General features: G+C 37.4%; 1 protein-coding gene across 1 annotated transcript; it reads left to right on the plus strand.

The window, feature by feature from the left end:
* The first annotated feature begins 50481 nt into the window (after positions 1-50481).
* GABRA1 (gamma-aminobutyric acid type A receptor subunit alpha1) lies at positions 50482-111042 on the plus strand. The gene is made up of 10 exons (XM_065875395.1): positions 50482-50785; positions 53108-53196; positions 56533-56645; positions 69695-69762; positions 77076-77296; positions 80283-80365; positions 87810-87953; positions 97877-98029; positions 102983-103185; positions 108173-111042. Exons 2-10 carry the CDS (start codon positions 53123-53125, stop codon positions 108482-108484), a joined length of 1371 nt encoding a protein of 456 aa, XP_065731467.1. The 5' UTR covers positions 50482-50785; positions 53108-53122; the 3' UTR covers positions 108485-111042.
* The last annotated feature ends 33137 nt before the right edge of the window (positions 111043-144179 follow it).

Raw genomic sequence — 144179 nt, forward strand, 5'->3', positions numbered from 1 at the left:
CACTACCATTTTCTTAATTGATTTTGGGTTCTTATTGTTGGTCTTTTCCTTCTCTTGTGTTTCCTGCCTAGAGAAGTTCCTTTAGCATTTGTTGTAAAGCTGGTTTTGTGGTGCTTAATTCTGTTAGCTTTTGCTTTTCTATAAAGGTTTTAATTTCTCCATCGAATCTGAATGAGATCCTTGCTCGGTAGGGTAATCTTAGTTGTAGTTTTCTCCCTTTCATCACTTTAAGTACGTCGTTCCACTCCCTTTTGGCTTGCAGAGTTTCTGCTGAAAGTTCAGCTGTTAACCTTATGGGGATTTCCTTGTATGTTATTTGTTGTTTTTCCCTTGCTGCTTTTAATATTTTTTCTTTGTACTTAATTTTTGATAGTTTGATTTATATGTGTCTTGCTGTGTTTCTCCTTGGATTTATCCTGCATGGGACTCTCTGCGCTTCCTGGACTTGATTATTTCCTTTCCCATAAAAGGGAAGTTTTCAACTATAATCTCTTCAAATATTTTTTTCAGTCCCTTTTTTTTTCTCTTCTTCTGGGACCCCTATAATTCAAATGCTGGTGTGTTTAATGTTGTTCCAGAGGTCTCTGAGACTGTCCTCAATTCTTTTCATTCTTTTTTCTTTATTGTGCTCTGCAGTAGTTATTTCCACTATTTTATCCTCCAGGTCATTTATCCATTCTTCTGCCCTAGTTATTCTGTTATTGATTCCTTCTAGAGAATTTTCAATTTCATTTATTGTGTTGTTCATCACTGTTTGTTTGCTCTTTCTCTCTTCTAGGTCCTTGTTAAACATTTCTTGTATTTTCTCCATTCTATTTCCAAGATTTTGGATCATCTTTACTATCATTACTCTGAATTCTTTTTCAGGTAGACTGCCTATTTCCTCTTCATTTGATTGGTCTGGTGGGGTTTGCCTTGCTCCTTCATCTGCTGTGTATTTCTCTGTCTTCTCATTTTGCTTACCTTACTGTGTTTGGGGTCTCCTTTTTGCAGGCTGCAGGTTTGTAGTTCCTGTTGTTTTTGGTGTCTGCTCCCAATGGCTAAGTTTGGTTCACTGTGTTGTGTAGGTTTCCTGGTGGAGGGGACTGATGCCAGTGTTCAGGTGGATGAGGCTGATCTTTTCTTTTGGGTGGGCAGGACCATGTCTGGTAGTGTGTTTTGGGGTGTCTGAGACCTTATTATGATTTTAGGCAGCCTCTCTGCTCATCAGTGGGGTTGTGTTCCTGACTTGCTAGTTGTTTGGCATAGGGTGTCCAGCACTGTAGCTTGCTGGTCATTGAGTGGAGCTGGGTCTTAGCATTGAGATGGAGATCTCTGGGAAAGCTTTCACTGTTCGATATTACATGGAGCCAGGAGGTTTCTGGTGGACCACTGTCCTGAACTCGGCCCTCCCACCTCAGAGGCACAGGCCTGACACCTGACCAGAGTACCAAAACCCTGTCAGCCACATGGCTCAGAAGAAAAGGGAGGAAAAAAAAAAGAAATAAATAAAATAAAATAAGTAAAATCAAAAATTATTAGAAATAAAAAAACAATTTTAAGTAATTAAAGAAAGAAAGAAGAGAGCAACCAAACCAAAAAACAAATCCACCAATGATAACATGCACTAAAAACTATACTAAAACAACACGAAACAAAAATATCAGACAGACAGAACCCTAGGACAAATGGTAAAAGCAAAGCTATACAGACAAATTCACACAAAGAAGCATACACATACACAATCACAAAAAGAGAAAAAGAAGGAAAAAAATATATATATATTAAAAAAAATGAAGAGAGCAACCAAATCAGTAGACAAATCTACCTATCATAATAAACTCTAAATACTAAAGTAAGATAAACATTAAACCAGAAACAAGTTAGATGCAGAAAGCAAACCCCAAGTCTGTATTTGCTCCTAAAATCCACTGCCTCAATTTTGGGGTGATTTATAGTCTATTCAGGTATTCCAGATGCAAGGTACATAAAGTTGATTGTGGAGATTTAAGCCACTGCTCCTGAGGCTGCTGGGAGAGATTTCCCTTTCTCTTCTTTGTTCGCACAGGTCCCTGGGTTCAGGTTTGGATTTGGCCCTGCCTCTGTGTGTAGGTCACCTGAGGGCGTCTCTTCCCCACCCAGAGAGGATGGGGTTAAAGGAGCAGCTGATTCAGGGGCTCTGGCTCACTCAGGCCAGAGGGACAGAGTGGTAGGGAATGCAGGGTGAGCCTGTAGCGGCAGAGGCCCACATGACGTTGCAACAGCCTGAGGCATACCCTGTGTTCTTCCAGGGAAGTTGTCCCTGGATCATGGGACCCTGGCAGTGCTGGGCTACACAGGCTCCCAGGAGGGGAGGTGTGGATAGTGACCTGTGCTTGCACACAGGCTTCTTGGTGGTTGCAGCAGCATCCTTAGCATTTCATGCCCGTCTGTGGTGTCCATGCTGATAGCCATGGCTCGCGCCCATCTCTGCAGCTCGTTTAGATGGTACTCTGAATCCCCTCTCCTCATGCACCCCAAAACCATGGTCTCTTACCTCTTAGGCAGTTCCAGACTTTTTCCCGGACTCCCTCCTGGCTAGCTGTGGTGCACTACCCCATTCAGGCTGTGTTCACGCAGCCAACCTCAGTCGGAGCCTCAGCTCCCAGCCACAACCCACCCTGGAGGGTGAGCAGACAAGTCCCTCAGACTGGTGAGTGCTGGTCGGCACTGATCCTCTGTGCAGGAATCTCTCCACTGTGCCCTCCGCACCCTTGCTGCTGTGCTCTCCTCTGTGGTTCCAAAGCTTCCCCCCCCCACCACCCCGCCCCCCATCTCCGCCAGTGAAGGGACTTCCTAGTGTGTGGAAACTTTTCCTCTTTCACAGCTCCTTCCCTGAGGTGCAGGTCCTCTCCCTATTCTTTTGTCTCTATTTTTCCTTTTTTCTTTTGCCCTACCCAGGTACATGGGGAGTTTCTTGCCTTTTGGGAAGTCTGAAATCTTCTGCCAGAGTTCAGTAGGTGTTTTGTAGGAGTTGTTCCACATGTAGATGTATTTCTGATATATTCGTGGGGAGGAAGATGATCTCCACATCTTACTCCTCCACCATCTTGAAGGTCTCCCCTCTTTCTATTATATTATCTAAAGAACCACCAGTGTCATCTTTCCAAATTGTAATTGATGTCCTGCTCTAAAAATATAATGGGTCCACATTGCTCTCAGGAGCAAGTCCAAAGTCCTATAATTTTTTTAAGTCCATGCTTAATCTGCCTTTACCTAACTCCCCATTATTATCTCATGTCCCTTTCTCTCTCCCTAACCATGTTGTTCTACTGTTGTTACCTCTTCTCAACTAGAGTCTATGTACTAGCAGTGCCAGAAATGCTTTTTCTAATCCACTTCCCCTCTTGCAACTAGCTGGTGCTGGCTACACAAATCACAGTTGTCTTCCTAGTTCTACATGTTCATGACAGGCCGTGTTCTTTGTAACGAATATCATATAGTTGTTAATAAACTTTTTTTTCCTTGTGGCATATTCTTCTTCCTCTACAGGATATACATTCCACAAGGTGATGGATTTATCCATTTGCTTATCTCTATGTTCCCATTGTCCCTGAACATAATAAACACAACAAATATTTATTGGAAAAATAAATGAAATGATGGTTTTTGAGGAAAAAATATGCTATGAGCCACTCATAATTAGTACAATTTTAAGTGACTTTCAAGGATGAGTATCTGGGGTCATAGTGCAGAGAAAAAGAATCCAATTCTTTTTCAGTCTCCCACACATGCAAGTCTGATGGTCAAAATTGTGGTAAGAAAGTTAGGAAAATGAAATTTTGATTAAATGAAGTTCTCAATGTTCTCAAGTTAATGATCTTTTAAGGTTCAATGTTAAGTAAAGAACCAATTTTAACTTAACAATATTGGCATCCATCTCCACTAAATGTAACACAATCACAGGTTTTGTCCATTATATTATATAGGATTATATAACCTCATATAAATTTCCAGAATTAAATATTTGCAACTTCAGAATTTTAATACTGAATAATAATAATTTTTTTTCTTGGTTGACCTTTTATTTTTAATTAAAGTATAGTTTATTTACAATGTTGTGTTAGTTTCAGGTATACAGCAAAGTAATTCAGATATACATATATTCTTCAGATTCTTTTCCCTTATAGGTAATTACAAAATATTGAGTATAGTTCTCTGTGCTATATAGTAGGTCCTGGGTGTTTATCTATAATTATTCCATTTTTGATGACTAAAAGTTTTAATCAGACTCTGGACCCTCAATCTGGATGTCAGAAATTGCAAACCATGTTATACTAAACAATCACGAAAATAAAATAATTGAATGTTACTTTCAACAATGAGATTGGGACCACCCAAAGGATTTTTTTTAGTAAATTTCAATGAACCAGAAATTGACTATTTCTGAAGATCCCATTCCCCCAATACTTTCTGTTGTGGTTATGGCAAAATATATAAAATAAAATTTACCATTTTATTTTAAGGTTAAAGATGTAATGTACGTGGTAGAGACTACTTCGCTGTTCTCCAAATCTGTTTCTTCTATTTCTTGTACTTACTTAGTGCTATCATTTATTTCCCAGCTGGGCTATTAGTTCAGTGTGGCCATATGGCTGGATGGTAGCCCATGGAATACGGGGTGTGAGTGGAAGCTAACATGCTTCTCTTCCACACTTTCTCTATAAAATACTTCCGTCCAGAGTTCCTCCATGCTTTTTCCTCATCTAGTGGTTGAATGAAAGAACTAAAAGGCCACAGAGGATTGTAAACTCACAAGAGGAAAGGATGTTGGTTTCCTGAATGATCTTGGAAAGTGAACTGACAAAATGGAGCATTTAATGCCATCACTTAATGTGGAGTGGAATTTGGAAGTTTGATGGTCACAGATATAGAACCTGGTATTACCCTAACAAATACTATGTGCTCTCCATAGCAGATGCAAATATTGACTGATAGGTTTTCCAAGTACTAAACTAGCAAAACATACAATGGGTGCTTTTTCTTTTGTTTGTTTGTTTTCCTCTTAATTGACTGGCTTCCGGAAGTTGATGGTAGCAGTTGAAGAGACAAATAAAATGACCCTATATAAGTAATAGCAGGAAGAAAGGCTACAATGAGCAGTACATCCTTTTGGGGGTGGCACAATTCTCTATGGAATGCTTGAGGCAGACCTGAGTTCACATCAGAATGTAATGTTGCCCCGGCAACAGGGTGGTAGCATTTATTTCTGTTGAAAATATCTGAAGCACGTGCAGCACCTTTTCCAAATTGAATGCTCTACTTTGAAGTTATTTGCCCAGATTCCGTACCCTAAACTGCTACAATTCCCTGCTGAGCTCCACTCCTTACTATAAAGGGCAAAAAGCCTCAGCACACATTTGCCATGTCACTGTTCACTCCCTTTTCAGCTCATTAGGAAGAATAGATGGGAATACAGAAGGATTCCTGTGACTGGGGTGAACGTGAACCATAAAGGTGATAAGGTATAAACTGCTCCCTGTGAGAGGAAGGGAGGAAGTTACTGACTTCCTTCTGAATCACTATATTTGGATGTACCTGGTAGTGAGCTCTGCTAGGGTAACTTCATAGAAAATATAGCTCACTTTCTCTTCTTAAAGAGTTAAAACAATACTCTTAGGAAGATCTGGGGGATGGGGAGATCTCCAGGTTAATGAAGCTCACCTAGAATGATTCTTTTGTAAAGCAGCCAATATTACCAGAGAAATCACTCCCTTGCTTAAAATACTTCAGTGGCTCCCCATTAAGATAAATGTTTAAATTCTAAAGAGGCTACAAATGCCTTACTCACTGCTACATACTCATCTCAGGATAACCTCCTCATCTCTGCCTTTACTTCAGCTTTATTTCTTCCATTTTTCCAAAAGGTCATGCTTACTTGCACCTCATAACATTTCCATTTGCTGTTTGTACTGCATGGAATGTTCTCTGTGGACCACAGTTTGCAGTTAATTACATCTCATCCGTTAGAACAGCACTGAGACAGTGCTACCCTCAGGCTTTCCTTGCCTCCTCAACTAGGCTGAGGATCTCTTTCACATGTCTATTGTGGGTTGCATTATTTGTTTAAAATATCCTGGGTGGGACCCTTCTCTGGTGTTGCTTTTTATAGGAGGAGTGTATTTCCTTCCCCACTGATGCATGATTTTACGATGAGGCTTGCTTTATACAATGAAATGACAGTGAAAGTGCTGATGGCATGTTCATGAAGCGGCTTCAAGGCTGATACAGCTAAGATAAGAGATGATCTTTTCTCTTGGATTCCAGAAGAATAGGACATGGAGCAGACTTGCAGCTGACCCACAAGGGACATTAATATGAGTAATATATAAGCAATTAAACCTTTATTGTTGTAGGTCACAGAGACTTGGAATAAGTTTGTTATTTGAATATAATGTAATGAAAGCTGAGTAGTTCACTGTCATAGTTTACTTTTTTTTTTTTATAAATAAGAGGATGTATAGCATGGTAGTATTAGACAGGCTCTAAATTCAAACTCCTATATTCGATGTCCATTCTGCCACTTGGTATTTTGTGTTCTAAGATATCACATTATTTAATGTCTTTGGCTTCTGTTACTTCACTTGTGAAATGGAGATAATACTAGGATATACCTCATAAGGTGGTGGTCAGGATTAAATGAGTTAATATTAACATTAAATGTAATTAAATATTACACCAATGTCTGGCACAGAACAAGCCTTCAGTAAGTGTTAATTATTAGTATTCATAGGACTTAGCAAATTTTTCAGTCACAAGTTTTCTATGATTATTTGATTAAGGTTTCCCTTATTAGACTGTTAGAATCCTGGGAGCAGAAACCTCACCAACTTGATTCACCTTTATATCACCAGTGACTAGCATAAACCTGACACATAATGAGCAACTGACAAATATTTGTTCCTACAATGAATTTTTAAAAATGAATGAATAAAATAATAGCCGAAAGCTAACATCAGTCATTGTATTGAAATGAATAAAGAATAAATACTATTAATATTTAAAATTACTTGTAAGAGGAGTAATATTTCAAGCAATGCTAGTTTTGTCCACTGAAATTATATAAAATCTAGACTGATGGAAAAACCAGACTTTTTGGTTGAAATTTGCAGGGTAAAATTTCCTGTGGTAGATGGCACTGCTGGTCTGGTGACAGCACCATTGCTATTCCAAAGGGCACAATTGTGTGAAATATGGGATGGTGATCATTTGTTTAGATGTTTCTCAAAAAAATAGTTCAATAATGACATATCTAATTATTGAATTTTATGATGAATAAAACCAGTCCTAATATCTATATAATGCTTGTTCTCAAATTCTCCCATTGCCATGTTCTGTCTATCTTAAAGGACATTTCCTGGTACCCCATGTTGGCCATCATTTTTCATATCGTCTGATGTGACTGCAACTTCATGCCCATCCCTCTCTGATAGCACCACCATCTCCCCATTTCCACTAACCCTCAGCCCCTGGCAACTATTCTACTCTCTGTTTCTGTGAGTTTGGCTTTTTTAGATTCCACATGTGAGATCATACAGTATTTGTCTTTCACTGACTTATTTCACTTAGTATAATGCCCTCAAGCTCTATCCATGTTGTCACAAATGGCAGGATTTCCTTCTCTTTAATGGCTGAATATAATGGAGTATATATATATCACATCTTCTTTATCCATTCATACGTAGACAGTCACTTAGGTTGTTTCCATATCTGGTCTGTTGTTAATAATTCTGCAATGAACATGAGAGGGCAGATATCTCTTTGAAATCCTGATTTCATTCCCTTTGAATATATATACAGAAGCAGGATTGCTGGCTCACATGGCAGTTCTATTTTTAATTTTTTGAGGAACCTTCATACTGTTTTCCACAGTGGCTGCACCAATTTACTTTCCTACCAACTGGGCCCTTTTTCTCCATATCCTTACCAACACTTATTTTTTAACTTTCTGATAACAAACAGGTGTGAGGTGATATCTCATTGTGGCTTTGATTTCTATTTCCCTGATGATTAGTGATATTGAGCATCTTTTCATATACCTATTGGCCATTTGTATGTCTTCTTTGGAAAAATGTCTATTCAGGTCCTCTGCCCATTTTTAGTTCAATTGTTTGATTTGTTGCTATTGAGTTGTATGTGTTCCTTATATATCTGGGGTATTGACCTGTTATTAGATAGGCAGTTTGCAAATATTTTCTCCCATTCTGTATGTTGCCTTTATATTGTATTGATTGTTCCTTTTACTTTTTAGTTTGCAGAACTAAAAACTGCAGAAGCTTCTTAGTTTGATGTAGTCCCACTTATCGAGTTTTGCTTTTATTGCTTGTACTTTTTGTGTCATATCCAGAAATTGCTGCCAAGACCAATGTCAAGGAGTATTATTCCCCCGTTTTCTTCTAGGAGTTTTACAGTTTCAAATCCTATGTTTGTCTTTAATTCATTTTGAGATAATTTTTGTGAGTGGTGCAAGACAGGAGTCCAATTTATTTTTTGCAGGTGGTAGTCCAGTTTTTCCAACAACATTTATTGAACAGACTATCATTTCTCCATTAAGTATTCTTGACTTCTTTGTCAAATATCAGTTGAAGTGTTCATTTCTAGGCTCTCTATTCTGTTCAATTGCTTTACTGTGTATTTTTTTTTGCCAGTACCATACTGTTTTAATTACTATAGCTTTGTAATAAGTTTGAAATCAGGAAGTATGATGCCTCCAGCTTTGTTCTTCTTTCTTAGGATTGCTTTGGCTAGTAGAGACCTTCTGTGCTTCCATACAAATTTTAGAATATTTTTCTATTTCTGTGAAAAATGCCCAGACTTGTGGTTGCCAAGGAGGGGAGGGAGAGGGATGGTTCAGAAATTTGGGGTTGGTAGATGCAAACTATTACATTTAGAAGGGATAAACAACAAAGTTCTACTGTATAGCACAGGGAATTATATTCAATCTCTTGGGATAAATCGTAATGGAAAAGAATATTAAAAAAAGAATGTCTATATGTCTATGACTGAGTCATTTTGCTATACAGCAGAGATTGGCACAACATTATAAATCAACTATATTTCAATTAAAAAAAATATCCAAGAGAAATCTAAATGACTGAATAAAATTTATTCAAATTATTAAAGACTATATTCATTAGATAATAGATGAGATTCATGTGATGGTAAATGTTTTTCCTTGAGTAAAGAGCAGAGACAGTTTATAACAATGAATAGAAATACTTAAATTAAACAAAGTTTAGAGGTATAATAAGTTTCGGAGACTAAATTTCTTGCCCTGTTATCTCTATAAATATAGATCTGACTTCCTTAGAAAAACTGAGTGCTTGTTTTCCTGTATCCTATTTTCCTGTATCATATTTTTATCTCCCCAAAGAAAACTTTGATATCTCTGACATATAATGCAAGCTCCCAGTGCTCCTCTTTCTGTGAGATGCTGTCTCTTACGGACTTCATTCCATTAGTCCTGTGTGGATTTTGGGCACATTTAATCTGGGCAGGACACCAAAGGGACAAAAGCACATTCCTGAGCTTTTACATAAAGCCCTTCATTTGTCTAGCCCTGGCACCAAAGGGTGAAATATCAATTATTATAAACGTATTTGGGGCACTTAGAGGCATTACTCATTCTTCGATGTGGAATGGGAATTTGTGTTTCCAGGAGAAGAGAGGGAGTTGGCAGGTGCGATGAGAAGCACTGCAGTAAAAATTTCCCTACAAAGAGAGATGCTGTGTGTAGAGAGTGTGCGTGCAAGATCTCCTGCATTGCTTAATCCATTTCTCTTGGGTAGAGAAGCCAGTTTACATTTTCCAGTGAACCATATTCACTGATGATTGCTTTGATTTCACTGAACAGGAGGCTTAACAAACAGCCAACAGATTTACATTTTAGAGGAAAGCATGGCATAACCTTCAGCAGAAAACCTCCTTCAGAAAGAATCAATGTGCTTAGACTGCCAAATGCATTTAAGTGTTGCAACAGATTAAGAAAACAGGACATATGTGTGCCATGTTCACCAGGCTGAGTGTCCTCTGAATAACCCCCTTGGAAACAAGTCCACACACAATAGCACTCACATGTTTCCTGATCTTAGCAACATCTGCATCTCTCTAGTTGGTGCTATAGACATTGGAAAGAAACTATTTGATGGTAAGATTGTTTAACTCCATTTTAGGGATTTGTACCTTTAAGAGCTGTTCCTTTTTTTTTTTTTTTAAATAAATTTATTTATTTATTTATGGCTGCATTGAGTCTTTGTTGCTGTGCGTGGGCTTTCTCTAGTTGCAGCAAGCAGGGGCTACTCTTTATTGCGGTGCTCGGGCTTCTCATTGCAGTGCCTTCTCTTGTTGCAGAGCACGGGCTCTAAGCATGCAGGCTTCAGTAGCTGTGGCTCATGGGTTCTAGAGCACAGGCTCAGTAGTTGTGGTGCAAAGGCTTAGTTGCTCCATGGCATATGGGACCTTCCCCGACCAGGGATTGAACCCATGTTCCCTGCACTGGCAGGTGGATTCTTAACCACTGCGCCACAAGTGAAGTCCCAAGAGCTGCTCCTTTTTAATTCATACATTTTGCTCTTTGTTGAGGTCAAAAGCAAGATATGCTGCTTTAAATGATATGTGTGGAAAGTACGACAGATCATTTAAAATACCATTTTCCCTTGTAAAATTTGAATTGCAAACAATTACGATCTTAACTGCTTTACTGAGGTATGAGTAACAAATAAAAAGCTGTAAATATTTAATTTATACAACTTGATGTTTGGAGATAGGTATACACTCTTGAAACCAATGTATCCATCACTTACAAAAGTTTCCTCTTGCCCCCCCTTGTGTTTTTTGCTTGTTTGTTTATATGTTTTCCCTTTTTGTGATCACAGCACTTACTATAAGATCTAGCCTCGGGGGCTTCCCTGGTGGCGCAGTGGTTGAGAGTCTGCCTGCTAATGTAGGGGACACGGGTTCGAGCCCTGGTCTGGGAGGATCCCACATGCCACGGAGCGACTAGGCCCGTGAGCCACAACTACTGAGCCTGTGCGTCTGGAGCCTGTGCTCTGCAAAAAGAGAGGCCGCGATAGTGAGAGGCCCGCACACCGCGATGAAGAGTGGCCTCCGCTTGCCACAACTAGAGAAAGCCCTCGCACAGAAACAAAGACCCAACACAACAAAAATAAATTAATAAATTAATAAACTCCTACTCCCAACATCTTCTGTTAAAAAAAAAGATCTAGCCTCTTCTTGAGTCTGTTGGGCCCTGATTGTCTTCAGCTAGAAATAACTCACTTACCAAAGTGGCACATTCTGGGGCAGCCTCCCCTGAACCCCATCATATCATAATGGTAGGCTTTATTTTTCAAGCAGGGATACTGCCTTTGGGGAAGTTTCAGGAAAAAATATGGGATCAAATATGATTTCTGTGGCTGGTTTCTATGTGGGTTAATATAAAGACATTATTTTATGCAGTATAGACGGAGGGAAGGAAGATTGAAGCAAAAAACTTGGTCCTTGATTTACAAGCTTTCTCTCAAACAGGTTCTGTGAGCTTTATCCTAGCTCTATTTCATTAGTGGTTATAATTAGAAAGTAACTGTTCTCTGTTCCTGTGGTATTCTGATATAAAATTTGGGGAGAGACATGTGCTTTATTGATTTTGTATTAGTGCAATGTATGAGACTTTTAAGAGAAAGGTTTTTTCCTTATTTGTAAATAATCTTTAAAATTATTTTTAAAGTCACTTATTGCTCACAAGCCAGCCTAGCATCTTCAACCTGTGTGGCGCCGTGCTTTATAACTTGGCCCCTGCGTTCGTTTGTCCAGAACACGTCTTCAAACCAGCTCAGGTCTTTCTCCCTTTCTTCACAATGTTGTTCAGATATCATCTGCTCAGTGAGGTCTTCCATGGTCACACTATTCAAAGTGTCACCTCCATATCGATATTTCCTGTTCCCCTTCCTTGCTTTACTTTTCTCTCCAGAACTTAACACTTTATAGGAAAGTATATAATTTTTACATTGTTTACGTGATCTCCATCCACAAGGATGAAAGCTCCATGTGGGCAGAGGTTTTCAGCTGCTTTTTTACTAATACTAATCAGAACTTACAACACTGTCTTACATCTAATATACACATATTTGTATATATACAAATATAGCATTAAGTAAAAGTTATTAATACAAGAAACTTTAAACAATATATAAATATAACTACATATATCTTAGATTCATTTTAGTAAACTACACATAATCAGGTACTCTAATAGAAGCAATAATCAAGGATACTTGTCTAAATACTTATAATACTATGATTCCATATTTAGGGAATTATTTTAAAATTAAGAAGGCTGCATTAATTTTAAAAGGAATAATTTATCATGGATTTAGGCATCAGTTCCTGAAATCTTTCAAAATTTGTTTTGCAAGGTATATTTTAGCCTAAAGGATATTATTGCTTTCAAAATAATTTCCCAGTAACAAGAGGAACTTTTTTCCTTACATTTTAAAAGGGTCCATAAGAAATTATAATAGAGTTTTACCTAATTTCAATCATTAACTGAAAACTACTAAAACAAGAAAGACCAAAAGCAAAACAAAACAAAAGTTACATCCTGAGAAAGTAACAACATTGCAATCTCACATACTATGGACTTTTTTTTCTCTTAGCACAGTCTCTCCCACCTGTGTTCATCTGCCTGCATTTACTGGCGGTGGGTCCAGCTTCATAAGATCTGTTTTCAAAGAGACATTAGCAATCAAACCTGATGTGTGAGTTTGTTTTCCATGTTAAACCTGACTAGGAATTAATTGCCAAATAAAGGATTACATATTAGTTCATCCTGTATTTATTCATTCAGTATGCATGTATGTGTGTGTGTATTTAGCAAAAGCCCACTATGTACAAAACATTAGGCTTTGTGCTACCTGCAAGAAGAACAAAACACAATCTTGGTCTTCAAGCAATTTACATGCTATGGGAGATAACAACTTGAAAATCCAAGCTGTGTGTGGCGATACCCTGACGACCCCCCTGGGAGCCTTCGTAGTATTGCTCCCTCCGTGGGGATCCCTAGAACTGTGACGTGCACAAGTGGTCATAAGGTCTGAAAGTGTAGGATGTGATGGAAACAATTTTATCGAATAAGGCAGGAGAGCATAAGTGCTCTTCAGGAGGTGTAATCACTGTGTCATGGGAGTAGTTAATTCTGCCTCAAAGACTGGAGGGTGGGAAGGGGGTGGCAGGAGCTGCAAATGGTGTAATGTGATTTCTTCCAAAGTCAGGAAGATTACTTGACTTAAGTAGACTGTTACGAGTAACTGGACATAAGAAATAGAAAACATTTTACAGATCACTTCTAGTTCAATATCTTTGTTTTATTGGTCAGGAAACTGAAGCTCAGAGAGAGGAAGTGACAGGCCCAAAGTTACAGAGCTAGTTAAATGCAGTATGGAATTCTAATCGCATTTATTAGCTGTTACTTACTATTAGATATTATTTTCAATTTAGAATTTTCCTTTACTTTTTTCAATGAAACTCATCTTTCTCTCAATCTCTTGATTATTGAAGTGGTCTTGGATCAAATATTAAGGAAATGTAAGGTGATATAGTATGGAAGACTTTTTGGATAAGATCATGTGTTAAAAATCTACTTCAGGGAAGAAAACTATTAAAAAACAACTTTGTACAGTTTTCCTTAACTAAATGCACTTAAACTTAAGATTCTATATTTTTTAGTTCCTTCTCATGCTTTAAAAAAACTGTGACCATAGCAGAAATACTATGTCACAGCAATACTGAAGCGGATTTATATGTTATTTAGAGATTGTGAAAAACTCTTTCTAACAAAAGTAGGAATTTCTTTAAATCCTTTAAGTCTACTGCGACTAAAAGAATTAGAGCTGGAAAAGTTTCCTCAGCAGAACATAAATTAGAAAGTATATGGCCTCAGTGTGGGTTCCATTTCTGATTTCACTCCCACCTTCTTCCCGGCATGGTGGCTCTATTGGTAAAAACAATTTCATTTAAATACTCTTTACTTAAAATTGAAAAAATGCTTGTAAAATTAAACACAATTTAAATTATCTTTTAAATTTTTAAAAAAAGATCTGTTCTAAAGCCTTTAGATAAATAGCCACTTAATCTTGAATTTACATTTACCTATATTTGTAAAAGTTGAGAGTGCTCATATTCTGTAAGCATAGGAATTTAAGGGTAATGGTACAGTACCCTTACATACCCTTTATATATATATATATATATATATATATATATATATATATATAAAATGTATATATACATATAAAATACATATACATATATATATTATATACACATATATATATGGCTAATATATAAATAATATATTTTAGCCACAATGTGATAAGCATACAAAAAAATGATGTTCTACAAAAAATTTCACAATTTGTATGGAAACACAAAAGACCCCGAATAGCCAAAGCAATCTTGAGTACGAAAAATGGAGCTGGAGGAATCAGGCTCCTTGACTTCAGACTATACTACAAAGGTACAGTAATCAAGACAGTGTGGTACTGGCACAAAAACAGAAAGACAGATCAATGGAACAGGATAGAAAGCCCAGAGGTAGATCCACGCACATATGGTCACCTTATCTTTGATAAAGGAGGCAGGAATGTACAGTGGAGAAAGGACAGCCTCTTCAATCAGTGGTGCTGGGAAAACTGGACAGGTACATGTAAAAGTATGAGATTAGATCACTCCCTACCACCATACACAAAAATAAGCTCCAAATGGATTAAAGACCTAAATGTAAGGCCAGAAACTATCAAACTTTTAGAGGAAAACATAGGCAGAACACTCTATGACATAAATCACAGCAAGATCCTTTTTGACCCACCTCCTAGAGAAATGGAAATAAAAACAAAAATAAACAAATGGGACCTAATGAAACTTCAAAGCTTTTGCACAGCAAAGGAAACCATAAACAAGATCAAAAGACAACCTTCAGAATGGGAGAAAATATTTGCAAATGAAGCAACTGACAAAGGATTAATCTCCAAAATTTACAAGCAGCTCATGCAGCTCAATAACAAAAAAACAAACAACCCCATCCAAAAATGGGCAGAAGACCTAAATAGACATTTCTCCAAAGAAGATATACAGACTGCCAACAAACACACGAAAGAATGCTCAACACCATTAATTATTAGAGAAATGCAAATCAAAACTACAATGAGATATCATCTCACACCAGTCAGAATGGCCATCATCAAAAAATACTTAATGATTTGTATTTCCCTTGGCAATTAGTTAGAAATTAGTGATTAAACTGAATTGAAAACGCCATTTGAAAAGTATTAAATGGGACAGTTAACTAATCAAATAAATTTACATACTTGAAAAAATGTTATGAATTTGGAATATGAATGATAGTAACTAAATTTTTGAAAGACTCTAGTTCTGGTAAAATGTGCCTAAAATCCAGAGGCATTAAGAAAATATTAATTAAATAAAATCTTTAAATTGCTGCCATCCTAAACATAAATCCATCCCATTTACGGAATATTGGATTAACTTTAGTTCCAGGTTAATACTGTTCACTAACTTGAATCTGGCTTTCCAAAAGTGTTCATTATTTTACAGCATTTAGGAAGAGGAAAAGAGACTAATGTTTATGTGTGGGTATTTATTTTTCCATGGACAACAAAAGTTAAAGAGAATGAGAAGTAAAATATTAATGGTAGACGTACTTGAACAATGAGATTATCGTCACATTTTTCTATGTTTTAAATTTCTAAATTTTTCACTATTTTTGGTTTAGTATGTATTGTACCTATCGTTTGGAAAAACAACCACGACTTAAAAACAGACAAAACAACAACAAAACTAAAGCAAGTGATTTCTCATAAGATTCCTTGGTGGGGAAAGTGGTAGGGGGTGGTGGTAGGATGAATTGGGAGACTGGGATTGACATATATACACTAATATGTATAAAATAGATAACTAATAAGAACCTGCTGTATATAAAATACAGTATAAAAAAAAAGATTCTTTGGTAGATTTTTTTTACCTATAGGTAATATAGAACCAGATAGAAAAGGTCTGAGGATAACTTGTAAGAGAAAAACACCACAAAATAATTAAAAATCCATAAGTACTGAAACATTTGGTGAAGATGACTAATTCAGTGGGTTAATTGTACACTGAAAAAACGGCAGTGATCCGCCATGCCTTTGACTTTTATGGAATATGGATGTACCACATGATCTTACTCTAGAGTTCGCTGTCTCCACATTTTAATCTGGGCCAGCTAGAAAACATAGGCAAAAACTCAGCAGATGGCACTCCTATCCTTAGGTCTAGACTAAAACCAAATCTAAAGATGTTTGTTTCACACTTCAGGATAGAAATGGCACTTAAAAACATGTAAAGACTATTTATCATAATACTAACATGGATCAATGCAATCTGCATCAAAGGCTCAGCAAGTCATTTTGTGGATATCAAGAAACTGATTCTAAACTTTATATGGAGTGGCAAAAGACCCAGAACAGTCAACACAATACTGAAGAACAAAGTTGGAGGACTGATACTACGCGACCTCAAGTTTTACTATACACCTGTAGTAGGCAGTTCAGATCAGGATGGTGGAGCTAAAGGAGCATGGCGCTCACTTTCCCCCATGGACACAACAAAAATGCATCTACAGGTGGAACAATCCTCACTGAAATCTAACTGTAATCTGTCAGAAGGGCTTCTGTACAACCAAGGCTGTAAGAAAGATACACACCTAATTGAGTAGGAAGGGAAGAAAGGCAATCAGGTCAGGACCTGTGCCCTTGGGAAGGGACACAGGAAAAAGGAGATAACACGGGCAGACTCCCACCCTGGGTAGTGTACAGTTTGAGCCACAGACTGGGCACCCATGAGAGGGAGACTATCCCCATTGGCTGGTTGGAGGACCACTGGACCTACCAGAAGGGCTGTGGGAAGCCTGGACACCACTCATGAGGTGCCTACATGCTAGCTTGCCCCCGAGGCAGGGTGGAGAGAGGTCTGTTCTGAAGGCTACTGTATTTCCAGCAACTACTTCTCTGTGTATCCCAGTCTGAGCTGAGCGAACACTTTGGCCCCACTTACTCCACATCACAGAGCAGCACTATATCTGGGGTGGCTATGACAGGGGAAAAGACTGGACCATGGAACGCAGAGGTGACCCGGTCCTGAGACAGAGCCTGAGTGGGACAGTGGCCATGGTCGGTGCTTATTCAAGCAGTGTCTCAGAAGCAGCCCAGGTCTCTGACGGCAGCCGCACAACCACAGCTCCCCTCCTGAGACATACTGAGAGTCCACGTGGGCCCTGTCCACACTGCAAAGCAGCTCTACAATGGGGCAGGGGCAGCAGAGGCTGGAGTCAGCGATCAGCTGTGTTGGACAAAGGGGACTTGCATCCAAGGATACATTAGAGAGAAGGCACCGGTGCCTGCACACTGAACCTCTGTCTGTGGCTGACACAAGCCGAGAACCTGCAGGGGCCCCAGTTACTTCAGCACTACCCTCTCTGGGGCAAAGGTCCAGGTGCTGGGAGAGGGAAAAACACACAGTTCAAGGGAACAGAGCCTGCTTGGGCTTCAGACCGCACCCTGATAGGGTGGTGATTGTCACTGAGCAGAGAGGAAGTCCCACCTCACACCTGGCTCCAGCTCTAACCCCTCCACCTCCACCTACCAAGGTGATAGCTCTAGCACGCCCTGAGGCAAGATGTGACTTGCATCCACATCAAATCCAGCTCTCCCACCAAAGGCACTGGGCACACACGGTCTGTACAGGGATACTCCCACATAGGACACACATTCAAGACCAGAGTAAGTAGCTGTTTCACTCAAACTGATAGATGCAGAGAAAGTTAAGCAAAATGAAAAGGCAGAGGAACTACTCTCAATTGAATCAGCATGAGAAAACTCCTGGAAAAAATAAATAATGAAACAGAAATTAACAATTTACCAGATAAATAATTCAAAGCATTGGGAATTAAAATGTTAACTGAATTAGGGGAAATAAGTGATGTAATCAGTGAATACTTTAACAAGAAACTAGAAAATAAAAAAGACCCAATCAGAAATCAATAGCTGAAATAAAAAACACACTAGAAGGAATGAATAGCAGACCAAATGATACACTCTGCTTGATTTCCAAAACAGCAATGTTGTAAAATGGTCTCAGTAACTACACATTTTAATCCGGAAGCACTCCAGTATTGTTTCTGGATTGGTGCTTGCTGACATTCTGTCTGTCCCTAATTTTACTTTACACCTAGTGTAAAGAGAAACATGGCATTGCCTCTTTGCTAAAATGCCATTTCTTAAGAGAGACAGAACTTTCTTGATCAAACTGTGGAAAAGAGGCTCCACCCAAGTTATATCACTCCCGGAAATTGTAATATATATTTATAAACTGTAACTCCCATTGTTAATAATGTGGAGGTATTGTCTGTCTCAGGCACTGCTTAAACCCCAGTGTTTAGAACAGTGCCTGAATGAATGAATGAACCTGTGCAAAACAGAATAAAGGAGGCTAAGAGAAACATATTTTTAAGGAATTTATCCAAAGACTCACAACTTATAAGTTGTACAACCAGAATTTTAACTACAGATTTCAGCCCAAACCCTGTGCGCATTCCACTGCGCCAACTGTTTCCATCTTGCTTCCAACGGTTAATGTCACCATGTCCGTGGAGAGCAGCATAATGTAGTAGTAGTTTGAGCCATATGGAATTTCCTTTCTGAGTTGAGTGCCATTTAATCTATAACATGAAGTATATAAAGGAGTCACTCTGCTAATAGGTAGGCTATGTTATGCAGAAGAATCAGTAAGTTCAAGGGCCCATATGTCAGGGAAGAGTACAGATTATTCTAGAAACTGACAAAAGGCCAACATACTTGGAATTTGAGTGACTGACAAGGAAAGTGTTTGAAATGAGACTAAAGGGTAGGCAAAGTCTAGATCCTACATGGTCCTGTAGGTTATATAAAGGAATTCAGATTTTATTCTAAGCACAGCAGGATGCCACTGGTTTTAAGTTAAAGAGTGACATGATCTAATGTGAGTTTTTGAACAGTCACTCTGGCTATTGCATGGAGAAAGAACTAAGAATGGGCAAAATCTACATACATACACTACACCTTCACACCCCACATGCCACCTGTGGAAGGGTGTAAAGGATGGGGAAAGAGAGTGTTTTGCACAGCATTAGGTACATGGTGACAGCAGAGCTTATGATAGCATTCCACGTCTCTGAACACCAGATATAGACGTGTCTCCCTCTCTCTCTGTCCAAGCTGCCTGCCCTCTGCAGCAGTACGAGAAACCTCACGGGGAACGGGACCCTACCCTACAGATGGCAACTCTGATATGAATGGAACACTAAACTAGACATAATTTCATATGCAAAACATTCAGCATGTAACAACTTACATGCTTTCTATTGTTCAGGTGCATTTTATTCCTGAATTCTATCCAATTGTTAGCAACGGTTTTCTTTAATTTTTTTCTATGGCCAGGTAATTCTTACCTCTATTTTTTTTTTTTTTTTACCAGCTCTCTGTTTTCTTTTATTTTCTAGGATAAAATTCAGGCATTTAAAGTTGCTCATGGAAAAGGCAACCTCCCTACACCATTGCTGGGAATGTAAATTGGTGCAGCCATTATGGAGAACAGTATGGAGGTTCCTTAAGAAACTAAAAATAGAGGTACCATATGACCCAGCAATCTCACCCCTGAGCATATATCCAGAGAAAACTATAATTCAAAAAGATACATGCATCCCAATGTTCATAGCAGCACTATTCACAACAGCCAAGACATGGAAGCAACCTAAATGTCCATCAACAGATGAATGGATAAAGAAGATGTGGTACATATATACAATGGAATAATATTCAACCATAAAAAGGAATGAAATATGCCATTTGTGGCTACATGGATGGACCTAGAGATTATCATACTAAGTGAAGTAATTCAGAAAAAGACAAATAGCATATGATATCACTTATATGTAGAATCTAGAATATGACACTAATGAACTTATGTACAAAACAGAAACAGACTCATAGATGAAGAGAATAGATTTGTGTTTGCCAAGGGGTGGAGTGGGTAGGGAAGGGACAGACTGGGAATTTGGGATTAGCAGATGCAAACTATTATATTTAGAATTGAGAAACGACAAGGTCCTACTTGTAGCACAGGAAACTATATTCAATATCCTGTCATAAACCATAATGGAAAACAATATGAAAAATAATATATATATATAATTAAATCACTTTGCTGTACAGCAGAAATTAACACATTATAAATCAACTATACTTCAGTAAAATAAATTTTTAAAAAAAGTTCCTCATGATCTGGTCCCTGTATCTTTCTCTATTCTCACCTTTATAAGCAATGCCCATTCATCCATCACACACATACAAACATGCATACACACACACTTTGTGCTGAAGCAGTACTGAATATAGTCCTTGCATTCTATGATTTTTCCCATGCTTTTATATCTTTTGGGATGTTTGCTTTTTGATTCGACAAACCTGTATTCAATCTTAAAAGCTCAGTTGCTGTCATATTCCCAGAAAGCCATCCCTGGTACTCCTTTAACTGGAGGCAGTTATACTTTTCTCTAAATTTTTTCTATACCTTATTTATGGATATATTAATGAATTCATTTATCAAATTGTTATTTATTTATCACCAGAATGAATTTCCTGTTAAGGGATTACTTTTCATTTGTTTTATGCTTCTTGTGTCTAGTGGCATTGGGCTTGAGGCAGTTTGGCCATTCAAGGAATATGTTCTAGATTGAATTCTACTTTTCATCTATACAGATATTCTGAATAACTACTATGCATGTGCAAATAAAGTAAATTCAGATTATGAAGTAAAAGTGGAAACCAGGATAATTATTATTAGTCATTTGTCCAGTCCCCCTTGCAAAAAAGTATTGCAACTTGACAAAAGGAAACACAACATAAATTCTTAGTGAGATTGCAAACATTCTTAGGCATTTTTTTTCTTTGTGGTGTTGGAAGTCTATATTTATGAAAGAGATAATGAAGAATAAAGGATAAATTAAAAGTCCAAAACAAGCTTTAAACAAACTTTAAAAATAATGTTTCCACTGAAGGCCTCTACCACAATTTATAAAGGTTTCTGGTCTTTACTCTTTTGTTCAGAATGCTGCTGACCTTTGAAATTCAAGGAACTGGGAGGGAATCATTATTTATTATTTGAGGTGGCAGTGCACAACCAGGCTGATTTTCGCTCTGACAAAAGAGATCAGAGCTTGTGAAAGTACAGGAAAAGTTAAAAAAACAACCAAACCAAACAAACAAAAAACCTCATCCATTTATAATCCTGGTAATAATAGAATATAACATACTTTCTAGACTCAAGATCCCAGAAATTAAAAAAGAGAAAACATTTGCCATAAAGAAGAGGTTTAGGTGGATATAGTTTTCTGTTGAATGTTATTTCTTCCTCAGATTTCCTCGCCTCCTTTCACAAGGCCACTGGAATGTCTAAAAATAATATAAATAAAAATAATGTTCTAATGAATTAATTACTTCAGAAAAAGAATCACAGACCTCACATGGTTATGTGAATTCCACTAGATTCTAGATATTTGTGGGTGGGATCTTTGTTTATATCTTGTTCCCCCTACAGATCCTGTACCTAAAATAGTGGAACAAACACAGTGGAATCTCAGTATTTGTTGGACTAATGAATGATATATTGAATACCCAACTTAAATATAAATGGAGATAACTCTATTCTTTCCAATGGTCACGCAAATATATACATATATATGTATACATATATATTTTTTAAAGATTTTTGTTTTGTTTTTTAAATTTATTTTATTGAAGTATAGCTAATTTACAATGTTGTCTTAATTTATACTGTACAGCAAAGTGATTCAGTTATATATATATATATATTTATACATTATTTTTCATATTCTTTTCCATTAAGGTTTATCACAGGATATTGAAAAGAACTCCCTGTGCTATACAGTACGACCTTGTTGTTTATCCATGCTATATATTTATAATAGTTTGCATCTGCTAATTCCAAACTCCCAGTCCATCCCCCCCATCAGTTGAATGGTTCTTATCTCATCCCTGACATCTACTTTGTCACAAAATCTTGACTGTGTCTTCCCATTTCCATTGCTACCTTCTTCTTAACTCACCATCTCTCCACTGTAGGTCCTCCAACTGAACATTTTCTTCCTACTGCTGAGAGTGTTTTTATTGAAAATAGCTCTGATATTTCTCTTACCCAATCCTCTGATTGTTAAGTTTTGCCACATTTGTTCTATCACCCAATCTATATATAAATATATAGCCATTATCTTTCATCTTTTCCTAAACTTTTCAAGAGTAAGATATATGCAGAATGTCCCCACTCCAAACAATACAGTATTTATGTTCCCCAAACAAGGATACTTTCTCGAATAAAAATCATATAACCCTCCCTCAATTTAAGTTCCTCAATCAGGAACCTAAAATTGGTACAAAATTCAAGCCCACATTCCCATTCAAATTTTGTCAGCCGCCACAATTATGACTCCTTTCCCATTCTGGTTCTCATTCTTATCCAAGACACCATAGTGCACTAAATTGTCAGGTCTCTTCTGATTCCTCCATCCTGAATCAGTTCCTCAGTATTTTCATGTCTTTTTGTCTTTCATGGGTTTAAAGGGGGCAGGTCTTAAACTCTATAGCATGACGCTCAACCTGGGTCCATCTGATGATTCTTCTTGTCCTGATGGAGGTCATGCATTTTTGGTAGGAATTCCACAGAAATGATGTTACACACTTCTTGGAGCATCACTTGAGGGGACACTTGATGTGAACAATCCTTCCTTTGGTCACTTTAACTTTAACTACCTAGTAATACTGGCCTCTGCCAAGTTCTTCCCCTTTACAGTCATCATTTCCCCAGCTTAATTGATTAGTATTATATTGTAGGAAAGTAAAAATAATTCCATAAACCCATTCCTTATCAAACCACCACCAAATAATTTTGGTATCCATTAACAGCATCTTCTTAATTAACCATGATTTCTGATGTTTGCCAAATGACAAGTCTCTATTTCCATTATCTCTACAAAATTTGTTGGCAATCTATTGTAAGGAAGAATTTTATTTCTACATAGGTTTATTTATATAGCTATAACATAATATTTAGGCTATCTATAATAGCACCCACAATTCTATTCATTCATTCATTTGTTCATATATTCTACCAGTATAATATCATGAGTTAACATCTTATTTATTGGGGTTGCAATCTATCATTGTTATTTATTTTGATGCCAAAATCATCCCAAACTGTCTCCTATGTGCTTTAGGAGTCCCAAAATTCACTGAGCATTACATTAATTTCAGGTACAATATGATGTTCAAGGCTTATCTCATCCTTTCCCTGCCTAGTCTAGGAATAGTTAGTTCTCCAGGAAGCCCTGGTTCCTTTCAGTGAAGACATCATTTAGATGTCTTGGCACTCACTGTACTCATTGTTATAAGATTGCTGTTGCCCTATTAATTAATGGGCAGAGCTTGGAAATATATGTATATGACTCCACATACAACTACAATTACTTATATGTATAGTTTTATGTATATGTTACAAAATCATGAGTCCATATTGAAATCTCCAGTTTTAGTCTAACACTTCATGCTTCTTTTCATCCTTTACTTTTGTTTGTTAATATCTTCTTTTGCTTCCAGAGGCTTCATATTATTCTCAGTGCATGTATTTATTTGCTCAATGTAACCACACTCTAGCCATGCAGGTCATCTCTTCTGTCAACTCCAACCTTCTCACATCACTCCCATTCTTGGTCCTCAAGTCTTCCAGTCTGCTGAGCAATGTGTATCTCTAGCCCTTTTCCAGTGCCCTGCCTTCCTGGTCACCATCAATCCTACAATCCCACAGCTCCATGCAGTTCTGCAACTCCCTGTCCCCTCACCACCTCACATGCTAGGTGACATATGTTCTCCTTTACACAGGGAAGAGAAGGAAAAGAAAAACTACACATGAATTTTTAATAGCATTTTTGTCCACTGATGAGTACTTCACAAAAGATTCATCATAGTTCACACTGTACATTCCTAGAATACCAACAGAAAGAGAAAGGAAAGAAGAGGGGAAAAAAAAACATAGTTCTTTCTGTTTGCTTTTGGGGTTATATATGTAAACTTGAGTCAACTAAAGAAATAATTCTACAATAGTACCTAAGACTTTGTCCCTTTGCAGTTCTATCCCCAGGGGAAAAAATTAAATTAAATTAAAAGGTGTTTATTTTATAATTCAAGAACTCTATCACTTGTAAACCCTGAAATTAGAATAAAAAAGGTTGTGGTGCAACACTAATTATATAAACAATTCTAAGTTTCTCTGTAGAGAATACTCACGTAAAATCTTACGATTTTAATTCAATAAAGGCAACTATATATATTATATGCAAAGTACAGCCCTTATATAAGACCATACGTAGGTAGGTCATATTTACTGTCACTATTCAACAATAGTTTTATAAGTTCTCAGAAGTGTCAAATTCTTCCACTTTCACTATACCACGCAACTGACTTTAAGACAACATAAAATTACACTTAGAGTATCCTGCTCCTCTCTTCCAAAAATGCACAGTATTTTGATAATATCTTGATGGATGACTTGAGCCATAAACAATAAAATATCCCATGTCTAGAAAACATCCTGACTACAGACCTACAAAACTAGTAAGAATCATGAAATCTCACAGATACTGAGATGAATCAGTTTATGGAATGATGATTCTTAGAGAGCATTTAATCCAATGCCTGAACTTCACAATAAGGGGTAATCATTGGGGGATTATACTACTTCACACAACAGGAAGCTTACTGTCAATAACTGTAAAGGGTCTGAGATTTTACTCTACCTGTAAAAAAACTGGCCTGTAACAGTTTCATGAATGCAAGTGAACACAAGACTCTGGGTCAGAAATAGAATGCTTTATTAATCACAGCAATAACACGGGCCACAGTATCAGCTTTTGCACTGCTCTCATGAGTCCCATTTCCACAGGGAAAATCATAAAGTTGGTTGCATTACAGGAGAGAAATTCTAAGCTTAGGAAACCAGAATCTTTTTTAACAGGCTGTAATCTTGCCTAAGCTTTATCTTACAGGTAAATATTATCTTCATCATACTGAAAAGTAAACAAACCAGTTCTTTGTTGCAGAAGGAGATGCAATTTCTATATTCCAAGCCTGTTCATTATACAAACATCCTTGAAAAATTAATAAGAAACAAAGGCTGTCAGTACCACTGCTTGCAAGATAGGCAGAAATGCAGAAGACTCATGGGAAATTGTCTCTCAAGGCTTAGCTTCAGGTTGATTCCAGGATGGCTTTAGCAAGTCAGCAATAGCATCATGGACCCAGTGGTCCAGAGAACTTTGGTTCTCTGTTATCCTTAGCAAGCTGATGTTTTTACTCATGGTTGTAAGATGTTTACAGCAGTTTCTTGGTATCATATTGATGTCTGGCCTGATCTAGTGAAAAAGAGGTTTCTACTCTTGTTTCTCTTTTAATGGTGAGGCCACACTGACAGATTTACATGCCTGTTCTTTTGGTCAAGATTGGGTGGCTCATTCATGCCTAATTAATGACTGTCAAGGGGTAGAAGACCTATCAGAATTCTTCCCCTCTATTTTCTTTTCTGAGTCATATGAAGGGGAACATCCAATCAAATGGAGATTCTGCAGCAAAGAAATAGGCAGATGGGGCAACCAACTGAGACTGCCAGGCTCCTGGATTCCAGGAACATTTCTACTTCTCTGCTTTATAAATTTTAAACTTTTTTTTTTTTTTCATTGCAAAGGAGGAAAATGGTCTTTCTCTTCCATATAGAATAATAGGATATAAGCAATTGCAAAGTTTTTATATTTTGGGAAAATCATAATGGTGGAGCTAAGTAGAACACACACTTTCATCCTATTATCTGAGAGTCTGTGATTCTTACTCAATTTATGAGATTGAAATTTAGAGATTTCCTTTTGTTTACCCTGAGGATTAGAGACAATGAATATCAATGTTACTACACCTTTAAGGAACCCTTCTCAAGCTTCTATTCTGAAGTGTTTCTTCTTATTTACAACTTGAAAAAAATATGAGTAGGATTGCTCTTAAAAATTGAATTTTCTTAAATTCCTGTGAGAGCTTATCATTATTATCTTCATCAAGAAGTCATCTCCTGAATTACCAGAGAGCCAATTAGCATGATTATGAGAGCAATTTATATTTGAATGGTACCTAAATAGGTATTTTATGGAAGGAAAGTGAAAAATATCTATTTGATTAATTTAATTACTAAAGGTGAAATTCAAGAAAAGAGAGTACTTTCCTTCCACTAGATTGGCTTTTCTTTTCCCCTAGGCTAAACTTTTACATCCAAGAGCTCTCAAACATGCACCCTGCTGTGATGTAATGGAATCTTATGAAACTGGATTACCAAGTACTTCTAGAAACCTAGGGAAGACTCTTTAATCTTTTAACTGGTGGAAGCGTAACTGAATATAATAAAGGCCTTTTTTCTGAAGGAATGTGTTCTCATGTCTCCCTTCTTTAAGGGAAGTAATTACATACAGTGTTCTACCTGGTTTTTAAAATCTGATTTGAAATATGTCACATTTAGTTTCTAAACAGAGGACACTTCAGTCTTTGATCTCTGACATTGGTTCAAATGTTGTTTCTTTAGTTGGTTTTTGTTAGTTTTTTTTTTCTTTTTTTAAACCAGGATTGTACCTTCTATCAAAATTTCAGGAAAATAAATGTATCCTAGTTCATACATACACCTGTCTACATGGTAGAAGGGGCAAAACTAGAGTCCTGGACCAGGGCTTTCCCCCTAGAATAAGTTGCCGGGAGCACTTCACATAGTAAGAAATTTGAAGTAAGGTTCAGGAAGCCCGAGTTAGCCTCTGTTACTGTGTGACATTGGAAAATTTGCTTAACTGCCCTGGGATCTTTGTTTCCTTATTGTGAAGTTCAGGCACTGGATTAAATGCTCTCTAAGAATCATCATTGCATAAGCTGATTCATCTCAAGATCTGTGGGATTTCATGATTTTTACTAATTTTATAAGACTGTAGTCAGGATGTTTTCTAGACACAGGGAAATGCTTTTAAGCCTTGAAAATTCTTGTTTTAGAAATGTTTTAAAGGTTCAGTTCCATGATTTTTATCTCACTGTTTTATTTTCCATTTGTGAAAAACAAACACTAAGCTTCCTGGCTCTTTATCTTCCTAATTTCCAAATTATTGAAATATTATTGCCTTTTTTTTTCATTGACTATATTTCTCCTATGGAAATAAACAGATGAATTTAATTGATATAAAAGAGAAGGTTCTACCGTGTGCAATAATGTCCTCTTCCTGAATTTGTGCTCTAGGACATCAGTAAAACTTTTAATAGAATAATGATAATAAAACAGGTAGTGAACGCCACAAGCCATACCATATTCTCTTTGAGAACTAGGTGGAGTCCATATAAGAATAAACAAAACATAAGTAGACTATGTTCTTACATTATGTTCAGTAAGTAGGCTACTTTCTTGAAATATATGTCTAATCTACCTAATCATTATTTTCTAGTTAAACTATTTATTTATTAAGTCCACTGGGTATGCAACAGCATGACGCAATTTTCCACTCACTCAGCCTCTGCCATAACCTGATGGAGGTAGTGTTGCTTTCTGCCAAAAGCTTTGTGAGTAGTGGTTCTTGGATACATTCTCTTGCATAAGGGTATGTATTTCATGAACTCAAAAGGAAAAAGTTTCCTAAGGGAATAATGTCAGAGGTAAAACTCTTTTTAAAGGAAGACAGATGGTAGGCGAAATCAGCATTGATGAACTTGAGTTCTACTTCTTCATATGCTGATTGATTTCTCCCAGAAATCTAGCTGGCAAGGTGGATGGAGGTGATGAGAGTTGTGGATGGGATATAAATAATTGCAACATCGTTGTTTTAATTTTAGAAAGGCTAAGGGATCCTAAAAATGTTATTGTCTCCCAAGGAAATAATCATTTTCTCTGAAATTGGGACTGTGCAGATTTTTGTTGATGCTGTGGTCACTGGTTCATTAGCTTAAATGGTACTACTTCAGTGAAAAGAACCCTGGCTTCAGTCACAATGCTCAAATGCCACAGTGGCCTGTTTCTCAGCATCTTCTCAATACCAGGAATGGTGAGCCCTGGAAAAATGGAAGTCTCCTTGACTACAGATATGAAGAGATGCGTAGATTCTGTGCTCCTATCCTGGGATCATGGGAGGTCTGCAAAGTGGCAGAGAAATCAAACCCATCTTCAGCATGGAGCAAGCTGAGTGTTAGTGGGAGAACCAGTTTAGATCAAATAAGCATCAGCATTTTGTGCTCTTAAAAAAGTGGTTCTTTAAAAATTGGAGAATGGAATTTTTTTTTTTTTTTTTTTGCGGTACGCCGGCCTCTCACTGTTCTGGCCTCTCCCGTTGCGGAGCACAGGCTCTGGAAGCGCAGGCTCAGCGGCCATGGCTCACAGGCCTAGCCGCTCCGCGGCATATGGGATCTTCCCGGACCGGGGCACGAACCCACGTCCCCTGCATCGGCAGGTGGACTCTCAACCACTGTGCCACCAGGGAAGCCCTGGAATTTTTTTTTAAAAACTTTTATTTCATAGAATCAGTTTCCTCAAACATGCTATTTCTATTGGTAAAATGAGTCAGCATGCCTTTTTCTCCTATGACTATTGGTTAGGTTCATGGAATTGGCATTGCTCCATGAATAAATACTAGTGGCCTGTTACTAGCCCGTCAAAGAAGTTACTACTGCAGCAGTTTGTCCCCTCTTAATATCTGCTCTGGACCATTCCAGTAGATTCCAACTTGGCTTTCTAATATCTAGTTTCGTGCCCCACCTCACTTACCTCCTCAAATCAGTCTCTCTTATGCATTCTTCACAGTGACATCAGAGAGGTCTTTAAAGAACACAAATTTGATCATGTTTCTTTTTGCCTAAAATTGCTTAAGAGTGTCACATTGCCTAGAATATAAAGCCTAAGTTCCTTAGATTTGCATTAAAAGTCTTTCACAGTTTTGCCTCTGTCTACCTCTCTAAATGTGTAATTCCGTCCCAGGACCATGTATCTACTTAAAAGCCAACTCACTTTTACTCTCTAGCTATAGCAAAGATGCTGAAGTTCTTGGGAAACACCATACTGCTGTCTCTTTTCATTTACTACATTTTCTACCCATCTTGTATTTCCATTTCTTCTCCACTTGCAAAATTCCTATTCAACCCTCAAAACTTAAGTGAGCTTCTTTTGGAAAAACTTCCACGACATACTCAAACATCCTCTCTTTTCCCACATCCTCAACATTCGCACAGTAGCCAGTACATGGTAATTTCTTAATGGTTGTTTTATTTATGTATGTAATGTTTATGACAGTAATTTTCAGGATCTTTAATGAAAAAATGTGCCTGCAATCCTATAAGAGGAGTGTGGAATGTACAGGGTGTATCAGGAATTGCATCCAATTGCTGGTAACAGACCTGGTTGGAATGGCTTAAACACATTAGGGTTTTATATTCTCACTGAAATCAAGATAAGAGGTAGGGCTGATGTGGTAGTGCCACAGAGTAAACTGAAGTTTCATTTATAATGTTTTGTAGAAAAGAAAAAACTCTGACAGTTTTTCTTTTTGTAACACAAGTGCGTGATTTAAAATCTGCCTAGGCATCCACTTCAATGATGGCTATCTGGAATAAACACAGTGCCAACCACAGGGCCAGATAAAGAGCCAGGCCATGCCCCCCTACCCGCTTTGTTTTAGAGATCCTGGTTAATTTCAATAACTGACTATTTGGAACATTGTTTCTCTCTTCCTGTGCCTTAAATTTCCACACTTAGGTTTTAAATTCACCAATACAGAATGAGCCTTTGAAACCATAGCCCTCACCCTAGACCCCAATCAGGCTGAACTCCAAGTGCGCTGGCACTCTCTCTCTCTCTCTCTCTCTCTCTCTCTCTCTCTCAAGTTTCCTGATGGTTATTGCTGGGGGTGTCTTGTGTAGGGAAGCAAAATTTGCACCCCAATGTGTGTCTCTTTGACATGAGGATTATTTTAGGTTGACTATTTTTAAGAGAAAGAAGACTCAGGAAGTCTTTCTTTTTACTTCCCCCTAAGCTGCCTAAAGAATTAGATAAAAGGGGCTGCAACAGGAATGGAACTATCACCAAAGGTATCTACCAAGAACTGGGCTACTTGGGGAGAAGAAACTTGGCAGGGCCTGGAGAGTCCTTGGTAAAGTCCTGTCTGTGTCCCATTGTCTCTGCGTGGCCCAGCAAACATCTGTTTGTCAAACATTTGTTTTTCCATCTCCATGTGAATCGCCTTCCTTCCCTTTGAAGTCCCAATCCAATACCCCCAAAGTTCCCTTTTGTCTTTAGCTGTAAATAGATAGTGCTTAAGGTGAGGGTTTTGGCCATTTTAGTGAGTTACTTGTTTTTCCTGGGTCTCTTGCAATGTGAGAGACCCAGGAAATTAAATTAAAATTATTAAATTTTTTGCTCATTTTTCTCCTGTTAATCTGTCTCATGTCAATTTAATTCTTAGAAGGGGCTTCCCTGGTGGCGCAGTGGTTGACAGTCCGCCTGCCGATGCAGGGGACACGGGTTCATGCCCCGGTCCGGGAAGATCCCACATGCCGCAGAGCGGCTGGGCCCGTGAGCCGTGGCCGCTGAGCCTGCGCGTCCGGAGCCTGTGCTCCGCAACGGGAGAGGCCATGACAGTGAGAGGTCCGCGTACCCACCCCCCCACAAAAAATAAATAAATTCTTAGACCAGCCAGAAGAACCTGGAAGGGCAGAGGAAAGTTTTTTCCTCCTGCACACTTGCAGTCATAATAAGAACCACAAGGGCTGGTCCAGCCACAACCCTGGTTATCAGTAGGCTGAGACTGGCACAAAACAGTGGTATCATGCTAACTTCTTGGATTTCATCCTAATAACAGCCCAATGTCACAAGAATGTGAACTACTGGAACTCCAGCCTTCACATATAACTACCAACCAGAAAAGTAAAACAAGAAAATGGCAAAATGGATCCCTTCCAATCTTACTTACAGCCCTCTCTAAAGAACTCTTCTCATAACACAATCCGAAATTAGATTTACATTTCATTGGCCTCCTCAATGAAATAGAGGCTGGGAAATATAGTCACCTGGTTATTTTATATATATATATATTACCCTAGTTCTACTCCTTCTCCAAATAAAACATAAAAACGGTGTTCCGTTACTAAGAAGGAAGAGATGTGGATAAATAAATTCTGCTAGAGGCGTTTCAAACTATGAAACCTAATTTCACAAAACATTAGCATTTCTAGAAACGTGCATTCTTTGCAACACAGTTTTGGAAACAATGGTCTAGATAATCTCTTTTAAACATTTTTCCCAGTGTAAAAACATGTCATTAATTACTAGTTACCCAAGGAGTGAATTTCAGATCCCCTCAGATTTGATATTCTACTCTTCTATTAGATCAAAACCTGCCTTTTTAGTTAAGATAAATTTTTGTGTTCCCTTTGGCTCTGTGCATTTGTGAAGCATTTCTCTAGGATGATAATGATCTTTTCTCTTTAGAGATATTTTCCAGAAACGCATCATTTTTCTTCCAAAGGACCATAGTCTAGAAGCACCTGGAATAAAGCATGGGTCAGCTATTTTCTCATGCTAGATGATCAGTTTTGGCACTTCTGCCCATCTTATTATGTAGACAATCTGTTGTCTGCTATGGCATCCACTAGAAGAAAAACTGTTATGTGCTGTATTTCAGCTGCTGTATAGAGCCAGGCTTTTCAAACAATGCAGATAAAAACCACCAATCATCTTGTCCCGTGACTGAACCTAACAATCGTTGGGATACTACAATTCTCTATCAACTGATGACAAAGCTGCCTGCTTTATAAGGGAAGAAACATCTGCAGCATAAAAGATGCTGCATGAAAATACAGGCTGCTTATTCTGCAAAGATCCTGGCTCTGGAGCCAAATTGTTCAAAGGTTCAAATCCTGGCTCAGGCATTGGGTACATGGAAAAATCTCAGTCAAAGAGCTTTACCTCTATGAGCTTGAATTTCCATCTCTGAAAGGAGCATCAAAGCACTTTGCAGAGTAATTTCAAGGTTTCGAAAAAAGCCAGTAAAGTGTTGAGCATGGTTCTTGGCACACGTGTTCCTCCATAATTTGTTGTTTTCCTTATCTTCTTATTCCTTCCCTACCCCTCGTCATCCTTTTCCTCATTTTTAGATTGCTATTTTTAGTAGCAGTAGAAGTATTCGTGTTTTAGTAGTAATAGAAAGTTAGTTGCAAATATACTTCATCCTGTTCTACAAACATTTTCAGGTAAAGGCATGTTTTTTCTCATTTTTTTTCACAGTCCATACACCTGCATTCCACTGTGCAAATGTATTCCTTATTTTCAGAAAACTCATGGCATCAATAGACTTTGTGTCTTTTTAAAAATAATGAGGGGGCTTCCCTGGTGGCACAGTGGTTGACAGGCTGCCTGCCGATGCAGGGGACACGGGTTCGTGCCCCGGTCCAGGAAGATCTCACATGCCGCGGAGCGGCTGCGCCCGTGAGCCATGGCCGCTGAGCCTGCGCGTCCGGAGCCTGTGCTCCGCAAGGGGAGAGGCCACGACAGTGAGAGGCCCGCGTACCGCACAAAATAATAATAATAATAATAATAATGAGGAATGTGAGCCAATTTAACTTCACAAAGGAACAGAGACAGCATCTATCCCACCTGACTGCCTACTGTACTCTATAATTTTCAACAAGATCTGGCTCCTGCACAAATGTAATTCATCCTGTATCCCTTTTCTAATCACTCATTATATTCCAGCCACACTGCCTTTCTTTCTCTTTTTCAAGCTTCAGTGTTTACTCCTGCTGCTTCTCGCTCTCTCCCTCTATCTCTTTTTCCCACCTTCTCACTCTCTCTCCCCCTCCTTTTCCCTGTCCTCCTGGAATGTTCTTTCCCCAAAACTCTACATGGCAGATCTTATTCTAAATGCTATCACTTCAGAAAGGCCTTCCCCGACCTCCCTAATTAAAGAAGCTGTCCTAGTGACATTATCCTTTTCATTTAGCTTCATAACATTTATAAGCATCTGGGATTTTAAAATCTATTTATTCACCTATTTATATTTGTCCCTGTTCACTAGTAGGCATGCAGCGAGAGGAGGGAAATTGTTAGTCATGGCTAGTGCTCTATTCCTGGTACCCAGAATTATACCTGTCACCCGCAATGTGCTTGACAGACGCTTGAATCAATGAATTAATGCTAAGTAAACATTTATTAAGCATGAAGAAAGGGAATCACAGGGTATTGTTTGCTCTTTTGTCCTTGCTCTTTTATCCAGTTCTCTTATATGCCGTATCTCTTTATTTTTCTATGTTCTGTCAAGAACCATGAAGTATCTAATACTTTATCCTACTTGTAAGCTAACACTTTATTCTGCTGCAGTTTCATGGATGCTGGCAGAAGACATAAGACTCCTAAATCAAAGATGAAGTACTTCATTATCCCAGGCACAGCAAGCAGCACGAACATCACGTTTGCATCAGTGCTCCATGCCCCAATTTCAAGAGAGTGAAACGCACAGGGCCAGGTAACATCTGCAAATTGAATGGGGTGCATTATAGAAGAACTTTCAACTTAGGGAACCCACATCTCTTACTATGAGAAGTGAGCATGCTTGCCCTCTGTTCCAGATGGGAACAATATCTCCACCTTCCAAGGCTATAAGAAAATACGCTTTTTGCTCTGAAGAGAGACACTCTCTTATAAGGATGTTTACTAAAGAAATATCCAGGAAAAAATAATTTGGAATAAAGCAACGACTGTCCTCTGCTCATAAAATGTGCAGAAATGCTAGAAAACAAGAGGATTGTCTCCCAACAAGTCCCTCTAACTCTTACTCACATTTCACCCCAATGCCTATTTTGCTCTTCTAGCTTCTATCTTATATATGACTTGTTCAATCCATTTGTCTACTCTGAATGCTTCTGGTTCTCAGAAGCATCTTTGCAGAATAGTCTAATATTAGTGAGTAAGGAAACCCAGGTTTTCCAGCTCCAAAACCAGTATTACCTACCCCACCCCGTGAGTACAGCCCCCTAAATAGTTGAAGTGGCGGCCACTGTTTCTCAGGGCTATCTCCCTAGGTATACTAGACAAAAAGTAGTCATGTAATGCTTTTCAGTGAGAATAGAAGGCTGGCTATCTTCTGAAGCACTTAGAAATATTAAACTCGGCAGGAGAAGTTTAAGAATGATTGCACTGAGGGAATTCCCTGGCAGTCCAGTGGTTGGGACTTTGCCTTCCAATGCAGGGGGTGTGGGTTCAATCACTGGTTGAGGAGCTAAGACCCCACATGCCTTGTGGCCAAAAAACCAAAACAGAAGCAATACTGTAACAAATTAAATAAAGCCTTTAAGAATGGTCCACATCCAAAACAACAACAACGACAAAAAAGAACCGCTTCATTAAAAAAAAATAAAAATGACTGCACTGAGAAAAATCCCCTCATGTGAATTGTTGGTATTTGTAATAATCAGAATATCCCTAATCAGCATGGCTCCAATACTTTGGAGCTGGAAATATGCCTGTCATAGTTTGCAATGTAATCTGTCTATATTTGTAAGAACAGGATTAGGGGAGGGAAGTTTTTAGTTCAGTAGAAGCTTAGGTACCAATACCAGAGTGTCAAGTTTTTGAAAATGCTCAGTAAGGTCTTTTGCCTTATACATAAGGGATACATGGGCTGATATACAGTAAAACAATCTTCTTGCCTAATAATTGCAATGAGGGACATAGCCTTTAGAATTCAAAAAGTAGAGAAGGGGATGGGGGCATATACAATTTGAAAACTGCAACATTAACATACTTTTACTTATGCACAGATTCATGGAGCCAAGGAGAAGTAATTGTGCATTCTGACTGATCTAACCAGTGTTCATATGATCTTGATCTTTCTAAACATTTATCACTAGAGTGCAGTCTTTAAAATAGGGTTATCTAAAGCCTATAATGACTGCCCATGCTGATATACATTAGCATCACTTCTTCTAGGAATCTTGAATTCATCAATTAAATCCTAAATTGTACAGTGCATTCAGAGACATGTGTTCATTGATGTGTGGCATTTGCATGCTTATTTTGTAAATTCTCAAGTGATGGTGACACAGCTGTGTTCCCTAAATAAAAATCTTATTAGTGTCACTGTCTCCAGTAATGGTACCTATGTTGAAATTTCCCTCAGATTATTGATTTCTAACCTCACTGTGAGGAACAAATATTAATCTCAGTCTATAGAGAAACAGTCTCAGAAAGGTTTCTTATAGTAGTGATAATAATAATGGTAATAAGAATAGAAATAATATCAGTTACCTTTTTTAAAATGTTTATTGAGCATTTATTATGTGCTAGGCACTGTGCTAAGCACTTTATCTATCCAATCTAGGCCTCCTAGGAAAAAATTTGAAGTGGCTCTTATTCCTAATTATCAGGCAAATAATCAGAGACACAGAAATGTTAAGTGATTTAGCTCAGTAATTAGCTGAGCCAAGACATGACCCCTGTTTCCCTGAAACTGCTCTGCTGTACCTCTACTTGGACATTTATTTCATGCAGTTTGTTTTGAACAAAACCTCTAAGCCACCTTTATGGCCTTCCAAGATTGGACATCTAGCCCCTACCTGCAAACTCTACTCTATCTTCATCGAAGAGCAGAAGGGAAGTCCTCTTTATAACCAGTCTGGAGACTGATGCATGCCTTACTTTCCTGGATCATGCTACAGTTGACTATCAAGCTAAGCTTTACTCACTTAAACTCTTTTGAAATGCAAATTTATTTAAGTTGGGTGGGAAATAAGAAATGCTAATCTCATCTACCACAATGCAATAGTAAAATGTAACAGAGTTTTGGGGTTTTTTTGCTTTTTTTTTTGTTTTTAATTTATTTTTTTAACATTTTTTTAAACATCTTTATTGGGGTATAATTGCTTTACAATGGTGTGTTAGTTTCTGCTTTATAACAACGTGAATCAGTTATACATATACATATGTTCCCATATCTCTTCCCTCTTGCGTCTCCCTCCCTCCCACCCTCCCTATCCCATCCCTCCCACCCTCCCCATCCTATCCCTCCAGGCGGTCACAAAGAACCGAGCTGATCTCCCTGTGCTATGCGGCTGCTTCCCACTAGCTATCTACCTTACAGTTTGGTAGTGTATATATGTCCATTCCTCTCTCTCGCTTTGTCACAGCTCACCCTTCCCCCTCCCCATATCCTCATTAACTTAGAAGTGTTTCAATAAAATCCTGCAGATATATTTATCAATGATTAAGCCTGATCCTTTCATCCTTTAGACAGAAAGCTATGCTTTCAATCCATAGAAAATAGATGCCCAAAATGTAATGTATATTCATTATGGAAGAATTGTTTTCTTTCCTTGTTCAAAGATGCAAAGCAGAATTATACTTTTCTCTTGACCATGAGGTTAACTTTTTTTAAATTTCCATAAGAAATGAACTATGATGGTACATATTTTAGGAGTGAAAACAAAGAAACTTGAGACAGTTAAATTTACTCTCTGTTTTAAAGCTTACTCTCTTTGCTGAGGCTATGTGAAAATAAAAACAACAAAAACAAAAATAAAACCTTCCATATGAGAGAAAAGAACATGCTTGATAGGGATTTGGAGTTGTTTACTTACATACCTGTTATGCAAAGCCACAGAACCAAACTTAAACATCTTTCAAAGTAAGGATAAAAGGGGATTTATTTAACAATAAGCCTATGAGAATTACATACCAGTGAAGAGTTCCAAAGTCTGCAGACAGAGAACTAGGCAAAGAACTCTGGTTCCCATCAATGTGATGCTAACATATTTAAACATAATGCTCTCTAGGGTAGGAGGCAAGCACAAAATAAATTCTGCCTGAAACCCTGAAACAAAAAAAAAAAAAAAAAGAAAGAAAGGCTGGGGGGCTGTAAGTCTCCATACTGGTGATACTGTAAACTGATCTGGTATTTATAGCGTGAACCCCAGCATCTTTCCTACTCAACCATGTCTGTTCAGTTGTTTGACAGCCTCTATCTTTCCATCATTTGTTATGGAGTTTACAGTAAACCTATAAGCACATTATTTGGAGCAATGCCTAAGATTCTGAACAGGTTATCTTATTTCTGAAGGGAATTGTTACCCTGGATAACTAGGTAATTAGGAAAAAGTGAGTTTGAGCTTCTAGCACTAGGCTGCCACTTCCTCCTCCACTTCTAAGAGAAGTGAATGAAACCTCAGTAATTCTGAGAATCCAACTCTTTCTGAGTGATAATTATAATAACAAACCTGTCTCTGTAAACACATAAGAGTCAGACTTCTGGGGTTTTAAGTGAACTCAGGTGTTGTTGATTTATTTCTTCTGTATCCAGGCTTTTGTCTTAACCTTTTTCTTTTGGTTATTGCTTTATTAAAAATTTTACAGAAGATGTACACACTTACTTAAAAATTGTACTATGTGGAAAGGAAAAAATAAAAAGGTGTGATCTCTGTTGATGGTTTTGTGTATCTGAAATGTGTGCCATTTCAGACCTATATTTTATCTTGTTTTTATATGTATTTTGCAAAACAGAAATCATACTATTTACATGTTTGCTTTTTGATTCAGCTATACATTGCAAGTATCTTTCTGTGTCAATGGGTAAAGATTTACTTAGATCTTTTTAAACATTGCATATAATTTCATGATGTGAATACACCAAAATTTATTCAACCATTCCCCTATTTTTGAACTTTTAAGATGCTTCTAATTTCAGAGGTATTTACAGATGATTCTACATTAAACCTCCATCTACATACACCCTTTCCCACTTGCACTAAAATATCTAAAGAATGAATTCCTAGAAATAGTATTACTTATTTAAATTTTGTATATATGTATTTATCATTTGATATATACTAACAGAATGCTTCCAATTTTATCACCAGCAACTTTTCAGATGAACATTAAATAAGAACATCAAATTCTTTAAACCATTTTTATTAATCTGATAACCATGACATTATCTTGCTTTAGTTTGTATTTTCTTGATCACAATTGCAGTTAAATATCTGCTGTCATGTTTCTATTAGCAGAATTTCCATACTGATGTATCATTTCATCCTCCGTACTCATTTTTCTGAGTTGTTTGTCTTTTATTATTGATTTAATTGATATAGAGGACTTGTAGATTCCTTCCTTCACCAGGAATCCATTTTTATTTACAGTTGGAGGTGTAAATCTAATTTAAAGGTTTTTGTTTGATTTTAATGTATGATTCATAATCCTGTTCATGTATTAAATAATAAATTATTTTACTGATTAGGAATACTACCTTTTCATATAAAATTTCTCATATGTGTATGAATCTGTTTCTGGGCCAGAAATTTTGAGTTTATTTACTATAGCTTTTCATGTATATTTTTCTATGTGGTAGAACAATCTCCATGCCTAGACTTTTTCTCCCCAAAAAAATTCTTGATGATTTTGTTCACATATACTCCTTCAGAAGAACTTGTGAAATGACTTCACCAGTTCTAAAAATAATCTGACTATTTAGTACATTTGTGAAGATTTTATATGAAATAAACTCTGGAACGTCCAAGGCAGTAATATATATAGATTGAATTCTGCAAATGGGCATGAGAGAGTGAAACTAGTAGTCCTAAGCAGGTGTGTCCTTCAACAGAGTATGCTGTTAAATAAAGAAATCTCAAATTTGAATTTGGAAACTAAATAGAAATTATGATTTGTAAAAAGGGTGGTTACTGAGGCCTCTTCAAATAAAAATGACATGAACAAATCACTACTTAATATTGTCCAGGTGTCATTTTTTAAATTTTTATATAAAATTTTATTTTTCCATATATTTGATGTGCTGAGCTCTGAAGACGTTACTATCTTTATGTCTTAATCAATGTTTCAAAAGAGAAGGGATTTTAGCAACTTTAGAGTAAGAATGATATTTGAAGGCTACATTTTCCAATTTTACAAACACTTTCTCTACCTGTATCCCTGCATTATAGTAGAGGAGCTACTATAAGGTTTAAACAAATTTAGTCCTAAAATGTTTGGGTTTTTTTCATCTTACATTTTCCTGGTACCTCACAAGCTCTTCTCAAGGAAGGTATTGGCCTGTCTCCTGTTTTTATTTTCCTTTGCTCTTATATATTGCTCAGGGCCAAGTTATACACTGATTTGGAGAAATGTGAGGGGAGGAGGCCACAGTTTGTAATGGAATTTTTTTCATAATTTATGGGGCCTCCCATGAGCATATATATGGGCTATAGATGCTGCTCTGTCTGAGAACAGGGCTTGTATTTGCATCCTCCTTAAGCCTTTGAGAAAGGCTTTCTGAACCCTGACTGACCTTCCCCAGCCCTGTTCTTCCAGTGCCACAGGGCAGTTCTGAATTCGCTGACTTGCTTGGGAGCCTGACAAAAATTTCTCTAGGCAATGAAATCATGATTTAAACATATGGCTGTCAGACTAACTTAGGACAGTTCAATCCCTGAAATAGCTAGTTTTCCTAGAGGTATGGAGTCTCTCAAGGTCAGCTAAAGTGTAACTATAGTATTTTAACCTGGTTTACCGAACTAATAATGAAGGATAAGAACAGAACATCTGTCTAGTAAGTTGTTTTTCAGACACTGTTTCTAAGTTCTGGCTTTATAGCACTTGGCTCGTTTAGAAGAAATATAAGCACCCTTTTAATTCAGATGGATCTATTGAAAATTGTGAAACAAACCAAAATGTTTTGCATGATTTTCAATTCGATAATAGTTGATATTTGTGTTTAACTTGAATTTCAGAACATCGATATGATTTGCTTGGTTCATCAAGGAATGAACTTCCCTGCTAAAAGATTCCCACACACATAAATAGAAGAAAAAGCATGGTATAAAAATAGATCTTCATAAGAGTTTTCCCTGATTCCTTATTTGTCTAGTAAAGGTTGCTTTTCAATTTCAGAATCTGCTGAATCCATAATAAATGGCTTGTCCTTCAATGTTTCCTTCTAGAGTTTCTGAACTGCTTCCTACTTCAGCAGCATCTACTCCAGTTATCAGAAAAGAGTAAAGCATAGCAAGAATAGATAAGTTTCCTCAACCTTTTATTCATTAATTTTCATCCCATTTATTTTGTATTCCGTTTCATCTAATTTCAATATTAAGCCATCTTATATTTTCACTAAACGTACATTGTCTTACTGGCAAAATAGTTGAGCAGAAGTTGGATGCGGAAGAATTTTTCATCTCCTGTTGTGGGGTTATGGCTGAGTCTTGCAGATGCTTCAGCCTTAAGCATTTTATGTCTCATGTCCTACCACCTCCTGAGTCTAATTTCTCTGAAATAATGAATTCACTTTCCTTGCAAAGGCCAATGGTTTCTTACTACAGCCTCCAACTATATGAGGAAAAAGCCTGAATGATCAATCTGGTATTTGATACACTCTGGCTGTATTGGTTCAGCTGCAAAGCTTCAACTTAATTGTTTGCCATGTGCAAAACCTTAATTTCAATATTTGAAAAACTAAGTTACTGGAAAAGTCATATGTTATCACAGATTATTACATTGCAAAGACTGCGTTAACTACAACTACCAATTGTTGAAAATATTTTGTAGGTATTATATCATGGATGTTCCATGTAAAATAAAGTTATTAATCGTTAATACAATACAAATAAAGAAACTGAAGTTTAGAGAAGTTAGGTGACCAAACAGTAAGTCATTGACAAGGAACGAAAATGTCTGACTCCAAATTCTACTTTCTTAAATATATTATTCTGCTTCTCTGTATCAAACATTTAAACATTTTACTTCATAAGAACTACATTTCACTATCACAAACATTTGTGATCAGAAATATTTTCATCAGTCTCTCATGACAGTTCTACCCCCAGGCTACACAGAAGGGACCTACCTTCATTGCCTTATAATTATGAATTTTTGGAAGCCACAAAATCTATGCCTCGGTTCAAATCCAGGCTCTGATCTATACCCCAGGTGTCTCTGGGAAAGTCCCTTATTCTTTTTGAACCTAGGTTCTCTATCTGTAAACAGCATTATTGTGAAAATGCAGTTGCAAAGATTATGTTGAGGGTGTCTTGTATATTATAGCTATTAAATAGGCGATAATCTCTATTGTGAGGGGAGAGAATAGTATTGTGGAGATCATTCTCTCATCTCCTTAAATGAAATTTATGAAAGGTCTACTTTATGTTGAAATTCTAACACTGAATATGAGTAATCACAAACAGTAAGCCCACTCAACTGCTTTCAGAATCGCACTTTACCTCTTTCAAAGGCAATTAGGAGCTGTCATCTTTATAAGCAGTTGAAGTGTAGGACAGATAAATATTTCTTCATTTGTTTGAGGCTTTAAGTTGGTATTGGACTTTATGATTTCTGATGTATCTTTTTACTCATCAGGAGTAATGCTCACTGGGCCAAGTATCCAGTTCTCATGGTGAACAGCCTACATTTCCAAGATTTGCATGGGTTTTTTGTTTCATAAATACAATTACTCAAAAGTGTTTATCATTCTCCTTTAAAACTCTTTAGTTCCTCCCTACCCCTGCCCAAGCTCATATGTATACATGTGTATATACATACATATAATTGAATATATATATAAGAATATATGTATAACACAATATATATAACTGAATATGTATTATATTACAAGAATACATATAATTAAAGGAGGTTTTGAAATATTCTCTTATAAAAAGCTTGGTGAATGTTATTATAAGCAAAACGGAAATGGGTTAGGTTGAGATTCTTTAGTTGTAAACGATAGAAAAAAAAGTCTAATTAGTTCTATTTTCTACATTTAATACAAGGACATAAGTTACATTTGGATACATTTATTAACAACCTAATAAAAATGCGTTCATATGTACAGACTCGTTTTCACTTCAATGTACAGAACACAATTATTATAAACATCAAGCATTGGGAGCTATTGAACAGATGGGGCATTAGTGTCTTAATTCTTGATCTTTGGTCTAGTAAATCCTTCCATTTCATATCTTTTGCACAAATCCTATGGCCATTCAGGGCATGATGAGTGATTTTTTAAATGCTGCTTTAATGTTCATGTCACTTTTTGTGTTTTACTATTTCAAACAAATATGTAAACACAGGTGATCAAACAGGATAATGAGGACACATTAAAAATCTTTGAATATTCCAAACCAGGCATATCCTAATCCTGCCAGAAGATTCTGCATAAACTAAATGCAGTTTCTTGGCACCAACATATCTAATGATTTTTATTATTTCTGATAACTAATATCTGAAAATTGATCCCTGACTCAGAACTTTATTTTTCCATGCTGCACTTAATAAATGATACTGATTATCTATTCGTTATGTTTATCTTAAACAAAAATAGGAATATATGAACATACTAATGGTTTATAGGACATTACGCAGAGACCATATGCACACATGCACACGCTCAAAGCTTACTGAAGGAAACACACAGACATCGCGAATGCCTTAATTTTGCCATAAAAATAGAGAATGCATGTTTCCTCACGCAAGTCACATAGGATATAACATTAAAAATATCGAATCTAGGGTTGTGACAGTATTTTAACTAACTATGTTTGTTTCCTTACCTCCCTCCTGGCTTACACTGCAATCTTCAAGTTGCAAATGGAATCTACAGAGTTCAAAACCCTTGTTCAAAGTTTTAGAAATTATCGATATTTATATGGTATTTGAAAATCATTTCTTTCAACGATCAGCATATACTATAATCCCTCTTAACTTTGAATAAAACTGCAGCTTCCTGCTTCGATTGATGGGATTGACATCTCAAAGAAAAGACTCAAAGAAAATGGGTGAACCTAAGTTACACATGAGTTGCTGATAACTGAAAACTGCCACAGAAGAGAATTGGATACTGTCCTACTTATATGACTATTAAATAGAATCTGACTCTCACATGTGTATTTTATTCCTGATGGTTATTGGTTGGGTCCTTCTTCAATCTTGTGGAAAAATAATGTTGTAAACTGTACCTTTGGGCAAAACTACGGCTGACTGTAGTAGCCCGTGCTTGCAGAGTGTGTGTGGTCGGTTCTATCTTGGACCATATTCTCCTCAAATCTTTCTGGTTTGGGGGAGAGCAGCCAGGATGATGGGGAAAGACTCTGAGCTCACCTCCTCTCACAGGCACACCAAAGTCACAACTATCTGCAGAACAACCATCAATAAAATAGACTGGAACCTACCAGAAAAGACCTTCTCCAACATAAAGAAGGAACCACAATGAGAAGGTAGGAGGAGCTGACTCGCAAAGTAATGAAATCCCATCCCCCGCCCCTCAGGCGGGCGACACACACCCTGGAGAATAATTATATTGCAGAAGTTCTCCCACAGGAGTGAGAGTTCTGAGCCCCATGTCATGCTCCCCAGCCCGGGGGTCCAGCACCGGGAAGGCAAGCTCCCAGAGCACTTGGCTTTGAAGGCCAGCGGGGCTTCATTGCAGGAGCCCACAGGACTGAGGGAAACACACTTCACTCTTAAAGGCACACATAAAATCCCAGGGCAAAAGCAGTAATGTGATAGGAGCCTGGGCCAGACCTACCTGCTGGTCTTGGAGAGGTCCCTGGAGAGGCGGGGTGGCCGTCCCTCACCCTGGGGCCGTTCATCCACGTGAACATGGCGGCTGCGTGTTTGCCTCGTTAGCACCGATTCGGCAGCTGGTCCCACCCAACAGCCTACAGGTGCCGAAGCTGGGAAGCCTCGGGGCCAAACAAGTAACGCGGGAATAGAGCCTTCCCCATCAGCAGGCAGGCTGCTTAAAGACTGAAGAGCCCCGCGCTGTCTCCACAGTCGCCCCTAGACACGGCCCAGCCCACAAGAGGGCCAGGGCCCGGCTCCACCCACCAGGGGGCAGACTCCGGCCCCTCCCACCCGGAAGCGCGCACAAACCTCTAAAGCAGCGTCACCCACCAGGCGGCAGACACCAGAAGCAAGAAAACTAGGATCAGCAACCCAGGTCAGACCCTACCCTGGGACCACCTGGGCCCTGGCTCTGTCCACGATCAGACCAACGCAACCTTCGGGACACCCCCTATCCCTTACCCAACTGTGCGAGAACCATCTCCCACCACCAATTATCTGAATCGAGCTCTGGGATCCCTGAGCCCGCAGCCAGACTCCAGGAACCAGCTCTGCCTGCCAGTAGACTGGCAGAAACCCCGAACCTGGCTTCACCTGCCACTGGGTGTGCAACAGCCTGAGTCTTCAGGACCTTAACTCTGCCCACCAGTGAGCCAGCACTAGCCCTGGGACTCCTAGGGTTCCTCAACCGGCCCCCTTGTGACCAGGCCCCACTAAACAGCAGCCACATAAGGCAGGGCCTGGCAGCGAACCAGACTAGGGGCCAACCAAGCCTACCAGACAGCCCACATAGTTAGCCACCACAATAGAAGGACTCGTGCAGCCCTCTTAGGGGGAACCCCCAGAGCATATAGCTTGGGTGACTGCTGGGACTCATAGAACGCCTCCTATAGAGGGCCACTTCTCCAAGGCCGAGAAACATAACTAACCTACCACAGACATAAAAATACAAATAGCAACTTAGAAAAAATGAGGTGGCAGAGGAACATGTTCCAGATGAAGGAATAAGATAAAACCCCAGAAGAAGAACTAAGTGAGAGACTTCCCTGTTGGCGCAGTGATTAAGAGTCCGCCTGCCAATGAAGGGGACACAGGTTCGAGCCCTAATCCGGGCAGATCCCACATGCCGCGGAGCAACTAAGCCCGCGCGCCACAACTACTGAGCCTGCGCTCTGAAGCCCACAAGCCACAACTACTGAGCCCGTGCTCTAGAGCCCGTGCTCCGTAACAAGAGAAGCCACCACAATGAGAAGCCAGCACCGCAATGAAGAGTAGCCCTGGCCTACACACAGCAACGAAGGCCCAATGCAGGTAAAAATAAATAAATTTTTTTAAAAAAGAACTAAGTGATGGGGAGACAGGCAATCTACCCGAGAAAGAGTTCAGAGTAATGATAGCAAAAATGATCAAAGAACGTGAGAGGAGAATGGATGCATAGAGTGGGAAGTCAGAAGTTTTTAACAGAGAGTTAGAAAATAAGAAGAACAACTGAGATGTATGGTTTGGATTGTGTATAAAATACTCTATGCCTAGGGCAGGAGTAGTGAGAAGCATTCTTTTTCTCGGGATACCTTAGAATTAAGAATATGCGCCTAGGATTTAAGGTGGCATGTGAGCTACTTGCCACAGTAGCTTGTCTGATAACTGAGAATTTTATGGTTCAGTTAAAGCTTATGGAAAATGTGGATAAAATAATCAGTATTGCGAGTTATATGAACATGCTGTAGATAATGCACTAAAATGTTTGATAAATAATGAATTTGTGTTGAGATAAAAAAGAGAGAAGGAAACTGGCATTCACTGGATACCTACTAGGTGCTATGCAAGAGGACTATGTGATTCGCATTTGTTTTCCCATATTATCGCACAACCAGCTAATAATAGTACCTCATTTTAAAACTTCAGAAAATGAGATTCAGAAAAGTTGAGTAACATACCAATGGTTACACATCTATTAGGGGTCAGTGACTTCAGATCTATATCCATGTATGAGAACTCACGGTGCCATCCTAACCTGGGTTCTTCTGCAAAAATCTTGGGGGAAATTACATAATCTTTTGGATTTGTCAAAGAGGTTGGTACAAACAATCTCTACATTCCTTTAGAATGTCAAACATTTATGACTTAAGTATGAGAAAAGTTTGGTTTTCTTTTTACTGTACTCAATAAGTCTCTCACCATGCTGAGATGTCAAACTAGCCTTCCAGCCTGGGAAAAAGAATTTGTCTAACTAACCTGATGACAAAGAAGTCTCGCTTAAGGAACAAAAATTACTCTATTACTTATCACAGTTCTTTTCTTTTTATGAACTGAACTATTAGTTCAATATCAATTATAGGAGAAGGGCTAGCCCTCTGGACACGTGTATAGTTCATTAACAAGATGGTCTGTATTATATACAGGGAAATTAGAAAAAGGGGAGCTAGTTTAGTGGGTGAAAATATTCCATATAAATATCCATATATATATATATATACATAAATGGGGGTGAAATCATATTTAACTGCCACGTGTACATTTCTTGTTACAGATTGATAACCATTAAAATGTTAGCATTAAGGGCTTCCCTGGTGGCGCAGTGGTTGAGAGTCCGCCTGCCGATGAAGGGGACGTGGGTTCGTGCCCCGGTCCGGGAGGATCCCGCATGCCGCGGAGCGGCTGGGCCCGTGAGCCATGGCCGCTGAGCCTGCGCGTCCGGAGCCTGTGCTCCGCAGCGGGAGAGGCTGCAACAGTGAGAGGCCCGTGTAACACAAAAAAAAAAAAAAAAAAAAAAAAAAAAAATGTTAGCATTAAAATATATTTTCAGTGTATATATCTGAGCCATGCAAACACATTTAAAAAGACCACTTTATCCTAGATTTCAGCTGAAGCTTATTTGGTATTTTATCATTTTACTTATCTCTTCTCCCTCATCTCAAATTATTTTGTAAATGTTAAAAAGCCACACTGAATTAATGAGAACATGCTTGCTATTTTTTTCTCATTTGGTTCACATTTAGTTGGATGAAGTAAAAACATTTCTGCTGAAAAGAATGAGTACACTTCTTCAATTAGGTCAGGGCTTCCTGCCATTTAAAATTGACAGAAAAAGCAAAATGTACCAGTCTGCAACACTGGAAATAGAGCTGTTAGGCCTCCCCAGGATCCCTGGTCCTAGGTTTGACCTCAAATCCCTTCTGCCCAAAACTAGTGACTGTTCAAAGGGCCTTCAAAACTGGCCTCATGAGACTGAAGGAGAACAGCAGGAAACTCCAAAATACTAAAGTCAGCCTGACACCCTGTTGCAGTTGGATGCACTAGATCATCAAATGGAAGAATCTCATCATGAATAAATACCTTTTTTAAATACTTGGAGGTAGGTTTGATGTGATTGCTATTAAGACAGTCGAACATAGATATAAGACGAATAAAACAGATCTTAACATGAGCTCACAACCACATAGTAAGGAAATAAAGTAATATAGAAACATGGTTAAGAGAATAAGCTTTGAAGTTGGAAGATCCGAGTTTGCATTCTAGCATAAACACTTGCTTGCTGTGTAACCTTGACCAAATCTCTCGCTCTCTCTAATCCACAAATTATTGAGTGATTTGTAAAAGAGGGGTATAAGACTATCACAGACTGGTTTTGAGAATTAAATGGAATGATTTATGCAAATTGTTAGCACATGACTTGGCACTCAGTAAATATTTTAAGAATATTAAACATCATGGTTATTGTGATTTCAAGAACTTAATTCAATCAGTGCACACTTACTTTGAAGAGATTTATCAAGAATTTCAACAATTATATAAAAGTCAATTTAATAAGACAATATAAAAAAGTGATTTCCTTGCCATTAATTTCCTATGGTTTACTCCCTAGTGTTATGTGCATATGTTAATGATACCTTAGATGGAAAAGAATAAGCATACTCATAATTTAGATTTGCAATTGCTGTTTTTGGAATAGTCAAATTACCATATTTTAAACACCCACAATTTATTTATTAAATTTATTTATTAAAAACATACATGTCCCAAAACAAATTATAGGTACATCATCTACCTTGTGAATATTGTATCTTAAATAGAGAATCAGAATATGGAATTTCCATTTCCCTATTTGTACCATAGCTTTAAGATAAACCCATAGCTATTTATAAATATTCATTTGTTTTAAAATGTATGGAAATGCTGTGCAATTGTATCCTGTTGGATAGTCACATAACACTTTTAGTCTCAAGTAAAATGTGACTGGCATTGTTTTCAGAGATTATTGTTCAAATGATAAAGTTTCAGCAATTGTGCTCGAAAAAACAGAGTGATTTGGTTGTATGTCATTAGGTATAGGATATAAAGTCATTCTCAATTTGTAAAGGGAAGTAAAATGAGCTGTGACAATTTAGTCAGGAGGAAAAAAAAAGTCTAAAAGGTCACTTTTAGGACTATTAGTCTTTGTTGAATCAAAACAAAACTATGAAATTGCATTTTATATTGCCAGGTAAGAAAATAATGTTTTCTAATTAACTCAGGGTTTCAAAACCTTACCAATGTGAGCTTTATTCTCAGAACTGCTCAATAAATAAGTAAATTAATGGATAAGCACATAAATAAATAAAAATTGGATAATGTCACATAAGGAAGCTCTGATGTTCCTTCAATGGTTATTGTTAAGAACACATTACATGGGCTTCCCTGGTGGCGCAGCGGTTGGGAATCTGCCTGCCAGGGCAGAGGACATGGGTTCAAGCCATGGTCCAGGAAGATTCCACATGCCCCGGAGCAACTAAGCCCGGGTGCCACAACTACTGAGCCTGCACTCTAGAGCTTGCGAGCCACAACTACTGAGCCCATGAGCCACAACTACTGCAGCCCGCGCGCCTAGAGCCCATGCTCCACAACAAGAGAAGCCATAGCAATGAGAAGCCCATGCACCGCAACTAAGAGTAGCCCCCGCTGGCTAACGGAGAGAAAGCCCGCACACAGCAATAAAGACCCAACACAGCCAAATATAAAAACAAATAAATAAATAAATTTATTTTAAAAAATACATTACATTTGTTGTGTCTGAATAGAGTAGGCAACTAAACAAGGATATTATAAAATGATCTTCAAATCTCCCTTCCTTGAAGATTTATTTCTAAAATAACTTCCCAATGACACTTCCCTTTCAAAACTCAGAAGAAACAAGTCCAATTCTAAATGTGGTCTTCAATTATATATTCCTTATTATTTCATTCACCTGTCTTAAATTTTATTCATGTTAGCTGACTGCATTGCAGCACAAAGTCAATGAACACTTGCAGAATCAAAAACGCATGAGTGGTATGGACTGGCCATTTTGGATTTTTTTCTTCCCTTAGCCAAGATCTGACCCTATCTGAAATGTCTCCTCTGGTAGAAATCCACGGAAAATGACTAGGGAGCTCACCAAAGTTCAGCCCTTATTCACCAGAAGCACTACACGGAGGCACCCACCTTTTCTTTTCAGCACCTGCTACCTAGTCCAGGGGGAAGTGCTAACGGGACAATTCCCACAGCCTCAGGTCATTTCAGTAAGCGCTCCCAGGAACACAACACCCATCTCCTCTCTGCTACAAACACCCATTCACAAAATCTGAGGAGAGAACTACAGTCGTCCCTGATTCCTTGGAAATTTAGTTAGACTGATGTAGAAACACACCCTCCTTCCCTCAGTGTATAATTATTCGTGGGTGAAGAGCCACCAGGGAGGGTAACAGAAGAGGAAAGGGGGGGAAAAAAGTAGAAGCGGGTTTTGACCTGAGTTCTAAAAGGCTTTCTGTTAATCTCTCATCCCCCTCTCTCATTTTCCTAATCCCGAGAATGATGGAGTTATAGGCAAGGGAATGATTCCGGAAATGCAGATATGACTCTCAAACCTAGAAATGATCTGGGCGATTTATTTAAAGTTAAATACTCCTCGTGCTAGGAACCCAGCACAATTCATATTTAAAGGAGGCCGTGTTTTCTCCATCATGACATAAACAAACAGTTGCCTCCAAAGATGAAAAACCCGGTTCCGGAGCGTGTTCTTGCTGTCCTCTAAGCTGCAGACTGAGGGCCGGTGGAGAGCGCTCACAACCTGTGAAAGTGCGGAGGACTCTCTCAACCCGGTGGCCAATTCCCCACCGGCCAGAACTCTTCCCTACCAGCCCTCATCATTCGTGACTCTGCAAGACACAGGGACTCAGACGTGTGTGGGAGTGCGTGTGAGGGAGACAGGCGACAGGAGAGTGCGCTTTCCACATGTGGAACCCTGCATCTCCCTGTCTCATAGCTTGCGTCCGTTCATATGCATGCAGTGGTTAAATATTTGATCAAAGGTGGAATAGTTATACTCATCAGTTGTATTTTTAATAGGCACGCCTTAAAATAGAGGGTTCCTAAATTGAAAGTGTGAAAAGATTCTGAGTATCGTCCCTATGTCTCTAACCCTTTCTACTCTTCCCTCCCCCATGTCTACTCCCCCCAAAAAAGGAAAGCTTGCAGCAGATTGTAGAAGGATTTGAGTCTGCAGCTAGAGAGAAGGGGATTAGGGCCAGAGCGGTGCAAGTTAAATTGTGCTGCCTATAAAAAATGGGCGGATTGGTCTCCAGATCCAGAGGCTGGTACCACCTTCCTTTCTAAAATAAAATCTCTCTGGCATGAAGTCACCGCCTATTTCACATCCGGTTTGCCCTGGGACGTATTACTACTGTCTTGGTAAAGAAAAATCTTTTGTTGTATAGCTGCAGATTGGATACTGGGAAGCAAATTTGGGTGTGAAATCTTCAGCAAAGGAGCACGCAGAGTCCATGATGGCTCTGACCGCTCAGAGCGAGTGAGTGAGCGGCAGAGCGAGGACGCCCCTGCGCTGCCGGCGCGCCGGGACTCGCGGGCTCGCGCTGGCTCCCAGCTCTCCACGATTTTCTCTCGCAGACTTTTCTTGGGTCTTGAGCGATCCTCTGCCCAGAGGGGGCCCGAGGTAAGTGCGGCATCGGACCGCCACACATAAGCTTTGAACGTGCCTTTTCCTTGCTGGAGTGACAGGAATGCAATAGAAAACAGAGAAGGAGGGAACAGGACAAGAGCCTGATCCCGCAGCAGGTAGAAAGAACGAATGTTTTTCTTTCAGGGTGAAAATCGCAGCGATCTAGGAGCATTATTATTATTATTATTTTCTCCGTCTCTCTTTTCTTTCCCTGTTTCTTAGGCAGAGGTGAATGTATTCCGCGGGGTGGGTGGTGACATGTTGTTTTGGTCTTTTTTGGGTTTTTTTGTTTTTTTTTGCAAGACGGAGCTGGGGTGAGGTGGGGAGGGGCGTTGGGTGCATCGTCTAAAGTTAAGACGCTGGGATAGAAAACCTATCTCAATGTTCCATCGTAGGGAAGGCACTCTCTCTTTCTGCCTGCAAAAATGCTTCTTTTCTCCTTTCCAGTGGACGCTGCTGTAATGCCGTCTGGTGTAGGGGTCTCTCTCATTCCGAACACGAAAAACTCAAGTTATCATTTGCTGTGGGTGGCATAGATATGGGTGTTCAGAGTGTGTGTTTGATGGGGCGAGGTTGAAGGTGGAAAGTGGTAAGGAGACAGCTTAGCGTTTCTTTTAAACTATTAGGTTTGCATTTTCAAGAAACTTTCTTACTCAACAACTCAAGTGCCATGATAGGTTTGTTTTTCTCTTTTCAAAATGTCAGAGGAGGACAAAAAGCTATGCTATCTTGCTTTGGGGTTTTGTTTTGTTTCACTTACCCCCTTGGGAATTACCCTTTTTTATAAAGACCAACAAATATTAAAAGGGTACGAGAAGTTGTTTTTCCTTCATAACGGATGTTGAAGGTTAATAAAAGGGTGAATTATAATTATGCAATTTAGGTGCAACATTTTAACATAAGGATATTTACCCAATATTTCTTGTCGTATTCAACTCATCTATGTCAAAAGCAGTCACTAAATTAGGGAAAAACTATGAAGCTCCCAGTTCTTACCCCTAGGTCTAGACCATTTCACTCTAAACACTTTAATTATGTTTCATTGCTTACATGCCTGTTTGGAATGGTTTTTACTGATATAAATGATCCTGGAGAGTGCGGAAAGCATTTGTGTAGATGTATTTAAAGGCATACCACATTAAACTATAGAGTGCCTAATGGAAAATATGCTTTAAAAGACTTGCAATCCATTAATCACTGACCCTGCTAAGGAGTACAGATTCAGGGAAGTGCTAACAAATTTTACCTTGAACATTTCTCATATTATGACTGGAATCAGTTATAGCACATTCAAATAGTGTTACCATGTCTGCTCATTCACCAGGTAGTGCTCTGATTTTTAAGAATTACACAAATAGATTATAATTTTAAAAATCCTCTAAGCTTTCCATGCTCCTCCATTCCTCCAACATCCCACTACCAAGTCTAAATTCAACAATCAGAGGGTGATTGATTGCACTTTACCTAAGAGGGAAAAAAGATTCCCTTTTTCATGCAAAGCAAAGCACTCCAGCTTCCATCTGTTTTAGATGAAACATTTTCTAGCAGCAACCTGGCAGAATCTGAGAGGGCTTAAAAGACATGTGAGGGCATGCTTGTGTGCATTTATGTGAGTGTGGTTTGTATGTGAGAGATCAGCACATGGCTTGACTATAAAGTATGTCCTTTAGCCTCACAGAAGCATTAGCGAGCATATTTAACGAGGCAATCACAGGCAGAGAATTACAAGCATGATTTCGGCATTCAACTGAGTGTTTCCTATGATTTTATTTTTTTTAAAAAAAAGATAAATAGCAGTTGCTTCTGAAATCAAGGTGCACCCAGAATCCAAAGATGAATTCAGTCATCAAAGCATATGAACCTACCCCATCACAGCCTCCAAACATGCTCTCCCTGTTGTAGACACCAGCTGAAAATTGTCAGTGCACACAGTTCAGTTGTGGGAACTCAAATAAGAAAGGTCAAATTTTTCAGATGATAACAAGAAGAGAGTAATGCAAACTACATTGTAAATATAAAACCTAGAGGAAAAACAACTCACAGTTTTTATGTTAAGCAATATTGTCCCCTGAGAGAATTTCAACTTGTATTCTTTTACAGGAGAAATTTAGACACTGATATTTCTGAATGGAGAAATGGAAGTGAAAGTGGAGAATGGATGGTCCAGGTTTCCATTGCTTCCAGTGAGGTGTCATAGCCCAGTGAGGTCATTTCCTGACTTCAAAGCATTTATCTGAACTGCCTCAGTCAGCCCTAGTGGTTATAACCTGATGTTTCTTGCAAGGGACATTGATCTGTACTTGTTCTACTTTTCAGCCGCACAAGCCCGCAATGAAGAAAAGTCCGGGTCTCTCTGACTACATTTGGGGCTGGACCCTCCTTCTGAGCACATTGACTGGAAGAAGGTGGGGACCCTTTATTTTAAATCTGCATGAGAATTTCTGTAACTTTTCATTTATTCTTTCAGGGGGAAGAAAATTGTCCTTGGAGGAATTCATGACTAAGGGAATTCAAAAAACTTAACTGCAATAAAATTCCAGCTAATAAAGAAGAACAATATGAAAAAATAATCAACTTATTTGCATGTGGGTTAGAATACGCTTAACACGCTTCTGTTAAGGAACGTATTAATTCAACATTTAATTCTTAAATTGAACTTCTCACTGCTCAGTTGTAACTGAACAAAACATGTGGTTTCCTAATTCACAGAAAAAGTTACCCCAATTAATGTCAGCATACTATGTGAGTTGATTTTCCAACAAGAAAATTTCTAACCAGTTGCAAAGATCATAGAATAACTTCTATGTGGAAGTGGAAAGGTTAGAATAATATTTGTAATTTGAAAGTCATAAGTTTTTATAAATGCATGTGCATTATGTTTTGAAACTGTTATTTATGTAACCAGTAGAAGTAGAATATACTACACACATATTTAAGAACGTTAGATAAAACTGAACTTCTCTATTTAAGTTTAACTACTGTGGAGACAAGTTATGAGAAAAAAATGTAATCATATGATTAACCATATTCAAAATATTTGCTAATGATCCCATCAAATGCATAGACATATTATACTAGCAAAGATACAAAGGACCAAATATTTCAGATTCTCCTTTATCTGCTTTTATATTTTTTTGTGTAGTCCACTCCTGTGGCCCCAAAGAAAGTCTTAGACATATTACAAAAATCTAAGATTCTCCATAATGTAATGAAAAGTGAACCCTTATGAGTTAAGGCAGAGAGATGGAATAGACTGGAAAGATAAGGACTAAGGAGGATTTTTTAAATTGAGAAGTTGTCTATTTTTATTGTTTGTTATTGTATATGATAAATAATGACCGCCAGATGAACAGAAAGTGCATTATTGCCAGATACTCTTAATCTGAGGAGTTAAATGTTCTTCACCGCTCTTGAAAAATTGTATGAAGTGTTGCTATTGTAATGACCTGTAGATGGAGTTAGTGCACAATGTTTTATTATATAGTGGTTCATATGGAATCAAAATCACGTACTGTAACTGACATTTCTCTACAAATTATATATTCAGTTTAGGAAACATTACATGGGCATGAGTATTTAATAGCAAATAAATAATCTTGATCTTTATCCTAGGGTCATTGTCTGACAATTACATAGTAAATTAGAATTAAAAATGAAGCATAACCTGATTAAGAAAAGCACATAAAAGAAAGACTGTCATTCCAATTGGCAGAGCAGAACGGGTTCTCTGGGAGGGAGGGAAAAGTCTCTTTTGGCATTTGTACTCCAATGCAAACAATTGGTGAGTACAACATTTATAAAATAAAACCAGGGGAAAAAAAGCATTTCCTGAATTTGACATAAGCTATGAAAACAAAGAGAATGCAGGTATAGGTAGTAGATCACCCCATATTTTGGGAATCATATTAACAATCTAATTTGCTCTGTCATATCACCCCATCTCACCTTTTTCTCCCTTCTTATTTTAGTGATTCTTCCTTAGACTACTTGGTCAGGCTCTCGTCACAACTCAAAGTGTGTTAGTATTTCTTTTCCACCTTTATCAAGACGACCTTCCAGTATCCTTGAAAGATGCATGCATGGCAGTAGGTTTTGTGACAATGAGTTTTTATAAATAATTGTATTCAGAAAACTATTTTTGCTTTACTGCTGTCATCTGCTAGCAAGACATCCTGGAAGACACAGCGCTCGTTGAAAATTTGATTTCAAAAACTAGTAAGATCTTTAATTCTGCCAAAGGAGAGTAAACCCTCAATCTGCACAGTATTAATGTTGAATTTAGGAGAATGGAGAACTGTTTCATAGAGGTACATTTCATATATTTCATATCATGAATAACTTTTAGTTATAATAGCTTATTAAATTAAAATTTTATCAGAAAAGTTTTACATTTTGCCAGTATAACATTATTATCCAAATAATAGTGTTTGTTTTTGAATTGATACTTTGATTATATTTCTTGCTTCTGTCAAATCAGTGAACCCTGGTTTCAAATGTTATTATTTTTCTTAGATTGATCAGTAATATAAACACACAAGAGAGATGCCAAAAGCATATTAAATTGAAAGTGATATTTTTGTGTCCGTTTTTTAGTTCACACTCTATATTCTTTTTTTTTTTCTTTTTGCTCAAGGTCAGAGCTATCATTGAAATATATCAGTAAGTGTGATCCCTCCTAACATAGAATACTCTTCTCTCAAAGGATTTTGGAGGTGTCATTCTAATCATTACATAAAATATGATTCAAGGAGCATAGATAGTAATGTGATTGATGTAATAAATACATAATATGTGAACTGCAGTCATTACGTGGTCAAAATTCAAAGACTAGTAACGACTGGTAAGGGATAAAAACTAGACCTTCACATAGAAAGACTTAAATACAATTACTCTGATATAGAAGAATGAAAATAAAGTTTTAGACTAAAAGTTAAAGAAAGCTGGATTCTAGTTCAAACTCTACAAATGGCTGTGTTTTCTTAAAACGCTAATCCTGCATTAGTTTAGTAAAACCATAAATTAAGAATACTGGACCATATCTTTTCCAAGCTATCTTTTACTTCTAAGACCAGAAATTACAAAATTCAATTAGTTAGAGGTTTGAATAGACAAATTATAAAAATTGGTTCATAAACCTTAAGAAGAATGGAAATTACACACTGATGTGAACATGTAATTATCCTAAGAAACAAGTTTTATCTATTTTTCTCATCTAAATACCAGAAAGAACAACAAAAACACAAAACATAGATATATATGAAGTGGATAAAGGGACGGTTGTTGGTAGGTGAAATCTTAGGATTATGCTACATGTTAAATTAAATGAAAACAAAGCTATTACGTATTTTGGTAGCTCAGAAATACATTTTTTTTAATTTGGGAAGAAGTTTCCCAGATCTAGGTTTTTTACTAAAGTGCATTAATGTTCTTGCTTGCCCAGAGAAAACATTCATTACAACATTGTATACATGCTGAGAATTATAAATGTAAAGACACAACTCATTTCCTGTAATTTTCCTTCCATAGTTAGAAATATTAGAATAAAGAGCATATCATCTATGAGAACAAATATGAGAAAATGGTAAGAATTAAACTATGACATTTTTTTACTTTACCAGAAGAAATTTTCAAATTAAGATTCAATAGAAAGGAAGTTGGAAAATTGCAGAAGGTTTTATTTGGAAAAAGGTTTTAGTAGAAATGTATAATTTAGATATTGCCTCCCTTTACATTTTTTTCAGCTATGGACAACCCTCATTACAAGATGAACTTAAAGACAACACCACTGTCTTCACTAGGATTTTGGACCGACTCCTAGATGGTTATGACAATCGCCTGAGACCAGGATTGGGAGGTGGGTAGCATTATCGTGTTTTTATTTTATAGAACAATATTAAACATTTACTATTAAAGTATTGCTTCCCTCTCCATGTTAAAGTAATAAGAATGGAAGCACGTAGTGTAATGACATCCTATTTTTAGTATATTGCTCAATATTAATTCAATTTTCCACGGTCATCCCATGTACATACCCATACGTAGTAGAAGGCAGATTCAAACTTCTCATAATGTCATGAAATAAATGTTACATTTACTTGACAATCAATCTTTTCCATGTATGATTTGATTTTACAAGGGAAAAAGGGGGGTAATATCATCTCTTCCAGCTCAAATACTGCATCTCTGTTTCATTAGGCATAGCTATGTTTGCATTGAATTCAAGTAGAGTACCTCTGAATCTACTGCTCTAAACATTTATTTGGGAATATTACATATTGATCCACTATTTTGTGTTAGATTACCCCCACCTCTAGGATAAAAGGTGAATGAGATAGATGATGGTGTGTGTTTTGTTTTGACTGTGAATTTAAACTTAAACCCTAATTTTCTATAGTTAAAATGTTTTGGTTTTTTTTTTTTTGTATACCAGTTCATTGGTTTTACTAATGAATTTCTACTCAGGAAGAAGTTAGCACTTAATAATACAGTATTTATAACAATAAGAGTAAATAGTGCAAGGGATTACACACTTATTTAAACAGTCCTTGAGTAAGATAATCAACCTATCTTATTTAGTTAAACAAAGACTAATGAAGCCAAAACAAAATATTGATCTCAGAGTAAAATGAGTGAAGCAAGGAAATAAATTATTGTTCAAAGTCACATAGGAAACCAAGGAGAGAATCTGTGACTCCCAACTATAACTTATGCTGCACTCTCTCCAGAGCATTTGTTGAAACTATTTAATAGCAATATTTAAATTACAGTGCAATGACAATATTAAGAAATTCATCTCCTCTTCATCTAGACAGCAAAGTTATGCAAAGAATAAGAAGGTTAAGAATTCAATTTTTGATTTTAAAACAGAATGGTAACATGGATTTAGTCTTCCTGTTAATACTCTGGGCAGTGTAATGACACAGATATGGATCATAGGTCTGTTTTGAGGCTGCCAAATGTCATTAGTGTCTCAGAGGTTTAAGGAAAACTCCTTTATCGAAGACATGACTCGGATATATGTCAAAGGTCTTACCAGGTGTCCTTTCCTATCAATCTCAAGCATCCGTTCTAGGACACACTATACAAATTCCTCCAGGTTTGTACTCCACTTGGTTTCCTTTTACTAAGTTCTTTGAAAAAATATTAAGGAACAAAATGCATTGGTCACAAAATGGAGTGCATAAATGTGTATGTGATGTATTAATATAAGGTCTGTGTATATCTAAACCTCTGGAGTGGTTTCAGGAAAATTGTTCTTGGTTCATAAAATTTGAAATAAATTACAAAGACTGCAGGTGGGGGAGGAATGTACAAAAAGAAGAAATTCAGGACAGTGACAATAACTTTTAAAAAGAAGACTTTTAAAGTACTAATGGGCATGCATCTGATTTCTTTACTTCTTATTCTTCCTTCTGCATGATATCTCATTAGAAAATCAGCAGAATTTTATAACACATCTAGAAAATCTTATCTTCATTCTAGTTTAGGAAATCCCATTTAATACTTTACCTTGTGAATGTGAGTATCCTCTATAAGTTCTGTGCATAGTTTTCAGTTTGTTAAACAATTTTACACATACACACACACACACCCCTTCTTTAATAATCAGCTGTTTGGTCATATTGTTATTTGGAGTACAAATAACAAGCCCATGACTGCTCATTTACATTTAATTATGTGTAATAACTCTTTAATCAAATATAGTATAAGCAGGAAGCATTTCACCTACTCCTCATATGCATACCTAAGTCTTGCAGAGCCACAGACCTTGAGGATGTATAATATAGACTAAGAATGGGTCAAAAAGCTAATTTTCAAGACTCAAGATAATGGTGGATTTATTAACAGAAACAACTACATTAATTCAGGCTGCAGTTTTGGTGGAATCTACTTTATTACCTACTTAATCCCCTCAAAATAACAAAAATAGATATTTAAAGAAAAGAAATAGTAGTTGGCTAAATATAGACAAGATATATTCTTTTTAATTGAAATGGATATAATATGCTACAGTAATAGAGAATTCAAGGGCTCAGGAAAATCAAAAAGAATGGATATGCTTTAATTTTTGCTAAAGATGATTTTTCTGATATTTATGATTTCTGGAAACAGTGATTTTGAGATTATGATAGACATGAAAACAAACTAAAAAGTAGCCCAAATAGTTTCCTCTATTTCTATTTTATCTATCATTCTGGAGCATACTGCAATTAAATCTGATGGATTTGAGATTTATGAAAAAACTTTAATACTAACTAAATTTTTGTCATTTTTTTGTCATGCTTTTTCAGTCTTAAGGGATATAATGGCATGTGTTTATTACATATATAGCATGTGTTTACTACATATATCTGCAGAATCATTAACACGTTTAAATACATTTTGAGAATGTTTATCTGTCTTTAGAAAACATCTTAACATGTTTAAGTACATTTTGAGAATGTTTATCTGTCTTCAGAAAACATCTTAAATATTAAACACAGATTTTAGATATTTTATGAAACATAATCAGCTACAGAATAGAGAAAAATGTTAACACCATGATTTTGGATGCTATAAATTGAAATTATCTAATATATATATTTCTGCAAAATTATTTATTTTTATTTCTTTATCATAGATTTCTGGTAAGCTAAGTATGACATGCCTTCCAGTAGCTCTCCCATTATAAAAATGGATTTTTTTACATGATCCATTTGCTTTCAGATGTAAAAACTATGTAGAGGCAATACTTGAAAGATTATCATTAGCTTATAAGGCAGTAAAAATTTCCTCTTAGTAGGTTCATGATCACAGCTGGGATAATCTTCTCTCGCAAGAGATAGGAGCCCACCCTCTTCTTTATTATGATAAAAGTCTGGTTTTATAAAAATAACAACATTGTGCAGAAGGCAGGGATATTTTGTTCTGAATGTCTTGAGAAAATATAGAAATGTGATAAGCTAAGACTTGAGACTAATGTAAGAAACTCTTGTACATGCAGATTCATCATGACCTGTTTTTCAGAAACACACACAGAATCCAAAAGTGTAACATTATTCTTTGGAGATGTACACCCTGGATCCAATAACTAAGAAAACAGATATATAACATGGTTCATCCAGATGATAGGAATCAGTTGCAGATATTGTTAACACTATTTCAAAAGGCTATCTTTTCAGGGTTAAGAGCAATCCTGAGAAAGTAGAAAGAAAAGGGCAACCTAGAGATATCCTGGAAGACACATATCTTTTTAAATAAAATAAAAGAACTAAAAAGGATAGACTGTGTGGAATTCTAATAATATACTCTATTCAAGGATATAAAGAGAAAAATATGTTGGCAAGTTCATATTTTAAGTATAAAATTAATGAAGAAAGCTTTAAATAGACTTGAATTGAAATAGTCAGTAGTCAGAAAATACAAATCGAAACTGTCAGTGATTGTTGGATTCATTCTCATTTAATATCTCTTTCTTTGAGGACAAGATGTGGAGGGCTGGTTCTTCCTTGCAATCAGGGCCTGAAGAATGTGTTGTTTTTTTTTTTTTGCTGTACGCGGGCCTCTCACTGTTGTGGCCTCTCCCGTTGCGGAGCAGAGGCTCCGGACGCGCAGGCTCAGCGGCCACGCTCACGGCCCCAGCCGCTCCGCGGCATGTGGGATCTTCCCGGACCGGGGCACGAACCCGTGTCCCCTGCATCGGCAGGCGGACTCTCAACCAGTGCTCCACCAGGGAAGCCCTGAAGAATGTTTTTGAAAAGCTCTTGCCTAAAGCATGGTCACTAGAGAAGAATAAAACGGTTGAGGGAGGGGAGGAGGTAAAATCCAGAAAAAAAAAAAATGTCAAGAGAAGAAAGAAAAGGTTACAGAAGAAAGGAGAGCAAAAGAAGGTACTGAAAATAAGGAGAAAGAACAGAGAAAAGTGAGAGGGTTGGAGAAGGCGAAGGAGAGCAACTTAGAGAAAATGGAAAAGGCATGTGTGGTAGGAGGATGGGTAGGCTCAGGTGTTCCTTGGTTAATCAAGATTCCTCTTTTTGCCTTAAATCAAGACCAAACCAATCACCTTCTGAGAAAATCCATTTCCTCAAGGTTTCTCCTTATTGACTCTGAATCTAATAAACGAAAGAAGCCTGAATTTTCTCCAACTTCTGAAAAAATTAAATGATGCTCCCCCTGAATTACACCTATCTGGGTAAAATTTCAGCCACCATCATTTTGGCTTTCCCTGCACTCTGGGAGAGGGAGTAAGAACAATCCAGAAACATAGATCCAAAACTACATTCTGAAGAAAGTTTTCAGATTTTTAAGAAGTAATGCCCTTCCAGTGACAGCTTTCCCTTCCTTTCTGCCACACCATATATACAGGCTACATCTCTCTTTCTTTTGAAAGAGTACACGTGTGTACTCATCATGTGACAAACCCAGATTGATGGGGGGAGAAGTAAATAAGTTAATAGGTAGGTAGGAATGGAGGTAGAGAATGGGCTTTATTTCTACTATATGCTTAACACATTTAGTTAAGATTTTCTTCTTTTTCCTATAAGTGTTATAGAATTTGGGGGAATTTTTTTGTTTGTTTTAGATTTTACTTAATTGAAGCTATCAGGTGAGTATTTGTGACTGGAATGTAGCTGGGATTTTTCCCTCAAGGTATTTTAGCACGACATACTATTTAACAAACAATCTATGCTTCAAAGCAGACTTACTCCTTATCTTCTTAATTTTCCCAATTTTTGATTTTTTACGCCTGTATGAGACCTTTTAGACTTCATTTAGTCCTATTATTGCCAGAGATCTTAGCTTTAAGATATAAGCATCTCCAACAAGGCAAGGAGACTGGGTTGGATATGAGTGCTACTGGCAAGGTGGTACGGGCTCCTTGGGGAATTAGCTTGGGATATTGGGTTATGTTTCTTTAGGTCAAAATAAGTAAAGGTGGGAAACTAAGAGTGTTCTGGAGAAAAAAATCAGATTAACTTGTGAAATTTTGTGCAACTCTAAACTTTAGGTGACTAGACTTTGTTCTATCTCAAGATGATATCTGATATTCATGTGATCTTTTATTATGTTTTTGTATCCTGTGTGATGTTGAGATCAGAGGCAACCATTTTATTCATGTTCACCTAACTTAAAACACACATTTTGTATTTATATTAAAAAGCCAGAATTTCTAAAATTTAGAGGGCAAGATATCCGTGTCACAATGTGTTCACCTTCAATAAAATAAAAAGATTCTAAATTACTGACAATACCCCCCACAAATTTAAAAAGGTTAGATTTATCCAATATTTTTTTATTGTTGTTGTTACATTTTCTTTACCAGATAGTGGCTTTTCGTATCAGCTTTTGAAATTCTACTCTGGAATTCTTTTTGAATTTTCTATAGGTGTATCTGATGCTTTTAATGCAAGGTGTGGAACAGATGCTCAGACTTTGGCATAATGCAATCTATTTACACTGAAATACTATATCTAGACATTCTATAATTCAGTTGAATTTTAGAGAAAAAGCAGTTACCAAAAACCCAAGGGGAATTGTTAAAATGAACAGAGAACACCTTTTAACTTTTACTGGCTGAGAAATCCAGTCAGCTCATGAAGCCAGCTCATCTAATGAATCCAACTGAGATGCCCAGAGGAATGTTCTAGCATATTTAGAAACTTTCTGCTTCCACCTTTTCCTATTGTATATAAATCATCTTGCCAAGCATTTCCTAAGATAAAATGTAGCCACTGGGATTTTGCTAAAGTTATAACGGCCAAATTATTAGTAAACAGCTGCAGTTTATATTTTGTGCAGTTACTTTTGGACTTTTTATATAGTTTCCATTTCCTATCTTGATTCTAGAACCAATGTGAAATATTAGAAAATATACATATTTTTTTTCTGTATATGATTTTTTTTTGCAGCCTGAACTTGAGTTCTTTATTTGAAAAATAGTGTTTGTAGTGTTTCTGAAGTAAGAATCTTACTGTTAATAGTCATGGACTCTGCCATTTTGAAGAACTTAAAACCAAGTCCTAAGTGGACGCCATATCCCTCCATAATATATATAATATATAATGATATTATATTATTATTCTCATATAATTAAAATTCAATAATAGGAACAGAAAGTAGGATACCTCAAAGCTACTGCAGGTTAGGCAATTTTGATCAAGACTTCTACAGACCAAAAGAAACCTATTCCTCCAACACAGCAATCACATTCTTCTCTACAGCTTTGCTCTCTCCCAATAGAAAATGCCATGATATAAGGAGGGAAGGAGGCAAATTCTCAGTCGAGAAGAAATAAATGTCTCCGGTAATAAACTTTACCTTTTTTTCCCTGGGAGATTCTTGTATCATCTGAGTTCTTGGAATCTGAAAACACCAAGGACCAGGTATTGGTTAGGCACCTCGAAATGTGATTTTCTACCCCATATCCAGGTTTAGTAGCTGAATATCACCAACATTAAGTTGCTCTACGTTATCAGGGAGGGGAAAATTGCCAACTATTCTAAAGAATTAAGGGACTGGAAGTGAAGGACAAGGAGCAAACATGTTGCCCCAGGCAGATTGGCGGGGAGCTGAAACATTGTCCAATCCAGGAGTATAAATTGATGGTTATGTAGGAAGCTCAGGATACTTTCAATTTCCAAACAGGACCATTTCAAAGTGGGGTTTAAGAAATACTTTATTATGATGACTAATGTTAGCCAATTCATTCTCCATATAGTGACTGCCTCTGTGAATTAATAGAAGCAAAGTAGCTTGAAGGAGGCAATAAACCTCCTTCATTAAGTTATGAGTATACAGAACTGGGCCCAGTGAATATTATTCTGAGTTCCTCAATAGACAGCATTTCCAGTGAAAACAGGGCCAATGCCATATTAAATAAATTGTTGTAATAGGGATTCCTAAGGAAACACCACCTACAATTCTTCACTATTGATTCCCTCTTCCATTATTTTTAAAATTACAGTCACTCTTAAAATCCACTCTTCACACATCAGCTGTCTTCTTAAACTGCAAGTAACATTCCTTCACTTCATTACCCAAAGACTTATTGCATTAGAACAAAGGCCAGCTGCTTCTATAAGAAGCTCTTTAGGAATTTTAGAGAAAAAGCAGTTACCAAAAACCCAAGAGGAATTGTTAAAATGAACAGAGAACACCTTTTAACTTTTACTGGCTGAGAAATCCAGTCAGCTCATGAAGCCAGCTCATCTAATGAATCCAACTGAGATGCCCAGAGGAATGTTCTAGCATATTTAGAAACTTTCTGCTTCCACCTTTTCCTATTGTATATAAATCATCTTGCCAAGCATTTCCTAAGATAAAGTGTAGCCACTGGGATTTTGCTAAAGTTATAACGGCCAAATTATTAGTAAACAGCTCTTTCCTCTAGAGTGTCATCTTGTACCGTGATCATCAGCTTCACCAAGCTCCAGATGTACTGGACTTTCTGTTTCTTAAGTCAAGCGCATCTATTCTCACCTCAGTTCTTCACCTTATTCTTTCTTCTCCCTGAAATGCCTTTCCCTGTCTCTGTTCATCCTTGAATTTTTCTCACCTTTTAGGTTGCAGTTCAAATGTCATCTCTTCAAAGACACTCTTTCAGAACATTTATAATGATCTGACATTAACTAGTATAATTTGTGCATATGTGTTCGTACACAACTACGTATGTAATTCTTCCTATCTATCTACCTACCTACCTATCTATCTATGTTTCTAACCTATTTACCTAAAATATGTTTTACCTAAGATTGTGAGATATGCTACAGAAGAAAAGGAGCAATTGCACTTTTGCTCATCAATGTATCGATATTACTATTACCTAGAACAGTGCCTTCCTGGCACATAGAAAATGCTCAGTAAACATTTGTTGACTAAATTAATGTACCCAGTAAATACATCTCAAAGTGTTTTTGGCATTAAAATCATATTTGACCCTCACTCTAATGCAATGGAGTTGACTGTGCGGGTATTATTTCTTCATTAAAGAAGTGATAAAACAGTCTCAGGGACATTAAAGGATTGTACCTAAAGTCACACAGCTTGTTCTCTAGGAAAATCAGAGTTAAAATCCAAGTGTTTTGACTCTTAATCCAATGTGCTTATTACTCACTATACTGCACTGCTTTTCTCATTTCTGCCTCAAGCACTAATCATCTTTTTGAATTATCACTTCAAAACATCTGTTACTTCAAAACTTATCAGCAGGATATCAACATTGTAGGAAATCCCCAGTAAAAAACAGATTTACTGCTGTCTAGCTGTTATAGAAGGATATAATATAGTGTGTATATATATGTGTATACATATATGTGTGTGTTTGTGTACATATATGTGTGTGTGCTCATATGTGTTTATAAATATATATATATGTTGTATGTAAAACATATCTTTGAAGAGTGTGCTTGTTTAAAGACTGATTTTAATTAATTTATCATCATAAACTTCATTTACATTGATGTACTATATTAAGATATTCTTAGTCACTGCAATAACAACCATCATCATCATAATCTCATTTTATATAATTCCATTCTATCTTTATCCTTTGAAAACTTGAACATGTGTATTCAGTTATACTAATTTGAAAGAATCTGTTGATTTTTTTACATTGGACAGAGAAGGATTATTGTGATGAAAGTATTTGATTGAAAAAAATTATTTGCTGAATTATCTACTCTCTGAACATTTCTTCCAACTGAGTTATTTTAATTGATTTCCACTTGCATACAATTTCCTCATTACCTAAGAGGTTCATTCATGTTTAACTTTGGCTAGGTGTATAATCTTCCTAGCTGAACTTCATCAGAAGTTCCTGACTCATGCTGTATGCTCTTAAATAGAATATATCAAAGCAAAAACATATTTTGACTTTTCCTCATGTGACCCGTAGAAAGGCCTTGAGTACTTTATAGGTATTTCTAATAACACTTTAGAGTCTAACGCTGTCAATAAAGTCTAGTATTAGAGCATGTGATTTAAATTCTGTTTCAATGTTCCTTAAATAATAAATTATATATGTATATTATATATATATATATATATATATATATATATATATATATATCTATATATCTCCCCCTACAACAGGGATTTCATGTTGAGGGGGGGATGACAAAGTTTCTAGAATTGGGAAAAAATAAGGTTCCTCAGCAGTTGCCCTAGCTCTCAGCCAAAGCACGTAGGTATGAGCTCATCTTCCATTTAAGCCTGGTACACCTGAAGAGCACTTGATTACAAACCACCATTTCTTTGTCAAAAAAGCAAGTTAACCATGCCTCTATTTACAGTTTGGCTGAAGTTGATTCACAACAACCCTCTGTCTTGAACCTTTGCACTCCAGATTATAAACTTTCTATCTTAAAGCAGAATGACTTCACATGCCACTCACGGACTCCCTGGTGAGCTGGAGTGAAAGACACACTTTGGTCAAAGGATCCTATTCCTTGTCTCTGAGATGGTACTCAACTGAGTGAGAATGTGGTTTGAGGATAATCATTACGTGTATATTTGAATAGAAAAAAGTATGTAAGGGAATACATCAAGATATTAACAGTGGATTTATGTGGATGGTGGTATTCCAGGGAATTTAAATTTCTTAAAATATTTTTCTGAAGTTTTTAAACTTATACTATGAACTTTAAAAAATTTTTATAAACAACATAATATGTTATATGGGCCTCATGCTTACCCTAAAGCTTTTGTAATGTTTTAGAGTAGCATTCCCAAGTTAAGTTTGGGAAACACAGAGGTAGATGGTGTTGACCAGGTTTTTATTTAAAACATGGTTTCTTAGAGACATTAGCATACTAATGTGCAAGACAAATCTTTCGGAGGCATACATAATAAGCAGAGTTTTACAGCAATGGAAACTTCTTGCTCCACTGCATACTTACTAACAGCTGATGACAAATCAAAGAAAACTGTTTGGGTGTGTGACAAGGGAAATATATTAGAAGGGAAAATATAGAAAGTGAGTGTTCTCTTCTGATTATCTTACCCGCCCCCCCAAGTTGAAGATGGAATCATCTGCTAACAATCTAAAATCAGCAGAGGGAAATAGTCCATATATTTGGCAAGTGGATAGCTCACTTCTTCAGACCATTTTATCATGCTAGATAAAACAGATTTGTGGTGTGTATGTGTCAATCACAATCTCCCAACTTATCCCTCCCCCACCTTACCCCCTGGTAACCATAAGTTTGTTTTCTACATCTGTAACTCTATTTCTGTTTTGTAAATAAGTTTGTTTGAATCCTATTTTTTAGATCCCACATATAAGTGATATATGGTATTTGTCTTTTTCTGTCTGACTTACTTCACTCAGTATGACAATCTGTAGGTCCATCCATGTTGCTGCAAATGGCATTATTTCATTCTTTTCATGGCTGAGTAATATTCCATTGTATATATGTACCACATCTTCTTTACCCATTCCTCTATCGATGGACATTTATGTTGCTTCCATGTCCTGGCTATTGTAAATAGTGCTGCTATGAACATTGGGGTGCATTTTTGAATTATGGACTTCTCTGCTGGATCATATGGTAGCTCTATTTTTAGTTTTTTAAGGAACCTCCATACTGTTCTCCATAGTGGCTGTACCAATTTACATTCCCACCAACAGTGTAGGAGGGTCCCCTTTTCTTCACACCCTCTCCAGCATTAAAAAAAAAAAAAGAAAACATTGGTTGCCCCTAAAACATCTGGTAAGCCAAGTTGTGTAAAGCTAGCTACCTTGGGGAGTTACCTTAAATTGTAGAAATTATACCCTCCTCACACCCCCGAAATGGATAAAAGTGATAAAGGAGTCCAAGAGAACCATCCCACACCACCAAGCACTTGCAACTGTGCAAACTGAGATTCGTATATATTTCCCAAATGATTATGCATTTAATGACAGATCTCTGCCATAAAAATAAAAATGAAAGAAAGGATATAATTTTAATTCCATAAGTGTCACTCAAATCTGTAAGATATTCACCATAAATCTTATAGTTTATAATCTGGAGAGAACCAAAACTCAAACTTGGGAACAAAATGAGGTTTTTTGCTTGATCTAGAAGGGGAAATCTTGAAAGAGGAAGATGAAAGTGAGCTCAATTAATAAGATAGATTCTAGCTTTTGTGACTAGATAGCATATATTTTCTTTTCATTATGGTTTTTAATTGAAAGTCATTCCTGACATTCTAATAAAGTATGAGCTCTTGATGGAGTCATAAGAAATAGCAGATATTTAAACTAAGAAAAGAATCAGGGCTTCCCTGGTGGCACAGTGGTTGAGAGTCCGCCTGCCAATGCAGGCGACATGGGTTCGTGCCCCGGTCCGGGAAGATCCCACATGCCACGGAGCGGCTGGGCCCGTGAGCCATGGCCGCTGAGCCTGTGCGTCCAGAGCCTGTGCTCTGCAACGGGAGAGGCCACAACAGTGAGAGGCCTGCTACTGCAAAACAAAAACAAAAACAAAAAAAAAGAAAAGAATCAGTCTTGTAAAAATATATATATATGGAAAGAGAGTGTGCAACAGAGAGATGTGTACATTGCGGAAGTGACTGCTGGAAGGGGTGAGAAGGGGGACTGGTATGAGAGGCAAGTGGTTAATACAGCTGAGACTTATTGCTGACAGCTGCTCTTCTTAAGCGACGCAGTTGCTGCAGGATGTTGGATGTTAAAGCTGAGGTTGGAAATGAGTTCTAAAAACACATCTCTATTCTCTTTGTCTCAAACTACCTCCTCTATTTTGAAGCGTTAAACAGTAAACCCCACATAACTATTATGTCAGGGGCTCATTTAAGCATTTTGGAGCCAGTCACATTGTTGGGGGGGAAATGGCCTAAAAATATTAGATTGGTTATTGAGGCAACTCTCTCCACCTCAAAATTATTATATCATTTGTTGAGCCAAATTTATACTGAAAGTATTACCTGTTTACAAGTGAATTGCTAAGGGATAAAATTTTTGATTTTCAAAAGGATTCTTATTGCATGTATTGGATCACCTTTTTAATGTCCTACACCAAAGATACAAATGTCCTGATAAATGAAATGAATTGCTTAAAATACTGGACTGTTATTTCTCAGAGCTAAAGTTGAAAATTACGGAGTCATCTTTTTTCATTTTCACCTCTTAACAAACTGTTTCCTTTTATACAGGCAACATTTTTCTCTCTCTCTTTTTTTTTTTTTTTTGGTGAGTGACTGTATTTCCTTGAAAATATCTGTGTTGAGTTGTCACCAAACTATAATACCTATGTTTTACTGGTTGAAATATATGCCTCAGAGACCAATAACATAAAATCACATTGAGCTTGAAATGGAATCTATTAAATGAACTTTTGCTGTACCGTAATATGTTCTTCTTATCCTCAAAACTGAAGAAACTTATATAGGTTGTCAGATTTTTTTTCCCAGGGAGTAATTTGGATAATTAACTTATGATTTAGTGCCAGAAAGCAATCATTTATAAAACATACCCTTGAGTCCTTAGACAGTTAATAAAGCTCACTACAGTACACTGTATACTTCCCAAGAGTAGCCTAAGTACCTGGAGCATCTGACGAGCTGTGTAAGACTGTTTAAGCTCAAACCATTTCCATATGCTAACATATTCTTATTATAATATGAAATGGCTTGGTATCACTCAGGAAAGTGTGTCCATTCTTAAAGAATTCATTAAGCATCATCTGACCTCTCCATAAAATCTATCTCCCAAAGTGGCATATTTAGGCTCCGTTTTTCCACTGAAAGATATTCACTGTGAAATTTCATGTGTAAGCAGTAAATTATCAGGACTACACAGTGGACCAATTTTAGAAATTGCTAATCAAAGCCTATAAATTTCCCATTTGGGTGTGAGTTTGTGGTGGTGAGATCTAATAAGGGCTGTTGATAGACATTCACTGTCCCAATTTCTTGCTTCATCAGAGCGTGTAACTGAAGTGAAGACTGACATCTTCGTCACCAGTTTCGGACCCGTTTCAGACCATGATATGGTAAGTGACTGCATTTTTGGTTTTCCTGGGGTATTTTCTAAATTTAACTTTTGAAAGAAAAAATATAGATTAGGTATTTAGGAAGAAGCTTGCGATGCCTTGGCTATATCTTCGTGTCTCTCTGTGTGCATAATATGTAATACATATAATATTTATGTAGTAGAAAATACCCATTTACTTTCCAGACCAGGCCTATTTATGGTTATCAACCACTGCAGTCTTCTTTTGTTCCATCCCTGAAATTATTCCTTTGCCTTGGTTTATGTTCTGCGAGACAAGTACTGTGAATTACCTTATATTTTAGTTAGGAGGACATACTGATTGAAGAATGCTAGGTTTCTGGATAGCCAGTGCTATTATAAAACAGCCATAAACACTGCAATTGCTGAATTATTTTTGGTTAAAAAGGAGAAATGTGTTTAAAAGATGAGTGAATACTTGACCAGAATTAGACAGAGAATGAAATAACACCTGTGGGAAACGTTCAGCTTCATTGCAAAAGGCAATCGTTAAATTATTACCAAGAGTGAGAATAAAATGAATACATACCTGTTCTCTCTTTTCCCAACCCAAATGAACTAACATGAATTTCTCTTCTATCTGATGGGAGCTGGTAAATCCGTAGAGCTCTGCAGATATTGTATAATATTTCTGAACTCATAACAGCCAAGCTCCTGTATAAGCAAAAAATCATAAAGAGGCCATGAAGATTCATCGTTATGGATATTTTGAAGATATATTAATTAAATACTATTTTTGAAATGCCTTTTTGTTGATACCACCTTAACATTAAAGTCTTCTGATTTCATAGTAGCTCAGATGATTCAGAATAAAAGTTACAGAAAATATCAATTTAGACCAGCATTTCCCAAAGTGTGGAAATTCACAGGGCACCCAGCTTGGCAGGATTAAAGCTCTGACCAGTCCTGAGGTAAAGTAAACTGTTTAACTGCATTTAATCTAGTGTGTTCCAATCATATTTGTCCAAAACCCTTTTCTTCAAGTGATACTTGTTGACATTCTGTGAGTCATACATTGGGAAATGCTGGCTTAGGATAATTAGATACTTTATGCCTAAGAGAGGTTATGAAATGCACCAACTGTACCAATTAGAGTCAGTGGAGCCTATGAGAGACAGCAGAGTGCTAGGTAAGAATACAGATTTCTGAACCAGAATGCCTGGGTTTATAATCCCATCTCCTCCATTTATAAGAGTGTATCCTTGGGGAAGTTGCTTAATATGTCTCTGCCTCAGTTTCTTCATGTGTAAAATGGGAGTAATAATAATAATACTTCATGGGGTTATCACAAGTATTAAACAAATTAATACATGAAAAGCACTTAAAAATCATTGGCGTATCATGGGCACTCAACAAATGTCAGCCACTATTACTATGTAAGAAATAGAAATATAAAAGTTAGCCATAATTGTGGATTCATTCCTCTGGCAATTCATTTTGTCATTGTGGTCAGTCCGTAGACCACTTTATTGAAATACTGTGTGATACAATTATTTTTGCTAAATTGATTGCGGTCTGAGGACCTATTGTGATTCTCCCATATTGGAACTCAGTCTTCCCACCACCCTATTCTCTCATGCTACTTTCCTAATCAAGAACATTTAATAGATCCTAGTCAAGTTTAAGGTCAAATTTAAACTCCTCTGCCTGTATCCCATACAAGCCATACACGATTTACCACTAGACCTCACTTGTTCCCAATATTTACTATTTAGTCATTCACGTTAGTACTACTTTCTGTGAGGCATAACACTGGGGGTTAGCAGGACTGGCTCTAGGATTCAGGCTGGCTGAGTTCAAATTCATCACTAACAGCAGCATGACCTTGGGCAAATCAGTTAAGGCTGTAAGGCTCAAAGTCTCTAAAGTGAGTATATTATTATAATTACCTATCCTTGTAAGACTGTTAGGAATTTTAAATGAGATATGTAAATAATGGTCTATTGATTGTGCTCAATAAATAGTAGCTATTATTATTTTGCCTCTGAACCCTTTATCAAGCCATGCACTCTTTGTGGAAATTTCCTCTATTCTCCACCCATCTAAATTCTGTACTTCCACAAAAGCCCTAATCAGGACCCAAATGCTTGATGAAAACTTTTTTTTTAATTAATCCAATAACAAGTTAACTTTTCCTTTCTGCATTATAATCACATTTATTGACTGTAAAGTACAATTTAGCTTTTGCACACTGCTTTGTAAAGATATTTATCTTACATAAATATCTTATTTTCCTAAAGTGACGCCAAAAAACATAAAGGCACTCTTGTTTTGCATCCCTCACAGTAACAGTGCATTGCTGTTTTACAGTAAGTGTTAAGTTTCTCCTTATTTGGTGAAAGGCTGAGGAGTCTATATTATCTTTTAAAAATTAAGGTCTTCTGAAACTCAGTAAATAACACCCTCTTTCTTACGTGAATCTTGAGCCTTTTGAGAAATAAGGCTGCGGTGTAAGGGATATGGAAAATGAGAATATCATCTTTATTACTAATAATGATGGTATTGCAAAAGGTGGCTTATATCTGCAGACAAGTGAGTTTCCAGAGACTAAACACCAGTCAGATTAACCCACCCCATCAGCAGGCAGAGTTGGCTTCTCTCTGCGAGGGTGTAGACTGTCCGTGTAAAACTTCTAGCATAGAGGAACACAGCTGCATTTATGAGTCTAATGGACAGCCAGCATCCAAAATGCAGAAGACAAGAGGAAGAGGCTGAGATAGGCAAGACTGATTTCTCCTTCCAAATTCTCCTGTCGAATTAAATTATTCCTCCTCTCTCCCCTCCCCAAATAGAAGGGTGTGAGATAAAGGAAAACTTTCAGAAGTTTTACACTGGTGAAGCTCTCTTCTCATAGATGGAAACACTAAGAGAGGGGATGAAGCATTACAAAGAGCACATACTGATAATGATATTACTCCTAATAATAATAACAAATAACTTTTCTCTCTCTATCTCTGGCACCTAGCATGATGTCTCACAAAGAGTAGATGCTCGATAGAAGTTGTTAGGGACAGTGCCCAAATAAAGCCATATGCAATCAAAAAGTTTTCTCTTAAAAAATATTTGGTATACCTTTGAGTTATTGGTTCAGATTAAGTATGATCTTAGGAACCAATGATGCCTTTTGTCTTAGACAAAAGATGCACTCTAGGATTTTGGGTACACCATTAACCCTAAGATTATCATGAATCACTTTTTATTTATGGCCTTTGATCAAATATCAGGTAGGAAGAAGGGAACGGAGTCTAAACCAGTGATACCGTTTTGCCTAAAACTCTTGAACAAGACAATATCTGAATTGTTCTATCAAGGGATCAAATTAGCCATAGGCCTGCAACTGGTTTCCTAAGTGACAAGCAGAAACTGTACCTTACCACTTTGGGATTAATCATTTAAACTACATTACTGGGGAATTATCCGTAAGAAAGAGCAGTATGATTTAGAGGCTATCAAAATTAAAAGGCAGAATGACAAAGCTATTTTTCAAGACATGAAATGTAGTTTTTAAACTGAGCACTGATAAAATATCTAATTAATAACAATAACCATAACAACATTCAACACTACTGAATGCTACAATATGTTAGGCACTGTGCTAAGGGTTTTATAGATCGTATTTCTTCTAATCCTCCTGCCAACATTTTAGCTAAGTGTTATTATTACCCACATTTTCCAGAGGAGAAAAGTGACCCAGCTAGGTAGCAACTTGAACTCAGGCTGTCCGTCCTTAGAGACTCCATAGCTCCCAAGGCATTTGACTTCATCTGGAATAGAAAACAAAATTAGGACAACTCCTTAACTTTATTTTAAAAACCATTAATTGGCAATCAAACCTCACATTCCCAGGGCACTAGGTTCTGACAGAAATATCCAGGCAGCACAATCATACAGCCCTGTTTTCCATAGCGCTTAAAATGTATTAAATCAAAGCACACACAGTAATAAACGGTGCAAGCGGGAACGCTACAGTACAATATTTATTTAGGAATATAATGGATGTTTTGTCCCAGTCTTCAGAAAAAGGCTCATATTCTCTAGGGTCCTACTCTATTGAACAGGGTAACTTGGAGAGAATTTTCACTCAAGTGGTGTGGGCTAGAACACTGAACCCTGAACAAAGTGTTCACCAGAGCTTCTTATTTGTTCAGGCACTTTTCTGTGGAGTCTTCTCTTTTGCCTTCTTTTTTTTGTTTGGCTTAGTTATGACCACTTTCTCACTTTCTTCAGGTTTTCTGTCCTACCACCCTTCCAAAGAAATTGCACTTTTTCCATTCCCAGCTACCTAGAAATCTAATATAAATTTGTGTTGATTAAAAAAAAAAGAGAGAGAGAGACAATAACTTTTTTTTTTTTTTTTGAGACAATAACTTTTAATGTTTACTGAGAACTTCTGTGTTCTAGACTAGGGGTCCCCAACCCCCGGGCCACGGACCACTACCAGTCTGTGGCCTGTTAGGAACCAAGCCGCACAGGTGAGCAGCGGGCAAGCGAGCGGAGCTTCATCTGACGCTCTGCATCGCTCCCATTCCCGCCTGAACCATCACTCGATTTACCTCCTGAACCAACTCCTCTGCCCACCACCCCGGTCCATGGAAACATTGTCTTCCACGAAACTGGCCCCTGGGTGCCAAAAAGGTTGGAGACCGCTGCTCTAGACATTCTTGTAAGCTGTTCACTTGTGTTGACACTTCTCACAACAGCAAAGTGAAATAAGTATTTCCATGATCCCCACTTTATAAATTGGCAACTAGGGCATTAGAGAACATACGAAAATGACCTAAGGCCATTCATCTGGCAGAGGGACGATTCAGTTCTAGTTAGCAGACTTAGAATTTACATGTGTAACCATTATGCTCTGGCTCTACCCTCTCCTCCTTGTTCCAACTTCCTAAAGAAGGGCCTCTGGCCCAGCTTGGTCTAATGAATTTCAACCATGGGGAGAGGTCACACTATACAAGTAGCTGCTGGGAGCTGCATGCTGCTACCATGGCAATATTGCAGGGGCCATTCTCAGGATATGGGAGACCAAATACACTCTTTTTTAGGCAAGAGGTGATCATGATCAACTGCTTTATATCGGTTTTCATTTCTACTTCTAACAGAGGAAATCATGGAAATGAAAGCTAATCCAGTTAATTTTGCCCCTTGTACTTGTGTGTGTGTGTCTGTGTGTGTGTGTGTGTACACAGGCATGCTTGTGTAACTAGGTGTTCGAAAAGAGAGTATCTTAAATGAATTTGGGGATTTCATTGTCCACCATTATCACAGGTAAATAAAGCTAGCTGTAAATATGATAAACTTGTAAACCTTAGGACCTTGGCAAGTTTTGACATAATTTTTTGGAATCTTTGCCTTTGGGATATATCTTGTCAAACACTTGATGCGAAATATAGTTTAAGTTTATTTTGTATGTAACATTTGTTTTAGATTCAAAAATCTCCTTGGAGCAAGCAACAAGTGAACAAACGTTTCAGATTCATGGGAATATGGTCAGTTTAGACATCCTTGGAACCTTGGTTTACGAGAGACTGTTGCCTCCACTGCTGACCAGGCTAAAGTTGTTCAGTTGCATAAACTATAGAGCGCTGATTCCTGAGTAACAGAAATAGCATCATTATCATAGCCCTATCTCAGAAGCTTGTCTATTGTCCAGAGAAGAGAACATGCACAGCCCAGAGTAAACCCATACGCTCTGCTTCCCTAGCAAGCACTGCTACGCTGGATCTTTTCCTGATATAATCCACAGGCACCCCCCTCATTTCTCTCCTCAAGAAAAATACTATTCTAAACCCAGTTTACTCCTCCACAAGTTTTTCCTATAGCTTCCAAGTCCAAACAGTTTCTCCCTCTGTCGAATTTAACAGATGCTTAATAAATGTTTCTAAGTAAATTCCTATGCCAGGTATCCCAGTGCCTCTCATCTGACACTTCCAGACAGAGAAAACAAACAAAGTAACTTCTCCTGCCTGCAAAGATAGACTGGTGTCCTGTTACACTTTTTTTTTTTTTTTTTTTCTATCTCAATCGCACTTACCACTATGCCTGGTACATTACAGACTAACCAATAATAATTCTTAGTTACCTGATCAGTAAGGGCTCAGCAATGTCAAATGTGTGCTTTGAAAATCTTCAGTCTTTACCCAAACTTGCATTAACCCTGGGAAAAAGACAGGTAGTAAAATTCATGCACAAAAAGCCTGAACGCAGACACTATTGTTCATGTGCTAAAGACGATATGTATAAAAGATTTTAAAAAACAGCTTTCTGATGCATCAGGGTTTAGGGGATTAAGAAAACAGAGCATGATGTTTTCAAGTTAGTCTTCCTTCCGGTTTGGAGCATTCTAAGATTAATGGAGAATGTGGTAATCTTTATTTCAAACCATTGACTTCCAATTTTAGTGTCAGTGTAGCAAGTCCTGCAAAGAAGATGGATATTATTACCCCTTTCAATTTTAGGAGCTGGTAAATCACATTGCTTGTTTTCAGATTAGCAGATGTTTGTCTCTGGGTATTGCCATGAGGAATGCTGTGCTTATTCAAATAAATAGATTCCCTGGCTGTGAATGATGATGAGCTTCACACATTTCTCCTGTGTCTCACACACACACATATATATACTCACAAGCACACACTCACACACACCCGCATATTCTGCATTCTTTTCTTTTTTCTTGGAAAGTATGCAAATTACCTGAAACAATTTCTTATTTTCATAATCTTCTTCACTGTGTAGAACTGAAAATCTATATACATTATTTGTGGAAAAAAAAATGTTCACTTAGCCAAAAAGAAGATGGGATTATCACATTCACATTAGCACCAAGGATGTCTTGGGATTGGGTGTGGGGTTTTCAGAAACCATAAGAGGGCCCCCCAAATGCTTTATTTTTATAACCAGAATTGCCTAACTTAAACATTTTCCTGTATGTAATAATCTGTAACATGAGTTTTGTTTTCACTTGCAATATATTCTATCTCTTCGAGTACTGATGTGGTGCAGGTGGTGGTGGGAACAGGGTGCTAGTTTCCTTTCACATGTCTGAGGAGATACTCAGCAGAAGTTTTCTCACCAAAAAGTAATTCAGGCATTTAGATATTTTTCAAGTGATTATGTCAACCAACGATTCACCTGATACCAATATGTACAGGCCACCACAAGTTTACTTCTAGGAATATCATCTAGGTCATATTTTGCTTCTAAAGTTGCAAAAATTATGCATCGTCTGTGTAAGCCATTTGCATTGCAAAATACAGCACAGTGAACTCTTTGCCATTTTCCAAAATTACCTAGGAATATACAATAGATGTATTCTTCCGTCAAAGCTGGAAGGATGAAAGGTTAAAATTTAAAGGACCCATGACGGTACTCCGGTTAAATAACCTAATGGCAAGTAAAATCTGGACTCCGGATACCTTTTTCCACAATGGAAAGAAATCAGTGGCACACAACATGACCATGCCCAACAAGCTCCTACGGATCACAGAGGATGGGACCTTGTTGTACACCATGAGGTAAGGATGACTGTGCTTCCGTTTGTGAATTTTTCTAGACCTTCTCTTCCATGTGTAGGCAGTCAACAAGCTGATGGGCCATTGTAGAGTATCTGGTTTCCTGTTTTCCCTGTTTTTCAGCTTTAATAATTATTCTACTATGAAAACTAAACTGGCTGAAATATTATGCAAGTATTAAAGTGTTAAGTAAAATGATTAGACAAAATGAAAAAAAATGTTTACAATGTATAAGTAATGCAATATATATATATATATATATATATACATCCCCAATATGTTCTAATTCAATAGAGGAACTTCTCCCTACTATTAACATCGTGGATTCCTGCATTCCAGTAAGGTCTAGATTAAATTTCTAGAAGCTATCTCATGGTATATATCTGCAAATGTTTCTATTTAAAAAGGAGAAAAAAACCAGAAAATAGAAAAAGTTCAAAATTTTTATATATAAATTCATGTGGAAGTATACATTTTGAAGAAGTATATTAATTCACAATGATGTTAATTAGACTGAGAATATAAATATTCTTAATTTTGCTTAAATTGAAGACTACATATATATTTTTGCTCCATAAACATTTCCCCCACTTTGAGATTACTGTAAGCCCAGAATCTGGATACCAATCATTCATTTATGGATGAATGAAAGAAACATGAATTGAATAAAGGTTTGAATATTTTTAGAAAAAAAGTTGTTTAAAAACATTCCTATTTTATGAGAAATTAAGAATTATCCAGGACTTGCGACTTCCCTGGTGGTCCAGTGGTAGAGAATCCACCTTCCAGTGCAGGGGACATGGGTTCAATCCCTGGTCGGAGAACTAACGTCGCACGTGCTGTGGGACCACTAAACCAGTGCGCCACAGCTACTGAGCTCACACACCTCAGCTAGAGAGCCTGTGTGTAGCAAACTACAAAGCCCGCACGCCACAACTAGTGAGAAGCCCACGAACTGCAGCGAAAGATCCCACATGCCGCGATGAAGATGCTGTGTACCACAACTAAGACCTGACACAGCCAAAATATAAAATAAATAAAATATTTTAAAAAATTATCTAAGACTCATTCTGAAGAGATGCAGTTTTTTCATATCCAGATGACTTGTTGGAATGTTGTTTTTATAGATCTGGCCAGCACTTGGTAATTTAGACCATCCAATTATTCCTTTGGTATGAAAAGGTAATAAAGGCAACCCCTAGACTTGGCGGATTGTGTTTCGAGTGGGAGTAGAGTGATATTTTGACTTTGGAGAAAGCTGCCAGAATCCCTAGCTTTTTATACCCAAATGAAAGAAAAACTGCTTTAAGAGCCACTTTAGATAGATGTTGGACTCAACTAGTAAAAGTGTAATAGGACTGAAAGAATGAAAATTCCAGAAAAGAGAGAAAGTAGAGGATCAGTGGACAGATGTGTTGAGAAATTTCCAGATCATCTAAGCAGGATCTATTTATAGTTGAAATTTGAAATATTCTCCCCTTGTAAAATATCCTACACTTGTTTTTGAGCCTAAATCTAGTATCCTTTCCTGCCAGCTGCTAATTATCTAAGGAGAGATTTGTGTATACTGAACAGTTTATCAGTTAATAGTTCCTGATATATGTAATATTCTTCATCAGTAACTAACCTATATCCCCCTTCTCCTAAATTTCTCATCACCTTTGCTAATGTGTTACCACTTCCCTGAATAGTTTGACTTAACTATATGAGTTTAATCATTAACTTACACATTTCATATTTACTTTAATTAATATTGTAATCACTTCATGATTTTACTTGTTATAAAGCCATCTTGCCACATTAGAGTTACTTAATAATATGGGTAAATATATTTTCTGAAAATTATGTGAGGAATTTGGGTGTAAATTTTCCATAGTTCCACCAAATGAGATCAAATATATTTCAGTGAATTTCTTTCTTGACTATCCTTTTTAAAAACATAAATAGAATTCACATTCCCATTCCCATAACATAGGGACTAAAAAGAAGCTCAGCAGAGTACTGGCTTCAATTAGGCAGATTTGTAGGTAAAACTAAGTGGTTGGAATATAGTGAAATCACTTATAAAGGAGACTTTAGGTGAATGTCAGCTTCACAGAACCTGAGGACAGTTCCTCCCTCACCTATTCCTTTGTTGTCTTATGCATTTGGTGCTATATTAGGGAAGGTGGGAAGAGATGCACTTAGGAATGGAGATATTTGCCTCTCTTCCTTGTTATCCATGTCTTCTCAACCAAGGATGAATTAGTATTGTTGCAAGTATTTATTTGCTTACATCCCATTTTATTCTCAAAGGATTTGCTCTGGTAGGTGGATTAGTTGATGATGCCTATTTTGGAAAACTTTGGCAATGCTTGCCCATCATACAAAATCAGGTGTCACCTATTTTCTCAAAACAGACAAAAAAAAATGGATAGAATCCAGTCATTGTTGTAAATAATTCTTTATATTTTTTATTTTACTTTTTAAAATTTATTTATTTATTTTTGGCTGCATTGGGTCTTCGTTGCTGCACACAGGCTTTCTCTAATCGCGGTGAGCAGGGGCTACTCTTCGTTGTGGTGCTCAGGCTTCTCATTGTGGTGGCTTGTCTTTGTTGTGGAGCATGGGCTCTAGGCGCGTGGGCTTCAGTAGTTGTGGCTCATGGGCTCCGTAGTTGTGGCTCATGGGCTCTAGAGCGCAGGCTCAGTAGTTGTGGTGCACAGGCTTAGTTGCTCCGCGGCATGTGGGATCTTCCCGGACCAGGGCTCGAACCTATGTCCCCTGCATTGGCAGGTGGATTCTTAACTACTGCGCCACCAGGGAAGTCCAAGAATTCTTTTTAGATCGTTTGAATATTAACAGCTCGGTATAGCATTGCCATTTGTGTTTGTCTCTCCTGCTTTCTTAATATATTTGCTATAGTTAATAACATCCCACTTGTATTTATCAGAAAGTATCTAATCTATAGAACTTTTGTTTGTATCCCATACATCCCTTAATCGATAAGGCTGACGGTGAGAGCTGAATGTCCAATGCATTTGGAGGATTTCCCTATGGATGCCCATGCCTGCCCACTAAAATTTGGGAGCTGTGAGTAAATTTATTTTATTTTTATTTTTATGAGAGGCATGTCTTTGAGCAAGAAACCTCCAGTTAGTTATGAATGCTCAAGAGACAGATAAAGAACATCAAGAATATTTAAACAGTGATTTACTGCAAGTGCTTTCTATAAGTAATAATCTTTGACTTCACTTTTTAATATTTTTTCAGGAAGGGGTTATTCCCTATCTGTTGAACTAGAAGGAAGGGATTTAACTATTTAGTGGAAAAATTCTATTTTTGTTCAAGTAGTATTCATAAAAAACCAAATGGAGTTTGGATGCTTCTACCTCACAGATAATATCTTCTTTCCAATAAATGGAGATCACTGTGTTTATTTTATATCATTACTGACATTGGTTTGTTCTTAAGAATAATTTGACTTGTTTATCAAATGGAAATATTGGTAGGTGGCAAAGGACAATAATTAGGTCCTCTTAATAATGAAGCCTACACCCAAAGATGATGCTAGAAAAGGATTTAATTATAGTCTTAAAACAGTTCTAGATATATTTGGATATCTCATGAAGTTCATGTATATATGAATGCTTTTGAAGCTATCTTAGATAAATCACCTTTATGATAACTTTCAGGGTTTCTGCTACTTGAAAATATGCAGGCGCACACGTTAGAGGAGCCCAGAGAATGGTGGTCAGCAGAGTTAGGTTCTCTTGTCTTCCTCTACTTTTCTGCTTTTGATTATAGTGTGCGTGCATAAAGTGAGGAGGAATAATGTATTCCTGGTTTCCTGCAGGGGAGTTACGTATAAGGACTGAGTCAACCTCTTGACTAACCTAACCAGCTTTCTGTTCTCACTAGACAGGCAATCTGAGCAACTATTTTGGTGAAGGTATGATTCACAGAAGAAAAATAGTGGTAGTGTAGGAAGACAGCAAGCAAAGAAAATAGCAAAGGGCCTTCGGGTTCCTAGCAGCGCTAGTCATGGAAAGACAACTTTCTCTATTTATAAATCTCATTCTATACTGAAACCCAAGGGTAGACTACTTCAAAAACTGTCAGCTAAACAGGCCTTTGATGATAACTCCCTCCTCTCCATTTTCTTCCCCAATTTAATGTATGTTCTATACCATGAACTATTATTTTTTTCTGATTACTGGTTCCATTTTTAACGATAATATTATGTATTATGTGTTACTTGTATGCCAGGCAGTGTACTAAATATCTGTATATGCATCAGCTCATCTAATCCACAAAATAATCTTATAGTTAGGGATATCATACATCATAGTTGGCCTGAAACAGTACTGATTCATGACTAAATCCTGGTATAACTAATAGTACCTCCTTTTGGCTTCAAAACTATCTTGTTTTAGACAATTAATTTTATGTTTAGTATATTAGTTAGCTCACTCACTTTTAAGCAGTGAGTATAGCTTAAAAAAGAGGAGTTTATATTTTTATACAAGATATATGAAGGTAAGTGACTGTTGGTTAATTGCTGGTTAGTTCAGCATCTTAACAAGGATGCTGTCTTAAGACGTCCTTAGAAATTCTCCCTGATGACAAAATGGTTGTTGCAACTCCAGCCATTGCCTCTGCTTTCAAGATGAAGAGGAATAGTGGGAAAAGAAGAAAAGAGTGCCTGTGTCAAAAAAGTAAAATCTTTCCCTAAAGACTTAGCAGGTATCTTCTCACATCTTATTAATTAAAGCTGTGTCACATGACCAATGCTAAATGCAAAGGAGGCTGGGGAAAAATATTTTTAACTAGGCACATTGTCATCCTGAAGAAAATCAACAGTGAGGAGAAAACAAATAATGTCTCATATAAGAAAACTGAAATTTAAAGAAAAACAAGTAAGCTGTTTTCCACCTCAGAGCCTTTGCACATGCTCTTTTTTCTGCCTGGGTTACTCTCCCCTTGGTTTTTAGCATAGCTGGTTTTATTTTTTAAATATAGGATTTTTATTTATTTATTTTTTTGGCCATGCCTCACAGCTTGTGGGATCTTAGTTCCCCAACCAGGGATCGAACCCTTGGCCCTCGGCACTGAAAGTGCCGAGTCCTAACCACTGGACCGCCAGGGAATTCCCCGTGGCTGGTTTTATCTATCCCCTACATCTCAGCATAAATATCGGTTCCTAGGGCCTTTCTTAAAGCCCTTATCAAAACCTGTAGGTGCTCCCATCAGTCTTCTTGATCACCATACACATTTATTTTATACTATTTATCACAGAAATAATTATTAGTTTTGTTAACATTGTTATTGTCTGGAGACTGCAGACTCCATGACAGCAGAATCTGTTTTGTTCTACATTTCCTAGCACAGAGCCTAATACAATGTAGGCACTCAATAAATATTTATTGAATGGATAAAGATGATAATAATCAGGTTTTAAATGCCCCTTCAGTGTTTAAGCCTCAGAAATGATGGCCTCAGAAAAGAGGGTTTAAGGACTGTGGGGAATGAAACCTCAACATCAAAGACTTAATATTGAAGAATAGGCTCAGGAAGCATACGCTCAGTGGAAGGGAACACCATGGAGAATCACTGTTGCCTGCCAGTAGCACGGGAAGATGCAGCAGTGGTCCATTTATTGTATTGTCATTTCTCCAACGTGGCCTAACTAGCGTATTTCAGAGATAAAGAAACTGAGGCAAAAGTGAGATAAAAATGCTTTGACCCAACTTTTAAAGCAAACACCTTGCCAAAGTATCAGAGAGAATAAGGAAAACATAAGCGAGATGATTTTGCAATAATTTAGTAAAGCACTATGTAATAAATGTTCATGAGGTGCGGAAGCAACTTCATCCATATGTTGATAAGAACCAAACCTGGAAAAGCAGATGTTTTCCTTACCACTCGCCATTAGATTCTGATTGTCAGTGCTACATTACACTTTCTGCTTGTTAGGGATAACACCCTCTGTATAAGGCCAGATAACTCAAACACAGTATATATACATAAGGCAGCTGACATCTTTTAACTGCTTTCTGAGGAATTTACAAAATAAGGCTTTGATTCTAGAAGAAGAGATTCAGATTATATTCTGACAGTAAGGTCTAGGCAAGTGCTAGACGTAGTCAGGACATAATAAATGACCATCTCCTGACTGATTATCAAGCAGTGTCTTATAAACAAGGAGAAAGGGATAAATAGAAATTCAAAAGAATTCTGAACAATAAATAATTTAGAAATTATTTAGTGTACCTGCCTCATACAAATGGAAAAACAAAGGCCCATAAAACCGAAGTGACAGATGCTCTTCTGATACTGTCTATGCTGTCTCTTTAAAAAATTTTTTCTTAAGTAATCTACTGATTTATTTGAAATCTGAGCTTAATGTTTTTGACTACATAGCTGAAGACTCTTTCTAACCTTCTTTTCTTTATGCTAAATACTGTCAAATCAAAAAAGTTTTCATAGGACCTACTTTCCAGATATGGGAACAAAGAAATAATAAGATATATCACCTATTGTGGAGCTTTAGGTTGAGCTTTTAGGTGTATCTGTCTTCTATATTTAAAACAGCAAATTTCATCATGTGAATTTACTCTTCATTTTGGAAGGTTTCTATTGAGAGATGTAAACAATGAGTAATCTCTACCTTCACAACAATAGCATATTTATAGTAGATTTCATACACAATGGAGTTTCTAAAAATTGCAAATGAGACACTGAATTATATGAAATGAGAAGTCGGTGGTAACACATTTTTCTTTTCCCTCTACAAGTAAATTAGCAGCCCATTGGCAACACATGACAAGATATAAAAAGATAGGGTCCAGGGCTTCCCTGGTGGCGCAGTGGTTGAGAGTCCGCCTGCCGATGCAGGCGACACGGGTTCGTGCACCGGTCCAGGAAGATACCACATGCTGCAGAGCGGCTGGGCCCGTGAGCCATGGCCGCTGAGCCTGCGCGTCCGGAGCCTGTGCTCCGCAACGGGAGAGGCCACAATAGTGAGAGGCCCGCATACAGCAAAAAAAAAAAAAGATAGGGTCCAGCCACTGTTGCTAATGACAGTGTGATAAAGTAGCAAGAACTCTAAATTTTATGAAATGACACAAGGTTTAGAATTGGTTTCATCAATAGTTACATGACCACCAGTTACCTTTGCTTGGCTTTTGAGCATATATTAGAGAGTCTTTGCCTAGAAAATTCTTACTAACAGCAGTGGAGTAGAATGAACGCCATTCTATGTTCCTATCTTGGTTTTCCCACTAAGTAACTATGCACCCTTAAACAAGTCATTTAATGTACCTGTGCCCCAGCTTGCCATTTGTAAAATGAAATAAACTATGTGACTCTAAAAGTTCTTCCCCATTAACATTCAGTGATTCCAGGTCACCATAAACCCAGTATGTCCTCTTTGGTAAGACCCTTCCACTTGACAAACAAGAGTTTATCATGACCAGAAAAACATTTTACTGAATATAGGTACCTACAAATTTTAAGTGATATGGTTCTTTTCAAATGTGTGCTCTGGCCTCTCCAAAGGGATTTTTTTTTTAATAAATAAAGTTTTAGACCCTCCTAACAAATGCAATCATGCCACTATATACAATTCTGAAATGCTTACTTTTTTTTGTTTTTTTTTAAGTCAATGAGATGTGTTAAGTCAATGGGAGAAATCCTTTCACAATGTATATGTATAATAAATCCTCACATTGTACACTTTAAATATCTTACAGTTTTATTTGTTAATTATACCTCAATAAAGCTAAAAATAAATTAATAAATGAAAGACTACTGCAGTTAAAAGAATTTCAGTGAGGACCACCGCAATTAATAAAATAAGAAAGGCAATGACAATAAACTCCAAAATTATCTACTGTCACTCTTACATGTTTCTGAAAGAAGCCATAACCACTAAATTAATTCCTAGTATATTCTCTCAAACTTCTGAAAAAATTTGTTTAAAAAGCTATCTGATTGCAAGTTGGTTCAGGAATGATGATGGAGCAGATAGGATACCCACATAAAATCTGGGGAATACTAGCTACATTTTTCTGCATCAATCACCCAGAAACAAGTGGTCACTCTAAAGAGAATGTGGTTCAGAGAATGAGGGGCACGGGCTCACGTCTGGTTTTAGGCAGCCTCATGTTTGTGTGAAAAGGCCACCATTATTTTACATCTCATAGTATTGTACTTTGGACGAATACAAATTTGGACAAAGTATCCAAGCCAGGTTACCATGGGGTGAGGGTTGTGTCGAGCAGGGACTCATTAAGACTTCTGAGCCACAGGCATGTTTGCCTTTGAGGGCCATTCCTCCAAACATATATATTAAAAATGTATTTTAATTTTTATTTTATCTTTTAAATTTTTATATTTTATGACGATATTAATAAAAAGTTTGATTATATTCATTTTTTCTTCTGATTTAAAAAAAAATGTGAAACATGTCTGTGCCTCCTAGGTATGGAGCCTACTGTCCCTAATGGAGAAGTTGGCCAAGGGGTAAAGCTTTCACCATAAGGCTAACTTTTGCTATCATATCTCACACTCAGAAGCCCTGGAAACTGTTTTTGCTACTGCGATATCCCTTCAATGTTTATCTCTCTACATCTAAACAGAGGAGAATAGGTACCACCATTAGAACCTAAATGACGTGGGTGTTCTGTGACTAGAAATCAGAAAAGCTATGGAACTCCTTCTCTTTCTCCTTCTCTGTCTCTCTCACTCTGTACATCTCCTCGTCTAACCTTCCTGAATTAAAGATAAGGATTATGACCTAACGTCTCCTATAGGAGGATGACTAGGTTAAAGTGTTACATGACAAATAAGAATGACTGAGAAGTGGAAAGAGCTGTACGGTCCTCCTCCTCCTCTTCCTCAGCATCATGAGAGTAAATATCTATGAGAAGGATAATTAATTAAAAAGAAAGTAAAATCACACACTTTAAAAATGGAGATATCACCTCACACCGGTCAGCATGGCCATCATCAAAAAATCTACAAACAATAAATGCTGGAGAGGGTGTGGAGGAAAGGGAACCCTCTTGCACTGTTGGTGGGAACGTAAATTGATACAGCCACTATGGAGAACCATATGGAGGTTCCTTAAAAAACTACAAATAGAACTACCATATGACCCAGCAATCCCACTACTGGGCATATACCCTGAGAAAACCATAATTCAAAAAGAGTCATGTACCAAAACGTTCATTGCAGCTCTATTTACAATAGCCCGGAGATGGAAACAACCTAAGTGTCTATTAACAGATGAATGGATAAAGAAGATGTGGCACATATATACAATGGAATATTATTCAGCCATAAAAAGAAATGAAATTGAGTTATTTGTAGTGAGGTGGATGGACCTGGAGTCTGTCATACAGAGTGAAGTCAGTCAGAAAGAGAACCAACAAATACCATATGCTAACACATATATATGGAATCAAAAATAAAAAAAGGTTCTGAAGAACCTAGGGGCAGGACAGGAATAAAGACGCAGATGTAGAGAATGGACTTGAGGACATGGGGAGTGGGAAGGGTAAGCTGGGACGAAGTGAGAGAGTGGCATGGACATATATACACTACCAAATGTAAAATCGAGAGCTAGTGGGAAGCAGCCGCATAGCACAGGGAGATCAGCTCAGTGCTTTGTGACCACCTAGAGAGGTGGGATATGGAGGGTGGGAGGGAGACGCAAGAGGGAGGAGATATGGGGATATATGTATATGTATATCTGATTTACTTTGTTATAAAGCAGAAACTAACACACCATTGTAAAGCAATTATATTCCAATAAAGATGTCAAAATAAAAAAAGGATGCTTAGTAAAATTTCCGGTGTTATCACATTTATCATGACCTTCCCCTGGCCTGATATAATCTGGACCCAGGCTACTGCCTCTAACCTCATTTCAACTCTTCATTCTGGCCACATTAGTCTTCTTGTTCTTCGTTAAATATGTCAAGCTTTTACCTGCCCTGGAGGAAGAAACTTGTTAGCTCCATCTATCCAGAGTACCCTTCCCCAAGACATGGCTCCCTCTCACATTTCTGTCATGTATTTGTATAAATGTCATTTCCTCAGTGAACCTCTTTGAGTCCCTTACCTAGAATAGGCCCCATCCCCTCCATTCTCTATCCTCATATCTGTTGTATATGGCTTTACTGCATTTAACACTACTTGAATTATGTATTCATTAGCTTCTCTGCTTTTGTCCCCACTACTGCAATGCATGTTCCACAAGATCAGGCGTTTGTTATGTTCACTGCTGTATCCTCAGCAAGGTACTCAGTCCTTTGTAGATGCTTAAATACCATTTGTTATGAGTGAACTGATAACTGAATGAATCAGGAAAATGTGTCAGTTTTCCTAAACTAAGGGATACGGGCTCTCCTTTCCTAGGCTGACCTCTGGAACCATGTGTTAGAAAATATGAAACTGATAGAACACACCAACTAACTAGGAGAAGCAAAGCAGCAAAACACATGGACCATCTTCCATTCTTTCCTTTTAGATGCTTACACGAGAGCGGAAGTTGTTTATGAGTGGACCAGAGAGCCGGCACGCTCAGTGGTTGTAGCAGAAGATGGGTCACGCCTAAACCAGTACGATCTTCTTGGACAAACAGTAGACTCTGGAATTGTTCAGTCTAGCACAGGTGAGTGCCATTTAGTTACTTTAGATAGGGGAGAAGGACCAGAAAAAGGTTTTGTAAGGATGTGCAAATTCAGTTAAGTCCCTCAATGACACAAGTAGAGAGAGTGAAAATTGCACTAAACTGGGGAACAGTTGGACTGGGAGCTAGTGTAAACTCTATAGACCTGTGACCTTGAATTTGACATTTAATGCCTTTTGGTCTCTGGGGGGTTTTGTTGTTGTTTGTTTGTTTGTTTACAAAATGAAGAAGTAGTTCCATGTGATCAGGGTAGCATTGTATTTAGACATGTGAACTTTTGGAGATGAATATATGGGTTAAATCCTTATTCCTCCAGCTTGCCAGTTAATTGTGGTCACCTCACAGGGTTGTTGGAAGGAATGAATTAAATCCATGAAGAGTAATCATCACACTTCCTGGCACATAAAAAACTCTTAATAAATGTTAGCTATTAATATCATCTAGGCCCCATTTATTGTCATGATTCAATAAATCTTGGTAAATTTCTAGCGGCAATCATTACGCATAGGATACCAAAAAGCCTTTTTTTCCCCACAAATCCATTTGTAACTCTAGCCAGTGATCTTCTACAGCTAAAATCTACACTGATCACTCCATTCTGGAATTAAAAGTAGATGGACCACCATCCTTCTTGGTACTGTAACTGTTTTACCAATGAAATACTCAAAATTAGATCAGATACTATGCAGCAGCTGTATCTAAAATTTTAAACTTTTGAAGTTGCTTCAAGAAATAAGATGAGTTTAGTTATGCATGTATCCCTTTTGTGACTAAGGGATATGTGATCATAGGGTCAGATAATTATAAATAAAATTTGGATTCTAACAATTAGGAAAATGTACTCCCTTAATACCAATATTTTTAATTATGTTCAATTACTGAAAGCTTAGCAAGGATCAACAATTTTATGACTGTATCTAAAATTTGAAATTAGTTCATTCACTTTGATTTGTAATTCCTGAAAAAAAAGACAATTAAGTGACATGTAAAGGCAGAATTGCCCTTTTTCTCAGGAAAATTTCTTCCTTACGTTTCAGACTTTATATTAGGACCATGATCATTATAATCTGACGATTCTAAATTCAAGTAATAGGTCGATATATCTTACTCTGATTATTGGGTAATTGCTGCTTAACAGGATCTGTCTTTTGCTTACTTTATAGCATCCATGGCTACTCTAGAAGTTGAAATATTTATGTTTCTTGCTTTGAAAAATGGAGAAGATTTTCCCTCAGCTTTGCCTACCTTAGAAGTGCACATGGCATAGTGGGAATGTGTTAGGCTTTGCAGTGAGAAAGATGTGGGCTCAAGTCCTAGTCCTGCCTCTTAGAAGCCTGGTGACTTTGGGAAGGTCATGTATCCAATTAGAAACTCTGTTCTCTTCTAATAATGGCGAGTCTGTAATTGTGCATTAAAGATGAGATAGTATAAAACACTAAACAGAGTGTTATACAGTAGATGCTCAAAATGGTGTGCAATAGCTGTTGTTATTGTCCTGAAAATATCCCAAAACGTGGAAAATACCGAAAATTTTTCTTCCTCACCAAGTTATGTTGGAAAAGATACTAAAATGATCAGTGCTTACTTTTTAAAACTTGAATGCTATTATAAACTGATACTGTGGCAGGTGCTACAGTCAATGATAGACAAGACATATCTTGCTCTCATGAAATCTGAAGTCTAAAGGAAGACAAACACAAACTATAGTTATCAAAATGGGTGGTAAGTGTTGTGATTAACATTTTTGTGAGGGCAAGTACCTGTCTGTCTTCTGTATCCCTATGATTTACTACAGTAGATGAAACAGGAGGCACTAAATAAATATTCTGAATTAATGAATAAAAAATAAATGAATCCAGCCTGGGTAATCAAGGAAGGATTGCTGCAGGGGTTGACTTTCATTTTGTCAATCTGTATTTGTTGGGATCCAAGTAATCACTATCCTAGGCCCAGGACATTCAGAATAATAGACAAAGAACTTCCCCTCAAGAAATTCTCTCCCTACTATCATTAGAATGGAGGTTAGAGGATGTCAGGGAAATAGTATTTCAAATGCAAGAGCATGCATGCAATAGGACAAATATATACTACGGTTGCTGGGAGGAAGCAGTGCTTCCATTCTATTCTAATGCTAGTGACCTTGGTGTGTCACTGTATCCCTCTTTATATTCTAGTTCCCATGTCTGCAAAATAAGTGGCTTAATCTGATGAACTTGGAGACCTTTTTCACTTTTGGTTTCCTAAATCAGCCTACCTACATTCTTGTTACTCAGAAAAGATATACAGTCCCAAAAGGGCAATAGGTGAGAAAGAGTGGTCCAACCCACCACCACCAAGGTGGCTAGACCTCATAAGTTAGGCTCATTAAAAGTCATCATTTCGTGTTAGAGCTGCAAGTTTATCTGTACAAAATAAGAGCTTTTCCTTGTCATTCCAATAATGACATGATATGGGGGGAGGGGGGAGGAGAATAAAGCGCAAATTCTCAAATGTGGGAGCTCAGTTTGATGTATGTTTTCCCCTCCACACTAAAACCCTGAACTACCCTTCCTCTGGGTCTCCTTTAGCTCATCAAAAATACACCTTGTTACATTTCTATGAGAAGAAACAAAGATCTTTTGTAAGGTCTTCAATCCCATATTTCACAACTCCTACAGAGCCTTGAAAACATTAAGATAAATGACATTGAGTGCTATTATCTCCCTGTTTCTGTCAGAAGACTAGGAATGGTGGCAGAAAAGTACACACACATTGAGAATGATTAGATGAAAAGCATCTTCTCTTACCTTAAAATTCTCTGTGGGGAGAGAAGCAATTCAGGTCACCTTCTAGAAGGTTAGAAGGTGTTTCCCTGCTTGCGTGCAACCAGCACATGTGTGAATACTCACTCACACACACTACCAGTAACCTCTTTCAGGTCAAACACCTCTAGATCACTTCAGTGCCATAGGAGTGAAGATATGAGGCTCAATCCAATACTTGGATTTTTCTCAGTGCAAACATATTAGAGGGACAGTCTCTTCATTGGAATCTGCCATCAGTTTGGGGGAAAAAATGAGTTGGAGACTTAGTTTGAAGTGCACTTATTCACCTGGCAGAGCAAACTTGTTACAAGGACACAGAAGGATGAGTCTAGTCAGTTTTCACATCTGATGCAATTCTCTGTTATCCATTCATTTATTCACTTAGTCCTTCAACCATTTGCTCATTTACTCTGTTTGACACTGTGATCGGGCCTGGAAAAGAGAGGTGAAGGACCCATAGTTCCTGCACTCAAGAAGCTCATGGTTGAGTGATGTAAGTAGCTAATATGCATTGCGTTGTTCTAATCCTTACAACAGTCTGAGGTTGTAAGTATTATCATTATCTCCATTTTACAGATGGGACATAATTGAGGCCCAGAGAGGTTTAATGATTATTCCAAGGTCACACAGCTAGGCAGTGGCAGAGCTGGGATTTGAACTTGGGAAGTCTAGCTATAGAGTGTGTGCTCTCAACCACATGACACACTAGTAATAGGCAGGATAGACATGTGAAAATGCAACAATGTAGTATAGCATGGAGCTTAAGGGGTGGATTCTGGAGTTATACTGTGAGGTTTTGAATGTTGGTTTTACCACTTATTAACTGTGTGACCTTCCTCTGTTCATCTTTTCTCTTGTACTACTTGGAGATGATCAGAGGATCTACTTCATGAGTTACTGTGAAATTGAAATGAGAAAAATGCATGTAAACTGCTTACCAGAGTATCTGACATGTAAAAATTATATAATAAATATTAGATATTACTATTAATAGTAATGATGAAGTTAGTACAAGAAAGCTACATGATGACACCGAAGAAGACGTCATTTCTTCTTGAAGTATAAGGGAAGGCAGTTTGAAACTAGACCCCAGCCATGGCCCCCTGACTCATTCTAATATACCACAATATGCTTCCTAAGGAATTCTTTAAGGAAAGCCCACACAAAAATTATAATTGTAATTAAGGGACATGACAATGTGACTTATACAGAGATGCAAAGTTGTTAAATTTGGCATTAGGTGTAAGAATAATATCACGGCTATAAAATAAGAAGAATGTAATATAAAATGCTTTTTTTAAAACACAACAATGATGACTGGAAAGTCGTCATATTTGCCTAAGTCAATAGACAGGTGTGATCAAAGGAAACGTAGGTGAGTTTTGTCTAATAAGAATGTCTCTTCTTGGGCTTCCCTGGTGGCACAGTGGTTGAGAGTCCGCCTGCCGGTGCAGGGGACACGGGTTCGTGCCCCGGTCCGGGAAGATCCCACATGCCGCGGAGCGCATGGCCATTGAGCCTGTGCGTCCGGAGCCTGTGCTCCGCAACGGGAGAGGCCACAGCAGTGAGAGGCCTGCGTACTGCAAAAAAAAAAAAAAAAAAAAAAAAAAAGAATGTCTCTTCTCTGTGAATGACTTTTGTTTATTCTTAGAACAGATGACCAGGGAAAATTATAGGATCCTCTTTCCTAGAAACAGTCTTCTCTGGATGAGTTAAGGATGACTCTGCAGGGTTGAAATTAATGAGGAAAGCAACTGTTTTCACTGACCAGGGAGCAATAGTGGTGATCGACATTCACCAAAGGAGCCTCAGGACTTCTATTTTTGCAGCCTAATACATGATCTCCAGAGAAATAATATAACTGTAAGACGTGAAAACAGGTTTGTAGGAGGGAAGATGGAGAGGGAAACTTACATAGTCATCTGGTCAACCTAATCATATTTCAGATGAGGAGATAGGTCCAGAGGGGTTAAGTGGCCTAGAACTATAACCATTGTTTCCTTATTTCTATTTCAGTACTCTCTGAAGCAGATATTAAAATACCAGCCCCTCCCTCAATGACATTTTTTATTCCTCATTCCTTTGAAAAAGGTAGCATCTTAGAAAACACAAAATTTAGAATACTTGAAAGGAAAGTAATAGCTTTACATCCACTACAATTTTGTTAAAGAAATGAATGGCGCTAGAGAATCCATTTCTATCCTTTCTACCTTTACACTGTAAATCTGCATGTGACTCAGACTTCTTTAGAAGAACTTTCACATCTGTTATTTCATATTATCCTCACAGCATCCCAGGAAACAGTTAAGTAGCACATTATCATTTTTACGGAATAAATGAGAAAACTGAAGTCAAATAAAGTTAAGCAAGGAATTTACTCTAAGTAACCAACATTTAAGAAAGTAAAGGATGGAAGCCAGATCTAAAGAAACCCTCAATGCTGCTTTACAAAATTATATTCCTGCTTCTTTTCTTCTCTCTCTTTAATTTTGTATTGTGATGTATAAGAAATATTGTCACATCTAATTTACAAGCTTCCCTCAGGGTTACATGATGTGCAAGGATATTTGAATTACAATTCTTCTAGACTGTTAAATCAGAGGGAAATAATTTGACATGCTCAGTACATAAGCACTTGATGTCTAGAGATACTCTTTCAATCCAATTTACATGACTTTTTTGGGTTTTTTTCTTTCATTTTTAAATGATTACAATGTGATTCTGATTTTGCCGCCTTTTGCTCTCCTTATTTAAATGTTATTGATGGAAATAATCAATAAATAATATATAATAAGAATAGATAAAAGTTTTATTTGAGCCAATCTGTGGATTATAGCCTGGGAGACACAGATTCAAGAAGTGCTCTACCAGACTACAAAAATGGGGGAGGCTTATAAAGGCAAAAACTGCAAAATTACATAAGCTGTTTGTCAGAAATTATAGATGGAGCTGGCAAGAAGTAAGGATGTTTATTAAGCAAGGGTTGGTTGGGGTCTGAAATGGATGCATAGTTACATGGGGAGAAATTGAGACCATAAGGTTGCAGCTGGCAGCTGCTAGCAGATATTATTTTGAGAATGGCTGGTGGTGTCCTTGAGTCTGGTAGAGTTCAGAAAATTGAAATTCTCAGTGATACAGGAATATATCTGAAACCACATCCACAGTGGCCACCCAGATCCATTTTGGATGCCTGAACCTCAGTTATTCCATTTAGATTTTTAAATGAATTCTTTTCTTTAATGGTTAAAGTCGATGTACAATACATGCTTGACAGGCCACAAGACAGGCTGTTCTGGTTAGCAAAAAGTATCAACCAATTCGTGTATAAGCCAGAATGACTTCCCCATGCCTCAACATGTGAAAATTTCTTCCATCAATATTTTGTACCAAAACTTCTTAGATTTTGTTTAACTGAGGAAGGTGACGTCAAAAGATTTGAAGTTTTCCTCTACTTTTTCTAATTTGTTAGTGAGGAAGTGGTTTACAAAACAAATATAATGTCACATGATAGCTCCTCCAAAAAAATAATCTTGGCAGAATCTTCCCAAAATGTCACATTGTGAACAACAAAAGATGATAATGGAATATATATAGACATTCACCTTTCTGGCATTATATGACAGATGGAATTTTTTCTTTGAGCTGATGACATTTTGCAGGCTACAATTGAATGAATGGTTAGGAATGATAATGCGTACTCCTGGGAGGTGAGATGTAACCTGACTATATCTACCCAAGGCTACATTTTAGCAGAGTCCCAGGAAAAAAATGTGTCTTTTTGCATTTTTCTCAAATTTGAATCACCTGTTTATTTCAGATGACCTTGGAGACATTATCCAAGTTATCTACAGAAAATAGAAAAAAATTAGATAACATTTTATTTACCTTTCAAAAAAGAGATGCTAGTGGATGTTAATTGCAATGAGTATTCTTAAGCCTCATTCATCCCTTTTCACCATAGGTAGGTGCTGAATATTGAGGATATGTAAAGCCATGCTATACTCAAAGAACTCTCTCTCTTCTTAATTAGCTTTCAGTTTGGTGGAGGTGTATAAGTACATAAATAACTAAAATTAAAAGTATATAATATATTGATAAGTGTAAACAGAAGCTGTAAATAAATTTGAAGTTACTTAATATTGATCAGTAAATGGCAGGTGTTATCATTAATAACAATCATGAAAACATAACTGAATGTATCGATGATTTCCTACTATAGAGAGTACAGGGAGCATTTCTTCTACCAATAATTCTACCAATTCTGACTGGAGAAACAAGAAAAGAAATGGAGAAAGCAACTAAAATTTATTTTAAAACTCTTATGTAGAATGATCTTCACTAGAGCCCTTATTCTGTATTCTCCCCACAATATACTTATCACTATTTTATAATAAGGAAACTGAGGATCAGAGAGTTTAAGGCTACACAGCAAGAAAATAGCATATCTGGGTTTTGAACCCAAATTCATTTGCTTCTAAAGCTAATAAAGTGTCCCCATACAGTACATTTCTTCCTCTTCTACTATGGACTGAGCCCAACCCATATATGAACAAAATATTCGGCTATAGAAGAGGTCAAGTAGGGAATTTTGTTGATCAGATTACTGAGATATGAAAATGTGTGGTGAGACATGAGATGTGATACTGAAACACGTGTCAGAGCTAGGATGTGGAGAGTGTTGGGTATTGGTTAGGGAGTTTGCTTGTTAGTATGTAACACTGGAGACACTGTTGATTATCACATTGTGGGAAGGGAGAGTGGCTACAAGTGGCATCTAGTGGGCAAGAGGCAAGGTATGTGGCTAAATATCCTACATTACACAAGACAGCTCCCACAATAAACAATTATCTGTTCTGAAATGTCAGTAGTACTGAGGTTGACAAACCCTGATGTGGATAATGGGAATCCATTAAGGTGTTTTAAGGTATGTACGTATGCTTTAAAACAATCACTCTGACCTCAAATTTAGGGAAAATTGTAGTTCAGGACATGACTGGAGACCAACAAGACAGTTCATAGATTATGGTAGATTTACATTGTAAATCTGCAAAGGAGATAAGAGCAATGACCATGAGATAAGAGATAGACTGAAAGATACTGCACAGGTGAAATTAAAATTGTGATGATCAACTGATTCCTTTCTCTCTCTTTTGGAAGTCCTACTAACAACCAAGGATTAATTCCAGGTTTTTATCAATAGCCTGAGTGAACAGACAGATGAGAGTGCCATGAATTTAGAAATGGATGCTAAGTGGAAAAGAAGCCCTGCTATATGCTAGTCATTATTTTTTATGGAAAAGTTTAAGTAATATCACTTTTGAACATATTTAGTTGGTGATATCAATGAAAAATCAGTATCTATGAGATGTCTAGTAGATATTAGGAAATACAGTGGTTTTTGAGAGCAATGTCACTTAGAGATGTAGATTCCCGCAGCCATCTGGATAAAAATGACATTAAGAGCAGGGGTGAGAAGGAAAATTCCTTATTAGAGTCAAGAAAAAAAAATAGAGATGATGACAGCTAAAGACAGAACTATACCAGGAACCTCTACATTTGCTTTGCAGAAAGATGAAGATTAGTGCCCAAGAGACAGGAAGAACTCATAACTCTCTGACTGAAATATCCAGTGAGTTAGCAAAAGAAACTGAAAACGAGAGCTAAAAGGAGAATGTGAGTCTAGAGAGTGCTATCAAGATGGTAGGGGCAGTCAGCATTGCTTAATTTTTAGTGCTACAAAGAAGATGGTCAGTGGGTTTGAAGATTGAGATCTTTAAGACTGAGATGTTCAATTATGGATATTAAGAGATCGTGAGCAGTTTTAACCACATTATAGGGGCTGAAGCTGGATGGCCATGAGCTGAGACATAAATCACAGGTTGAGGAGGGAAAAGTTTGAAGTTGAAGGGAAGGAGGAAGATAGAGAAATGTGAATACCGAAGACAGCAATATTCTCTTAGTAAGAATACACCTATTTTTCTCCTACCCACACACAGATAACTAAGTATATATTCAGAGTGAGTAAAGCTAAAAACTTCTAAGACTTGCAATTAAGAAATAACATCAACTAAAAACAGAAAACACCTCCTACAATTTGGGCTGTGTGTTTATTTCTTTGGGCCTCTAATCAAATCAGACTTTGACATATATAAAGACCATGGAGAGTGCCTAGCTACTTCATTATTTCCCAGACTGGTCTAGGAATTGAGACAAGTTCAAAAGCTAGTGACAAATAGGATTTTTCTGCCCTCACCTTAAAGAATGGTTTGTGTGAATAGGTGGGACCTGAAGAGTTGCATGTTTTGAAACCTTCCCAGGTGATGGTGATGAAGGTGTTCCTCAAAACAAATTTTGAGAGTTCCATCACACTCTTCTCATCTTGATAATCAGGGTAAGCCAAATCCAAGGTCAGAGAGCTACTGAAAGAAAGTGCAAGAGCTGGAATTCAGCTCCCCTGACTTGGACACCAAAGCTCCTCCATTAGACAGGCTGACTCTTTTCTGCAGAGGACAAACTGGTGTCTTCTAATCCACTGGTGTACATCATCAGGATCTAGCACATTGCCTTCAGGGTTATTAAAGCCAATCTGTAAACATATGCTCAGATTTGTCTCTTAAATGTATCATGTACCGGGATTAGGACATAAGAAAATCGATGAGATCTCTGGCACATCAATCTCAACCTCAGTGGCATTTTGGTGTTTGTTTGTTTTTTTTAATTTTATTGGAGTATAGTTGATTTACAATGTTGTGTTAGTTTCAGGTGTACAGCAAAGTGAATCAGTTATACATATACATATATCCACTATTTTTTTTTTTAGATTCTTTTCCCATACAGGCCATTACAGAGTATTGAGTACAGTGCCCTGTGCTGTACAGCAGGTTCTTATTAGTTATCTATTTTATATACAATAATGTGTTATGGTGTGTTTTTTAAATGTCTCTTTTCTTTCCTGGATAAAAGCTTTTCTCTCCAGGAACCAGATGTCACATGGATAAAGGCTATGTCTAACCTCCAGGTGCTTGCTGCTGATGGAAAAACTCACAAATAATTTATTTTCAAGGTCAAATTGCTCACCTTACTGTCTGTTTTACCCTCCAGGAGAATATGTTGTTATGACCACTCATTTCCACCTGAAGAGAAAGATTGGCTATTTTGTTATTCAAACATACCTGCCATGCATAATGACGGTTATTCTCTCCCAAGTCTCGTTCTGGCTCAACAGAGAGTCTGTACCAGCAAGGACTGTCTTTGGTAAGTGCCAATCAAGATGCACATGCAAGGGTCTGGAGGGCAAGTTGTATCGTATCTGTGACATTGCAGATAGAATGAAAAAAGTAATAATACGTTAAAATCTGAAGTTAATACAATAGGAATGTTCAAGGAATTACCATTCTCATTATGACATGATTGTAAAAAAATTCTTTTTTTTAAAATAGCAAGCTGTTTTAGTGCATGTTAATTGATGGGATTAATGAACACGTGATTTGCTATTTTAGGAGAAAAATGGAATGAAGCAGGTATGAAATGCATGTGATAGATTAAAATACACACATAGAAACATTAATACTTAAATCATACATTTAGAATCATTTAGAATCTAATGATTCTAAAACATTAATACTTAAATCATACATTTAGAATCATGTGTCAGTGTATTTTTTGAGAATCTGAGAAAATATAGTATCAGCAGAACTACTTCTTTACATATATGAAAGCAAGGGGTCCTTATGTAGAAAGAACTCATTGATGACCATGACACCAGTACAGGAATATCTCATTTTACCCAATGTGTGTACTTCTGAAGAGTTACAAATATTTTTTTCTATGAAAATATTTTAAATGCCTTAGATGCTTTAAGTCAGTCTAATGGAAAAATGTTTAAAGGGTAATAACTTTTTACTAATAGGAAAACTCACTCCCTAATTTATAATTTTAGAAGTTTGCATTTCATATAAAGAGGTATTTCCTGCCTGTGTCATAGTACACTGTCTTAAGTGTACTTTTCAGGCTGATGAAAACAAGATTTCATCACCAAAAACTTACTGATTCATTCATTCATTCACTCATTCATTAACTGACTTTTTCTTTGAAATCTACTATGAGGTCCTACTATGTTCTATGCATGGAATGTAGCTGTTACCTTAACACAAACCATTCTTTTCATGAATGTTAAATTCTGGAGCTTAAAATTTGAATAACAATAAAATCATGCAGAATACTTATTGAATGCTTTTATATCAGGCTTTGTTCTATGAAACAACCCTATATTATCTTATTTAACACTAAAAGAATCCTCTGTAATATTATCCCTGTGGTATAGACAAGAAAGCTAAGGAGCGAGATATTAAGTAACTTGCCCAAGTTCAGAAGCTATGAGGTGAAGAAGTCTGGAGTAAGACCCAGACTCTTAGCTCTAGAGTCTGCGCTTAATGATGATGAGGTACAACTACCCATGTACTTCCTGCTGCAATGACAAGGCATGGAACGGGGTTGTCGTGGGCAACATAATTTATCTGGAAATTATAACCACATATTTAATTGGTGAAAGGTACAATTATCAAGGTTCATTCCAAAAATATCGACTAGGCACATGCTATGTTTAAAACCCTTTACTATAAAACAGAAGCCTTCAGGGGCTTACATTCTAAACTGAGGATTATCCTTGTGCAGAGACCCCCGTGGCATCAGTCATCTCAGGAAAAAAAGCAAGACTCTGTTACGAGGGCACAGAAAAACATCTTTTCTTCTGAACTTATCAAGGTGCTTCTGGGGTGGAAACCACGAAATCTTTGCTGTGACATTAGCCTAAGAACAGCTAAATCAAGACCCAGAATGATTTCACCCGCAGAGCAAAAGAGTAGTTCATTTAAAACTCTTTTTTTCCCTTAACACAATTTGTAAATATTAACTAGTGTTTACACCACTTATTAGAACTGAAGATTGAACTCTTGTCAGATGCTCACTTCTATATGTGTATGTAGTTTGAGCCCTTTATTCACTTGAATTATTTTTAAATGAGAACAAAAGACATGTACTTTATATTTTATGTTTATTTTTGTAGAATGAGCCCAGCACTGTAGTGAAAATGATTTTTTAAAATGCTCACTTCCCCCGCCTTGGTCCCCAACAAATCCTACCCTTCCTTTTTGGAAATCCTCTAAAGCACTTTGGAATGTTTTATAAGTCAAAAACCTTGTTCTTAACATTTTCAACAGTCTGCTATCTCAGCTGACTCATGCCCTTTGGGTAAACATAACTGCATATCTGTAAACTCAACCCTGGCAAGTGTTTCTGTGTATCAAGTTATATATTTCTAATGTTTTAAGTTGAATAAAATCACAAATACAATTTTCTGCGACCTTCAGCCTTCTAACATTTATTTAGTACACGTCTCTATTCTTTCTAGTCTGCGCCCAGCACATTCCTCTGAGCTGTGGGGAATGCCTGAGAGGGTCATGGGTATTTAAAGAAAAAATACCAGAGGGAAAAAATAAAGCAAAAGTTGTACCTTATAAGAGTTTAGTAAATGGCATCCAAAAGGCAACAAAGCTGGAGCCATTTCATGTCTTAAAACATCATCTTCTTAACCTTCCATCCTCTTTCTCATTTGGAGGCTGTGGTCATGTAAATTTGCTGCCAGACAGACCCAAGTTTTAGGTTCAATCTTCAGTCTTCTAAGTGTCAGTTGCCTATAAAATGAGAGTACAATTAAAATAAAATAGTGCCATTTAAAAGATTAAGTGAGAAAAATAAAATAAAATTTGTAAATTGTCGGGCTCAATACTTGAAACAATAGATACTCAGCATATTTTTGGTTTCTTCCGTTTCCCTATAGCAGGAATTGTAAGACCACACACACACACACACACACACACAGACACACCTCTCTTTATGTTATTGTTAACTGTTTTTAATTTATGGATACATTTTTTTTAAGAACACCCATTCCCCAATTACTTTTAACAGTTGGTGGCCCACATAAGCCAAAATTCAAATAAAAAATGGAATTCACTTTAGCGGGGATTTATCCAAAAGGACTGAAGTTGTTCATAATAAGTTATTAACTTTGGGGCTTCCCTGGTGGCACAGTGGTTAAGAATCCGCCTGCCAATGCAGGGGACATGCGTTCGAGCCCTGGTCCGGGAAGATCCCACATGCCACGGAGCAACTAAGCCCGTGTGCCACAACTACTGAGCCTGCACTCTAGAGCCCGTAATCTGCAACAAGAGAAGCCACCACAATTAGAAGCCCATGCACCGTAACGAAGAGTAGCCCCTGCTCACTGCAACTAGAGAAAGCCTGCACGCAGCAATGAAGACCCAACACAGCCAAAAAATTTAAAAATGTTATTAACGTTGTCCTTAGTAAGTATCAGGCTAAGTGCTAAACACTTTATTACATTATTTTATTTAATACTCACAATAGCCCTCTGAGTTAGACTTAGTAAAATTAATTTATAAGGAAATAATTACAAAAAATCCAGAAGCTCACAACCGTGAGGCAATTTTCCCAACGTCACTCAGCAGTTACAGAGCTGGGATTTGAAACTGGGTTGCTCTGTTTTCCAAATACTGACATTTAATTACCTTGCTCTTTGCTCAAGTTAATATTGATATGTAAATCTGGGGGCTATTTTCCCACCAATATTCCTGAAACCATTTGTTGGTTACATAATATGGTTAATGCTCCAGAACTTTCTGCAACACCTCCAATGTTCATAGTAAGGCTATTTCCTACAACTGTGACCATGTATCAAAAATATGAGTTAATAAAAATCTCAGTGTTTCTTCTTAGTCCTATCACTTTCTAATAGAGTTAAAGATCATCTGTCTTGAAAATCATGGAAACTAGGGAATGTTGTATGGTTTAAAGCAGTTTAGAAAAATTAGCCACCGACCAGCTGTGTAACCCTGCTGATTCTCTAAAATTAATCAAAAGGGTGAATCATAGGTATGAGTTTTAGACACATGGGATGACAATATCTTCTGTGGCAATAATTTACTTATCTTTAAAATGCTTTCACATATTATTATATTTAATCCTCAAATAATCTTGTAAATGTGCAGAACTTTTCCTCTCTTAGAATTTCAACAATGATGTAGACAATCAAGAGAATGAAGTTTAAATCATCACTTTTAAAGTTATGGAGACTGAGGGCCCTAGAAGTTAACTCGCTTACTCAAGGCTACAGAGCTAAGAAGTAGTGAGGAACTAGTTACTGGAAGAGGTTAAGATTTTCTCAACATCATGCAACCTAAGCCACCCCCACTGGGTTCCTGTGATTTTTTTCATACATTTTCAAATGGCTTAAAAGGGAACTTATAGTATTCTAACTAGTTTAGTGCATTACATATAGTAGGTTGATAATATTAATTTGTTAAATGAACATTAATGGATGTCATCATTCACATACCAACACTTATAATAATCTAAGTAAACTAAAAGCAACTGATGTGAAAACTGCTTTGAATGTAGGTGATTTTAATCAGTAGGGATAGATTCACAGAATAGGGAAGATAGGGCAGCATTAGCAGAGAGAGTAAGACTGTGGACATTTGAATCTGATGAATGTGTTCAAATTTGGTTTTGCTACTTCTGAGCTATGTGACCTCAAGCAAGTTACATGCAACTTATTTCAGGAACATCTTCAAAAGAGTATCTATTTGAAGAATCAGGAAAATATAGTATAAAGGCCAAAGAGTTAATAATGTAACAAGATATTATCCTAAAATAAGTTAATTATCTATCAATGATGAATTATCAAAAAGTTATTGGTTTCTTGGATTGTATATTCAAAGTACACAGGTAGAATATTAAACAGAGCTGAGGTTCCAGAGACTACCTATGGATCAAGGACAGTGAAGATACCTGCTTTCTTTTTCCTACAGTTGGGGACAGTGAAGGAATATTATTTCCTTTCCTACCCAGGACACCATGTTCAAGACATCTATTTATGGGAGTTTACTATCTTATTAACAGCTTCTCAATAGCAGAGGAGTTTATCCCTCCAAGAGCTCTCCATCAATACTGCCATACCATGAACTGCAAACTACACTGGGGTTAAATTAAAACTCATCCATCCCAAACCAAAATGGGATGAACTTGAAAACACACTCTGTCTGTGTTTCCCTTTACATAAGTAGGCTGACCTCAGTGATGAAAGTTTGTAGTATGAACCTACAAATTCACTTTCTTTCTTTACAGGAGTAACAACTGTGCTTACCATGACAACTTTGAGTATCAGTGCCAGAAATTCCCTCCCTAAGGTGGCTTATGCAACTGCTATGGATTGGTTTATTGCTGTGTGCTATGCCTTTGTATTCTCAGCTCTAATTGAGTTTGCCACAGTAAACTATTTCACCAAAAGAGGTTATGCATGGGATGGCAAAAGTGTGGTTCCAGAAAAGGTAAATGATTTAATATTTCCTGTGATATAGCACTATTATGTCTTTTAAAACATATAGGATGGGATGTTTGGATTTGGGGGAATGGATGAAGAATGCAGGGTAAAGAGGATTCTTTGTTTCTTTGTTTCTTATGTCACAAATGATTAAGTGCTATGAAAATTTTGTTATTGCTAAGCAAATGTTGTTTCAATGGATAGGTGTTCAGAGTAGAATGAATGAGATAAAGGAGAAACACAAAGGTAAACATCTCTCCTCAAATATGCTTTCCTATGGTCCCCATTGACTGGAGAACAGTTTTAACAAACCTTACATTAGGAGCAATTATGCCATTATAAATTCTGTAACTTGAAAATTATAGTCTTCTGGTTGTTTTCCAAGCCTAATAACTTTGGTCAGAAATGTTATTACTTTAATGGCTCAATTGAATTGAGCTTGCAAAATGCATTATCTCTAATTTTCACTAAAGGGTAGGAAACACATTTTCTTTTTCCAAAATAGAGGTTTGCTTTAAGAATCATAACACACAGAATTCACAGAAAAATTCTTCACTGTAGAAAATTATCAAGTCAAGAATATCACTGTTCTTCTCAATTAGAACCTACTTTAGAGTGGATTTTAAAGCATAGTTGGGAGGGACTTTCCCCATGGTCCGGTGGTTAAGACTCTTCCTTCCAATTCATGTGGTGAGGGTTCCATCCCTGTCAGGGAACTAAGGTCTTGCATGCTGCAGGATGCAGCCAAAATAAATAAGGAAATAAATAAAGCACAGTTGGGGAGGATATTTCTACTTCTGGGGTTTGAAGGAAAAATATGTCAAAATGCAAGGGAGCCTTGCGATGGTGGAAAGAAGGGCAAAGTCAGAGACACAGAGATTCTAAGACATCTAGAAGTAATCTAGGAGGAATCACTCTACAGCAAATATAGAATTCTAGTGTCTTGAGTCAGTCCCTAAAAATACAGTTCTGTGGTCAAATACACTTGAATAATTCTGCATACTGTTACCAAGTCACAGTATAGTAAAGAGCCTGAGAGGGTGTATAGTAAAGAAATCCATTTAATGATGTTTTTCCCATAGCTCCACAAATATACTTGAAAAGAGGATCCTTTGTGCTGGAAACATCTACCACATTTAATAGAATCTAAAGCGTTACTGCTTATACGATGTACCACTAACACACGTATACGTAAGAAAGAAAATATGCTGCCAAGCAAAAGCTCTTTGAGCTTTACCTTTCAGCCACAGGTGAACACCTCAATGATCTTGTACACAAGCAACAGCATAGAAGGTTCTGCATCAGATGCACTATCACAAGCAAAATGGGCCAGAACCAGTCCTCAAAATTCACCTTGCCTTGAAACATCCTTGCCCAGTATAAAAAAATCTCTGAATTTTCAAATCAAGAACCTAGGCTCAGGTTCAGTAAAGAGGAGACAAGACAAAAGGGACTGCATTTACCAGTTGGAGAAAGGGGTGAGAGAGTGGAGACAGAGTTTGTGTCCAATACTTACCTTAGCCATTGATGGCCTCCATTTGTCCTAGAACAAAAGGGCAGTCCCAAAGGAAAGAGCACCAAAACTGAAGATGAGTGATCATAAGACACTACCAATTGTAAGACATAGCCCAAAGTCATAGATGTGGACATTTTAAAAATGCACATCTTAGAATCACTGGCATATTCTGTTAAAGTTCTTCAAAATTAATTATATGCAAACATCGGTGATATGCAACTGAAAAATGAAATGCAAGCACTGGGAAAAGTTGCTTTTCTATCTTAATCCTTTCTTTGCATGCTGCAAGAGGCCAATGTCTTTCTGATTGTGGCTCATCAGTATCAGTGGTTAATGACTTGTTAGATGAATTGAACTTGATCTGGAAAGCATAGAATTTGGGTTGAGGCATTGGTGAGCTCATAGTTGAGTTTATATTTCTCTCTTTCTGACCGTATGTTAGTCTTTCAAGTGCTGTGTCTCAAATAAAATATTTCAATCTCTATCAATCTACAGTCCGTGTTATTCAGTGTACACATATAGCTACAGGTATGGTCACATCTATATATTTTATGTATATATATAGATAGATAGATACATATACATAATGCCTATATCTGTCATCCTAATGAGAAAGAGAATATTTTTTATAATTTATCTATGTCTCTGTAAAAATCTTCCCCAGGGCTTTGCCAGTTTGATTAGCTTATAATAAGGAGCATGATCACAGTGTGATCCAGGTCTCATTTTGACATTCAGAGAGAATAAATAACATATTTTTCCTGTGACCAGGTGAGTGTTTTCAGGAGAGGTAAAATTTCAATCTCTGACATGGTATAACTTCAAGAAAATCCACATAGGGCATCATGTTTTCAAGCAAGCATATAGTAGCCTTCTCAAGATCCATCCTCATATGTTTAATTGCTGAAAGAAATACCAACTTCTTTTTTTTTTTTTTGCGGTACGCGGGCCTCTCACTGTTGTGGCCTCCTGTTGCGGAGCACAGGCTCCAGACGTGCAGGCTCAGTGGCCATGGCTCACGGGCCCAGCCGCTCCGTGGCATGTGGGATCTTCCTGGACTGGGGCACAAACCCATGTCCCCTGCATCGGCAGGCGGACTCCCAACCACTGCGCCACCAGGGAAGCCCCCAACTTCTTAATGAATATGGGGGAGCTCAATATTTTCAGAAATGAAAAAAACTATATTATTTCCTGAGAAACCAACCAGATATTTCTAAATATCCTTTTCAACATGACGCTGCAAAAAGAAAGAAAGAAATAAAACACTTAAGTTGAGAAAATTTAGCATTAGGGTATTATGATAAATTGGCAGTAGGAGAGACAAAATCTACCAATAATACAAACTCTTCTCCAAGAATTCTTCCTGTGGCAGATTATTCATTTCAGTTTATCTAATAAGGTGTCTGTCACTCAACAAATTTTGTTTAGATTAGAACCCATTGCCTCTCTTCAACATCAGAGTGCATATACATTTTATCTAAAGGACATACATGCTTTTCAATGTATCCTTTAATATTAGATCTGCTATTTTCTAAGCAGTAGACTCAATACAAGTTCAGTCTGGCTGTTTGTGTTGAAATAATTCATATCACTTTTTGACTTGTAGTCATTTGGACCACATTCAGACAGAATCAATTTTACTCATTTTATTTTTGTACAAATAATTATAGAAATTTCTGTCACTCCTCCTAAAGCTTAAGCAAATCTGCCTTCACTATGAAATGGGTGTATACTTGGACTAAGTGGCCTTACTTTTAATGGTGTGATACTAGGAGAAAAAAAAATCTGGGCTTTTTTTTGGTTTTAAGTCCCAGTGAATGTATGCTTAAGGATTTGGAGAGGAGAAAAGGTAGCAGATAGGTCATGGAGTTGGATAATAAAGAAATTAACCTGTTAAAATTGCACCTTGTGAGTGAGAAATATCAGCTCTTCTAGAAGTAATAGTTTATTCTGATTGGATATTAAAAATACAGATTTTCCAGAGTATATCGAGTCTGGTTGGTCAAGTTTAGCTGCTCATGAACGTTCTCTGTGTAGTTTATTCACAATGTCAATAATCAGGCTTCACTCCCTAGGAGTTCTGATTCAAAATGCAAGATTGTGCCCAAGACATTTACACTTAAAAAATTTTTAACTGGTGATTTAGTGTGCACAAGAAAACAAGGCTCACTCTCCTAGACTAGTGCCATCCAGCAGGAATATAAGTGAGCCACAAATGTGAGCCATATATATAATTAACATATTTCTGGTAGCCTTATTTAAAAAGTACAAACCAGTGAAATTAAGTTTAATAATATACTTTAGCCAATATGTCAAAAATATCCTCTTTACGTATAAATAATGCTAAACGTTATTTAGTAGAAATATTGTACTTTTTTTTTTTTTTTTGCGGTACACGGGCCTCTCACCGCTGCGGCCTCTCCCACCACAGAGTACAGGCTCCAGACGCGCAGGCCCAGCGGCCACGGCTCACGGGCCCAGCCGCTCCGCGGCATGTGGGATGTGGGATCTTCCCGGACCAGGGCATGAACCCGTGTCCCCTGCATTGGCAGGCGGCCTCTCAACCACTGCGCCACGAGGGAAGCCCTGTACTTTTTAAAAATTTTTCATACTTAGCCTTCAAAATCCTATGTGTACTTTATACTTCCAGAACATCTCAAATTAGACTAGCCACATTACAAGTGCTCAATAGTCACAAGTTACGGATGGCAACTGTATCAGAGCACATAGCTCTAAACAATGATACACTTTATTTTTGAGAAATGTCTGTACGACAGAAACTCTAAGAAATACCGCACTTGTCAATTACTGCACAGATAACGTTGATAAGCAGCCAACACTGAGCAAGAATTGAATTCAGGATATCCTGACCACCCCTGCTTTGCCATTTGCCCATTGGAAACATGGGGAGAAGGAACAAATAATAATTAGCTCAGCAGTTTTTCACTGCAAAACAAACTACCCCAAAACTTAGTGACCTAAAACAACGACCAAGCATTTTGGGCTGGGAAAAACCTGATGGTATTTCTGTTAGTCTGACCTGGGCTCATGCCAAAAAGTCCTTGATACGTGGTCATAGTTGGTCCTGCCCAAAACATCCATAAGATGTTTGGTCCACACCAAAGGACTTTGTTATTTGATCCTGTCCAAAACCATTTGGCGTGGACCCGATATGCTCATGGACATTTTGGATAGGACCACATTTCAAGGACTTGGCGTAAACCAAATGTCTTACGGACCAACTGTCTTATGGACATTTTGGACAGGAACAAATGTCCTGCAAGGTCACTTGTCAATCTTATAACTAGACGTTTGTATCTGCATTTTTCATTTTTCCCCAAAATGCAGTTGTAAATTACGTTCCTTAGATTTTAAATAAAGCACATGTTTGAGTTCTAAAGGTCCCTTTGCTCAGCAACTTATAAATGTGCTTCCCACAGTTTACTAAACAAAATACTTTTACTCTTTCCTTCTACAGCCAAAGAAAATGAAGGATCCTCTCATTAAGAAAAACAACACTTATGCTCCAACAGCAACCAGCTATACACCTAATTTGGCCAGGGGTGACCCCGGCTTAGCCACCATTGCTAAAAGTGCAACCATAGAACCAAAAGAAGTCAAGACGGAAACAAAACCACCAGAACCGAAGAAAACCTTTAACAGTGTAAGCAAAATTGACCGACTGTCAAGAATAGCCTTCCCGCTGTTATTCGGAATCTTTAACTTGGTCTATTGGGCTACATATTTAAACAGAGAGCCTCAGCTAAAAGCCCCTACCCCACATCAATAGGTCCTGTCATTCACATTCTGTTGTTCAGTCCTCTGCGCTGGGAATTGCTTTCTGTTCTCAACGCAGTAATTCCCATCTGCTTTATTGCCTCTATCTTAAAGAATTTGAAGATTTCCTTATTTCCATAATTCATATAAGAACAACAGACCCCTGTCTGGCAGTCCAGAGCAGAGCATACAGCTGAGAGACAGGATTCTGAAAGAGAGAGCAAGACAGAAAAATCACGACAGAAGGAGACAGAAGGGAAGAGAGAGGAAAAGTGGGGGAAGTAAATCCAAAGACATGAGGAAAAGTAGAAGAAAAATCAAACTTAACTCTATAACTCTGGGTCATTTGTAGATATATATTTCCAAATATTCTAGAAAAAAAGATACTGTATATGTCAAAAATATTTTTATGTGAAGGTGTTTAAAAGAATAAATTACAAATGTTTAAAGAAGAAGCATTTTAAAAAATCTATGTCTTTATTGCACAAACTACAATGTGCTTCTTACATTTCTGTTTTGTTTTTTAAACCGATGTATAGCTTTAACATTCTGTTTCCAAAGCTAAAGATCCCCACTCTTTCTCCTTTTAAGAAATGCCTAATGCATTATTTTGTTGTTAAATGCTATTTTAAAATTTATGGAAAATTGTATTGGCAAATGTGCAGTTCCTCACTGTAGAGCACATTTAATCCAATGGAGACAAATGCTTTAAATAGGCTGCTTTACTATCATCTGAGCTTTTACCACTAGACTCAATGAGGAGTCATTTTAACAGATACACACTCAATAAAACTAAAAAAAGAAATAATAAATTTAAATAGAACAATTTTAAAAGATTTATTTTCCATCCTGTCTATATCCAGATAGCACAAGCATCAAATAATTACTGGATTTTCATTCTGAAGATGTTTTTAGAGGGGCAAAAATATTTTGCAAGCTCTAGAATTGTTGAATGTATTATTTTATATAACAGTACATTAAAAGCTTTAGATTGAAATTTATGACTAGTAAACAAATATAGAATATATAAATTATATATGTAAATATACGGCATGAGATTGTAAATTTTTTTACTTTTTTAAAGGTTGTGTTCTTAAAATACTGTGTAGGACTCACCGCTCTTAGCTGTTAGAATGTTGTTAAATGCTATGGAAATACTTTTAGAGCCTGCATTTAAGACCAGAACAGCCTGAAGGAATCAGATGGAAGTTCCAATATATGGGTATAAAATCTACTTATGGAGAGAAAGCTTGTAATTGTCCAGTGTACAGCAGTAAATCAGTTGCTATCTGCTCAAGTCATCCCACATTTCCCTATTTTAAGCTCTTGTAATATAGAAAGAAAATGGAAAAGCACTAGTGGGAGCTAGAAAATCAACTGTATATTATTGCTATCTTTGCTGATACCAACTATTTCAATAAGTGTTGTACCATATGTAGCATTAAATATAAAAATACATGAAAGAATGTACAGGAAATAGCTTTTATTGAGTAATATTACATTTCATTTATACTGTAGCAATATATTTGTAGGCATACTACGTAAGGGCTTTAATGACAAGAGGTCCATTAATACTCCCTATGAAAATTCCAGTCTGTTTCATTACTTCCCAGATGTTTTAGAAATAAATATTTATGCAGAAGGTATTTTTGAAGCCTCCTTTTGTCTGACAGAATTTCAGAGATATTTAAAATTAGTGTCCAGAATCCACAGGTTATGGTCTAACCACATTTAGAATACTATGACATAAACCTGTCATCATAATTACCAAATAAGACAGTTGGGATCCATACCCAAGTTTTGAGCAATGTTTGTCTCAAAAAGCTGCTATCCAATGATGCAGGAAAATACAGTTTGTGTTTTCCTAAACAAACTCTGGTTTTGTTTTTAAATGTGCTTTATTGTTTGATATGGTCCTGCCTAAATTCAATGAGCTAGCCCAATAAAGTGTGAACCAGGATATTTCATCCTTCGGTATCATGTGTAGATATCATGTATAGAAATAAAGTAAAATATGGCTCTAACTTCTGTGTTGCTGTTAATCTTGTTATTTTGGGGCGTTAATCTAATGTGTTTATTAAGAGCATTTTATCTTCCAGACTCCTCATAGCTAACATTTGGTCTGTATTTTGCTCATTAGATGTGAATATTTCTTATTAGTCTGCTTTCTGCTATGCAATGACTGCATTTCTATCATTTCTTAGTTTGTTAGTATATGTGGACAGTATTCTATTGTATAAATTGATTGCACAACTTATCAAAGACAGATGATTCTATGTAGCTTTTCTACAGTGCTTTGCTAAACCATGTAATACTAGTTAAGTCTTCCTTGAAAATAAAGACACACTCTTATAGAGGACAGTTCCTGTAAACTCCCAGGAAAAATTTTTTAAAGATGACACTGAATGTTTATCGCACCTTAGTGCAGTGAAGTGGCAATAAAACCTAACATGAATCGAGGTTGTTTATGGCAGATGCATGTATTGCTTTACAGAGTTTAGCAAAAGCTCTTAACTTTATGTCATACTGTATTCTATTATAATAATAAAGCTAACATTATTCAGTAAAAAATGGAATGCTTGACTTTCTTTTCATGTTATCAATATGACCTATCATTGCCTTGCTTTAAAATATTTTCAAGTAGAAGCACCTAAAAGTGCCAAGTGCTAATAAGAATCTAGGCTACTCAGAAGATTTTTGAAGATGTATCAATAGTATGATCCTAAACTATGATTTTAAATGAATCACTTTCAAAAAGAGGAATTGTTAAACACCTGGTATCTGGTGCTGCCAGTAGCACCTCAAGGCAAAATTTGTAAAGCATAAATAGAAAAGAGTCAACATACTGAAACAATAGTAGTTTGTTCATATCTATTGTTAATACAGCAGATTTCTTTTCTGATCTACTGCCGGGAGACTGGTTTAATTGTTTTAGAGGAAGAGTCTCAGCATTATAGTTTTTAAACCTCCCACAGATCTATTACATTCCTTAATGTTTCTATAAGCACAAAGTTAAAGTACAAAACACTGAGAGGGACCTTCAGGATGGTGGAAGAGTAAGACATGGAGATCACCTTCCTCCCCACAAATACATCAAAAATACATCTACATGTGGAACAACTCCTACAGAACACCTACTGAACGCTGGCAGAAGACCTCAGCCTTCCTAAAAGGCAAGAAACTCCCACATATCTGGATAGGGCAAAAGAAAAAGGAAAAACAGAGAAAAAAGAATAGGGATGGAACCTGCACCTCTGGGAGGGAGCTGTGAAGGAGGAAAGGTTTCCGCACACTAGGAAGCCCCTTCACTGGTGGAGACAGTGGGTGGCGGGGGGTGGGGGGGGAAGCTTCGGAGCCACGGAGGAGAGCGCAGCAACAGGGGTGCAGAGGGCAAAGCAGAGAGATTCTGCACAGAAGATCGCTGCTGACCAGCACTCACCAGCCCAAGAGGCTTCTCTGCTCACCCGCCGGGGTGGGTGGGGGATGGGAGCTGAGGCTCAGGATCGGGAGGTCAGATCCCAGGGAGAGGACTGGGGTTGGCTGCGTGAACACAGCACGATAGCTAGCTGGGAGGGAGTCCGGGAAAAAGTCTGGAACTGCCTAAGAGGCAACAGACCATTGTTTTGGGGTGCGCGAGGAGAGGGGATTCAGAGCACCACCTAAACGAGCTCCAGAGACAGGCACGAGCCACGGCTGTCAGCATGGCTGCCAGAGACGGGCATGAAACACTAAGGCTGCAGCTGCAGCCACCAAGAAGCCTGTGTACGAGCACAGGTCACTCTCCACACCCCCCTTCCGGGGAGCCTGTGCAGCCCACCACCGCCAGGGTCCCGGGATCCAGGGACAACTTCCCCGGGAGAACGCATGACACGCCTCAGGCTGGTGCAATGTCATGCCAGCCTCTGCCGCCGCAGGCTCGCCCCACATTCCGTACCCCTCCCTCTCCCTGGCCTGAGTGAGCTGGAGCCCCCTAATCAGCTGCTCCTTTAACCCCGTCCTGTCTAAGTGAAGAACAGACGCCCTCAGGCAACCTAAACGCAGAGGTGGGGCCAAATCCAAAGCTGAACCGCAGGAGCTGTGCGAACAAAGAAGAGAAAGGGAACTCTCTCCCAGCAGTCTCAGGAGCAGCGGATTAAATCTCCACAATCAACTTGATGTACCCTGCATCTGTGGAATACCTGAATAGACTACGAATCATCCCAAATCTGAGGTGGTGGACTTTGGGAACAACTGTAGACTTGGGGTTTGCTTTCTGCATCTAATTTGTTTCTGGTTTTATGTTTATCTGAGTTGAGAATTTAGAGCTTATTATCATTGGTAGATCTGTTTATTGATTTGGTTGTTCTCTTCCTTTTTAAAATGATTTTATATATATATATATATATTTTTTTTTTTTTTCCTTTTTCTCTTTCTGTGAGTATGCACGTGTAGGCTTCCTTGTTTGATTTTGTCTGTATGGCTTTGCTTTTACCATTTGTCCTAGGGTTCTGTCTGTCCATTTCTGTTTTTCGGGTTTTTTTAAAAATAGTTTTTAGCACTTGTTATCATTGGTGGATTTGGTTTTTGGTTTGGCTGCTCTCTTCCTTCATTCTTTGCTTCTTTTCTTTTTATTACTTTTCTATTTTTAACAATTTTTTTTATTTTAATAAGTTTATTTTATTTTATTTATTTTTTTTCTCCCTTTTGTTCTGAGCCATGAGGCTGACAGGGTCTTGGTGCTCTGGCCAGGTGTCAGGCCTGAGTCTCTGAGGTGGGAGAGCTGAGTTCAGGACATTGGTCCACCAGAAAACTCCCAGCGACATGTAATAACAAATGGCGAAAGCTCTCCCAGAGATCTCCATGTCAACGCTAAAACCCAGTTCCACTCAACAACCAGCAAGCTACAGTGCTGGACACCCTATGCCAAAAAAACTAGCAAGACAGGAATACAACCTCACCTATTAGCAGAGAGTTTGCCTAAAATCAAAATAAGTCCACAGTCACCCCACAACACACTACCAGATGCGATCCTGCCAACAAAAAGACAAGATTCAGCCTTATTCACCAGAACACAGGCCCCAGTCTCCTCCACCATGAAGCCTACACAACCCACTAAACCAAACATAGCCACTGGGGGCAGAGAGCAAAAACAACAGGAATTATGGACCTGCAGCCTGTGAAAACGAGACCCTAAAACACAGTAAGTTAAGGAAAATGAGAAGACAGAGAAATACACAGCAGATGAAGGAGCAAGGCAAAAACCCAGAAGGCCAAACAAATGAAGAGGAAATAGGCAGTCTACCTGAAAAAGAATTCAGAATAATGATAGTAAAGGTGACCCAAAATCTTGGAAATACAATGGAGAAAATACAAGAAAAGTTTAACAAGGGCCTAGAAGAATTAAAGAGCAAACAAACAATGATGAGCAACACAATAAATAAAATTAAAAGTCCTCTAGAAGGAATCAATAGCAGAAAACTGAGGCAAAAGAATGGGTAAGTGACCTGGAAGATAAAATAGTGGAAATAACTACTGCAAGCAGAATAAAGAAAAAAGGATGAAAAGAAGTGAGGACAGCCTCAGAGACCTCTAGGGCAACATTAAACACACCAACATTCGAATTCGCAGGCTCAGCAGCCATGGCTCACAGGCCTAGCCGCTCCGCGGCATGTGGGATCTTCCCAGACTGGAGCATGAACCCGTGTACCCTGCATCGGCAGGTAGACTCTCAACCACTGTGCCACCAGGGAAGCCCCAGCATCATTCTCAATGGTGAAAAACTGAAACCATTTCCACTAAGATCAGGAACAAGACAATGTTGCCCACTCCCACCACTACTATTCAACATAGTTTTAGAAGTTTTAGCCACAACAATCAGAGAAGAAAAAGAAATAAAAGGAATCCAAATCGGCAAAGAAAAAGTAAAACTGTCCCTGTTTGCAGATGAAATGATACTCTACATAGAGAATCCTAAAGATGCTACCAGAAAGCTACTAGAGCAAATCAATGAATTTGGTAAAGTAGCAGGATATAAAATTATTGCACAGAAATCTCTTGCATTCTTAAACATTAATGATGAAAAATCTGAAAGAGAAATTAAGGAAACACTCCCATTTACCACTGCAACAAAAGAATAAAATACCTAGGAATAGATCTACCTAAGGAGACAAAAGACCTGTATGCAGAAAAATATAAGACACTGATGAAAGAAATTAAAGATTATACAAACAGATGGAGAGACATACCATGTTCTTGGATTGGAAGAATCAACATTGTGAAAATGACTACACTACCCAAGGCAATCTACAGATTCAATACAATCCGTACCAAACTACCAATGGCATTTTTCACAGAACTAGAACAAAACATTTCATAATTTGTATGGAAACACAAAAGACCCCGAATAGCCAAAGCAATCTTGAGAAAGAAAAACGGAGCTGGAGGTATCAAGCCTGGCTTTAGACTATACTACAAAGCTACAGCAAACAAGACAGTATGGTAGTGGCACAAAACCAGAAATATAGCTCAATGGAACAGGATAGAAAGCCCAGAGATAAACTCACACACATATGGTCACCTTATCTTTGATAAAGGATGCAAGAATATACAATGGAGAGAAGACAGTCACTTCAATATGTGGTGCTGGGAAAACTGGACAGCTACATGTAAAAGAATGAAATTAGAACACTTTCTAACAGCATACACAAAAATACACTCAAAATGGATTAGAAACCTAAGGACAGACACTATAATACTCTTAGAGGAAAATATAGGCAGAACACTCTATGACATAAATCACCGCAAGATCCTTTTTGACCCACCTCCTAGAGAAATGGAAATGAAAACAAAAATAAACAAATGGGACCTAATGAGACTTAAAAGCGTTTGCACAGCAAAGGAGACCATAAACAAGAAGAAAAGAAAACCCTCAGAATGGGAGAAAATATTTGCAAACTAAGCAACAGACAAAGGATTAATCTCCAAAATATACAAGTAGCTCATGCAGCTCAATATCGAAGAAACAAACATCCCAATCCAAAAATGGGCAGAAGACCTAAATAGACATTTCTCCAAAGAAGACATACAGATTACCAACAAGCACATGAAAGGATGCTCAACATCACTAATCATTAGAGAAATGAAAATCAAAACTACAATGAGGTATCACGTCACACAAGTCACAATGGTCATCATCAAAAAATCTACAAACAATAAATGCTGGAGAGGGTGTGGAGAAATGGGAACCCTCTTGCACTTTTGGTGGGAATGTAAATTGATACAGCCACATGGAGAACAATATGGAGGTTCCTTAAAAAACTAAAAACTGTACTACCATAAAACCCATCCATCCCACTACTGGGCATATACCCTGAGAAAACCATAACTCAAAAAGAGTCATGTACCACAATGTTCATTGCAGCTCTATTTATAACAGCCAGGACATGGAAGCAACCTAAGTGTCCGTTGACAGATGAATGGATAAAGAAGATGTCGCACATATATACAATGGAATATTACTCAGTCATAAAAAGAAACGAGTTTGAGTTATTTGTAGTGAGCTGGATGGACCTAGGCACTGTCATACAAAGTAAGTCAGAAAGAGAAAAACAAATACCGTATGCTAACACATATATATGGAATGTAAAAAAAAAAACAACAAATAATTCTGAAGAACCTAGGGGCAGGAAAGGAATAAAGACGCAGGTGTAGAGAATGGTCTTCAGCACACAGGGATGCGGAAGGGGAAGCTGAGATGAAGTGAGAGAGTGGCATGGACATATATACACTACCAAACGTAAGGTAGATAGCTATTGGAAAGCAGCCGCATAGCACAGGGAGATCAGCTCGGTGCTTTGTGTTCACCTAGAGGGGTGGGATAGTGAGGGTGAGAGGGAGATGCAAGAGGGAGGAGATATGGGGATATATGTATCTGTATAGCTGATTCACTTTGTTATAAAGCAGAAAGTAACACACCACTCTAAAGCAATTATACTCCAATAAAGATGTTAAAAAAATAAAAATTACCTTTGTAAAAAATAAAAGTTCAAAATACTTGTAATTGCTTGAAAGACAATGGAGAAATTTCAACGATAGGCACAAAACTGTACCTGCTTCCTACAGACAAGACCATGTGAGGCCAAATCTTTCCATGTCAGATGGTTGCCAGGTGAAAACAAAGTCAATTATATTTCTAGAATACAACATGCATCTTCTTAAAAGAATGATTCAGGACTTAGGAAAATTAATACTTTTAAAATCCTCCAGTGAAATGACTTATTCAAGCAAATAAAACTACCCATGAAAACTAGGTGAACCATAACATTCATTGATTTGTTGGCTTTCATAAAAATGAACGTAGTGAATGATGATTATTTTGGCTATCAAAGTATATGCATGTCAAGGCTAACCATAACAATTATCAAAGGAATCAGAATAAGAATGGACTTGGCATGATGACCCACCATCTGTTTGAATTTAGTTATACCTGTTCGTTAATCTCTTCTGTTGGAGTTTTCTAACATCCATCCAGCTCTTGTGACCAACAAGAGCAGTCATCTGACTTGTGTTATAGCCATGATTTAGTCAAATAAATTAACTCCAAATGTTAATTTAATTAAACTAAATTCTACTAACATTTGCTGAGTCTCTACCCTGTGTTAAGTACTGTGCTAGTCAATAGGGATGTAGAGATAAATATTTCATGGCCTTTTTCCATTTGGAAATCAATGCTATCATTGGGGAGGAAAACAAAGAATTAGGCAAAAATAATGATAAAAATATTGTAAGAAAAGTAGAGGATGCTATGAAACACATAACAGGGGTTCCTTGCCACTCTTCATAAGGTTAGGTTATTGAATCTGTAGGAACTAATAATGTCCAAGATGAAACTTGAAATATAAGAGGAAATGAAGTAGTCCTGCACCACGGGACAGTGGCCTTGGGATTTAAGGCCAACCTATGAGGTGTTAGCCATTTAACCACTGACTAAACCGTTGGGACATCTTAGAACCCTTCTGGTATCATAGTAGTTACTGAGATTACAGAGATGAAGATAACAGTATTATGCTCTTGGAAAGATCATAATTTCATAGACAATCCAAGTGAACCTAAAGTTATAACAGTAAAAAAGATGTAAAGGGACAAAGTACAGGGCATTTATACTTGGGAAGTGGTATGAGGGAGGTCTTCAGATGAAAGTGTTAGCTGAGCTACGTTTTGAAAGATGATTCAACATTTATCAGGCACTTTAGTGTTGGGGGGGCTGCTGATGATAAGGGACATATTTTTTTTTCAAAGATAATAACACGTTAAAACTTAACTCAGTCACAAAGTCTACTGCCAGGGAACTAACACGTATATTTAAAGCAGACAATATCACATCAAGTGAAGCTTTGGGGACTGTGAAAAACAGTACATGCCCCCAGTCTCTTTAGCCTCAGCTCCAGCTATTTGGTGCCATGTGGGGAAAGGGTCCTCATGTTGCTATGTATTACAGTGTTAGGACAAAAAAAACCAAACACTTGATTCTGAATTTCTTTTTAACTCCAATTTTGAAACTATTGTTTGTCACATGTAACGTATCAGCCAGTTGAATTTGGCTAATTCAGCTGATTAGTGATCTCTGTTTTTCAGAATATCTATACAAATCCACACATTCATTTGGTAATCATTAATTGAACAGCTATACTATGTTTGGCGTTAAGATTATTTCACAGAGAAAGGGAAGGTTGTCTTCTGTATTAGTTAGCAAACATCAAAACTCTATTTGAAAGAATGCTGATTTACTACATTTTCAAAAGCCACATTATTTTTCAATAAAACATTTATAGTCTAAAAAGAGATCAAAGTTTCCATAGGATTGTAAAATATTAAGATTCTTTTTGGTTTTGGTTGATAATTCACCTGTCTTTCTCTGTAACATGTTATTATAGAAAAGATCATGTCCTAATTAATAGTCCAACAAAGTATAATTTATGCATATTACCTTCTCTGATCTTACCATAGAGTAGTTATAAAAGAAGAAATTCATATAGGTCTATTGATTTGTTTACAACACTGTGTAAGTGATTTTGCCAGATTAAAAAAATAATTTGTACTTAATTATAAAGATACTTTCAAAACTCATCTTTAAAAATCTTACACTGGATCTCCTTGGTCTATGTTTTATTTGAAAACTTAATCATCATATAAAGTATGAGAACATGAAAAAAACTGGCATTTCAGGTCAAAAGGAAAAGTCATCCTAAACAAACTAGAGATGATGGGGATGGCCAGCACAAACACTCTGCTATCCATTGAAGCAGAAAGAGCATGGCCACTGGAGTCAGAGACCCCACTTTAAATATTGACTTGACCCATTGCACAGTTCCTTTTGAGCCTCATTTACGCAGAAAACAAGAATAATATAGTAGTTAATGTAGACATTTCTAGAGTGGCGCAGTGAGGACCTGAACAATTCCTCTCCCCAAAAGCAATAATAAAACTTGACAGGTTTTCTAAAAGCAAAACTTTCCAGATTCTAGAAATCAACAACAATGTAAGGGGTATTTATTTAAAAAAAAAAAAAAAAAGCACTACTGAAACTTTTGTAAGAATGTTCATATGTAACATTTTAATTTGCAATTGCACTCATGGCCCCTTCAGCTCCATTTTTGCAATAATGCTACCAGTGAAGCACAAGCTGTATAAATATGCATCTTCACCACTGGGGGGATGGGGGCTCTTACTTAAATTGGACCAAAGTATGCAAAAATTCTATACCCATGGAAATAGTAGTAATCTTGTAGGCAAATGAATAGGAAAGCCAATACTTAAGGTAACCAGAAGTTACAATCCTTATTAAAGCAAACAAAAGACTGGCAAAAGAGGCAGAAATGGAAATTTAACAGGAGGATAAGGAAAAAATGTCATCTGTAGTGGGCTGATTTCAAATCAGTATAATATGCATGTTCAAAGGATGAAAAAAGTTATGTTCAAATAATAAAGTATTATAGCAATGATACATTAAATACAGAATCTCAATAAAGAGAAGAAATCATTAAAAAAGTAAATCTAAAGGGAGAATCTGGACTTGGAAATAAGAATAATTTAAGTGATTAAGTTACTAGAGGAGCTCAGAAGCAGATTTGAGATTTTATTTTATTATTTGCATATTGTATCAATATTACCCACAGCCTATGTTTACGGATTCATTGGTTTTATTTCAGAAACTAAAGTAACACTACTTGAGGGGTGAGGAAGGAGGGATGACTGGGGATTTAAGCAATAAAGTATGGCATTACTAAGGAAAATCTATACAGTTTGCTGTCAATGACAAGGAATTCAAAGTTTCATTAAAATAAATCTTGGAGATTTTGTCTCATTCAGTATAAAACCAGTAACTATAATAAATTCCCTCCATAAATGGAAGAGTGAGTATAAATTCAATGGAAAAATAAAATTTGATGGAACTGTTAAATCAGAGGGTTTTTTCTTTCATAATAAAACACAAATATTTTTTGAAAATTAAACTGCTTTGTCCTTTAAAGAGGAAATTCAATTTCAGACATCATAAATAAGACTATACTCTCCCCTCTACATTGTAGCACAGCTATTTGTAGGTCAAGCAGAAACATTTGTTCCTGCTGTTTGTAGCTATCTTTATTTTGCCCACTAGCTCTAATTTTCAACTAATATAAGAGCAGGGAGAAGTCTGTGGATATTATTACAAATTTTTATAATCTTGAAAGATGAAGTATAGTTTATGCTCAGAATGATCTAGTTTTAGAGCTTGGCATGAAATAATGAAACACTGCCTAGATGTTTATAACACTCATGGTTACAAAATGACACTGTTGAATATAATTTGGATTTCTGGCGTCACAATTATCTCAAGGCAAAGGGTGCAATAAGGTCTCTTCAAAATATTGTTGAGTACTTTAACAAAGTTATTCAACTATTAAAAGGTAAACATTTAAAATTGTTTTTATTAATATTGGTGAGTCTCTGTTCCTCAGCAGCCCTATTTCTGCACAGACCACCACTGGGAGTTGGTGAATTAATATGTGGAGACTGAATACACACATAGGTAGGTCAGTTGTCCACATAAATTCAGCTTTTTTCCTTCATGGCCACCACAAAGAATAGAAAGAAACAGAAATATCAAAACTGTTTTTAAATTCAAGCCTTAGGTAGTATTCTCAGGAACATTTGTGATTCAAAAACTTTTTCTTGAGCAAAGGATTATTCAAAGGTAAGATTAAAGTGCTATGTGGCCCAAAGAAACGGGACTTTTTCTCCCCAGCAAATTTTGGCCAGGGCACCCTTGAAAAGTGTCTGTGTATTCTATGGATCCTAAACAAAACTTTCCATAGGAAAATAAACCACTGTATGATATAACAGGGATAATCATCACTAATTTATAGCTCCCAATAATGTACTGCTTTCTTAGTGACAGGGATTATACTGTATCATTTTCATATATTATTTTATTTAATTCTCATATCCCTGTGATGTTGTGATGACAATCCCATTATACAGATGAGAAAGTTTAAAAAGATAAATGAACTAACCCACTGCTGTGTAGCTATAAAATGCCAAACCACAATTTGAAACAGGATTGGAATGAGGTCACTTTTTATGAGTTTAAATGGGCTTAAGTTTTCTCTAAATTAATTCCTTTACTTTATAAATAAAAAATAATGAAAGGCATAATGGATAAACTCCCTGTTAAAGGTAGATTCAAGACTATAGTGCACATTCTTTGAATGCCAATAAAAAATATGAGAAAAAAACTATTTTTCCAAGTGGAAAAATAGTTGAAAAAACCCAACAATGAGATTATTGGGTCTGCCAACGAAATCTAATTTTCCTGGAACAATAATTTAAACAGTGTGTCTTCTGCTTAGGTATGTTTTAACATGTGAATTTTATTCATTTCCTATTGATTGTCTAATGCCAGGGGGTGGTATAAGTGGTGGGGAGAGGAATGGAAATATGGAAAATTGTAAGTACAGATTGGAATTTGTTATAAGCTTTGTCTTTTTTAGTAAAGAAGACTGCCACCAGTAAATTAGGAAGGGCCAGTTGTGGAGGTGAGATCAAGATATTGGACTAGAAAGATGCTGTGCTCACCTCGCCCCACAAACACATCAAAACTATCAGAAATATTGCCATCAAACAAAGGTAATTCCTAACATTTTCCTATCTACTTTTCATTGTTGTAAGGAGCAAATAAAGCTCACTTCCCCCTAAAAAAAAAAACAAAAAACAACTACCACCATGTATGGAGCCACTTTCTCTGAGAACTACGACAGCTCTTCTATAACCAAGGTTATAAAGAAACAACCACAGAGAGTCTGGTAGGAGGGAAGGAGACACAGTCTAGTCTAGACCCACACCCCTGGTGGTGACCCAAAAGAGAAGGCGGGATATCACAGGCTAAAGAATCCTGCCTAGGGGATGAGGAGTGGCTGGTTTGAAAACCAGTGGGGCTTATCAGAGGGTTGTAGGAAATTGAGACTCAGCTTCATTCATTAACATTATCTTTTTTCAGTTTTGTAGGCATTTGGAGGCCCCTACCTAGTCTACAACACTGCACATCTCAGTGGAAACAGAGCTGTTAGACCTTTTGATGCAGTGCCTTCTCCATATATTTTAGTTTATAACTTTCTCTCTCTTTCTTATATTTGGGAAAATAATAACTATGTATGTGTACATATATGTGTCATGCAGTATGTGTCTATTTATATCTTTCCCTCTCTTTCTCTCTCTCTTTCCATACGTAGAGAGAAAAATACAGAAGTAGACAGATAAAAACATAGGCACACACAGATACATACACACACATACATATGTAGTTATTATCTCCCCACATATTTCCTCCTATTTGCAGAATCCGGTGAAGAGAGGGTAAAAAGTATAACAAAGATGGTAACCAAATGTGGGGATTTTTTTTGGTCTAGAAATATAACAAGCACATAGGTGATCTAGATTCTAAATGAAATTTCTGAAGAGCTAATGCCTTCTTGTGGGGTCAATGACACCTGCACTTTTTAAAATAAAGAAAGGGCAAATTCTCTGTATTGGCATCCTTGGTACCTGTTTGCTTTTGTTTTGCCAAAGGTTATTGGGACAAAGCAGAAATGACAGATTGTCTGGAGACCATAAGGCTGCTACCAGCCCACAGCAGTCCAGGCAGTGCCAGGGAGCAGACTTCACAGACTGCCAGGCCCTGTTCTCTTTAATGAGGACTGCTAAACAAGGCAGGTGGCATGGAGATTGGGGCATCCTAGTATGACGTGGGAGAAATAAGTGAATACTCCCTTTCCACCTGTTCCATTTGGCTTCTCTTCATTCAATACAAATGTCCTTGGGAGCAAAAGGGACCTGCTTTTAAGGACAGGTCCAATATCATTTTTTTTATTTGTAAGAATAAAAAAATAAATAAAAACCTAAGGGGAAAAATTAAAAAAAAAAAAAAAAAAGATCCTGTTTGTCAGAAGCAGACAAGGGCAGAGAGCCACAAAGCCAAAGATTTCTACAGATATTACAGATAGAATGTGTGGTTTTCACCTCTACCTCCCCTGGAGAGGATTGCCTCCTGCATGGGCTTGGTTAAGTCCCTGGGCTAAACCTAACTTCCCTGTAAATATGTGCATTATGGGTTACACCTCCACCACCCCAAAGTCTTCTCTAACCTCTATGGCAGGAATTTTGTTTCAGATCAATTTCTAATTCTTATTTCCTCCCATTTAATTGCAGGTCTGCCTTTTGTTATTCTCCTTATTCTCTTCACCAGCAACGCAACCTTCATTTGCCTTGCCAGGCATCCATAGCCTCACTAGCCACTCACTCCTCCACTTGTCCCTGGATCCTGAGACTCTTACTGGCCCAGAGACCGACCATGGAGGGATCCGACATGTAAAATCAGTATTAACCCAACGGCAAAGCTAGTCTGCTCTGAGTCACCTACAAACTCAGCTTCGATTGACTGCAAAGACTCTCCTCTTAACCTCAACAGAATTTCACTAAAACCACAAGAAAAAGAGTAAATAGAAGAGACAAAATGCACTATGAGTTCAGAGGTGAGTCTACCCATGTGAGCTCAAAACATCAGGGAAGAATGCTCCTTCTTCCCAAGTGGCTAGATTAGGTGTGAATAAGCAGATCAGAAGTTGTGAGCATCACGAAGAGGACTGCACAAGGACAGAGGTGCCAAGTTAGAAACAGCCTGGGCATACTGTGAGAACGGTGAGAAAAATGGGAAAGCAAGAGTGGAAGCCTACATTGTAAGACCATGTTCTAAAGTCATGTGTCTTGATGCTTGCGTTATTTCCATTCATGAAGGGATCTGATAAAGTGCAGTGCTTATGAGTATGGATTCTACTTTAGAGAAAACAAAATCCAAATTTCCTCTGTCTGTGTGAACAAAGGTAAACCCCATATCCTACCTAGGCTTACGTTTTCTGATTTAGGGTGGAAATATTATTTAGCTTCCAGATTGACTGAAAAAATTGAATGAGTTAATGCATTCAAGAACTTAGTCCATTGCTTAGCACATAGAATTATTCAGGAATTATATGATTACTATTAATTTTTCAATCATGCGATACTTTTTTTGAGAATCTATTAGGTTCTCTTTGTTGTGTTGGGCACTAGGGATAGAATGAAAAGACAACCTACAGAATGGAAAAAAAAATGTTTGCAAATGATGTGACCGACAAGGGATTAATCTCCAAAATATACAAACAGTTCATGTAGCTCAATATCAAAAAAACAAACAACCCAGTCAAAAAATAGGCAGAAGATCTAAATAGACATTTCTCTAAAGAAGACATACAAATGGCCAAAAGGCATATGAAAAGATGCTCAACATCACTAATTATTAGAAAAATGCAAATCAAAACTACAATGAGGTACCTACCACCTCACACCAGTCAGAATGGCCATCATCAAAAAGTCTACTAATAATAAATGCTGGAGAGGGTGTGGAGAAAAAGGAACCCTCCTGCACTGTTGGTGGGAATGTAAATTCGTGCAGCCACTCTGGAGAATAGTATTGAGGTTCCTTAAAAACCTAAAAGTAGGATTACCATATGATCATGCAATCCCACTCCTGAACATATATAGCTGAAGAAAACCATAATTCGGAAAGATACATGCACCCCAGTGTTCATTGCAGCACTATTTACAATAGCCAAGACATGGAAGCAACCTAAATGTCCATCAAAAGATGAATGAAAAAAGAAGATGTGGTATCTATCTATCTATCTACACACCACCATACTATATATATATATATATATATATATATATAATGTATATATTTATATATAATATACACAATGGAATATTACTCAGCCATAAAAAATGAAATAATCCCATTTGCAGAGACATGGGAGGACCCAGAGATTATCATACTAAGTGAAGTAAGTCAGATAGAGAAAGACAAATATATTCTATCGCTTATATGTGGAATCTAAAAAACTGATACAAATGAACTTACACACAAAACAGAAATAGACCCACAGACATAGAAAACAAACTTATGGTTACCAAAGGGGAAAAGGTGGGGGGAGGGATAAATTAGGAGTTTGGAATTAACATATACACACTACTATATATGAAATAGATAACCAACAAGGACCTACTGTATAGCACAGACAACTATACTCAATATTTTATAATAACCTATAAGGGAAAAGAATGAAAATATAAATAAATAAGTAACTGAATTAGTTTGCTGTACACCTGAAACTAACACAACATTGTAAATCAACCGTATTTCAATTTAAAAAATGTAGAATAAAATTGAGTTCCTGTTCTAATTTCACTATCTATGAAAGAAAGTGGGAAGTTAGCTAACAAATTCAGCACCATATCATACATAGTGTGATTGAAGTAAGTACAAAGGCCCTGGATCTGCTGAGGTGGAGTAAGCAGCCCCTGGGGCTGAGGGGTTGAAGAGTTTACCTGATTCATACCTGGGACGTCAGGTAAGATTTCCAAGACACAGAAATAACAAGCTGTTAAGATGGAGGAGGGATCTTCCCAGCAGAAGGAACAGCAGGTGCCAAGGCTTCACATGGTTGATAACGGCCCAGCCAAATGACGCACCTGGAGCACACCCAGGCAGGACAGGAGCTGGGACTGGAGGGTTTCCCAAAGATCTGCCTTTTGTTCCACCTTGATTGCTGTGGGGATGGTGCAGGCTCAGATGTTACCTTCTGTGTACAAATCACAAGGAACGAGGAGGGAGGTAATGTGCTTCATACAATCTGCTGTGAGGGTTCAAAGCATGGACTTTGGAGACACGGTGGTTCTGTATTTTTATACTTGGTTGTCACCTTTGTGACTCTGGGCAAGTTAACTGCTGCAAATCTCATGTTCCTTATCTGTAAAATGGAGACAGTATTTCTCATAGAGTTACTATGGTGATTAACAATGATAATGTAAATAAGCAATTAGTTCAGTGCCTGGCCTATAACCAGGACTCCGTATTGGCTAGCTTTGCTTATCACTGACTATTTTATTAATGATAATAACTTTGGCTTCAGAATGTTAGAGTTCCAAAGCCATGCCTGCTGCTGTCACCACCTCTGCTTGTACAAGTAAAAGTATAATAATCCATAAAATTTATAGTGAGAAAAGGAAAACTTAACCTTGAAGGTGAAACTCCATGTTACAAAAGAGATGGAATTAGAGAAAACCTGGCTTAAAATATCATAACTCTGGTTTCTCTTTCACATTTCCTCTTTCTCCAGACTTGCTATCCTCCAGTTGTCTTCACCACTTGCTTCCGTGACCCAAGTCCTAGCTACACTTTCCTAGACTGTCTTCATTACTGTGCTCTAAGAAGTAGGGGAAAAGGTTTCATAATGAAGTCATAGTGGAATGGGTAGCCCTTTATAACATGGGGCCCTACTCCCTTAAACACAGCTGATTTTACCAAGACTTTAAAATTGATACCAAGTTCTTTCAAGAAATTTGGAAGTTGAGTCACTTAAATATTATGTTTGAACTGAAATATCACAATGAAAATATCAGCTAGCACTTAATTTCTTACTCTGTGCCAGGTACTGGCTAATAACTTTACATGTGATATGGTGTGATCCAACTGTTGACAATTTGTTACTTACTTAAACATGGAGGAGTGAAAATAAATTGGGCAGGTCATCACAACTAATAAGTGAACTTTGTTAATTCAGAGTCTTTGAATTTAAAAGAAAACTTAAATTTGATTATGTAACCTGAAAACTCCAAACCGAGAAATAGAAAAAATAATTTCTTGCTGATCAATGGAAGGGCATTCTTGGGCAAGCCCTCTTATTCTCTCCAAATGTTGACTTCCAAATTTGTAAAATGAATAGATAGGTTTGAGGCATCTTAACAATTCTGTGTTTCTATGATTTTATATGAGCCCTCAATACATTTCTCAAATGAGCATTTTCTATATCTCCATGGGAAATTTATGGGAAATTTTAATTCAAAAATGTAACTAGAGGATAATGGATTATACTAGCACATGAATGGAAAACACCTGTCACTCCTGTTCAAACTCCCACATTCCTCTTCCAAGAGACCTACTGCTATTCAATCACGATACTCATTCATGCCAACACTGGCCACATTATCCCACTAAAAATCAGAATTGACATGTGAAATAAAACTTATTTGTCAACACATCTACACAGTGATGAAAGGCTACCCTAGAAAAGTGCTGCAGGTTTCACAAATACCATTTTGAAGTACCAAGTCTGCCATGCTGGGGCCAAAATGTTTCATTTTTTTCAACTCCTTGGATGCTATCTGTCTTCATGACCATATCAAGCCCCATGTCGTTCCTGCATCCTTCCTTAGTAACCTCACCAGCACTAATTCATTCCTTCCTCTCCTTCCTTCCTTCCATCTGTTACCTTTTCCTTCTTTCCTTCTTTTTCTTTCTTTCTTCCCTTACTTTCTTTCTTTTTCTTTTTTCTTACTTTCTCTCTTTTCTTTTTCTTTTTTTGAATTTTATTATTTATTTTATACAGCAGGTTCTTATTAGTTATCTATTTTATACATATTAGTATATATATGTCAATCCCAATCTCCCAATTCATCCCACCACCCGACCCCCTTGCTTTACCCACTTGGTGTCCATAAGTTAGTTCTCTACATCTGTGTCTCTAATTCTGCCTTGCAAACCTGTTCATCTGTACCATTTTTCTAGATTCCACATATATACATTAATATACGATATTTGTTTTTCTCTTACTGACTTACTTCACTCTGCCTGACACTCTCTAGGTCCAGCCACATCTCTACAAATGACCCAATTTCGTTCCTTTCTATGGCTCAGTAATATTCCATTGTATATATGTACCACATCTTCTTTATCCATTCATCTGTCAATGGGCATTTAGGTTGCTTCCATGACCTGGCTATTGTAAACAGTGCTGCAATGAACATTGGGGTGCATGTGTCTTTCTGAATTATGGTTTTCTCTGGGTATACACACAGTAGAGGGATTGCTGGGTAATATGGTAATTCTATTTTTAGTTTTTTAAGGAACCCCCATACTGTTCTCCATAGTGGCTGTATCAATTTACATTCCCACCAACAGTGCAAGAGGGTTCCCTTTTCTCCACACCCTCTCCAGCATTTGTTGTTTATAGATCTTCTAATGATGCCAATTCTAACTCGTGTGAGGTGATACCTCATTGTAATTTTGATTTGCATTTCTCTAATAATTAGTGATGTTGAGCAGCTTTTCATGTGCTTCTTGGCCATCTGTATGTCTTCTTTGGAGAAATGTCTATTTAGGCCATCTACCCATTTTTTGATTGGGTTGTTTGTTTTTTTGATATTGAGTTGCATGAGCTGTTTATATATTTTGGAGATTAATCCTTTGCCAGTTGCTTCATTTGCAAATATTTTCTCCCATTCTGAGGGTTGTCTTGTTTATTGTTTCCTTTGCTGTGCAAAAGTTTTTAAGTTTCATTACGTCCCATTTGTTTATTTTTGGTTTTATTTCCATTACTCTAGGAAGTGGGTCCAAAAAGATCTTGCTGTGATTTATGTCATATTGTGTTCTGCCTATGTTTTCCTCAAAGGGTTTTACAGTCCAGTCTTACATTTAGGTCTTTAATCCATTTTGAATTTATTTTTGTGTATGGTGTTAGAAAGTGTTCTAATTTCATTCTTTTACATGTAGCTCTCCAGTTTTCCCAGCACCACTTATTGGAGAGACAGTCTTTTCTACATTGTATATCCTTGCCTCCTTTGTCATAGATTAGTTGACGATATGTGTGTAGGTTTATCTCTGGGCTTTCTATCCTGATCCATTGATCTATATTTCTGTTTTTGTGCCAGTACCATATTGTCTTTACTGTAGCTTTGTTGTATAGTCTGAAGTCAGGGAGCCTGATTCCTCTAGCTCCATTTTTCTTTCTCAAAATTGCTTTGGCTATTCAGGGTCTTTTGTGTTTCCATACAAATTATGAAATTTTTTGTTCTAGTTCTGAAAAATGGAGTGGTAGTGTGATAGGGATTGCATTGAATCTGTAGATTGCTTTGAGTAGTATAGTCATTTTCACAATGTTGATTCTTCCAATCCAAGAACATGGTATATCTCTCCATCTATTGGTATCATCTTTAATTTCTTTCATCAGTGTGTTATAATTTTCTACATACAGGTCTTTTGTCTCCTTAGGTAGGTTTATTCCTAGATATTTTATTCTTTTAGTTGCAATGGTAAATGTGAGTGTTTCCTTAATTTCCCTTTCAGATTTTTCATCATTAGTGTTTAGGAATGCAAGAGATTTCTGTGCATTAATTTTTTATCCTGCTACTTAACCAAATTCATTGATTAGCTCTAGTAGTTTTCTGGTGCCATCTTTAGGATTCTTTATGTATAGTATCATGTCATCTGCAAATAGTGACAGTTTTACTTCTTCTTTTCCAATTTGTATTCTTTTCGTTTCTTTTTTTTCTCTGATTGCAGTGGCTAGGACTTCCAAAAATATGGTGAATAACAGTGGCAAGAGTGGACATTCTTTTCTTGTTCCTGATCTTATAGGAAATGCCTTCAGGTTTTTCTGAAAAAAACACCATTGAGAATGATATTTCCTGTGGATTTGTTATATATGGCCTTTATTATGTTGAGGTAGGTTCCCTGTATGCCCACTACCTGGAGGGTTTTTGTCATAAATGGGTGTTGAATGCTGTCAAAGGCTTTTTCTGCATCTGTTGAGATGATCATATGGTTTTTATTCTTCAGTTTGTTAATATGGTGTATCACATTGATTGATTTGCATATACTGAAGAACTTGCATCCTGGGGTAAATCCCACTTGATCATGGTGTATGATCAAGTCTGTTATTGGATTAATGTATTTAATGTGTTGTTGGATTCTGTCTGTCAGTATTTTGTTGAGGACTTTTGCATCTGTATTCATCAGTGATATTGGTCTCTAAATTTCTATTTTTGTAGTATCTTTGGTTTTGATATCAGGGCGATGGTGGCCTCATAGAATGAGTTTGGGGTGTTCCTTCCTCTGCAATTTTTTGGAAGAGTTTGAGAAGGATGGATGTTAGCTCTTTTCTAAATGATTGATAGAATCCACCTGTGAAGCCATCTGGTACTGGACTTTTGTTTGTTGGAAGATTTTTAATCACAGTTTCAATTTCCTTACTTCTGATCGGTCTGTTCATATTTTCTATTTCTTCCTTGTTCAGTCTTGGAAGATTATACCTTTCTAAGAATTTGTCCACTTCTTCCAGCTTGTCCATTTTATTGGCATAGAGTTGCTTGTAGTAATCTCTCACAATCCTTTGTATTTCTGCAGTGTCAGTCGTTACTTCTCCTTTTTCATTTCTAACTCTATTGAGTTGAGACTTCTCCCTTTTTTTCCTTATGAGTCTAGCTAATGGTTTATCAATTTTGTTTATCTTCTCAAGAACCAGCTTTTAGTTTTATTGATCTTTGCTATTGTTTCCTTCATTTCTTTTTCATTTATTTCTGATCTGATTTTATGGTTTCTTTCCTTGTACTAACTTTAGGTTTTGTTTGTTCTTCTTTCTCTAGTTCCTTTAGGTGTACCGTTAGGTTGTTTATTTGAGATTTTACTTGTTTCTTGAGGTAGGATTGTATTGCTATAAACGTCCCTCTTAGCACTGATTTTGCTGCGTCCCATAGGATTTGGATCGTTATGTTTTCATTGTCATTTGTCTCTAGTTATTTTTTGATTTCCTCTTTGATTATCTTCAGTGATCTCTTGGTTATTTAGTAACATATTGTTTAGCCTCCACATGTTTGTTACTTTTTTTTCCCCTGTAATTTATTTCCAATCGCAAATCATTGTGGTTGGAAAAGATGTTGATATAATTTTAGTTTTCTTAAATTTACCAAGGCTTCATTTGTGACCCAAGATGTGATCTATCCTGGACAAAGTTCTGTGTGCACTTGAGAAGAAAGTGTAATCTGCTGTTTTGGGATGGAATGTCCTAAAAATATCAATTAAATCTATATGGCCTATTGTGTCATTTAAAGCTTGTGACCTTGTTAATTTTCTGTCTGGATGATCTGTCCATTGATGTAAGTGAGGTGTTAAAGTCCCCCACTATTATTGTGTTACTGTCGATTTCCTCTTTTATAGCTGTTAGCAGCTGCCTTATGTATTGAGGGGCTCCTATGTTAGGTGCATATGTAATTGTTATATCTTCTTCCTGGATTCATCCCTTGATCATTATGTAGTGTCCTTCCTTGTTTCTTGTAACATTCTTTATTTTAAAGTCTGTTTTATCTGATATGAGTATTGCTACTCCAGCTTTCCTTTTATTTCCATTTGCATGGAATATCTTTTTATATCCCCTCAGTTTCAGTCTGTATGTGTTCCTAGGTCTGAAGTAGGTCTCTTGTAGACAGCATATATTTGGGTCTTGTTTTTGTATCCATTCAGCAAGCCTGTGTCTTTTGGTGGCAGCATTTAATCCATTCACATTTAAGGTAATTATTGATATGTATGTTCCTATTACCAATTTCTTAATTGTTTTGGATTTGTTTTTGTAGGTCCTTTTCTTGTGTTTCTCACTTAGAAAAGTTCCTTTAGCATTTGTTGTAGAGCTGGTTTGGTAGTGCTGAATTGTCTGTAAAGCTTCTGATTTCTCTGTCAAACTTGAATGAGATCCTTGCAGGGTAGAGTAATCTTGGTTGTAGTTTCTTCCCTTTCATCACTTTAAATATATCGTGCCATTCCCTTCTGGCTTGTAGGTTTCTGCTGAGAAATCAGCTCTTCACCTTATGGGAGTTCCTTTGTGTGTTATTTGTCATTTTTCCCTTGTTGCTTTTAATAATTTTGCTTTGTCTTTAACTTTTGTCCATTTGATTACTATGTGTCTCAGCATGTTTCTCCTTGGGTTTTTTCCTGTCTGGGACTCTGCACTTTCTGGACTTGGGTGGCTATTTCCTTTCCCGTGTTAGGGAAGTTTACGACTGTAATCTCTTGAAATATTTTCTAGGGTCCTTTCTCTCTGTCTTCTCCTTCTGGGACCCCTATAATGCAAATGTTAGTGCATTTAATGTTGTCCCAGAGGTCTCTTAGGCTGTCTTCAGTTCTTTTCATTCTTTTTTCTTTATTCTGTTCCATGGTAGTGAATTCCACCATTCTGTCTTCCAGGTCACTTATCCATTCTTCTGCCTCAGGTATTCTGCTATTGATTCCTTCTAATGTATTTTTCATTTCAGTTATTGTATTGTTCATCTCTGTTTGTTTGTTCTTTCATTCTTCTAGGTTTTTGTTCTTTAATTCTTCTAGGTCTTTGTTCAACATTTCTTGCATCTCCTCAATCTTTGCCTCCATTCTCTTTCCGAGGTCCTAGATCATACTCACTATCATTATTCTGAATTCTTTTTCTGGAAGGTTGCCTATCTCCACTTCATTTAGTTGTTTTTCTGGGGTTTTATGTTGTTCCTTCACCTGGTACATACTCCTCTGCCTTTTCATTTTGTCTATATTTCCGTGAATGTGGTTTTTGTTCCACAGGCTGCAGAATTGTAGTTCTTGCTTCTGCTGTCTGCCCTCTGGTGGATGAGGCTGTCTAAGAGGCTTGTGCAAGCTTTCTGATGGGTTGGACTGGTGATGGGTAGAGCTGGGTGTTGCTCTGGTGGGCAGAGCTCAGTAAAACTTTAATCCAATTGTCTGCTGATGGGTGGGGCTGGGTTCCCTCCTTGTTGGTTGTTTGGTCTGAGGTGACCCAGCACTGGAGGCTACAGGCTCTTTCATGGGGCTAATGGTAGACTCTGGGAGGGCACATGCCAAGGAGTACTTCCCACAACTTCTGCTGCTAGTGTCCTTGTCCCCACAATGAGCCACAGCCACCCCCTGCCTCGGCAGGAGACCCTCCAACACTAGCAGGTAGGTCTGGATCAGTCTCCTATGGGGTCACTTTTCCTCCCCCCGGGTTCTGATACACACACTACTTTGTGTGTGCCCTCCAAGAGTGGAGTCTCTGTTTCCCCAAGTCCTGTCAAAGTCCTACAGTCAAATCCTGCTAGTCTTCTAAGTCATACTCTGTGAATTCTTCCTCCCATTGCCAAACCCCCAGATTGGGAAGCCTGACGTGGGGCTCAGAACCTTCACTCCAGTGGGTGGACTTCTGTGGTATAATTGTTCTCCATTTTGTGAGTCACCCACCCAGTGGTTATGGGATTTGATTTTATTGTGATTTTGCCCCTCCTACCATCTCACTGCAGCTTCTCCTTTGTCTTTGGATGTGGGATATCTTTTCTGGTGAGTTCCAGTGTCTTCCTGTAGATGATTGTTCATCAGTTAGTTGTGATTCCTGTGCTCTTGCAAGAGGAAATGAGCACACGTCCTTCTATTTCACCATCTTGAACCAACCTCCCTTCTTTCTTTCTTTCTTTCTCTTTCTTTCTTTCTTTCTTTCTTTCTTTCTTTCTTTCTTTCTTTCTTTCCTTCCTTCCTTCCTTCCTCCCTTCCTCCTTCCCTCTTTTCCTTCCTTCCTTTCTTTCTTTCTATCTTGCCAGAAGCCTTACTGCCTCAACTTGGATTATATTTAATTTGGAGCATGATTATACAATGTTTTATAAAATTAAATGTTTTTCTTAGATTCATTCATTTACTCATTATTCAACAAACATTTGCAAATTTGTTTTTACATACTAGGCGCTGAGCTAGGTACTATGAATAAAATATAAATAAGATAGACATAGACTCTACACTTATGAAACTTCCTATTTCAGAGCAGATAAGCAACAACTGAAAAGCATGTTAAACAAGATATAGGCACACATAGTAGCAGTAGCAGCATCTGGGACATGAAGGAAGTTTTCATACAGAAAATAATGTTGAGTTCTAGAGAGTATGTAGAAATTAGAGAAGTACAGATATGAGGAAGGGGGTTTCCATGGAAAGGGGGCATAAGGGGCAAATATCTAGAATCAGGTGAGAAACAACTGTGGTATATTGTGAGAATAAGACAAAAAGACTGGTAAATTAATGAAGAACACTGAATTCACTAAGTCCCAGATGCAAGGTGGGGAATTTTAAGAGATAAGGTTGAAGGTCTATGAAGGGGTCTACTAATAAATGTCCTTGAAAGCAATCAAAGTCAACTATGGATAACTTTTTAGAAAATGAAAGAACTTATTGAAATGGTTAAATCACAAAACTGATGTAAAAGCTATATAGTCAGTACACAAGAAATATAAGAACTATATTCCCAGGGAACTCAGTAGCAGGAATTTATGGTATTTTCTTTAAGGCACAGTCATTGCATTGGTTCAACTACAACCACCTTAGGTCCTTTTTGGCACTCTACTCTGGACTCAATTCTTAGAAGATTTTGATTGGTCTAGTTTGGGTCAGGTACTCACTCCTTGGAGAGATATAGTTGGTGGTGGTTCTAATAGAACACTATGAAATGGGAGGGGCAGTGTACCCCAAAACAAATATGCACGGGAGGATGCTATGTTGGCCAAAGGAGCTGTAAGCAATAAAGTACAACAAACTTAAGAAATACCTCCTATGTCATGATAAAACATTTGAATGCTAAGCTGAGGGCAATGGATTGGAACTGAATGGAAGAATGCTCTGAGCAGGTCTGTATTCAAGGAAAAGTACAAGGAAGGATGGCTAAGGTGTGGACCTTCCTGGAGGCCTGCAGACATACAGGTGTGAGATGATGGATGGAAATTTGTACAAAGGAGGTCGTAGAAGGGACAGAGAAAAGAAAATTGGTTTAAGAGATATGAGTCCTGTAGAATGAAAAGGGCAAGGAGATACAATATGTATCATAGCAGCCAGTATATTTCCATGAACAAAGCAGGAGCTCAGCAAATATCTATTGACAAGACTTAAATGCAGAAATCTGGCTTAGAAGGTGCTTAGTACATTTTGACATTTGTATATATTCTGTGCATCACAATATCTGAATTTTTTCAACTTGTTCTTCCTTTTTCACATCATTTATTGTATGACTCAATTCCACAATTTTATAGTTTCGCTGCCTAATTGTAAGTAGTACACAGTGGTTCATAGGGAGAATGAAATTATTTCATTTCAAAGAGAATCTCCATCTGAGAAGAAAAGGGAACGTGTAGAAAAAAAAAAAAGGTTCCCAAACTTGCACGTGCTGCTTAAAATTTAAGAAGGTATAAAACCTTGGTAAGGGCTTCCCTGGTGGTGCAGTGGTTGAGAGTCCGCCTGCCAGTGCAGGGGACATGGGTTCATGCCCCGGTCTGGGAAGATCCCACACGCCGCAGAGTGGCTGGGCCTGTGAGCCATGGCCGCTGGGCCTGCGCGTCCGGAGCCTGTGCTCCGCAACGGGAGAGGCCACAACAGTGAGAGGCCTGCGTACTGAAAAAAAAAAACAAAAACCTTGCTAAGTGGACACGTAAGAGTAATTGTGATAAATGTCCTAAAAATTTATGTTTGGTACCGATAGCAGTTTTACAAAGCTTAGATTTCAGCTTCTCTCTCTTCCCCAACTATAACAAACACATCAGTGCTCTTTACCCGTTTCTGAGAAAATAGAAATAATTTCCTCTACACATGAAATTTGACAGCAATTAATTGGAAGACACGGATGTTAATAAATTTTGATATAATCTGATTTAAATTAATTCAATAACTTTATATGTTAAGTTAGTATAACGGCAGCCCAAATTTCAGATAATTTTGTGTTTCAGGAACAGAGAGGGATGAACAAGGTAAAAAGAAAACCACCAAATTTCCAAAACAGAAGAAAAAGAAACATTCTAGAGAGAAGGTTGCTGTAGCATACCAATGAGAGGAGGGATTTGGGAGCTACTCATGGAAATCTATAGTTATCACGCTACGCACCACTGTCACAAAAAAGGAAAATGAGAAAGCAGATCCCAGGCTCAAGAGACATAGAATTGAAATGTAAATTAAATGTAATCATGCCATGTATTACCACCTCTGCTCCTGCACAGCTCAAAAACCCATTTCAGCATAAACATTGTGCTGTGCTGTTCCATCTTTAACAAGCTGACCTCAAAGGGGGAAAAAATGAGCTATTTTTACAACTGAAGCTTACTCTTGATTGAGGAAATCTGATTGTAAGGGCAGTTTTGACACACTGTTGCAATTTAAATGAACTCTTCATATTTGAAAGAATATCATCTATCAATCTTCCAGTAAACCTCTCCTTTTCTTCCTCTCTTTGTCTCTCCTCCCCTCTCTCTCTCTATTTTCTTATTATTGAGATATAGTTAACATGTAACATAGTATAAGTTTAAAGCATACAATGGCTGATTTGATACATTTATATACTGTAATATGATTACCACCATAGTGTTAATTAATATCTCTATAAAGTCCCTTAGCATTTCTTTTGCGTGGTGAGAACACTTAAGATCTAGTCTCTTAGCAACTTTGAAGTATATAATTCAATGTTATTGACTATAATCACTATGCTGTACACTAGATCACTAGAACTTAACTCATTTTCTAGTTGCAAATTTGTACCCTTTGGCCAACATCTCCCCAATTTCCCCACCTCTTGGCCCCTGGTAACCAACATTCTATTCTGCTCTCTGTTCACAGTCAATCTACTGAATATTAAGGTTAACAACATGATCTTAAAACCCAAGAAAAAGATAAGACAGATAAGAAGGTTTCATCAGAAAAAATACAAGAAGGTAGGGAACTATTATCTTCAAAATACTAAAAAAAAAAATACTGATAAACTAAAATTTAATGTGCACATAAATTATCATTCTAAAGTGAGATGAAAACTAAAGACATTTTCAGACTTATAAAGAATGTGAGAGTTTATCACCAAATTAAGTTTACAAAAAATAAGTCCTAATTAAGGTAATCCAGAATCCAGAAATATGCAATATAAATAATGAAAAAAACAGAAACTTCTTAACTCTTTATAATTAAATCAAATTTCACTAGCAATACTAAGTTCAATTAACTACTAATTGTAGTTAATACTAAATATTAGTATTTATTTTGAAAAAGAACAATAAAGACTCTTCAGATTCTGGTCATAATGGAGTAACTGGGATCTAATTCCTCTTCTCATAGTAAGCGACTAGAAAACTGGAAAAACACAAAAGTCTGCAGCTTTTAGACACTGGAGGAAAGACAGCAAGGACTTTGATCACCAAGAAAAGGGAAACAAATAAGATGAGCTCTGTGATCACCCCAGATTTCTGTCCAGATTCAACTTCCTAACAGTCCAGTGAGGGTGATCCTACATGGAGCATTGTAATCTCCCTGAGAAGAATCATTAATCAGGGAAATGCATATTACAACCACAATGAATGGCTCTAATCAACCACTGAAGTGGCTAAAATGAAAAGTATTGAAGGATGTGGACTCATCATAAGATCTAGCAATTGCCCTCTTAGGTATTTGCCCAAGGGAAATGAAAACATATGTCCATGTGAAGACTTGTACCTGATGCTTATAGAAGCTTTATTCATAACAGCAAAAAACAAAACAAAAACAAACAAAGAAAAAAGTGAGAAGCAATCCAAATGTCCTTCAACAAGTGAATGGATAAACAGTTTGCAATATATTTATTTAATAGAACACTATTTATAAATAAATGGAAGAAAGTACTAATATACATAACATCATACATGAAAGTCAAAAATATATTGAGTGAAAGAAGCCAAACCGAACAGACTAGATACTGTATGATTTTTATTTACATGAGATTCTAGAAAAGAAAAATCTGATAGTGACAGAAAGCAAGTCAAGGTTTGTCTGGATCCAAGCATGTGCAATAATGATAGAAAATGAGCTTCACTGAGGTTAAACAGTTGAATAATTTGTCATAATTTGTTGAATCTATACACTTTTGTTATTTTTAAATTACACCTTAATGTAGTTAATTAAAATGTAATAATGAAAAATCTAGAAAAACATTATATAGCTAATAAGCATATGAAAAGATACTCAACTTTACTCAGATTTAGGGAAACGCAATGTACATCATAATCAAATTTACAAAAATTAAAAGGTCTGAGAATACCAACTATGGACAAGAGTGTGGAAAATCATAACCTCTCAAACCTGACTTTTGGGGGTGTTAATTAATACAACAATTTTGGACAACATCTGGTAGATTCTGAATGTGCTTGCCCCAATAAGCTATGTGTACAATGTCACATGCAGTTAGCTAGCTGGGGTTCAAATCCTTCTCCTCTAACTATTATAAACTCTTGATTTGATTCCCTTATTTGTAAAATGAGGACAATGATTAAAGCTACTTCATAAAAATGTTATGAGCATTTGATCAGTTAATATATGTAGTATATGTAAAGTCTTAGAACAACACCTGGTTTGATTTGGGATGGTTACCCAGGGAATTTCAATTCTTTCAACATTTATTTATTTTTTCTTTGAAAATTATTTAAAGCAAATTGACCATGTTAAATTTTGTAAAGCATGTGCTGAGTCATGTGTAGTTATTTAAATGGTTTACTATATTGGAGGTTTTTTTGTTTGTTTGTTCTGCGGTACGCAGGCTTCTCACTGTTGTGGCCTCTCCCGCTGCGGGGCACAGGCTCGGGACGCGCAGGCTCAGCGGCCATGGCTCACGGGCCCAGCCGCTCCGCGGCATGTGCGATCTTCCCGGACCGGGCACAAACCTGTGTCCCCTGCATCGGCAGGGGGACTCTCAATCACTGCGCCACCAGGGAAGCCCTATATTGGAGTTTTATCTTCAAATAAAACTTTATAGTTTTTCTTACACAACTAATCCTCATCTGCTGGCCCCAGTAGCAGTTATGTTTATAGTCCCTCCTCTAAATTAATGAGACATTTTCAGCATAGATTTCAAGAATATTTCACACTTACAGACTCACTTTACATACATGTATAGCATATCCTTGTAGTTTTATCAGATATGAATACTAAAACTGAATTTTCATTACTTAAATATTAATATAAAATATTTAGTTCTTTAATCATATTTAATATCAATTTCTCTTACTAAGATTTTGCCTTCTTTTCTTGTAAACTTACTTGTTTTGCTTAATTCCTTTCTATTTTAGTCAGATTTAATAATGGAGCGCCTACACTCAAGCATCTGGAGATCAATTGCTTCTTTTATATGAATTTAAATGTTGATTTTGCCAATTATTCATTGTATCATCAACTGACCAGTTCTTTTCATTCCTATCCTAGTGCCCCAGATTCCATCATTGGTTATGTTTTGAAAACGCATTTTATCATTATATCATAAATCATTTGTGAAGCATTTTCCAAAAATCAATGCACAGAATCATGTAACTTCAACATTTTCCTTAAAGGTAAATTGAGTTCTCAGACTGAATGATCTGGGAATTAATAGAACAAAATTGAAAATTGTTCTTTGAGAAAGGGGGAGGGGGAGATGGAGAGGGAGGCAGAGACAGAATAGAATGAAACTAATAAAATATTAGTTTTAAAAAAAAGGTTTTCCTAGTGCAGCCTCTTCTACTGCTGACTCTTTCATAAAACTGAGGTTTAGAGAGTTTAAAGGCATCACTAAAACGGAAGCAGAAAAAAAACTGGAAGAAATATTTGTTGACAGATTTAAAATAAAAGTCTGTTTGTTACTATTTGCTAAAATATGAACTCAGATTAAATGTTTTTTAGCTACTAGGAATTTATATTTTTTAAAGTATTTTTTCACACACAATTACAGAATTTTTTTTTTATACGGGGGGGCATTAGTGGTATTGTATTTATCATTTTTGAGGTTCATATTCTAACAAAATATATTACTTTGGGAAATTTTATTGTTAAAAATTTATCTGGACATTTCAGAAAAGCACAAAGATTAGAATAAGAATTAGAATTTATTGTCATGGCATACTCAACACCTAGGATCATTTCAGTCCCGTCCCTGAAACCAACTAATTGTCAGAGTGAATAAAATGGTATATTACATTGAAAAAAAAAAAAATCCTAATGAGAAAGATATAGATATAACTTATTTCACTGAGTAGCTGCAACATACAATCCATCACAATTGTACAGCACCATGGTTAAGAACATGTTTTGTAATTTGCATTTCTGGTATAAGCTTTTCTAGCTATGTGACCTAGGGTGAATTACTATACTTCTCTGTGTCTTAATTTCCTCATCTTCTAAAGGGGAATATTAAAAGTTCTTAGTCCCATAGTTTTGGTAAGAGAATTAATAAATTAATACATGCAGAACACATAATATTATGCACCCAATGTATGTGTCCTCCCAACATTTTTATGTTGAAGCCCTAACCCCCAATGTGATAGTATTTGGTGGTGGGGCTTTTGGGTGGTAGCTAGGTTTAGATGACTTCATGACGGCGAAGCCACCTGAATGTGATTAGCATTCTTACAAAGAGAGGAAGAGAGCAGAGCTTGCCCTCTCTCCACCACGTGAGGATACAAGGAGAAGGCACCCACCTGCAAGCCAGAAAGAAGGCCTTCATCAAGAACCCTACCATGCTGGCACCCTGATCTTAGACTATCCAAGACTCCAGAACTCTGAGAAATAAATGTCTGTTGTCTAAACCATCTTGTCTATGGTATTTTATTATTGCAGCCCAAGCAGACTAAGACACATAGAAAATTAGTACATAATAAGTAGGCACTAAATGTTACTTTATATTATTTTGCCTTTTGTTTATTAATAAGCATGTAATTTGCACTCAAACTTTTGATTTAGGCATGTTTACTAAAATGTTAAAAGGGAAGGAAACACAGAAATTTAAAACTAAATGTCAGCCCAAAGCCAGTCTATTATAACCACCTTCCCACCTTCATTTTACAATTTACAATTTACAGCACAGTTATGGTTCAACATTTCACAGCTACACAAGTAGTCAGTGAATAGCACCAGGATAGAATCCAGGGTCAGCACTCTTTCCACAACATTTCTCCTATTTATCTTAAATACCTTTTTTTTAATGCATCATAAGTCATAACACTCATCTCAGAATGTAAGTTTAGAGTGATAAATAAGAAATAACAATTCATCTGACCACCATTTCTATAGATATAAAGTACTTAAAATGATTGCTAAGATTTGTTATTAATTAATGATTCTTTGTAGAAGAATTTGATACCTTCAGTTCTGGCTAGTTAACCACTTGGTAATGACACTTGAGGACTGCCGGTAAAATATGGCCAATTCAACACTGGGCTATCAACACCACTTCCTCTGTACACCCCCATTAAAATGTCCATAAGCCAATAATACAGGCACATATCTAAAATGATGAAATGCATGGAGGAAAAACAACTATTGCATAGAGTTGTCAACAGAATATTGGGAGACAGAAATCAGATGGTCAAGTGGTAATTGACATGACAAAGCAGAGAAAGCTGAACATGTATGCCCATGACTTTTCTCAGCAAGAAGCAATGCCAGGCACACAAGGCCATATGGTTACTGGACAGCTACATGTAAATGAATGAGATTAGAACATTTCCTCATACCATATACAAAAATAAACTCAAGATGGTTAAAGACCTAAATACAAGACCTGAAACCATAAAACTCCTAGAAGAGAACATAGGCAGAACAGTCTTTGACCTAAATCGTAGCAGTATTTGGATCTGTCTCTTAAGGCAAAGGAAATAAAAGCAAAAATAAACAAATAGGACCTAATTAAACTAAAAAGCTTTTGCACAGCAAAGAAAACCATCTACAAAAGGAAAAGACAACCTGCTGAATGGGAGAAAATATTTGCAAATAATATGACCAATAAGAGGTTAATATCCAAAATATACAAAGAAGACATATGGCTCAGTATCAAAAGAAAAAAAACAACCTGATCAAAATATGGGCTGAGCACCTGAATAGGCATTTCCCCCAAAATGACATACAGGCACAATAAAAGACGCTCAACATCACTAACCATCAGGGAAACGCAAATCAAAACCGCAGTATCGGGGCTTCCCTGGTGGCGCAGTGGTCCGCCTGCCGATGCAATAGACACGGGTTTGTGCCCCGGTCTGGAAGGATCCCACATGCCGCTGAGCAGCTAGGCCTGTGAGCCATGGCCGCTGAGCCTGCGCGTCTGGAGCCTGTGCTCTGCAACGGGAGAGGCCACAACAGTGAGTAGGCCTGCGTACCGCAAAAAACAAAAAACAAAAAAACCCCAAAAACCTTAGTATCACCTCACACCTGTCAGAACGGCTGTCTTCAAAAAGTCTACAAATAACAAATGTTGGCGAGGATGTGGACGGCTGGTTGTGGAACCCTAGGGGGGGCCCGGGGCCAGTGCTGGCTCACTGGTGGGCAGAGTCAGGGTTCTGAATTATCTGGGGCTGTTGTACACCCACTGGCAGGTGAAGCCAGACCCTGGGGTTAGCACCGGACCACTGGCAGGCAGAACCAGGTTCTGGTGTCTGGCGGCAAGGCCCCAGAAGCCCAGAGCTCTTTTCAGATTGCTCCTTAGGCCGGAGTAGGGGTGTGGTTGGGCTGGGGGTGGGGAGACGGCTCCTGACAGAGTTGCGTATGGGGTGTGGGCTGTCCCGAAGGCTGGCTTGGCCTGCTAGTGGGCAGGGCCAACGCCCAGCCAGCCGGTCGCAGGGGGTAGGGTCTGACCTGGGTTGCTGATCCTAGTTTTCTTGCTTCTGGTGTCTGCCGCCTGGCGGGTGAGGCTGCTTTAGAGGTTTGTGCGCGCTTCCGGGTGGGAGGGGCCGGAGTCTGCCCCCTGGTGGGTGGAGCCGGGCCCTGGCCCTCGTGTGGGCTGGGCCGTGTCTAGGGGCGACTGTGGAGACAGCGCGGGGCTCTTCAGTCTTTAAGCAGCCTGCCTGCTGATGGGGAAGGCTCTATTCCCGCGTTACTTGTTTGGCCCCGAGGCTTCCCAGCTCCGGCACCTGTAGGCTGTTGGGTGGGACCAGCTGCCGAATCGGTGCTAACGAGGCAAACACGCAGCCGCCATGTTCACGTGGATGAACGGCCCCAGGGTGAGGGACGGCCACCCCGCCTCTCCAGGGGACTCTCCACGACCAGCAGGTAGGTCTGGCCCAGGCTCCTATCACATTACTGCTTTTGCCCTGGGATTTTATGTGTGCCTTTAAGAGTGAAGTGTGTTTCCCTCAGTCCTGTGGGCTCCTGCAATGAAGCCCCGCTGGCCTTCAAAGCCAAGTGCTCTGGGAGCTTGCCTTCCCGGTGCTGGACCCCCGGTCTGGGGAGCATGACATGGGGCTTAGAACTCTCACTCCTGTGGGAGAACTTCTGCAATATAATTATTCTCCAGCGCGTGTGTCGCCCGCCTGAGGGGCGGGGGATGGGATTTCATTACTTTGCGAGTCAGCTCCTCCTACCTTCTCATTGTGGTTCCTTCTTTATGTTGGAGAAGGTCTTTTCTGGTAGGTTTCAGTCTTTTTCGTAGATGGTGTTCTGCAGATGTTATTTTGATGTGTTTGTGAGAGGAGGTGAGCTCAGTGTCTCTCTCTGCCATCTTGGCTGCTCTCGAGGATGTGGAGAAAAGGGAACTCTTTTACCCTGTTGGTGGGAACCTAAATTGGTGCAGCCACTATGGAAAATAATATGGAGTTCCCTCAAAAAACTAAAAATAGAACTACCATATGATCCAGCAATTCCACTGCTGGGTATATAGCCAAAGAAAATGAAAACAGTAATTTAAAAAGATACATGCACCCCAAGGTTCATAGCCACATTATTTACAATAGTCAAGATATAGAAGCAACCTAAATGCCCTTCAATACATGAATGGACAAAGAAGATGTGGCATTCACACACACACAGCCAAGAAAACAATGAAATTCTTCCATTTACAACAATGTGGATGGAGCTAGAGAGTATAATGCTAAGTTAAATGTCACATAGAGAAAGACTCTATGTTATCACCTATATGTGGAATCTAAAAAATAAAACAAACAAATGTATGTAACAAAACAGAAAGACTCACGGGTATAGAGAACAAACCAGTAGTTAATAATAGGGAGAGGGAAGTGAGGAGGGGAGAGATAGAGGTATGGGATTAAGACACACAAACTACTGTGTATAAAATAAATAAGCAACAAGGATATATTGTACAGCACAGGGAAATATAGCCATTCTTTTGTAACTTTAAATGGACTATAATCTATAAAAGTATTGAGTCACTATATTGTACACCTGAAACAAATATGGTAAATCAACTATACTTCAATTAAAAAAAAAAGGTTCACCATTGGAAATACCAGATAGTTATGACCATAGGACTTGAGGAAGGGACCTGAAAACTTGAACGACTTGGAAAGCTATTTAAGAAGTT

Source organism: Phocoena phocoena, chromosome 3, assembly GCF_963924675.1.
Source record: "Phocoena phocoena chromosome 3, mPhoPho1.1, whole genome shotgun sequence".
NCBI lineage: Eukaryota > Metazoa > Chordata > Mammalia > Artiodactyla > Phocoenidae > Phocoena > Phocoena phocoena.

Bases quoted from the DNA above. Each gene is read 5' to 3' on its own strand.
- GABRA1 (XM_065875395.1), top strand. From the start codon at position 53,123: ATGAAGAAAAGTCCGGGTCTCTCTGACTACATTTGGGGCTGGACCCTC. The intron at 53,197-56,532 runs GTGGGGACCCTT...CATTTTTTTCAG, and splicing joins AGCACATTGACTGGAAGAAG to CTATGGACAACCCTCATTAC. The intron at 56,646-69,694 runs GTGGGTAGCATT...TTGCTTCATCAG, and splicing joins CCTGAGACCAGGATTGGGAG to AGCGTGTAACTGAAGTGAAG.